The sequence below is a fragment of the Mesoplodon mirus genome (genome assembly GCF_964341445.2).
Source record: "Mesoplodon mirus genome assembly, chromosome: 14".
NCBI lineage: Eukaryota > Metazoa > Chordata > Mammalia > Artiodactyla > Ziphiidae > Mesoplodon > Mesoplodon mirus.
In genome coordinates, this window is record NC_138990.1 from 13346365 (window position 1) to 13483836 (window position 137472).

The 137472-nt window shown below is 46.6% G+C and overlaps 1 long non-coding RNA gene across 1 annotated transcript; it reads left to right on the forward strand.

The window, feature by feature from the left end:
* The first annotated feature begins 63220 nt into the window (after positions 1-63220).
* On the forward strand, positions 63221-120506 carry LOC309816064. The gene is made up of 3 exons (XR_014295957.1): positions 63221-64718; positions 116570-116767; positions 120207-120506. It is a non-coding gene; the product is annotated as an uncharacterized lncRNA (long non-coding RNA).
* The last annotated feature ends 16966 nt before the right edge of the window (positions 120507-137472 follow it).

Below are 137472 nucleotides of genomic sequence, written 5' to 3' on the forward strand. Positions count from 1 at the left end.
TTACCATGGGTTCAGATGGCAAGTGCCTTGGAAACGGGAATAGGGTGTCCTCCTCATCCCATCCCTGGCCCCTGGCAGGCAGCTGGCCTCAGGGCATCTTCCAGTGCTTTGCGGCCAAATGCATGAAGTGCTGAGTGAAGGCAAGGAGAGGAGGTAGGTGGATCACTCCACTCCCTTTGTTGAATCCAGCTTTAGTAGAAAGTTCCTTTCTAGCTGCAAATCCAGAGCAATTCATGTCAAGCACTCAATTTTAACATGGTTTCTCTTGAATGATCCCTCAGGTCAGGCCAAAATATATCCACCTTTTAATAGTTTCATTAATTTCCTTTCAAGTCATTTCAATTGGATTCAGTACAATTCATTCGAACAAATATTTACACAAGGATCATTAGGTGTTGGGCGTTGTTATGTGCACATGGCTGAAAAGGGGATGGTCAAGGCTCCAGCCGGGACAGAATTTACATTCTACAAGGGAGCAAGATGCTGAGTTGCTAACCCAAAAATACACAGGGTAAGTTAATTTTGATAAGAGCTACCAAAACAAACACCAACACCACAAAGGAAGCTGAGTGGAATAATGGGCTGTGGCTGATGGTGATGTGTGTGCATGGGGGTGAGGCCTGAGTGGTGAGGGGCAGCTGCCTTGTGGAGATCCAGGGAGGAGCACTCTAGCAGAGCAATGGGCGTGCAAAGGTCCTGGGGTAGCAGAGAGTCAATGTATTTCAAGGACAGAAAGGAGGGTGGAATGCCAGAGCACTGAGGGAAGGAGGCCAGGGTGAAGAGGTATACAGGTATCTCGATTGCAAACAGGGCTGTGTTTCCTCAGGGGCCTGGTACAGAGGACCCTCTTTGGACTCAGTATGTGGGTGCTGACGGCTTCAGTGAATCCTGGAGCCACAGAAAAGGGCATTTCTGGGGAGGAATCTAAGTAAAAACCCAAATAACAAAAAGATGTTATGTTCAAAATCTGTGAAAATGGATAACAAATTGGAAAAATTTTTAAATGAGCACTTTAGGAAATCATGTTTCCTTCATTTGCCTTCTGTCATGGTCTCTGAAAAGATGAAAAACGGTGATTAAAGCTCTGGGAGGAAGAGTTGAAGAACTCAGATATCAGTTACCAGGCTTCCCTGGTGGCACAGTGGTTAAGAACCTACCTGCCAATGCAGGGGACACGGGTTCGAGCCCTAGTCCAGGAAGATCCCACATGCCGTGGAGCAACTAAGCCCGTGCACCACAACTACTGAGTCTGTGCTCTAGAGCTGGAGAGCCACAACTACTGAGCCCATGTGCTGCAACTACTGAAGCCCGCACACCTAGAGCCCGTGATCCACAACAAGAGAATCCACCGCAATGAGAAGCCCACGCACTGCAACGAAGAGTAGCTCCTGCTCGTCACAACTAGAGAAAGCCAGCGCACAGCAACAGACCCAATGCAACCAAAAATAAATAATAAATTAATTTTAAAAAATCATTAAAAAATGGTATCAGTTACCTTATTACATAAAGAAGATGTGGTATATATACACAATGGAATATTACTCAGCCATAAAAAAGTATGAAATAATGTCATTTGCAGCAACGTGGATGGACCCAGAGATGATCATACTACACGAAGTCAGACAGAGAAAGACAAACATCCTATGATATCGCTTATATGTGGAACCTAAAATATGATACAAATAAACTTATTTACAAAACAAAAATAGACTCACAGACATAGAGAACAAATTTATGGTTACCAAAGGGGAAAGGGGAGGGATAAATTAGGAACTTGGGAGTAACAGATACACATGACTATATATAAAACAGATAACCAACGAGGACCTACTGTATAGCACAGGGAACTATACTCAATATTTTGTAATAACCTATGTGGGAAAAGAATCTGAAAAAGAATATATATATATATATATATATATATATATATATATGTCACTTTGCTGCACACCTGAAACAAATACAGTGTTGTAACTCAACTATACTCCAATTTAAAAAAAGGCATCAGTGATCTTTTTTTAATAATAAATTTATTTTATTATTTATTTTTTGCTGCATTGGGTGTTCGTTGCTGCATGCGGGCTTTCTCTAGTTGCAGAGAGCGGGGGCTACTCTTTGTTGTTGTGCGCAGGCTTCTCATTGCGGTGGCTTCTCTTTTTATGGAGCACAGGCTCTAGGCTCGCGGGCTTCAGTAGTTGTGGCTCACGGGCTCTAGAGCACAGGCTCGGTAGTTGTGGCTCACGGGCTTAGTTGCTCCGCAGCATGTGGGATCGAACAGGGCTCGAACCTGTGTCCCCTGCACTGGCAGGTGGATTCTTAACCACTGCACCACCAGGGAAGCCCAGTATCAGTGATCTTATTTCAAATAAAAAGGAGGCGAAATTGGCATAAACCTTGGGCCAGATTTCTCTTGTACCAAGTCCAGAATCAGCATGTACAACTGAAGCCAATGTACCTCATCTCAGACTTGCGGGACGTTCATTTAAGGCTCCAGACCCAGTGTGTGCAAACAGAGGAACATTTCTAGTTGAAAAAGCTCTCAAGGACCATGGATTAGAAACCCTCTTGAACAACAATAGCAACCACTATAGAGGGTTGTATTTGCTGAAGAAGTCAAACAGTTCGAGGAGAGCTGTGGGGAACAGAGTCAGTGCATAGCAAACAAGCTGTAAACTCAAAAGGTCCTTTGGAAAAGGAGGCGGCATGGCCAGCTTTAGAGGCACCGCAGCGACCGCTGAGTAAGTGCTCATTATAAATTCTTCTCTTCTGGCGCTCTGTACTTTTTCTGATCCACATCAGCAATGATCCAGCATCCAAAGCAAACTCAGCTTAAACCAAGAATCCAAACAAATGGTGATAAAGATGGGAGTACCATAAATTCAACTCCATTTGAAAGAAGAGAACAAAAGGAAATGGTTGCTATTGCTTGCAGCAACACGATTTTTTTTTACTGTAGTTCATTTCCTATGTTGTCTTAATTTCTGCTGTACAGCAAAGGGATTCAGTTATACATATATACATTCTTCTTCATATTCTTTTCCATTATGGCTTATCACAAGATATTGAATATAGCTCCCTGTGCTATACGTTAGGACCTTGTTGTTTATTCTATATATAATAGTGTGTATCTGTTAAATCCTAAACTCCTAATTTATCCCCTCCCCGTCCCCTCTGGTAACCACAAGTTTGTTTTCTATGTCTGTGGGTCTATTTCTGTTTTGTATATAAGTTCATTTGTATCATGTTTTTATGTTTTTTTTTAAGATTCCACATTAAGCCGAACCCCTCAAATGGCAGCAATGACACTTAGAATGGAGCAGCTTATCATAATCAAGTCATTCCACCTTGTGGAATAAGAAAGAAACGCACATAAGAAAAATGAATAAATGCAGCATAAGGTATTTTCCGCCCATTATTGGAGAACATTTTTTTTTTTCAAGAGACTGAACCACAAGAACAGCTACAATTATGACACGCTTCTCAGAAGGCATTCGGGGAAAATCATGTAGTGTGGTGATAGAGCAAGTCTTTCAACATAAAAAAGCCCAGAAACTGAGCAACAGCATGTATTTATTTCAGAATCACTGCATACCTTCGAGTAATAAGTGTTGCATGTTGAACCCAGCTGAAATAAACGGTAAAAAGGAGGAGAGCCCACAGTTATCTCCACAAACTGATAAACAGGGTCCATTCTTGACGCTTTTGAGTACAACATACAAAGAAAAGTGACTTAGAAAAACAACAGACAGCGATGCAAATTTCAAATTTCAGTCAGGAGAGAGTGCATCTCACCTCAAACAAAAGGCAGATACTGTGCTTCTTCCAGAAAAGGAGCTGAAGAAAAAGGACCATTATTCTACACTTAAGTTGTGGTTCTGATCTAACAGCAAAACCAGGTCACAGAAGACCACCTAAAAATTCAGAGACCCTGCCCCATATTCCTCCTGAGAATCCCAGTGAATGGGAACTGAAGGAAACTTCCATGAGATTGCACTGGGAGGAGGAACTATTACAAAGAAACAAAAAGGAAAGTCTGAAACCAAATGTGAAATTAGTCACGAACAAGAGAACTTCTTACCACAGAAGAAAAAAAGAGATGACTGGCTCACCAGTGCATCCCTGGATGGAATGATTTCAAACTCGTTATGAGAATTCAGAATTTGGAGATTTCACAAGCTATGCTGAAACTGACTCTACCTATGATATTTTAGATATAAGAAAATTAGTCTGTTGGCAATATTTTTTTCCTCTTCAACTTCCACATTTGCTGGCTTTTAGTTTTTTTAAGAAATGTATATTTGGGTTCTTAGTTCTGGTCAAAAGGGAGTAGTTCCATTCTTTCTAGGTCCTTCCTCTAACAACGAAAAAAAACCTCTGGACATAACACAGCAAACACAGGAAGGCTCTGAAAGGGGGAAAGAAGAAGATGAACGGTCTAGGGACATCAAGACTTGAGTAATAACATGGTGGGGAATTGTCTGTTTGATTTTTTAATTTAATTTCTTTTGCCTCCTAAATAGCACAAACGGTTGGAAAAGTTTGTAACTCAGGACCATAAATAGATACAAACAAAAAAAGCTGTCAGTAAAACCTGCTTCTTCTAGCCAAAAGACTGGGAAGAGGGCAGCCTAGCAGACTAGAAAACCTTTTCATATTACCAGCTCTGTATCTGTCAAACACCAACAAAAAAACTGGCTCCCATTCCAGGATAAGAGGGGAGATCATCTTCTACACGTTCTCACGTCCTGCAGGTGGAAGCAGATGATGAGGCTCTGATTCCCCTGCTGGGGGATTGATCTTCTACCCAATGGCCCACCTGGTAGAAGCGGGCAGTGAGACAGACCTGGGACCTGGGACCCTTTGCTGCAGTGCTGCAAAGCTTGCAGCTGGACACACCTCTCCTCGAGCTACCAAATACAAAGAAACTATATGGGATTAAAAATAACTGTGTGCAGGCACAATTGGGGCAAATTCTGGACCAAAAGATACAAAAGACAAAAAGAACAACAACAAACAAAACTTCAGCTACCACTTCCGAAGAGCCAGGAGCAAAAACATGGTGTTGGGAGCTAAAGCAGGGTACTGCGCATGCCCCCTGCACTCAACACCGCTTAAGGGGTGGGCAAAACACCTAAGCCACCCCTCCGGCCCAATCCCTGGACACACCCCTACCCTCACCCCATATAAGGAACAAGCTCGCCCCACCTCAGCCAGCAAACAAGCAAGGGAACCTGTTGTTTGTTCTCGTTTCCCCCCACCCCCACCCCCAGTGCTGCATCAGGGGCCCCAGTAAAGCCTTGCCTGAATTTTTTGTCTGGCCTCTAGTCAAGTTCTATTCATTGGGGATTTCTCCCCACTTCCCCCACTGGGAAAGCAAACTGGGGAGCAGATCTTTCACTCTCCCACCACAGAAGCAAGTGGTGCTCTGATTTTCCCACGAGGTAGTGTCAGTGGAGACCAGTGGGACCTGAGTCCCACTCTCATTGGAAGCAAAGAGACTGAGTGAGGCTGTGAGAGTGGGGAGTCAGGACTCCGTTCCCCACTGCCTGGTGTCAGTGAGAAGCATCAGTGATGCAGAACTGGGCTCTGCAAAATGGCGTGATTTGGTTCTTCATTTCCATCCCCTTAACTGGCAACAGTCCACGGAGGTAATATTAAATGATCCCCGGCCACGATGTGAGCCCTGGGTTTCATCTTCCTTTTCACCGTCGGCGGACTGACAGGCATTGTCCTAGCTAATTCATCATTAGACACTGTCCTTCGTGATACGTATCATGTAGTTGCACATTTTCACTATGTACTGTCAAGAGGGGCATGTTTTCACCCCATGGCAGTGGAGCCCAGCAGAGCTCACAGCCCACTCAGTGAGTCAGGGCTCATGGAAGCCGGGCTGTAAAGCCATTTTTTGGCTTCTTTTAACTAACTTGTACTTTCTACATGTGTCAGCATGAGCATGGGATTCTTGATCACACAAGAGTAAAGCGATGCAAAAAAAGAATTTCAAATCTTTTAAATCTCCTCTTGGTTTGGCCCTTGGAGCCCAGTTTTCTGGTCTATAAAATGGGGATGATGACAATCATTCCAGATTCACAGGCTGAGTGACAGTTGAACGTAGGTCTCTGGCACAGGTGCAGAAACTTGTGCCACAATTTCACATTGACGTTGGTAGTCCCGGTGACCTGTCCTGAGTCATGAAATGAACTGTGGGTCTAGGGACATGTGGGGTGTCACACAGCCCACGAGGCCGACTGCGTGTGAAAGCTTTGTCTTGCCTTTGAGGGGAGGGTATGGTTATGGCCCCTGTAAAGGGATGCATTAGACCTGTTCATTGGGTTGCCGGATTTAGCAAGAGACAAACTGGACATCCAGTGAAATGTAAATACCAGATAAACAATGAATAATTTGGGGTATAAATATGTCCTGTGCAATATTTGGGATATGCTTATACTAAGAATCATTTGTTGTTTATCTGGAATTCAAATTTAACTGGGCATTGTGTATTTCATCTGGCAACCCTCCCATTTCTCAAGGCCATGCATTTGCTCGTCTCAGCCACTGCTCTCACCTTCTTTGCTGGTTGCAGCTGTGAGCATTTGAGGTTCGCTGATTCTCCGAGATAATCTGGACCGGGTCCCCGCTCCTGGGTCCATGAGTCTCACAGTGGCCCAAGGCCAAGGCCAGGCTAGAATCGGCCCCCACCTCTCTGGAGTCCCCTTTCCCTGATGCTTCTGTCAGTCTTGTCGTGGGTCGTCTTTTGATTGTTATTGGGCTGAGACCTGGGCAACTTACGGCCCGGCTTGCCAGCAGATGAGGGAGGAACGGTCTGCTGGGCAGTGCGGAGCTGGGGTGTCCCGGTGTTCCTGCTTCACCAAGGTGGAGAGGCTTGCGGGGCACAGTTCAGAGCCACGAAAGTGGGGAGTCAGGGTCCACTGCGGCCACCTTTCTACCGCACCTCCCTCCCCACGACCCAACATTTCCAGCCTTTAGAAATTCCACGTGAGTCCCTTGCTCAGGGCTAGGAATCCAGTCGGTGGCTGTGGGAGGCGGTGGGACCAGCGTTACCGCCTCTTTCTGGGTCTTTCCAGGAGGTTCTGCCGTCCCGTCCCCCCCCACCCCCCACACCCCCGCTCCTGTGCTCCGGGTGCTGCCCTTCTAGCACATTCCCACAGTCGGTTTCTTTCGTGGCCTGTTGTAGCAACATCCCTGAAACTCCCGAGGAGCCCCGCCTGGCCAGTGTGTTTCCTTTCCCCCAGCGTACGTGGGAACAGCAGCCGTCTGCTGGGATGCACAGCGCACGTGATTTCCGCCACTCTCTCGGCGCCGGCTTGCTGTTGGGAGCCCCTGAGCGCTGAGCCCTGTGGGACCCACGTGCCGGAAGTGTGGGTGTGGCAGAGTCCCCGGCGGCCCCCCTGGGCTCCAGCGCCTCCTCCGTCCTCAGCAGACAGATGTGTGGAGCCTCCAGTTGGCTCACCAGAGCCAACTGGAAGATCTTCAGGAATTTGGCGAGCAGGTTGGTACCCACAGCCATTATTAAAAATTATTTAAGTCTTCAATTACATAAATTATACCCAAAGCAAAGGTAGTAGATGGTCATGAACTCAAAATTTAACCACTTCTAATGATTTTACTCTAGTTTACTCTTATCTGTCTCAAGGTTATTGACATCACTTGTATTCATACAGTGAGGATGCTCCACTCTATGATGGTATATGGCTGCCCGTCTCTTCCCAATTCCGGTCCCCAGAGCTGGGGGGTCCCCGGAGCCGGGGGGGTGTTCTCCAGCTGCTGCCTGCCCAGCTCAGGCCCCACTCCCTCTGGGCTGCTGCTAACAGCGAGCGTCCTCCCTGGAGGAGAAGCAGCTGGGCTGTGAAACCACACGACGGCCCTGGGCGTGCCTCCCAGCTCTGCTTTTTGCTTTTTGTGTGTGTGTCTCAGCTTCCTCCTCTGTAAAGCCAGAACAATCACATATACCCACAGGTTTCCCAGGACGGTTAAATGATGGCCATGGTGATGAATAATGGGGTGTTTGTCTGTGTGAGTGTGTAAAGCTCTGTCGCCACAGAACTTAGATTCTAGTCGTGGAAACAGAAAAGAAATGAATAATCACGAAATAATATCAGATGGCAGGAAGGAAAAGCTACACCCAGGCAAGAGAGCAGACAGAGGCAGGGTGGTCAGGCCAGGCATCTCTGAGGGTCCCTGTGGTGTTGTGAGCCCCAAGGTGGGGGGGCTTGTCCACTGGTCCCTTGACGCCTGCTGTGCTGTCACCGGAGCTCCTCCTGTCCTTCCTCCCTCTCCGGCTGGTCCCGTTCCTATTTCTCCCCCCCACCCCCGCTTCTCCGGAGCGTCTCCTGCAGCACTGCTCACTGTAACTTCCTGGCAGGAAGTTAAGTGTCCTGGCCGGGTCGCGAGGCCCAGGCCCTGAGCTCCTGGAGACACAATTCTCTTGAAGGCAGTGCCTCCAGCCGGGCCGGGCTCGCTAGGGGGCATTTCCCAGGGAAGTCCTCCCTGGGATGCAGAAGATTCCCTGGGCCCCCAAGAGACACCATCATTTGCAATGATTCCTTCAAAGTTCAATAACAAAACTTAAAAAAAAATTTTTTTTATTGGAGTATAGTTGATTTACACTGTTGTGTCAGTTTCTGCTGTACAGCAAAGTGAATCAGTTATACATGTGCATCTAGCCACTCTTGTTTTAGATGCTTTTCCCATATAGGCCATTACAGAGTATTGAGTAGAGTTCCCTGTGCTCTACAGTAGGTTCTTATTAGATCTATTTTATATATAGCAGTGTGTATATGTCAATCCCAATCTCCCAATGTATCCCTCCCCCCCTTATCCCCTGGTAACCATAAATTTCAATAGCAAAACTTTTAAAGGAAGTATTGATGTATAATATTTCATTTATTCATTGGTGAGGAGAGATCATGATGGTATAAAAAATATGTGATAACATGGTACTCCCAGCTAAAAAGATACACTGTGCAAGTTTAGGGGGAGGATTGCAGTAGGTTTTCATACACCACGTGAGCCATATGACGCTGATGCTATGGTTAGAATAGATTTTATCAGAATGATTCTAAAGGGTGAAACTTATGCTGTTAAGGGCCTAAGTTGTAGTGGCCATGATGAAAAAGGACGTGTTCTGGTGTCCACGTCCAGTTTTCAGCACAGGGACAGATCCCTGTGCTGGATGGCTGTGATGGATTGTTCACTGCCCAAACTCAGACCCTGCCAAGGACCTCCCCAGGACGGTATAAATCACCTCACCTGTGGAGTGACCCTTGGCTGCCCACGTCTCCCCCTCAGCAGCTGTTTCCTGGACACCCTGCTGGCTCTAGTTGTCAAGTGTTTTCTTCAGAAACCTCCCACTCCCACCCCCTTCTCTCTGGTCCCCATCCCTACCCCTCTCCTCTCTCCTCTGGCCTCTCCCATGCCCCTCCCCCAATATAACCATCGCCATCCCACCCCAGGCTCCTGCATCCTAAATCAAAATGCCAGCTCCTGGGCTTCCCTGGTGGCGCAGTGGTTGAGCGTCCGCCTGCCGATGCAGGGGACACGGGTTCGTGCCCCTGTCCGGGAAGATCCCACATGCCGTGGAGCGGCTGGGCCCGTGAGCCATGGCCGCTGAGCCTGCGCGTCCGGAGCCTGTGCTCCGCAACGGGAGAGGCCACAGCAGTGAGAGGTCCGCGTACCGCCAAAAAAAAAAAAAAAAAAAAAAGCCAGGTCCTGCAGGTCCTGTGCTCCCCGCAGAGCTGTCAACAGGTCTCTGTAATGCAGACGCACCCCTGGCCTCAGCCTGAGGCAGTTTCTCGTGCCTCCTGGGATTTGATCCACACACGTGTCCCACACAGTGGGAGTGGCCGGGCTGCCGCCAGGGGCCTGGAGTGCTACACACACCCTGACGTGGTACTATTCATACGGCACACACTTCCTCGTGGTGGGCAGCTGTTTGCAGAAAGTTTTAGTGGAAAGATGCAAATGAAGACGAGAACATTAAACAAAGAGAAAGAATTAAAGCCTCCATAGCATGTGCCACAGGAACCAAGAGAGAGTCCAAAGCGGAGTGTTTTTGGAAAGTGATGGGGAAGGTGCACGGAGAGGGAGGGGTCCACCCTGAAGCCTTTGCCCAGCGGGTATAACGCTAGGCTTCGAGGCAATGAGGAGAGCTGTGGGCACTGGTTTATTGCCCAGCATGGTGGTGACACATCGTCTCTAAACCAAATGCCTTTCGTGTCCAGAGCTAAACTTGTCGGGTGGCAGGTGCAGAGCCGGCAGGGAGCAATGCTCGCCCTGCAGAGTGCCTGGGGTGGGCAAGGATGCAGGGATGGGGGGAGCTGGGCCCTGTAGTGAGGGTCAGGCTCCCCAGGGCCACCTGCCTCCAGACAGGAAGGCTTCACGGCTGAGAGCTCCCTGGAGCAGGGCCTCTCCATCAAGCCATATTCCAAACGGGCTGGGTCTGAGGGAGCAGCATGCTGGGGACACTGTTCTACTTCTGGAGGGCACAGCTGTCTCCCTAACCACCCCCCATCCCATTCAAGGCAGTCCCACCACACTGGCCTGAGTGAGTCAGGCATCCTGGTTTGCCCAGACATGCTGAGGCCTGGCAGCTGGGGCAGCCTTTTGGGTGAGACTGGGGGACCCCAGTGGGCACCTCTTACTTGCTGGCCTTTTGGTTGGTGAGGGGCCACACGGCCGGCTGATGGAGATCCAGCGGTGCAGCGCCTGCCTAACCAGTGTGGTCAACTTTGCCTGAACAGGAATGTGGGGATTTGAAACTTTTGAAATAATACAAAGTTTCTCTAGTTGAAAAACAAAGATTACATTTTAAAGATGTGGGAGTGTGGGTGTGAGTGGATTGTTTTCTGTTTCAGTGGTGGGCAGGCAGGCAGGCAGAGATCCCGCTGGCCTCCGCTTTCTGGTGTGAACCACGCTGTTCATGTGCTTTGTGACCTTTGTGCTTTTGCTAATTATTGTGTCATTTTAACTCTGGCTGTGTTTTAATCTTTAAAACAAATGATGTATTCAGAAGCAAGATCATCTAATTATTCAAGGGATCATCTTGGTGCTAGTGTTAAATAAAAATACACCCACAGTCAGTAACTTTGAGATGAAAGTTAGATGAGATAAAATGCCCTAAGGAAGACCCCTAAACATCAGGAAATACCGGGCTGCTACCTTTAGAACAAGCATCCTAAGAAATTTTTGAGATGATGCTGAAAATAAAAGTAGCATTAAAGATCCATAAATAGCCCCAGCACTTTACCTTGTAGTCAGTGTGAAGGACAATCACTCCAGCATGACACAAGGGCTTCTGCAGCCCATTCCTCATCTAGGATGTCTCACCCTGCATCCTTAGGGTCAAAGCTCCCAGAGCTCCCAGGGTGAATCATTTCCTGACAGCTGCAGCTGGATGAACACCCCATAGGGCAGCAGCCTCTCCTTGTCAGTTTCTCCAAGAGAGGGGTCAGTGGATCCGTTCCCAGACCCCATTTCCATGCCTCCAGCCTCAGCTTCACCCACTGGATGCTCACAGAGAAGGACTGGGAGGCCGCGCCAGTACCCCAGTGACCGTGGGCCCACGTGGGACACAGGATTTGAAGAAGGTGAAGGGATTCTGACCTTTCACCTATACACCTTGACAGCTGCTGAATATCTACAATTTTTGCAATTTTAAAAAACAGCTAATTAAAAAAAAAATAAGGGAAGGAGGACTGAGTTCTGCTGTGGAACTTGGGCTTTCCTAGAAAGCAAGGAGGAGGTCAGTGGGAAATCTCAATACAAGGTGGTCAAGCATCTGCCCGCTGCCAGCCGCTGGTCCTGCTCTGCAGCACAGTCATCTGGGCAGAGGGCAGCATAGCCACCCTCAATCTGCTCCATATGCCTGAGTGACAGCCATCCGCCAGGGGCCGTGGGGGTGCGTTCAACATCTTAATCTGCTTGGGCTGCGCTAATGAAAAAGCATTGACTGGATGCGTTAAACAATGGAGGGCATTAATTTCTCACAGTTCCGGAGGCTGGGAAGCTCCAGATCAGATGGTGGCAAGGTTTGGTGTCTGGTGAGAACTCTTTTCCTGGTTTGCACACAGCCACCTTCTTGTATTCTTCCACGGCAGAGAGAGAGGGGGACCTCTTGGTCTCTTCCTGTTTTTATAAGGGCACTAATCCCATCATGGGGGCTCCACCCTCATGACCTCATCTAAACCTAATTCCTTCCAAAGGCCCCACCTCCAAATACCACATTGGGGATTAAGGCTTTAACATATGAACTTTGTGAGGACACAGATGTTCAGTCCACATAATAGAGAGGGGCTCAGGATGTTCAAACGGGAGTAAATCCTCCTTAGGAGGATTCCTCCACAAGAGGCTGCTCTCTCTAGGCTGGGGGCCCACCCCACCTCACTTCCCCATAAGGCTCTGGGACAGGGCAGCAGTGCCTCCCGCCGCCCCCAGCTCCACAGCGTGGCCCTCACCTGTGCTGTCCCTGGCTTGACCACCTGCAGAAACTCAGAGAACAGGGACAGACAGGTCTGCAGGAGAAAGGAGGAGAGAAGGGTGGGGATGAAACCCCTCCTTTGTTCTAAGAAGAGGCTACTGAGAGGAGCCTGGGCAGACCGTTTGGTACAGGAATTGCCTGGGAAGTATCAGGACGGCCCCGGCCATCAGACCACTGCCCGAGAAATGACCATTAGCTGGCAATGTGAGAGCCTTGTGTCCCTGTGACCAGGGAAGTCTGGGAGAGAGAAAGATGAATATTGAAGTTATTGCAGAGTGATGGGTCAGTCTTCTACTGGGAGAGACTGAGTCCCCTGCTGTGCATAACCCAGGGAGGGGCCAGCAGACTCTGGAGGCTGCCCCATCATTGTGAGAGGCTCAGGGGTACCATCTCATGGAAAAGGGAGCTAGGGGCCATGTCCTGAGGCTACAAAACGCACAACAAGCACTTACTTAGATGGGGAGAGCAGTAAGGAGTTAACTCAACTCTAGCATGACTGCCCCCATCCTCCCCAGTGGAGCCTCCACATTGTCCATACACCACCATGTGCTCAGCTGCAGCTCTGCAGGGCACTGCCCTCTAGAGATGGTGCCACCTCAGTGACTGGGAAGGACTCAGTCTACAAGCTGGGGGACTGAGAGCGCACGTTAGCAGCACTTCCTGACTCTGCCCAGTCCTTCCCAGGACCGTGCTGCCTACAGCCCATCATAAATCCAGTCATGGCCCAATCTCTTTGCAAATGATTTTGCATGTGGAATTGAGCAGCTCAGGGCGATGCAAAGTAGCGGTGCCTCAACGCAGAGTAGCCAGCCCTGCTCCATTCTGAGATGAGCATTTCCATTGCACAAACATTTCAGACCAGAATGGGATCCTGATAAATTTGCCGTCTGTATATGTGGTCCACCCATTTCCACTCATTGCGTCAGCAGACATTGTTAAGAGCTGCAGTGTAAAAAGATTATTTGTTGTCTTTTTTTTTTTTTTTTTTTTTTGCAAAAGACATTACAGAAGAGAGCTCACTCTGAACCTGAAAAGGGTAATTCTGTGTTAGCATGGCTTTACAGGCTTTAGCTTCTGTCTGGGGGAAGTTTGCAAGCATTGCCTCCTTTCCCCCCATTCATTTGTAAAGCAACCTCCTACATGGTGCGATTAAAATAAAAACTTACTCAAATGCTTAGTCAATGCTGAGCAGCCCTTCTTTCATATGTACCCTATGAATGAGTTCTGAAGTAACAGGCCTAGAAAATGAAACTCCTCAAAAAGAATATGAAAATGATTTGGAAAGGTGCCAGAAAATACTTTGAGTGTGTGTGGGGGGTGCTGGGGGAGGGATATCAGCTCATGGGACTCTTCCAAGACCTCCAGATTGTGACGGCAAATGAACAACCTCTTGAGTTGATGTGGAGATAAATGACCCAGGTTTAAAGTGGGAGGCCCACCCATCATGGACACCATGGGGGCGTCACCTTTTAGTCAAAGGTCCACTTCTAAATGCATGGACTCATGGCTGCCTGTTGGTTACATGGGTGTCATCAATGCTCTGGCTTTGGGTCCCACTCTGCTACTTCTTAGCTGTGTGGTCTGGGGCAAGTTGTTTAACCAGCCTGAGTTTCCTTGCCTGTAACATGTAGATAATAATAGCACTTACCCCACCGGGTACCCCTTCCCAATCCCTCAGAGCTCACGAATTAGATTAATCACAGTCCTTGGTTATAACAGTTTCCACTTCTGATCTGTGTGTGGCTTTGTCATTTATTTAGCTCTGTAATGAGTTATTTACAATAGTGTGATGAGCACCCATGTTTCCATCACCCAAAACGAAAGCTATGACCAGGACGGTAAACTACATCTCACTTTATGGTCCCCAATATCTCATTAACCCCTTCCCTCCATTCCTGAGGTCACTATCATCTTGAGTCCTGTATTCCTAATACCTCTGTTTTCCTGTATTTAGTTTTATGCTTCTGTATGTATTTCTAGAAGGTATGGATATTCTTATCTTAATTGTTTTTAGCTTTGTGAAGATGGTATGCTGCATGTAACTTTGGGGGACTTCCTTTTTTCACTTAATGTTATACTGTTAATATCCATCCATAACTTTTTTCACTTAATGTTATACTGTTAATATCCATCCATAGTATTGTGTGTCACTGTAGTTCATTTGTTCTTACTGGTGCATCACAGCGTATACCATAATGTACTCATCCACTGTCCCACTGAGGGGCACTTGGGAAGTAGGGGCCCAGACTTGTGCTAGTTAAAACAGTGCTGTTTTTATCATACTTGTGCACATCTGCTGTTTTACAAGTATAAGAGTTTCTCTTGGCTATGAATCTTGGAAGGGAATCATGACAGAGAACATATGAAAGTTCAACTTCAGACGATCATGCCAAACCATTTTCTAAACAGTTTCCACCAATCTACAAGGCCACAAGATTCATCTTTAACACTCCGTCATATTAGACTTGTTAAACTTTTTGCTAGTTGAATGGGTATAAAATGTTATTTCATTGTGATCTTGATTTGCATTTTTCTTTGTGAATCTCTTTATAAATTAATTGGGCATATATGTTTCCTCTTCTGCAAAATATCTCTTGGTTTCTTTCCCCCATTATTATCATGGGTTGTTTGTGCTTTTTTTTTAAATTGATTTGTAGCAGTTCTACATATCAATGTCTTGTTCCAGTTTCTACTCTGACTTTTCACTGTTTAAAATTATCTCTGGTGAACAAAAGTTCTTGATTTTGATATAGCTAGATTTATCATTTTATGATCAATTTTAAGTGCTTGTTTAAGAAAATCTTTAGCTCTCAGGAGGTATAAAAGATTGTCACCTGTATTATCTACTATGAATTTTAAAACTTATTTTTGACATTTAATTTTTTACCTTATCTGGGCTTATTTAGCAGCTATAGTTGGAGGGAGATAGCCAAGTTCCTTTTTTCTCACATGGTTAACTATTTTTTCCAACTCCATTTAATGATGAGTCTCTCCTCTCCTCACTGACCTTCTTTACCCCTCTCTCAGATAGCAAAATTCTTTATTTGCACGAGAGTCTTTTTCTTTGATCTCATTTGTATTCCACGGTCAAATTTTCTATCCATGAACAAATACTACAATGTTTTAATTATTCCAGCTTCATAAAAGTCCAGATGTCTGGTAAGGTAAGCTCTCCCTCACTTCTTTTATAGAAATGTCTGCCTATTTTTGGCCCTTTACTCCTTCAAATAAGTTTAGAATCATCTTTTCAGGTTCAATTAAAAAACCTATTGGGAACTTGATAGGAATTCACTGAATGTATAGATTACATTATAATATTAAATCATATTATCCGTGAACATGATTTATCTCTCCATTTATTAATATCTCTGTTTTTTAAAAGACTTTTTTTGATGTGGACCATCTTTAAAGTCTTTATTGAATTTGTTACAATATTGCTTTATTGTTTTATGTTTTGGTTTTTTGGCTGCGAGGCATGTGGCATGTGGCATCTTAGCTCTCACACCAGGGATCGAACCTGCACTCCCTGCATTGGAAGGTGAAGTCTTAACCACTGGACCACCAGGGAAGTCCCTATTAATACCTCTTAATAAAATTGGATACTTTTCCTTTTAGAGGTCTTCCACATCTATTGCTAGATTCATTCTCAGGGAATTAATATTTTCTTAAACTATTATAAATGGTTCCTCTGTAACGGAACAGGACCCTATGGGGCCTTTATGGGACAGACCTCTCATCTCCTCTGCCTGCTTCTTGTTTGTAGAAAAATTTTAGCCTCCTAGGCCGAGTTCCAAAGAATAAATTTAATCAGAGAAGTGAGAATATGCAGAAACAAAGGAAAAGAGTCAAACAAGACAAAATAATAAGAGTTTAGCCATTAAACAAAGTCAAGGGCCTTTAGTTCCTTCTGCAGGGCTATAGATAATACTCTGGGCCAAATCCTTCAGCTGTTTTGCAGATACTGAAACCCCCACCAGGGAAGAAGTCAATTATATGCTGCCAACAGCATATAGACCCCAGATAGTTTGGTACCTCAACCCCCCTCCCTCACCCTGTCTTTAAAAACATTTCCCTGAAAGTCATCAGGGAGCTTGGGTCTTTTGAGCACTAGCTACCTGGACTCCTTGCTTGGTGCCCTGAAGTAAATGCTGCACTTACCTTCACCACAACATGGTGTCAGTAGATTGGCTTTACTGCGTGTGGATGAGCTGACCCAAGTTTGGTTCTATAACATCTCTTTAATTGTACTTCCTAGTTCTTTGATGTGTATATATTTTATCTCTTCACTAAATTTTATTGTATCTAACAATTTATAGATTTTTGGAAATTTCTATGTAGACAATCAAACCTTATGCAAATGGTAACAGTTTTACTTCCTTCATAAAATGATTTTAAGGGTGAATTGGGGTTATGCAAACAAAGCAAATCTCAGTGGTTGGCAGCTACTAAGCACTCAAGAAGTGCTTGTATAATATTTGCTGACATTACTGTCATTAGTAATTGACGGAAGAATTTTAGAAATTGTCTTAACCAATTCCTTCACGTTAAAGGAAGAAACAGAATCCCAGAACAGCTTAATGATTCAACAGGGATCCCACAGCTGCTCCGTGGCAGGACCAGCCTAGAAAACCTAAGCCACTGGACTACACAGTCAGGGGTCCTCTCTCTTAATCCCCAACCACATACCAACGTGTACTTCCATCCAGCACAAACACCTGCTAAGAGGAGTGTTTCGGTGAGTGGAGCTTCCCTGAATCTCCATGACAAACATTTATTAAACCAGCAGCATGAATTAAGCTCCTTCTGTGTGCTGGGCTTCCCATATCATGCACACTTCTGGCAGAGGAAAAATTTAACACTGTAACTCAGATGTGCAGAAAAGGGTAATTTATTTCATTTTAAAAATTCTCCGTAGAAATCTCATTTCCTGCTGACGGCGGTTGGAATAGAGGAGAACCTTAAACTTGCCTGCTGAAAGCAACTTGGAGTCTTTGGGTTTAATTCACTTTGGGGTAAATATATAGCTAAATCAAATTCATATTTCCTTCTGAAAAGGTGTCTCTTCCCCTGCTTCCGTCCTAGGATGGTAGCTGAAGAGGGAGAAGCTGATGGATTCTTATCGTATGTGGTGGGGCCACTGCACTCATCTAGCCTTTGGTCCATAGAGGGTGTTGCTTGGGCTGGGGCTGACCTGGTCCTGTCTTTAAACATCACCACTGGGCACCACTGGGTCTGGATGGCCCTTCTGCCCTTTGGGACCACCACAGCTCTGATCTCCCTGGCCTTTCAGATCCTCTCAATATCAGCCTTGTCTGTTACCTGTCCCAGGCTTTGTGATGATGACCTCATGGCAGGTTGGCTCCCAGCTACACCTGTTTCTCCTCTGTGGGCACATAAGAGCACTGGGCCTTTTCAGGCCATGTGGAAGTAGTGGGAGAAGCAGGGGCATTTACCTGGATACCTCCCAGCCTTTCTGGTGTGGATGAGGAACAGCACACAGGATCTTCTCAGACTCTAGCTCAGCCCCTACTTCTCTCAGAGCCCTTCCCATCTCGCCCTCTGGTTCTCACCAGGTTGGGGGTTTCTCCTCCCACCTCTGCCAGAAGAGGTTGGAAGCAGCTCTTTGCAGGAAACTGCCCTCAACAGGAAGCCCATTTCCTTGTCACTTTAGCAAAGCTATATTGTAACTAACTTTTAACCAGGCACCCCATGCTCTACCCATCTCCGGCCGAGCACACCTTTCAAATCTTTTAATCACACAATACCTTGCCCAGCTCGTTGGTTCTTTCCATAGATCAAAGAGGTAGGAATGAAGAATAAGTAATTAACAGATGGCAGGATCTCTTCCCTAGCTTCCCCTTCAGTAATCTCGCGAACAAATGGTGTGACCAAACTGTGTTAACAAGATAACGTCTGAGCAACATCACAAGGAGTCCATGAGCGTGCATGCAGGAGGGGCTGGCGACGACTCTGACCCCCTATCTCAATGCTTAACTGAGATTAGTTCTGGTCCTTTCTTTAAAACTTTCACAGCCAAGCAGAACCTTCGGAGGTGGTCCTTTGGGGACATTAAGTCCACCAACTCCCCAGATTGCTGGCATTCTGATTAAAGACAATGTTCCCCTCTACCAGCGTTTATGAACTTGACTCTGTAAGTGGCAAGCAGCAGGACCCGATTCATTCGGTAACAGTATGGGGACGCACCCCTCTTCTCTCTGCATCTCTCCCTCAGCCACTCTCCAGAGGGCGTCTCCCCTGCTTCCCGAGGCTTCAGGAAGCTTCCGAACGGGAGTCCTCATCTGCTCTTCATTCAGGCTTACAGCAAACCCCACGGTCAAGTTAGCCAGGTCTTGATCTCGATCGATTCAGGGAGCTTTTGGAATCTAAAATAACGTGTGTCCTCTCTTGCCAAAGCCTGACTTTAAAGATGTTTCCCTGTGACCTCTGAAAATGTCAGTTTTGACATGCAGATATCTTCCTAGAAGTCTCCTGATAACCCACAGCCGGCTTTGGGGTCGTGAGTCAGACGCAGCTGTGCAGAGCAACAACGCTCCTGCTCTCCCCTTGTGTGTAGTTGACTGTCTTTGTGGACGAGGCACACTGTTTCCCTTCTTTAGCTCATCTCTGAGCTACAGAAGGCCAGATCTGACTGTTCTCAGCAGCCTTTCTCTATTTCGTCACCGCCCAGGATGCTGTAACTAAACATGTCCTTCAAGAATGGCCTCGGACTCACCCAGCAAATCCTTGTTCATTCACTCCCTGGGTCTCCATGCAGCCTTTATTGAGGACTCGCTATGGGTGTGGCTGTGAGAACCCAGAGACTAAGACAGAAGAAAGCCTTCAGGTTGCTTGAAGGGGCACAGAAAGTACAGACAGGACTAGTAGCAACTGTGCTTAAGTGGCAATTCCCACATAACCGGGAAGAACAGGTCCCAAGAATCAAGGAAAAGCAAGACTGGGGGGTCTAGTTTCTTGGCTCTTACATAGAAGGCTGAGCAGTATTTACCCTTGCTAAGGGCCATGGGCTTTACGCCCAGTACAAGTCTGAGATTTTGCCTCTGGGGACCACTGTTCCACCAGGGCTGGGGCCAGAGTGTGTTTCCAATGCTGGCCGCCTGGCTGCCAACCAGGAAGGCAGGTTGCTGTCCTATTCCACCCCCTGCTGTGCTTTAGGGAGGGCAGGTGCCTCGGACGAAACCACTCAAGCCATCGGATGTGGCAGGCCCACTTTCCAATGCCAACAGAAGTTAAGGAAATTACACAGGGCCCCAAAGGAGCTCTTGAGAGCTGGGTTATTGTGAAATGTGAAGTGGGGTTGCCTCTGGGAGAAGGCTAAAAGAAACTCGTGTCAATTTTCTTTGGCCTTTGGAAGCATCAGCCTCGGCAGCGTTCACTGCTGCCAAGATGAGCTTTCCGTTGAGAGTCGGGTTCCCCAAATTGTGTTGAAAGGTGACATGGTTTTCCTCACACCAGCAGGGCCTTAGCATGACACCAGGTGTGTGTGTGTGTGAGTGTGTGTGTATGTGTGTATGAGTGTCTGTGTGTATATGTACGAGTGTGTGTGTGTATGGGTATGTGGGTGTATATGAATGTGTATATGTATGAGTGTGTGTAGGAATGTGTGTGTATAACACGTGCACATGGAATTCTTTTTGCACATCTCTTAAACACTCTCCCCAACACAGAAGAGTGTGGGTTTTTTTTTCTTTTTTCCGCTGTTGCCTCTGCTGCTTTTAGCCTAATTATTCTTAGGTTTTAAAATGTGTGTTAGAGATATCTCAAAACCCTTTCCTCGGGCTTCCCTGGTGGCGCAGTGGTTGAGAGTCTGCCTGCCGATGCAGGGGACACAGGTTCGTGCCCCGGTCTGGGAAGATCCCACATGCCGCGGAGCAGCTGGGCCCGTGAGCCATGGCCACTGGGCCTCCGCGTCTGGAGCCCGTGCTCCACAACGGGAGAGGCCACAACAGTGAGAGGCCCGCGTACCACAAAAAAAAAAACCCCAAAACCAAAATAAACAAAACCCTTTCCTCCAAAGTCTGAGATGTTCCTCAGTGGGCAATGGAAGGGTGGTGTGGATGTGGGCAATGGTGAAGATGCACAGAAGTATTTATTAAGGATGTCAATGCTGAATATTGGAAAAGCTGCACATTCTGAGATATGTCTTACCAAACATGCGTGCTGTATTTTATGTTATTAAAAATACAATTAAATATTAAACTAATATTTAATATTAGTATTAAAATATTTGCTGGGTTGTATCAATAGAACTGACAGTGTCTCACTACCTCATCTTCACCATTAATGTTTTTTAGTAAAACTTAGAGTCTTAATATGGCCAAGGGAAGACCGTCCTAATGAGATGATTACCTTTTTCTGATGTTCCTGCTTTATAGAACTTGATCCTCTTTCCCGGAGTTTGGTGAGAATAAGGCAGCATGTGTCTGTCTGGTAACAAAGGTCCCTGTGTTTGACAGCCACAGGGCAAGAACGGGAATGGTGTCAATCGGAAAGTGAGATTTGTTCATTTATTCGTACGAATCCCAAGAAACCGGGTGGTTTGGGTCACCATATATGAATCAGAGAGAAAAGATCCATCTCATCTTCCAGCCAAAAATAAATAAATACATAAGTAAAAGAATGCATTCAAGTCCTTTGAACAAATAAGAACAGCTCATGTTTTTGACTGCCTGTCTCCATTCTAAGGGCTATGCACAAAGTCACTTGTGTCTTCTCATAATTGCCTTCTGCGGTCCACGGTTGTATTATTTTCACTTCCATTCTACAGATAAAGCCACGAGTGGAAGACCAGCCTGCCCAAAGCTGCACAGCTAATAAGCAGCTACATTGGGACTCTCCCCCAGCAGTGTGGTCCAGGCTTGACTCCCTTCTGGTGACCGCCTTCCCAGAGAATGTGAGAGGCAGATGCATTTGATGTCATATTTTGTCTTGGGCCCGTGTCCATCCATTTCCCCGCAGTCTGCCAAGATTAGAGCTGGAGAAACATTCTCTAGTTCTCTCTTTAGAATTCTAAGAGTGGGCATGGGGGTATGGTTCTGGGGGCTTCTAAGTGGGCACTCGCCCGCAGCTCCCTGTGGCCCACTCCGCCCCCCTGGGTGACAGCATGGGGCTGCTGTGCCAACAGCACCTGGGCAGACCACACGTGGGTCCGGGGGCGGGGTGGCGGTGGGATGCTTTATCTTTTATGCTCTGGGGCTCTTGATAGGATTCTTTGTTTTACTGCTTTTCAAATCCTTTGCATTAGGTTGTATAGGAAAGAAGAAAGAAAGCCTTGTAGTTGTGATCCACGTCCTTCGGAGAATGGTGTGGGTCTGTATCTGGAGTCGTGTGGACACACCTGCAGAGCATGCAAGGGCACCCAGGAAGTGGCACCCAGAACAGACCTTGCCTTATAGGGGTCTCCCTCCCCCCACTTCCAGGAACAGGCTGGGCGCAGCCTCGGGACCTGATGTTTCCGGGAAAGGGGAAAGGCGATGCTTGTGTCTGTGCGGAAACACCTAGCATGGGGAACACTTACCTCTATGGAATCTTCTTAGGTTGAGCAGAGAAGTTCAACTTTGCCAGCCAGTCTTCCTCCTGACACCCATCCCCCAGTTTGGCCCATCCTCCCAGCACTCCCTGGAGGGTTCTTCCTGTGTTCTCGAGGCTGAGATGTGGGCCCCAGGCTCTGTGCTGGCAGAGCCCATGGAACAGAGACTGCATGTCACAGCCGTCCCCGTCTGGCCCCGATTTGTCCCTACTCGCATCCCTCCCCTTGTGTGGAAGAGGGGAGACCAGTCTGCCCAGAGCTGCTGACAGAGGCAGCAGAGGCAGATGCATGGGAACTTGGCCACAGGTCCTCTAACTCTGGTGGTCAGGACACGTGGGCCACACAGACTGCAGATCCTCTGGGTCCTACCCCCACGAGTGATGACCACAGAGGCAAGGTGCTCGCTATAGCTGCAGGAAGAAGAATGCTGTTCACCACCTCCAATGAGTTAAGAATAGAATTCACTGGCTCTGCTGCGGTTTTTCAGCGATGATGCCACTTTCCACACCCCTCCTCTCACTAGAACCCCTCCCCCCCAAGCCCACGTGTAAGCAAGGGCGCCCACAACGGATGGACGGCACAGATTCTGCCAGGCCTCCGAAGTGGACGCCCGTGAAGCAGCTCTGCCAGAAGCAGATTTTATAGAAGAGGAAAGAAATGAGGAGGATTTGGGGGCAGTGGAACTACTCTGTATGATACTGTAGTGATGGATACATGTCATTTTACAGTTGTCAAACCTATGGAATGTACAACACAAAGAGTGAGCCCTAATGTAAACTATGGACTTAATAATAATGATAAGGCTCATGGTTGTAACAAATGCCCCACATTAATGTAAGGTGTTAATAATAGGGAAGGCTGGGGAGGGTGGAGGAGGGAGTATATGGGAACTCTTTGTACTTCTGGTTATTTTTCTGTAAACCTAAAACTGCTCAAAAAAAGTCTATTAATAAAAAACCACTTAGAGTGAAAAAAATCAATTAGTCATAAAAAAAGAGAAAGGAAAGAGGAAGGGTGCAGGGCACCGTCTGTTCCCAGAGGACTGCTCATGTGGTGTAGACACAGCCCAGCCTCGTCAGGGAGCAAGAGTCCCTGTGAGCTCTGACAGCTCTTGAGATTGGGGCTGAGGCCTGGCGACAGGACACTAGGTGGTTGACACTTTCTCTCTGGCCCTTGGTTGCCAGTGGGATTCCATACAAAGCCCTGACTTGGATGGAGATGAGACCTGCCAGAAGGGAAATATGTTGCCTTCATAAGGAGAGGTCCTTTTCAGGTTAGACTGGCCCATGCAGGAGGGGGCACGGGGGCACACCCAGCCTTTGGTCACCTCATCACCCGGGCACCCCAGTGCAGCCTCCTGCTTCACAAGGTGGGGATGCTGCATTCCTGGTTTGCACAAAGGTGATGCCCTGTGGCTGGCATAGCCTGGTCCAGGTGAGCAGAAAGCTAAAAGGACCAATCCTAGAATGTTCACTGGACCACTCCAAAGTCAGGAGAGAGACTCTTAGCTGTGGTAAGCTAACTTTCTGGAAATTGAAAGGAAAGCTCTTAGGGCAATACGGGTTCTCACATAGAAATAAAATAGCATTAATAGATTGCTATAAAATTAATAGAATAGAAATGTTTATTGAGCACCCATTCTGAATATGGTACTGTGTAAGGTAGTTATTTAATAAAACGTTGGCACGGTGGCCTTTATTAGTTTGTGTAAAATCTGACCCTCGCCGTTAGCATTTGGCCGGCTGTCTTCTAGTGGGCGTTTCACTTCACGTGTTTCTTGTTCACTTCAAACGCTCGTTGAGTGACTTCCACGAGGCAGACATCATTATGGGTCCTGGGAATGTGGTGACTCCAGACTAGAGCTCCCAGAGCAGGAGAGGGGCTGCCCTGGGCACCTGTGCTGATAGTATTGGTAACTGCTCTGGGGGCTGGTGGGCTGGTACCAGGTGGGGGAAGGACACAGACACTTAGGGAAGACATGGCTGCCCTGTCAGCTTGACAAGGCTAAGAGGGTGTGTAAACCCATCTCTCTCAAGCATCCCACGACGTCCTCGTGATGCTTGCCTAGTCCACGCACTGCCAGCAGGCTGTTCACATGGTCATTTCCTTTAGGATGGCTCACTCGTGTGTAAATAACTGGATTTAGGGTGCATATGTTACATTGCTATCAGAAATGAAAAGCCAGTATCACTTGTCATTAATAAATATCAGACTGAACCATATGATCAACTTTATATTGATAGAAAAAGACCGCGATGAAACAAAGCAATGTTCTCCATTCTCTGGCCCATTGGAGTCTGGACCTCAGGCTTGTTCTCTCTGTGGAAAAGATAGATCAGCAAGGACACAGATCAGTAAAAGCAGCCACTTTTTCTCCTTGATGAGGTCAAAGTTCAAAGAGAATTGAATAGGATAGACCTGTTTTCCTCAAAGACCCAAGGTCTAGGAACAGCTAAATCTTCCACAGCAAACAGTGCCCATGGATGAAATCTTGTGTGTGTATTGCTGGTTCATTCATTACTTAATTCCAAGAATGTCCTTAGATCATCTAATACATGCGAAGCATCCTGATACGTCATTGAGGAGAACACGAAAGAGATATGACCCTTGCCCCCAAGGGACCAACAACCCTAGTTGGGAGATAATAACTGTATCCCCCAGTGTGGTCCAACACACATGGAATAGGAACCCTTGTTAGGCCAGCACACACTGCCTGGGAGGGGGCACTGGGAAGAAAGAGGCTTCTTCTTTTGGGCTGAGTGAGCTGGACAGGTTGCTCCAGAAGGTCCTTTGAGCTAAATCCAGAGGTCTAATTGGGATTTTAGCAGAGGCTTCAAATGAGAAGGGGTAGTGAAGAATTCAGAGAAAGCCTTGCTGATTCATTAGATTTTAAGGCCACTGGGATAGGGGCTTCCAGAAGATGTAAAGGGAGTTTGGGTCAGATCCTGGAGGGCCTCAAATATCACCGAGGAGCTTGGGGTTTTGGTAGACAAAGAGGAGCCACTGAAAGTATTTGAGCAGAAGGTGACACAGAGCTAGTCTTTTAGGAGTTACTTGGCAGTGCTGTAGAACCATGAATGGGAACCAGGAAAATGACACAGGAGGTGTAATGAAGCAGTCAGGGCCAGAGGAAAGAGAGCCTGTGCTTGTATGTACACTGGGCGCACACAGGGAGCGTGCCCACAAATGTTGCAATTGGGTTATTATGAATAGCATGGCGTCTGCACATTATATAACATATGGCTTCTGTATATTTCATTTGCACTCTTGGAGATGAACACATAGAACATGGCAAATTTTATTCATCTTTGAAAACTCACTGTATTGAACATTTGATATTCCAAATGACAATATAGTTAGGCTTTGTGAGTACTAACTACATCCAAGGTGCTGTCCTCAGCCCTTCAAATGTATTAATCACTTAATCCTTACAACCACCCAATGAAGTAGGCACTATTATTATTCTTGTTTTATCTGTGGGAAACTGATGCATGCAGAAGTTAGGTAACTTGCCTGAGGTCACACATATAACCCCAGAACTTCTCTAGGATAACTTGTAATGGACTTCCTTTAAATAAAATTCCATTCAGGCATTCACGACGTAATTCTTTCCACAAAGTGGATTTCACAACTTTTTTTGGAACAGAGAACTTGAGCACAGGGAATAAACACCCAACAGGTGCGGGTTAGATGTGGAGGAATGCACTGGAGAGTTGGCTCTTAAGCTTACTGGTCAGAAATTTCTGAGAAACTTCTTCACCAAGGTTTACAGTCAGTTTCAGAGGTAAATAAACCTTTTCAGATGATCGGAAAGATATGCTCTTTTGTATCCTCTGAAGAATAACCTTCCCTTCTGTAGTTTGCTGATAAAGTAGGAGTCAATCCATGATATTATCATCATGACATGAATGTTTTGCTCAAGTTCAGATGTCTAATAAGAGCCATTTTCTTTCCGAGGGCGTGTTATCAGTTTCACGAATATATGCTCTGTATTTCATTAGTATTCTTCTAGCAAAACACGATTCTGAGTCATTTCTGAAATATCGGCTCTCGCCTGCATGTTGTTTCTCAGTTTTTACAAAAATTGCCTTTTCTACTTACTGGCAGAAAAATTTAATACCACAGAAGCCTAAAATGGATGTGCTGAGAAAAACACAGCACACCTATGGAGCTGGGACCACCCAGCCCACCATTCTTGATCATCCATCTCCAGGGAGGAGCCTTGGGAGGGAAGACGAAGTGGGAGGGATAGAGGAAAAGTTCTATAATATGGATGGATATTCACCATCATGACTTCCTCAGATATTGATCCAAAAGGAGGTTCAGAGAGCTCGTCAGAGGATGTCGAGTGAAGAGAAATGGAAAACTGGAACCAATATGTGAAGAGCTGCTTTATTCATCACTATCAGAAGGTGTCTGATTAAATACCACTCACTTGCACTCAGTGGAAAGCAGTTCTGGCCCAGCCTGGTCCCCTGTCTCAGGTGGACACTTTCTCTAGGATGAACAAGAAAAGATGTTCTCTACTGTACTAACTAGTAATGTGTTTCTTTCAGCTGGAGGTACCTAGGCCCCTCACTCTATCTCATTATTGTAACAATGGTCTAGCTCACCCCTTAGAAGCCAACCGAAACATTCTGCTCTGTGCTGTGCCCACTGGCCCCTTCCATAGCAGTGATGCCATAGTGGGTCTCTGTCCCAAGTGATCACATGTGTTTTAATCACTTGCTTTTAAAGGACCCTGAAGTTCAGGCACTGTTCTGTGACTCTGCCCCTCCCATTTCCACCGGATGTACATTCTCCATCATTTGAGGTCCATCTGTTTTCCAAAGTGCATGTCTTTGAGATGGAAGCCCCAGACAGGGCTTCCTCTCCCTCTGCAGGTAGGGTTTTGACAAACTCATCTCATTGCATAGCTACGAAAGACCCCCAAGAGGTCCTAGAAACTTCTGATCATGAAGGCCACCTGAGCAGACCCTCTCTGGGTGTAAACCAAGTTGTTTTCAGTGGGTTTGTCTTTGCACAAGTCTCTGACGGGAGGCTTGGTCTCCTGAGCCCCAGACTGAAGGCAGGGTCTAGAGATTGTGTTACTGGATCATCTCAGGTTCTTTCAGCCCATGAGAGTGGCTCTTGCTTCTTCCTGGACCGTTGTGAGAAACTGAATGTGACGGCTTGGAAGTGTCTCTGGTTGGTCCTCCAGTCCCCATGTTGCTAGCTGACTGGCTCACACCTCTGAGAGCTCAAGGCTGGTAGAACTGAACACTGAGGACCCCTTTCCCTCTGGTAGGTGGAACCAAGAATGAACTGGGAGGAGGTTGCCACCTCCAGAAGAGGTACAGATGCCTCAGGGAGAAGCTCAGATAAGGAGAAAGCAGAGTGGAACCCCTTCACCCCCTCTGTTATCTGTTACCATGATGAGTCTCCCGACCTGGGGAGTGAAGCCTTGGTCAGCTTGGTCATCGGCCACTCACAGACACATTGTCAGGGGAGAGGGCTTGGGACCCTCTTGGATGCGTGAGTCAGTGCCAGGAGTGGGAGGGGAGGCTCGTCTGGAGGCCCAGGAGGCTGGAGCTGCATTGCGTCCGGGTTCTTCAGATGCACTTCTCAGGCCATTTAGGTGACTGGCTCCTGGCTCTTCACCCACAGGCCTGGGACCTCCCCCTGCCTCTCAGGGCAGAGCAAGGGCTGCTCAGTACCGAGGCTAGCAGTCCTGGGTGTGGAGCCTGGGATTCACGGCCCAGAAAGGAGAAAGAAGCAAATTTCATGGTCAAGTCATTTCAACACTTTCTTTTGGACATTTACTATAGCACAGTTGTATGCAAAATACTGTGGAGGACATGATATGACAAATCCTACCTGCCCTCCCCGCCAAGGATATGAAGTTCTAGCAAGAGTGACCAGCCAACAGGCCAGCTCTAACCAAGGCTAAATCAGATGGAGACCCTCCTGGACTTTTATATATGCCTTTAGAACATATATACGTTTAAAAATAAATAACCTTGAACAAGTTTGGTCATTAATATATTGGGGCCTATAATAGGGACTAAATTTGTCCTTTCATGAACTGGCTGAGAAACCCTTCATGGCAACCCTCCCCCCAGGTCATCGAAGTCAGTTTCAGGAATGTCCTCCAAGCCATGTTGGTACAGTTTCCAAATGGCCCATTGCATTTTCCTTCTATTATTTTATAAAAATGAACAGGAAACAGAATGAAAGTGTTGTACGCTTGTGATAAGAAGCTTTAACTGTATACACTAAATAGACGGAAGGCCAAGTTGAAAAATCACTGGAAATACTGAAGGCTTTCATTCATTCATTCACACATGCATGCATTCACCCAGCAAATGTCAACTGACCACCTACTATGTAAAGACAACTCTTCCAGGCCGACTGAGGTGCCTGCCCTCAGGGAGCTGACAGTCTAGTGAGGGAACAGGAATAAACAACATGCATAATATGTAGAGTGTAGACAATGAAGAGGGTCATGGATGAAGAGCAAAGCAGGAAAGGGGTGAAGAAGTCACATTGGGAGAATGGTATAATTTGAGAAGGGTGCCAGGAAAGGTGACTTTGGGGTAACACCCAAAGGAACAGAGAACATGATGTACTCAGATTCCCAGGAGGAAGCCAGCTCAGGGCAGAGAGAGCAGCAGATGCAAACGCCCTGAGGCCGGCGCCGATGGTGAGGCTGTGGCCTTCTTCTGGTGTTGTGTCTGAGTCTGTGTTGGTCAATGGGGAGCACTTCCGACAGCTGCTGGGGCAGAACATCTGGAAAACAGGCTTTTCCTGAAAAGTGTTGGATGCACAGAACTCACATGAACTTCAGCCCAAATGACCAGTCTGTGAATATTGGACACCAAACGTGATTTGTTTAGTAATGAAACATTACTGAACAGGATTCCTCTTCCTTTGGTGTTCTTGCTCACTTACTGCCAGTGCCTTGAGGCGTGCCAGGCCCATAGCTATGACTCAATTAGAGTTTGTTAAGTGGCTATTCCAGAAGACACATGAGGGCCATCAGTGTGGCATTTGTCAGCGGGCATCCTGGGCCTTAGGTGAGTGCCCCATGGGGCCTGTACTGTCTACGAGCCAAGCATGGGAGCCCATGGGCCAGTCACCTGAGAGGTTCTGAGAAGTCCTGAGCACAGGGGCACGGGAGAGGTGACCCTGGCACCTTGCAGGTTCAACCAGCCCAATTGTCAGTAAAAGAGTTTTGCCAGGTCACCTTAAAAATAATTACTCAGTCCTGAAGGTCCTGAGCATGCTCAGTATCCTGGAGCCTCTGTTTCCAAATTTCCAGGCAAACTGTTTTTTCTTCTCATCAGCACACTGGAGGGAGGACTGGATTCTCCTTGCTGCCAAAAGTGCCCTTGCTTTCAATTTCAAACCCCAAAGCAGCAGCATGGCTGTTCTTTAAGCTGATCCGTTCAGAGTCACCGCAAATGCCAGCCCGGGTGATGGTTTCTAATTGAATGTGACTTTCTTTGTTAACGCCTGTCCTTGCCCCCAGCAGCAAACTGACAACCAGGACTTGCCTTTGTGAGCTGAAATGATGTAGCTGATAACCAACAGCTTGTATTAGTTTTTCCTGATAATCTCACAGTACTTTTAATGAGATTGGGGGCAAACATGCCGTTTCTGGGGCAAATTAATTTGTCCTTACAAAACAGAGTGTCAGCGATTTTTATTTCCTTTGTGTCTGACATACAACTGGTGTTGTTTTCAATGGCAATTGATACAACCTAGTATTTCGGCTGCACTGTGAGAAGGACAAGATTTTGCCAAGGGCAATAAAATCAGCATAACCACAATTAAATGTCAGATGACTGACATTTGGAAAACGGTATGCTGATATTTCTCCCTTCATTCTCTGTTCTGTGACTTAGCAAAGGGCCAAAGCGATGAACAAGGCAGCTCAGGTAGTCGGGCCACGGAGGAGCCAAGTGGGCATGAAATGTAACCCTCTGTCCTTTCTGTCCCCTCATACTCAGTAGATGGGTACTTGCATTCTCTGTATATGTGCTGTTTGGTGACTCGCACTGATGCCATTTTGCATGGCTGAAGCCATGAAGGTGAAAACTGGCATAAGAGTTGGAAATACTGCACCCAACTCTTCCAGTCTCTCATTTCCAACATATGGCTGCCCCATCCCCAAACAAAAATCAACTCGAATTTTCTATCATAGTTGGAAGAGTTTTGGCCACAGTATCAGTCATGGCAGTTTCCATCTTCTTTGCCGTACATCTTTTATACTACCTCCTTTAATCAAAGTTTAGGATAAAGTTTTGATTTGGGTGGATCATGGAATAACAATGAGAATTAGGCATCTCTTTCTGAAGTTAGACAGAAAAGAACTTGCATGTTGAATCCACCAATGCAGTTTTAAAATTCAGTGCTCCTAGAATGTTAACTGGGGCATTTTCTGCTGTTAAGGGACCGATCACAGAAGAGAAAGGGATGCTAATATCTTTTTTGGTGAGCATTGGGGTCCTAAAGGATACGAAAGACCTGCAGGGCAGAGTGGGGTCTCTCCACTGGCACGAGGTAAAGAGTAGGTGGGTGTGGTAGATTTCATTCTACCCTCTGTTTAATTTCATGAACAAACCAGTCAAGAACATGAGAGGCTGTTTCCCAGAGCTCCTTTGTCCTGTTAGGGGTTGGCCTCACTGGCATGGTTGGCTGTGGGTTAGATCACAGCTGCTAAAAATCAGCAAGGAAAGGTGATATTAGCAACCTGAAACACTATGTAAAAAGGGGCCATGGATCAACTCTCTTTCCTTTCTGACTTTTGATTGACAACTTGGAGCAGCCAGTGGTGACAGCTGTGCCCAGAAGGTGAACATTTTCCCTTGAGTTGAGGTCTCAGTTCTATTATTCTTAACTTGGAGTTAAAAGAAGCAAATAATACAGGTAAATAGTTAGGAGTGGCTTAGAATCCATTAGAGCCAACAAAAGGTAGGTATTTTAAAACGTTTGCAACATTGGCATGGACAACAGAGCTAAGGAGAGCTCTGCAGCCCCAGTATGGGCATGCCTCTTTCCTGAGCCACACGGTCTGCTTGTCCCCTGCTGACATTCCTGTGTCCTTGGTAGAGTCCTTAGTAATCTATCTCTGAAGAGAGTTTTCCAACTCAAAAATCATCATGTTCAAGACCCATATGTGGGAGAGCATTTTCAGTCATGTATCTTACTCAAGACTTTTGGTTCAGGTGATTTGGGGGAAAACATGGGTCCTTCCAGAGTCCACAGGACATGTGGATGTATAATTCAGTTGGTCTTTCAACTGGGCAGGATTAAGGACAACTTTAAAATTTTTCAGATCAGCCAGACAGCTCTGTCTGTTTCAAGCAGGTTGGAATTCAGGTTCAGCCAGAAGCAGCACTTGGTCCAGGTACTTGAATCTCACCCTGCCCAAATCTTTATAATATGGGAACTCAGATTCCCTTGGCTGGACCCTTCCCTCAGGCAGCAATATTTTTTTCTTTAATGTGAACCTGCCAAGATCACTGATGATCGCATTTACAGCTTGGAATAAAAAGTTGTTTGTGATCCTATAAATAGGACAGCATATGGTTTTGCTTTTTACCTAAGACCATTGATTTCATTTGTCTTCATATTCAAGAGAAGGATAAATAAACTGCTTCCCTTGCTCCGTGGCTTGGCCACCTGAAAAACCAGTATCTGAAGTCATTTCCCAGCGGTAGAACTGTGCTTCGCCACATCTCTCTAAATCAGTCTCAGATGTTCTGGTTCTGACTCAGGATGCCACCCCGCAAACGCCAGCGTCTTCCATACTAAACGAAGACCACGTTGCTTTTTGGGTGCTCATGGAGTCACATCTGTGACCGAAATACTGATCATGCTCAGAGATAAAGAGAAATGCTTGATGTTACACACGAATGGTATCATTTAACCTATCCTCCAAATTATCTTCATTTGGTGGTTAGGCCAGGTTCTTTCTGGAATTTCACCCAAGCAAATCACATATTTTCATAGGCGCACCAATATAAATGTATTTAACATAATAAATATATAAATAAGTACAAGTAAATATAATGTATATAGCACAGCTAACAAATATAAATATAAAATATAAATAAATGTATTGTGAATGTGTACTTATACTACAAATATCAATAAAATGTTGTTGAATGAATAAATGGGTCCTTCCCTAAAACAGTCTAAGTATCTTGAATAGTCGCCATGATTCATTCATCTCGTATAAGCAGTCTCTCTCTGCGCGTAATTAATATGACAAATTGAATTTTTTTTTTTTTGGCCGTGTGGCTTGTGGGATCTTAGTTCCCCCACCAGGGATTGCACCTGCCTGCAGCAGTGAAAGCACGGAGTCCTAACCACTGGACCACCAGAGAATTCCCAGCAAATTGATTTTTATTTGTCGTCATAAAATGGAAAATTGTTTTCTGCTATTCGGACTCTCCTAAAGTTAAAATAGAACAATGTTGTAATTTTAGGGTTTATAATTTTTTCCACCCAGAAAATCAATACTTTCTATCTTCCCGATTTCTTATTTAAAAACAAAAAAGAAAAAATTATGACAAACACAACCCAATGACTATTCATACTATATTTAAACACCAAATCAATATTTAAAATAATGTTGCTAAAAATTAGTTCCAGATGGCTGACAGGTTTAAGTGTGAAAAGCAGAACAAGTCAACTTTGAGACGAAATCATAGGAGACTGTCTTCATGATCTTGGCAAAGTCAAAGGTTTCTTAATGCGGACACCAAAAGCACTATAAAAGAAAAAAATAGATAAAATAGTGTCATTGATGTCATGTTGGGTACTGAAATTAATTTCCTCCACCTGGATGACAAAGAAGGCTATGAGAATCAGAAAGAGCCTGGGAGTGGGACATTTTCCTTCTCTTGGAAGAACGGGCTTTGGAAAAGAGTGTTAATTGGCAAACAGGTAAACACTCTTTGGGGGGCAGAAAGGTTCATGGGTGGCGGCACCAGCCACTACCATGTGGGGCTGGGGAGCTTGCAGTATGCTGGCCCTTCATGCACGATATCTCTTTCCATCTTAAGGGTGAGCCAGTGAAGTAGATAAGATGCTAAGCAAGGTCAAATGACTAGTCCAAGATCAGGCAGCTCTTAAATGGTATCTGGGAAATCTGAGCCCATGTGGGTCCAAGAGGGCACCATGCCATACGCTCCCTGGGTGCAGGCCATGGGGCTGTGCCCTTGACCACAGCCCAGTGATTGATTCTGAAGCTTAGCATGAGTTTCTGTCTGCTCCATCCCTGCTTTCTTCTGATGAGACCTCCTGTTTGGCCACGTGTTCTGTTTTGTTTCATTCTGAGTATGGATGAACTGTTTGATTAAAAAAAAAAAATCACAACATAAATTCTAAACGAAGCATGTATTCAAAGAAATGGTGCAGTTAACTTTCCTTACTTCTAAATTATACTTCCATTGGAAGTCTTTTCAGTTTGAGGATCATAGGACACAATTAGATGATAGGGAACAATGACACCAGCTCCTCCCTGTAAGTTCCAAGGTAATTCAAGGTGACAGTTAACTATTGAATGATTAGAGAAAGGCCTGTTGGGACCTGGCCCAGACTCAATGTCCTTGAATCTCCTTCCCTCCATGGTGTCTGGTACACTTCACGTTGCTGGCAGTCAACAGCTGTAGGATTTATGAAGAACGAGGTAATCACACTTGTTTTGGGGTCTTGGGCTCTGAACACTTGAGTGCCATGTAGCATGTTAATATCAATTAAAAATCCCATCACCCGTCTGCTGAGGTTAATGGTATTAAAAGACTTGGCACATATGCCTGGATATCAGAACGTATTTTAGACTTTTGCTTTTAGGAGTTCCTCCTATGATTTAGACTCAAAAAGAAACTTCAAGAATTAATGTTCAAACTTCAAGATTGAATGTATTACCCATGTGCTGTAGGGTGTGAATAAAAATTTGTAGCATAGGTTTTGAATAGATACCTTCATGTGTATGAGCAAGAGTGTGTCAGTGTCTGTGTGTATAACTCTTGACAATTTCAGGACGGAGCCAGGCTCTGTTGGGGCCACAGTTTCTCTGCACACCTCAAGTCCCAGATCAGAAGCCGTGTCGCTAATATCCGTATCTCCTGATTAGTCTCTGAATTGTTCTAGACCCTTTTGCTACTCAAAGCGCAGTCGTTGGGCCAGCAGCAATCGCCTCACCTGGGAGCTTGTAAGAAGTGCCGAATCGTGGGCTTCCCGAAGACCTTCAGAACCAGAATCCTCAGGGCATCTGAATGCCCACGGCAGTTTGCGAAGCTAAGAAACGCTACTCTGGACCAAGCAGGCAGAGGATACTTTCTCCCACTCTGTTCAGAGCATATTTCTATGGGCCTTCAGATCCCTGCTTTGGTGATTTTGTAATTAAACATGGTTAGGGGCTGAGCATTTTAAAACTTGTTCGGCTTTCCATGCTTGTTTGGTGTTATATCTAGAATTTGGGGGCCCTTGGTCGGATCAATTCCTTACTTCTTTGTTCACCAAGCTCTCCTCTGGAGAGAAGGAGGATTACAGACAGAATGGGATTCTGCTGTAATAGGAGCGGGCGGGATCTGGCCAGATGTGGGGCTGTCTCCAGGCTGAACAAGGGATCTCTCTGAGACAAAATGTCCCTGTCCGTCTGCCATCAGGACCAACAGGGTATTTTAGTAGAATGTTTGGAACTGAGCTACAAACCTGCCTTCAATTCTGATAATTGCCTACACTTGCAACTACTTTTTTGTTTCGTAAAAAATAAACAGACAACACTTCTCACCAGCAAACTCTACATTAAAAAATATTTTAAAATCTTATGTTGCCACTTTGACTTTTTACATAAATGACTCATGGATTTAAAGGCAATTCGTTCTAAGGATCCATTCTCCTTCTTGGATTTACCCACCTATCCCCAGCTTGATTGCCTTGAGCTTTCATAAAATTTGCTTTGTCGCGTTACTGTGACTTCAGTGCAGCTGTCATTCTTGGACTCTCTTTCCTCCCCCCTTCCCTCTCACCAGCCTCCACCTCTGGCTACACACACCAGCTTCATTCCCATTTACTCCCAGCCTTGACTCCGAGGCTCCCAGCCCCGTGCACCCAGGTGCCTTGTGCCCAAACGTTCTTCACTGGGCCCTCAGTCTCATGTGCTGGAAGGAAAAGCCTGGGTACCTTCCCTGTTTGCCACCAAGAAGTGACTCCACTGCAGCTCAAATCCAGGTTTTGCTGTTTCTACGACATCTCATGGACTTGTCAACCGTGCTATAAGGCTCGGTAAGAAACAGCCTCATGGAGATTCAGCCAGGCTTCAGTTCACACCGTGCCCCGGGTGAACAGGTTGTGCAGGAAATCTGGCCCAGCCTCATCAGCTTGGAGACAGGGGACAAGGGAAAGGCCTTTGGGGACTCCAGAGTTAGCCAGGGCCCTCCCTGGCTTCCGGGCAACTCAGCCCACACATTCATGACATGGGCAGTGTGTTCTCAAGACGTAAGGAAATCAGCATTTTGTAAGCAGAATAATATTTTAGTTGCACTGGAAGTGGAGGATGGGATTACCCTGCAGCAAATCATTTGTGCAATAAGGAACCCTCCTGTGATGCAAATGCTGTTCACTTAATAAAAGCCTTCTAAAAGCAATGCACAAACCCCACGTGTCCATAAATACATTTATAGACGTGCAGATACAGCAGATAGAGTCACACCAGCGGTTATAAACAAAGCCCCGCATACTGGTGACTTAAGTCTCAGGAACGATCCAACCATGTGGTTCCTAGTCGTCAGGCCCCCTCCTTCCCCTAGTGATTCAGAGACCCTGGCTCCTCCCATCTCACAGCCCCCATTGTTCCGAGCCTCAGAGGCAGGGGTCTGCATCCAGCCAGCAGATGGGAGAGCTGGAGAAACCCCACCTGCCTCTCAAAAGCCTTGGCCTGGAAGCGACGCACTTCTCATCACCCCCCATCGGGAAGAACTGGACACACGGCCCCAGCAGGCTGCAGTGGGGCTGGGTCATGAGTTCTGGGCACAGGTCACAGTGTGCAGAGGAAGTCCCACATTTTGGTTGACAAATACCTTCTCCACCACGTCTTACATGCTTATTCAAGGTCTTAAGCAAATCTCCTCTAAGATGTCTGATACTTCTTATGTGGAAATTTGAGTGACTGGTGTATCTTTATTTATGGAGAGTAAATCGAAGCCCTAGGGAAATTTACTTGTATTTTGGCAGCTGTGGGGAGGAGAAACAAAGATTCCAGGGACTTCTTGTGCTTTGCGAAGCCTGCTGTTTTCATCGCTATGGTATTGATTTTAATTTTTTTAAAAAAAGCAAGCAAGCAAATGAGAAAGGAATTAAGTGCACAGAAGCAGCTCCGTGGCCTGTTGTCTGAGACAGGACTCAGGGCTGTGCGGGCCCCGCCTGTGCGCCCACCATCTGATTTATCTCGAGTCTGTTTCTCGAGCATCAGGGTTGCAGAGGAGTTGCTGAGCCTTTGAAGAACTGGCCCAGGGCTCAAGCCAGCTTGGCACTGCTTATGTCCCTGGATTTCACAACTTTACTGGAACCTGCAAAGAGTTTTGTTTAGCTTTTTTCCCCCTGCTAAAACACAGACGTACCAAGTTCTTGTGAAACTAAAAGTCATCCGGTAACCAAATCCCAGCCCCAATCTCCTTTGTTCTGAGTGCAAACATCTCATTAAGGGCTGGGAAGGATGCAGCCTTTGCCTGGAGACACAGGGCCCTAGAGGGAAGGACCCAGTAGTGGAGTCCCACAGACTTCGGTCTTGACCCAGTTCTGCTACACGATGGCATCTGACCTTGGGCAAGAATCCTCACTTCTTAGGCCTCAGTTGCCTTATCTATAAAATGGGGCAACATCACCCACTTTGCCGAGTTCCCAGGTTGGATGGAGGTATGGGGTGGGGAGCGGCTCACGTGTCCAGTAAGCGGTGGGAGGGAAATGGTTTACATGGAGTCCACTCCTTCCCCCTGTCTCCTTCCCACACCCCCTGATGAAAGAGTCCTCCTCAGCCCCCTCCTCCCTGCAGCCCAAACCCCACATCTGGTTCTCTAACCCCAGCTTGCTTGCCCCACCCACCCCTTTGTTCTCCTATCAGGGAGCATCTTCCCTCCAGGGTCTTGGGCTGCAAATACACATGCCACACACCAGCTGGCCTCCTTCCCAGGCTTCTCCTCCTTCCTCCTCCATTCCTGTTTCATTCCATCATCACTTCTCAGGCGCCTGCGGGCACCTCTGTGTGAGTTTCACTCTTCATCTCTGGTGGTCTTTTATCTGCCCGTCCCACCAGCCACTGCTCCATCCCCGGCATCCTCTGTCGCTCCAGTCTGCCTTCCACATCAAGGCCAGCTTTTCTTTCTTTTTTTTTTTTTTTATTTCATATTGGAGTAGATTTGATTAACAACGTTGTGTTAGTTCGGGTGTACAGCAAAGTGATTCAGTTATACGTATACACATATCGATTCTTTTTCAAATTCTTTTCCCATTTAGGTTACTACAGAGTATTGAGCACAGTTCCCTGGGCTGTCCTGCTATATTTAAAATAGATAACCAGCAGATGAGCCTTCTTACAGCTTTTCTCCCCTGGGCAGCCTGCTGAGGCCGCCTGCTTCCCACGAGGTAAGAGACTTGCTAATGACCACCAGGCCCCAAACATCCTGGGTCTGAAACAAATCTTAATGTGATGGTCAAGGTCCTGCAGTCTAATCCCATCTTGTTCTTCTCTCTCCTTCTCCTCTCCTCCCCAGCTGACGAATTCCAGTTCAATCTGATTGAACTAAACATTAGCCAGTCAAAGCCACTGACATTCATGGAAAGAATGAATGCCTTCCCCCTCCTGCTTTCTGGACCCACCTCCTTCACTTTTGGTCTTCCAGTGCCTCAACTGCATTCTTCATTTCCCCCCTCATTTGTTATTTTATTTTTATCCTCACCCCCACCCCTGCCCCAACACTTACTTACAGAATCACTCACCCACTGGTGTTGACAGTCCTGGAGAGGCAAGTACGCCCAGAGAAGACAGGTGCAGTTGAGTGAGGTTTAAACATAAATGCTAGAGGGCTTCCCTGGTGGTGCAGTGGTTGAGAGTCCGCCTGCCAATGCAGGGGATGCGGGTTCGTGCCCCGGTCCGGGAGGATCCCACATGCCGCGGAGCGGCTGGGCCCGTGAGCCATGGCCGCTGAGCCTGCGCGTCCGGAGCCTGTGCTCCGCAGTGGGAGAGGCCACAACAGTGAGAGGCCCGTGTATCACAAAAAAAAAAAAAAAAGAATGCTAGAATTATTAAACATCCCCAAACCTCGTTTCCTTAAGCTTTAGAGTTCAAATTTATAAATTTGAATAAATTTCATTTACAAATTTCTTACTTTATTTACTAATCCAGTTTCACAACCAATAATTACATCCCCTAAATATTTTAAACTGCATTTCACATCTAATATATTTTATTGTCCTCTTAAGAATTCCCAACGTCCGTAACAAGCAAAACTTTCCAAACATTTAAAACAATTTCTGTAACTCGGATGAATTCAACTTGCCATGTATGTTCAATCCATGTACAACCTAAGACAAATCATTTTCTACCTTTGAACCTATATCCTGATTCGAAAATCAAATACCCAATTATATCTTCTACAATCAGTAGGCTAATCTGTTGGATGTGTTAAAATTTCCGAAATATTACAAACCTTTTAAAGGTGAAGCACACACTGATTGCTACTAAAATTAATGCGGTTCATTTATGGGTTTGATGTACTACCTCACTTCCCTGCTTATTTGTGACCTTGTGTGTTAAGAGACGCATGTGCACCAATTACCCAGAAGGAGCAAGGTGGAGTTTCCACCTCATGGACCCACCAAAGGGATTTGGTCTGAGACTCAGGATTTGAGTTTTCCCAGCAATGTTTGTATTCACTCTGGCACAGACACCACTACTTACCCAGAGAAGTTCCTCTGACCTCAGCCCTTATATCAAAGGTGCACATTGCCCTGTTCTTGGTCCCTTTGACTCTGTCATTGGCTGAGTGTGCATTTCTGGTTTTCTTCTTCATCCCCACTCATCTGGCTTTAACAACACTCCACTCACCTCTCTTCAGAAATTCACCTCCTCCTATCAACTGCCAAAGCCTCTAATTTCACACATGGTTTCCATGGAAGGGAGTCTGTGATCTGTTCCCATTTTTCTTGTTGGGTAAGCCCCCAAACTCTTAGAGGTGTTCAAATGACATGGAGAGGATTCTCCATCTCTTGCAGGCTCTGTCTCTGGGTTTACACACTGAAACCCTGCAAGGACAGGGGTCTTGGCAGGATGAGGGTCTGTCTCTTCTCTGGGCCTGTTTTGGACCTACTGCGCATGCCCGTCAGACCTCACATACCTTTGAAACTGCAGTGGGTTTTCTGTGATTCACGTGCTGTCCTCCCCCGCCCCATGGTACCTACCATGTTACAGGCAGGTAATAAATTACTGTCATCTTGCTGAATGCATTTACCCTGGAGGGAGGGCCAGAAGGGAGAGTCATTCGCTCAGGGCCACACCGACCAGTGATGGCAGGAGTGGGATGGATGTCTGCTGCTGTCAGCTGCACCACGTTGGCTGTGCTTTGCATCTCTAGTTCAGCTGCTCCCATAAAACTATTGGGTTTGCTCTTATCCCCGTATCCTCAAGGCGGCTTTTAATGATAGAAACACTAATTCACATTCCCCAAATGAGAGAAGCCCTGAGATCGTAAACTGTCATCATAATGTTGGTCCTCGGGGTTAAAACTTTGGCCAGTCACTGCAGCTGTGGAAAATGTTCAGCTCGTGAAGTTGTAAAAATTACATGAAATACTGTCGTTTGGTGTGCTGGGTACCTTGGGCTGCAGAAGGGTGGGGTGGGGGTCAGATATTGTGCTTGTTGGGCTTTTTTGGTAGCAAGAAAGAGAAAACTGGAGGTCACATAAGAAAGAGAGAGAGTTTCTGGGAAGATTCAGGAGTATCTCATAGAATCAGAAAGAATTTTGAAGAGTGAGGCCTGGGAAGGGGTGGGGAGCAAGTCACTCCGTGTCAGCCCTGGTCCCCGGCGGGCAGAGGGGCTCGCAGAAGCCCAGCAGATGGGGACGCAGCCCTGTGGATGGTGGCAGGGGTGGGTATGTCATTTTCTAGATTTGTAGACACCCCCCAAGGTACCCGCTCTATCAGTGCAAACTAACCTGGACTTAGAGAAAGCGCTGCTGGAGTGGAGGCTTGGTTACCACGGAGAGGATTGCTAAGTCACAGAGATGTTAGGAGGAGGACCTGGGAGAGACAGAAAGAGGTGTGCACGTGGAAACATGGCTCCTTGGCCCTTGAGCAAAGAGACCCAGCCCCTGCTGGGGAGGGCGGCTTCCCCTCAGACCCTGAGTCCACGGCACAGGGTATATACTGAAACACTATATAGATATAGATATAGATGTAGATACAGATATAGACATAGATATATAAAACTTTTTCAAGTTCTTTTCCATTACAGGTTGTTACAAGATATTGAATATAGTTCCCTGTGCTGTACAGTAAATCCTTGTTTATCTGTATCTTTTTTTTTTTTTTTTGCGGTACGCGGGCCTCTCACTGTTGTGGCCTCTCCCGTTGCGGAGCACAGGCTCCGGACGCGCAGGCTCAGTGGCCATGGCTCACGGGCCCCGCTGCTCTGTGGCAAGTGGGATCTTCCCAGACTGGGGCACGAACCCATGTCCCCTGCACTGGCAGGCGGACTCTCAACCACTGCGCCACCAGGGAAGCCCTATCTGTATCTTTTTAAAATCTTTTTTTGATTAAAATTTTTAAAATTGTGGTAAAAATATAGATAACATAAAATTTACCATCTTAGTCATTTTTAAGTGTATAGCTCAGAGGTATTAAATACATCATAATATTGTGCTGCCAACACCACCATCTGTCTCTAGAACCCTTTTCGTCACCCCAAACGGAAACTCTGTACCCATTAAACAACAACTCCTCCTCCCCTGCTCTCCCAGCCCCTAGAAACCATGGTTCTACATTCTATCTCTATGACTTTTCACTACTCTAGGTGCTGCATATAAATGGAATCGTACAGGACTTCTCCATTTGTGACTGGCTTATTTCACTTAGCATAACATCCTCAAGGTTCATCCACGTGGCAACAGGTGTCAGAAGTTTGTTTCCTTTTTAAGGCTGAATAATATTCCATTGTATATATAGACCACGTTTCATTTATCCATTCGTCTGTCATGGACACGGGTCGCTTCCATCTTTAGCCTACTGTGAGTTAGCTGCAACATACATGAGAGTACAAATATCACTTTGAATACCCTGCTTTCAATTCTTTTGGGTATACCCAGAAGTGGAAGGTCTGGATCATTTGGTAATTCGATTTTTAATTTGTTCTCCATAGTGGCTGCATTATTCTACATTCCTGCTAACAGCGTTCCAATTCCTCCACATTCTCGTCAACACTTGCTATTTTCTGGCTTTTGTGTGTGCGTGTTTTTTTTAGCCAGATTTTTTTTTTTTTTTTTTCTGGCTGGTTCTCTCACAGGCTTTCCCTTGCCTCCCTCTAGCTATGGGGATGGGCCGTTTTCCCAGGCTCACCATCTCGGCCTGGGGAAGCCGTGAGAACGGATGAGTGCCTTTTGAAGGAGGCGTTTGACTTTTGCAGTGGAAGAACCTTGGTGTGTGGGGAGCATGGGAAGATTTCCTTCTGCGGCTGGGGAATGACGTTGTCATGTAAACAGGCTAATAGACCTGAGGAAAGGGCTATGGCTTTAGAACGATGAGGATGGAAATATACCACGATCAGAGCTGCCGGGAACTAAGCCGCTGTGGGACTGAAGAGTTCCTTTTGTCTCGTGGGCCAGTAAGGGAGTTGCTAGAATGATGAAGGAGTTTGCCTTATTGAAGCAAGCCTGGGTCTCCCAGAAAATTTTTGTCTTCCACCAGAAGGTCAATGTGAGAAATCATTTCTCAGTGTTAACTATTTCCTTGAGTAATTCGGTCAACTTCCTTTCTCTTCTGAGGCCAGTAGTAGAACCCAGTTATGTTTCCAGGATCTTGCTGCTTAGGATCAAAATCTTTTGAAGACATTCAGGGGATGTTTTCGTGCCAGGCATGGGAGCCCTGTGCTACAGACCAGTAAGGCCCTGTCCTGGGGTGGGGTGGGAGCGCAGGCGTGGAGAGAATGAGGGGGGCATCGAGGGGTGGGGAGGGACTCGAATTGCCGCCAAAATAAATACCAGAGAAAAGGCCCCAGGCTCCGTGCTGTGTAGCATTTCCTCTCAGCTAGCTCTCTGCAAGACCCAGTGACAAGCATTCACGTACTTAACACATTTTAGCGAATCATATAAAAAGCCTAGACAGATTTTTCTCTGAATTGAAAACTGGATTTAGAGAGCAGATTAAGAAATACTGTCCTTGCCGTGTGAATAGCTTTTGAGGGAATGGTGTCCCCACTGCGTAGAAGTGCTGTGGCTCCTGCCCATAGGCATTTAGTGTGTCTTTCTTGGTGAGGGGGGATCAGAGCCAGACACGGAGCCAGGGCCCAGCTGCCACGCCCACCCTGCCATGCATCCCCCTTGCCTCTCCTCTCCCCTCCCCAGAGCCCCCAGCAACCAGCATACTTTCTATCTCTATTTCCCCAAATCCTTTTCCCCTAACCCCTCTAATATAAAAATAGAATCTGGCAAACCATCACATGTTGGCACAAAGCTGTTACATAGTCTTGCTTTTATTTATTTACTATCGACGTATAATTGATTTACAATGTGTTAGTTTCTGCTGTACAGCAAAGTGATTCAGTTATACATATACATACATCCACTCTTTTTTAGATGCTTTCCCCATTAGGCCATTACAGAATTTTTTGTTTTGTTTTTTTTTTATAAATTTATTTATTTATTTTATGTTCTGGCTGCGTTGGGTCTTCATTGCTGTGCGCGGGCTTTCTCTAGTTGCAGCGAGCAGGGGCTACTCTTCATTGCAGTGTGCGGGCTTCTCATTGCGGTGGCTTCTCTTGGTTACGGAGCACGGGCTCTAAAGCAAAGGCTCAGTAGTTGTGGCACGCAGGCTAAGTAGTTGTGGTGCATGGGCTTAGTTGATCCGTGGCATGTGGGATCTTCCCAGACCAGGGCTCGATCCCATGTCCCCTGCATTGGCAGGCGGATTCTTTTTTTTTTTTTTTTTTGCGGTACGCAGGCCTCTCACTGTTGTGGCCTCTCCCGTTGTGGAGCACAGGCTCCAGACGCGCAGGCCCAGTGGCCATGGCTCACGGTCCCAACCGCTCCGCGGCATGTGGGATCTTCCCGGACCGGGGCACGAACCCGTGTCCCCTGCATCGGCAGGCGGACTCTCAACCACTGCACCACCAGGGAAGCCTGGCAGGCGGATTCTTAACCACTGTGCCACCAGGAAAATCCCATTACAGTGTATTGAGTAGAGTTCCCTGTGCTATACAGTAGGTCCTTATTAGTTACCTATTTTATATATAGTAGTGTGTATATGTCAGTCCAAATACATAGACTTGCTTTAGACTAAAGCCCACTCTGGGATTTACAGTTTACCTCAGGCTGCCATTTAAATGTCTTGGATGATGAAATAAAAAACTGGATGAATGAACCTAAGAGCTTTGTCTGCACTGGATGGCAAGGAATGAGCCCTCATTGCCTCTCACACAGCTGCCATTGCTGTTTCCACAACCCTTGAAGCCAATTCTGAAGTCAGCTTTTACCTTCTGCATCTGTTTTTACATTATTAGGGAAATTGGTGAGGTTTTGCATTTGCTGTCAGTTCGTTCATGGGACTTGTCACTCCCGGCCTTCACACATCATATTAACGTGTTGTTTAGTTGAGCACAGTAATAAATAAAACTTTGGTTTATTCTTAGACCCAAAGATAAATGTTAGGAGCTATTAAATGCTTTTCTAACTTAATCAGCCCTCTCAGGAGGAATTTTCCTTCAGTAAATCACAGAATGAAGTCTAGAAGTGCCAACCAAGTAAAATTACTGACGCTCTAATCATGGTTGGCTGATTTATGCACGTTGTTATTTTCCCCTCATCTTTCCCAGTGTGCTTTGTTCAACATTTATTGAGGCTCCAGGTTCTGTAGAATAGCTCAGCAAGACACAGTCTCTGCCATTCATTCATTCATTCATTCATTCATCTATCCATCCATCTGTTGAGCAGAACTCTATGCCAGGAGTTCTATTCAGGTGTCAATAATTCAGTGAGGATGGTTTGGACCAGGGGTCCCCAATCCCCGGGCCTCAGACTGCTACTGATTCATGGCCCGTTAGGAACCGGGATGCACAGCAGGAGGTGAGTGGCAGGTGAGCGAGCAAAGCTTCATCTGCTGCTCCCTGTCGCTCTCATTACCGCCTGAACCATTCACTCCCACCCTGATTCATGGAAAAATTGTCTTCCACGAAACTGGTCCCTGGTGCCAGAAAGGTTGGGGACCGCTGGTTTGGACTAAGACATACAATGGAATACTTAGAGTACAGACACTAAATTGGATATTCACCCAAGAAAACTGTTGTTTGGAGAATGTATTAGTTATCTAAAACAGGCTTTAAGCAATAAACTTTTATTATTTTCCCAGTTTCTGTGGGTTAAGAATCTGGACATGGCTTAGCTGGATGACTTTGGTTTATGACCTCTCATGAAGTTGCAGTCAAGAAGCTGTTGGTCGGGGCTGTGATCTCACCTGAAGGCTCAGCTGGGGCTGGTGGTGTCTGCTTCCTGTGGCTGCTGCCAGGCCCTGACCCCTCACCACTTGGCCTCTCTAAAGAGCAGCCTCATAACATGGAAGCTAGTGTGAGAGCACGCAAGACAGAAGCTACTGTCTTTTTATAACTTTATGTCTGTAGTAACATTCCATCACTTCTGCCATATTCTTTGTTAGAAGCAGGTCAGTAAGTCCAGCTCAGACTCAAGGAAGGGAAACACACAAGAGTATGAATACTGGAGGTGACTTTTGGCCTTCACACATCATGTTCATGTGTCATTTAGTTGAGCACAGAAATAAATAAAATTTTGTTTACTTTTATATCCAAAGATAAACACTGGGCATTATTAAATAGTGTTCTAACTTCATAAGGCCTCCCAGGAGGAGATGATGGGCCATGATCAGATGGGGACTGCCTACCACAAAGGGTGCGTGGGTCAGGGGTTCAGCTGCTAGTAACAGACCTGATCCAAGTGGCTCAAACACAGCATTTATTTTTCTAACATAATGAGAAATCTGGAGGCAGGTAGTTGCTGACCTTTGCTCAGAGGCTAAGGGCTTTGTGGTTCTTCTAGCCTTTTGCTTACAGCTCCAAGATTGCTGCTGGAACTCCTGCCATCATGTCTGCATTCCAAGTAGCAGCGGAATACATTGGCAGCGGAGGAAGGAGGTAAAAAGAGTGCCAGCCCACCATCTATCCTCTTCATTCTAGGGTGTTCCATTCAAAAGCTCAATTCACATTTCCATGGCCATCCCTAGCTGCTAGAGAGACTGTGAAATGTAACCATATCCACCATTATCTCAAAGTGCCCATTGCCTCCAGCCCCTTCCCACGGCTCCTGGCTACACATAGATCTGACTACCCTTCTTCTATACCACCATGCCTGCCCCTCAATCCAATGTTGTGCCCCTGAAGTCACAACTTTACTAATGATTGCTCTTGTGTTTTGTGAGTTTGTGTGACTGAGCAGGGGAACCTCAATACCCCCTCCACCCCACTCACTCTCAAGCCCACAAGGAAGGCAGCATTCGAGCTTTATCACTATCAATGGGGGCACAGAAATCACAAGTACAACCTCCTAAATACAGCTCAGGAAGTTAATTCAAATATCTGAAAACCACTTGGGTAAGTTCACATTGCAAAACAGACTTAGGAACTGGGTTATTCGTTCATCCATCAGAAGCTGTCTTCTGAGTGTCTGGAGTGTGCTTGGCACCACCTGGGGCCACTGTGGAGAATAAGAGAGGCAAACGTGGAGTAACTCGAAGAGCCCCAGACCCACCCTGCTCTGCCAGGGGCTTAAATGAGTCCTGGAGTGCCATCTGCCTGGCTTCTGTCTTCCCTAAAATAATGAATAGTTAGGAGTCCAGGTCCTGAAGGAAGACCATCTAGGTGTGGGTCCTTGCCTTAGCACTCCTGGGTCCCCTTGGGTGAGCTGCTGAATATCTCTGGGCCTCAGTTTCCTCATTTATAAAGTGCCCACCTTAGAAAGCCATTGGAGAATTATATGAAAAGATGCATGTTGGTTAGCATAGTGTCAGGGGCACAGTAAGAGCTGTGCTCATATCAACCAGAGAGATAATTGTGATGATGTTTATGGGGAGAATAATGATTGTTTCCATTTTAGAATGTAGTTATCCTTTCCTTACTTATGAGGATATGTCTATCTGTATATATTGTCTATTTTTCCTAATGCAGAGAGAACACGTTTACACTGCAGATGGACCCCCTTGCCTCGTTGTCTCCCAGGGTAGGGAAGATTCCAGAACAACTCTTTTTTTTAAATTTAATTTTTGTTGAATATAGTTGAATTACAATGTTGTGTTAATTACTGCTGTGTAGCAAAGTGACTCAGTTACACATATATATACATTCTTTTTAATATTTTTTTCCATTATGGTTTATCACAGGATATTGAATATAGTTCCCTGTGCTATACAGTAGGACCTTGTTGTTTATCTATTCTATATATACCAGTTTGCACCTGCTAATCCCAAACTCCCATTCCTACCCTCTCCCACCCCTCTCCCCCTTTGCAACCACCAGTCAGAACAACTCTTGATTGGTCCAGATGCCCATACAATTCTACAGACAAGTGACACCTGACTTACGAGCTTACATGTGGTCCCAGGTATTCTTTTAAAGTCATAACTGTCATTGCATTTTCCCAGAAAAAAAATGATATAAATTGCACCCAGACCTGCTCAACAAAGATATATTTCACTCTTAACCTGGCTTACCTTTAGCATTAATAGGACTAACCTGAGTTCTGGGTCCTGGGAATTAGGAGAAGATAACAGAATAAGAAACAGAGAAGAAGAGATTTAAAGGAGACAGGTATGCCGAAGCAAACTTTTGAAATATGGTCTGTTGACTGAAAAAAAAAAAAAGCACAACCTAAAAGTAGAGAATTATGTTTTATTTGGCAGACAAAACTGAGGACTTAAGCCTAGGACACAGCATCTCAGATAACTCTGAGGGACTGCTCTGAAGAGGCAAGGGAAGGAGCCAGGATATATAGGAGTTTTTGCACAAAGACTGGGTAGTGGGAACATCAAAAGATTGCTGTTAATTAAAGAAAATCAGACATCTCTAGTTAAGGAATTCAGTGTTTTTCTTTTTTCTTTTTTCTTTTTTTTTTTGCGGTATGCGGGCCTCTCACTGTTGTGGCCTCTCCCGTTGCGGAGCACAGGCTCCGGACGCGCAGGCTCCGCGGCCATGGCTCACGGGCCCAGCCGCTCCGCGGCATGTGGGATCCTCCCGGACCGGGGCACAAACCCGGGTCCCCCGCACCGGCAGGCGGACTCTCTACCACTGCGCCACCAGGGAAGCCCTGCGCTTTTCTATGTGTGGGAAGATGCAAGAGTCTGGGCTCACTGAAATCATTCCTTGATATGCACCTCAGCTACTTGTGGCCAGCATCCTGTGCTTTCATCCCGAGTCTCCTCAGGGTGCACCGCTGGTGGTGGCTGCAGCAGCTGGCCGCTAGACGGAGGTACCCTTCTTCTACCCCGAGTTCCCTCGGGGCTGACCGTCAGAGCTGCTGTAATGTGATGGCTGGATGGCTGCAACGTCCTTTGCTTACTGAACATTGTTCATACACAGTCACTTGTATCTCCATTCTTCAGTATAATGTCCACCTTCCCATGTTCTTCCGCTCTTCTTTTGCTGAAGCCAAGGTCACCTCACCCTGGGGAGGTGGTCAGTTTAGGGACAGACAGCCAAGCAGGCATACCCATACCCAGGTATGTGCTCCTGCACAAGAAAATGCTTGTGATCTCAAGCACTGAGTTCTAATTGTCAACATTTAAGGGAGTTTGTAAAGAGTCATTCTTCAACAAACTATATCAAATGCTACAGTATGTGCCAGGCATATGCTAAGTGCAGGGAGCACAGAAATGAACATATGCACAGAGCCTGCCCTCACAGTGCTGCATGTTTGCAGAAAAGATGTTTTGCTGCAGAGAAGTCAAATCAGACACCAGGGAGCCTCACCAGGGTCCCTTCTGTGGTCAGTGCTGGAGGCTGCTCATTGCATCATGCCTGCTGTCTCCCCTCATCCAAGTCCACAGGCTCTCTGTAACCTCAAGTGTGCTCGCCACGTGCTCGCCACATGTTACAGGTGGGGACCTGGTTGTTGGGCAGTCTTCACCATGTCAGGACTGTGAATTAGGACAATTCTTTTCTTTTCTGGAAACTAAAATGAGCAGTCTCACTATCCCACCACACAATCGATGGCGTAGTTTCCTTTTTTCTTTTGGTGTCTGGATTTTATCCCCCTGGGGGTGCTGTGCCATGAGCCGGCCTCCTTGGTTCAAATCCAGTGTATGTTTCTGCAGGAAAGAACTTTTCTGTATTAATGGGGTTGCTTAGCAGGCAACAAACTACGGGTCCCTGGGAGTGGGCAGTTGAACAAGTCTGGGCATGTCCTTCCCATCTGTCTTAGTTCTGAGTCTGTCTTCCTGTGACTGTCTTAGCTCTGGGTACTGTTCAGCAGACCAGGAGCAGCCTGCAACTTTGGAGGGAACTTGCCTGTGTGTGATGAAGATGGGGTGTGATGATCCCTTTGAGGACCATTGAAGTTTTACCATGAAAATAGCCCTCCACTGTGGGCACTAGGGAGTATTAATAGTGGAGAATAATGCTTATGTTGTTGTGTTAAGTGAAACAGAGCAGGGCACAAAGTTATGTGTACAGTGTGACTACAACTATGTAAACCAGGGGAGAGAGAAAGAGGGAGAGAGAGAGAATGTTCATGAGCAGAAGGAAATGCAGCAAAATATGAACAACGCTTTGGTTTTGGGAGGTGAGATTAATGGTCTCTATTCCTCTGTATTTTCTAGATCATCCCCAGGCAACATTTATAATTCATTTATAATTCCTACAATCATTAAACAATAAACTTTATATTAAAATATGCATGGTTTCAAGACTTGATACTTTCCCTCCAGCTTTAAGAACATCTGATAAAAGAAGCTCTGGTTCTCCAAGCAGCAGCTGCTATCTTGATTACTGTATTGTTAAAAAAAAAAGGAGTCATTTTGCCCCCATGACAGCACACCAAGACTTAAATACAGTTTCAACCCCTCCCAGAAATGTGACCTTCAAAATAGTCAATCTGAAATTTATCAATCAACGCTAGTGAGGAAATCTACAGGATAAAGACCCTTGCCTTCCCCTTCCAGTCCCAAAAGTAGAAGTCCTGGCCCCGAATAACTCTTTCTTTTCTTTTGCTAATAACCTTCTTGCCCCACCCTCTTTTCTATAAAAACCTTCCATTTTGTACAACTCTAGAAAGTTGCTAGAAGGGATGTTGCCCAATTTATGAATTGCCAAAGAAAGCCAATTAGATCTTCACATTTACTTGGTTGAATTTTGTTTTTTTGACAGTATTCTCTCACCATTGATGAGATAAATGCTAAACAGAAACTAGTGTCAGTTGGGTAATCAGTAGATAAAATCACCTATGAAATGAAAACAAAACAAAAGCAATATGAAAACAAAATTAAAATCTTGTATTCTATGTCAGAAGTGAATTTGCTCTTCAGGACACGTTAAGAAATGTTCTGAGTAAAATTAAGGTACTTTTCAATAGTTTTTCAAGCCTATGTTGAACAGAAAGATGTAGTAATCAATGCTGTTTTCCTTTACTGCTTTGTAGATCTGTCTAGAAACTCCAGGGTCCAGGGAGGTCAGAGATGACCATCTCGCCTGCACTTGGCAAGTTCTTTTTTGCAATTTCTAGTATGGAATTGTGGGATCATTTTGCTTGAAACTGTTAGCGCCCTGACCAACTTTTAAAAAAATATAGTTTATATACTGTTTGTTGCAGACAATGAGATCTTCCTTCCTTCCTTCCTTCCTTTTTTAAACTTGTGGTGAGAATATTTATCATGAGATCTGTTCTCTTAAAATTGAAAAAAAAGCACTACCATATGATCCAGCAATCTCACTTTCGGTTATTTATCTAGAATAATTGAAATCAGGGTCTCAAACAGATATTTGCACTCCCTTATTCATTGCAGCATTATCCACAATAGCCAAGGCATGGAAACGCTCTAAGTGTCCATCGGCAGATGAAAAAGGATAAAGAAAATGTGGTATATACATGCCATGGAATATTATTCAGCTTTAAAAAAGAAGAAAATCCTGTCATTTGTGACTACATGGATGAACCTGCAGAACTCTATGCTAAATGAAATAAGCCAGTCACAGAACAAATACTGCATGATTCAACTTATATGAGGTACCTAACATAGTCAAACTCGTAGAAGAAGAGAGTAGAATGGTGCTTGCAGGGGTTGGGAATAGGGGGAAAATTGGTATAAAGTTTCAGTTGTGCACAATGAATGCATTCTAGAGATCTGCTGTACAACAGTGTGCCTGGCCAATTTGGAAAGTTCTAAGAGAATGAGGAGGTCCATCAAATCCCAGATGATGGTGGAGTTGAGATGGCATTGCAGACTCCTACGTTTAGGTACCCAAATGATTGATTGGTTGATTAGGATAGAGGCCACTCTATCAGTTATGATTAGAATTAGTTGTACATTACAGAAACCTCCAACAACAGAGGCTCAAATACAAGAAGTTTTATTCTCTCATGTAAAAGAAACCCAGAGGCAGGCAGTCTAGAGTTACATGGCAGCTGCCCAACTTGGCTAACTCAGGCCCCTTCCAGCTCGTCATCCTGCCCTCCTCAGGTGGTGGCCATACCAGCTGCAAGGGGGACTAACAAATGCAGAATTGTCCTAGGAAGAATTATTCTGTGCCCTGCTGAACATCAAGAGCTCCATTATTGGGGGCAAAAGGAGAGCAGATATAGGGTTAGGCAGCCAGCAGTCGCTGCCATGACCACAACTTAAGCTATATTTGGTGGAATGTTCCTGGATCTCCAGGTGAGGCATGGCAATCTCTTAGCAGTGTCCCAGCAGCCTACAAACAGATAATAAAGCAGTGAGATGAAAGAGCTGCTCCACACAGGCCAGTTTCCCTCAGGGCAATAGGAGCAGGATAATGACAATAGCACTGCCTTTCCAAGAGGGGCTGATGGTAGGTACCCAGGGGCTCCTAGTCCAGAAATTCTGAAGTCTTCCAGGCAGATAGAGTGAGACCCCTCCCCTGAGGTGCAGGGTCCCACCATCTGTGGGTTCATCTTTGGGGGCCTCCCCATCCATTTTTCTCTGGGGCCTCTGATTGTATATCATATGGGTTGGGAACCTGCCCTGAGTTGGGGCAGTACAGTGTTTCCAGCCCACGTCCTGATGCTGACAGGTTGGAATTCCATAGTTGGATAGTAAATGCTTTTTAAAAATTGAGATGAAATTCACATAATATAAAAGTAGGCACTTAAACATGCATAATTCAGCGGCATTTAGTACAACCACAGCACTGTGCCACCATCACTTCTGGTTCCAAAACACGGTCATAACCCCAAAAGGAAATGCTCTCTCCCTCCAGCACCTGCTTCCCATTCCCTCCCTCCCCCCAGCCCCTGGCAACCACTAATCTGTTTTCTATTTCTATGGACCTGCCTATTCTGGATATTTCATATAAATGGAATGGTACAGTTTGTGATCTTTTATGTCTGACTTCTTTCACTTAGCTCCTGTCTTCAAGGTTCATCCATGTTGTGGCATCAGTAATCCATTCCTTTTCATGGCTGAATGATATTCCATTCTATCAAATGCTTTTTTTAAGCTCATGATTTCTTTGACAATTCAGGTTAAAAAAAAAAAAGAATACAGTCAGCTTCTGATCTATTTGCTTCTAGTCAGTTCCACATGGCTACAAGCATACCCAGAGTTCTTGCCAAGACATTGGTCTCAGACCTGCTTTATTTCCTTCCTTTCTTGCTTCTAACTTCTCTCTCTTTTGATCGAATGGTAGCTCCCCTGAGTCTTTCTGAAACGTGGTGTGGGGAAGGCCATGCCTTTCTCTTCCTCTCTTTCTGAGTCACTTAGGCCCTGATCACTCAATGACCATCCCAGGCTCAGCTCTTACTATTTGGCATCTAGAAGCAGTTGACTTTTTTTGACTTTACAAGGCTCTGAATTTCTAAACTCTCTCTGTTCCTTTCCTCACGATAACAATTCCATTGACTCTCAGACACCATTGATCGTAAAACAGACCATGATCTTATGTACCACCAAGGGAAAAAAAAAAAACCCTCTGCTAATTAATCACGGCCTGTCATATAGTACAAATGCTGTTACAACGTTAAAAAAAAAAAAAAGTGCATCTCAGAGTCCCTGGCATGAGGTAATAATAATGATATGAATGGCCAACATCTACTGAGGTCTTACACGGTGCCAGGCATTGTGGATTATCCCTGGAGAGAGTTTTCATTATTATTATTATCTCTTTCACACAACGGAACAATGGAAGCAGACAGAGGAGTCAAACCCAGCAGCCTGACTCTACAGCCCTTGCTCACATCCTGTTGGGATATATTTTTCATTTGCCAAAACCTGAGTACAATTTATGTTCCTTCCATCACCCGGTGACCAACATTGATGGTCACCTGTAGGAGTGTGCATGTGGGTTGGAGGGGGTTTTCCCTCTAGGACCTTTCAGTCTAGAGGGAGGGGTAAAGGATTACAGTAAAACAGGAAAGCGGGAAGGGGAGAGGGGTGTCCATTGGGAGCCTCACTCAGGCTCAGGCTCTATCCCTTCCCTGGCTCACGTGTGTCTCTGTGCTGCCAGTGCCCACCGTGTGTGGGACTGTGCCCCTCCAGCCTGTGGTCCACAGGGAATGTGGATTCCCTCTCTCCCACTGTCATAGACCGGATCCCATGGAAGGGCACTGATGGCTCAGCCTGGCTATGCCATGGGGCTACTGCTAGTTGACAACTGATATCTCATCTTCCCTTCTTGCTTAACTCAAAAACAGATCATACTTCAGATGGCAATGTATCCAGTGAAAAGAAGACATTTCTCAGATTAGCTTGCAGCTAGGAGAGGCCATGAGATTTAATTCTACTGGTGGAACGATTATTTAGAACTTTCAGTAAGACTCCATAGTGGTGGGGCTGGGGGAGGCATTATACACGTTTTTGTCTTCCCTCACTTCCTCCTAATGTCAAGATGGAGAAATATAGATTTGCTGGCTGGAGTCCCAGCAGCCATCTTGGACCATGAGGTCACTTTGACATTGAAAGCCATGCTCCAGGATGGTATATCAGAAAGATAGGAGCCCAAGGTCCTAGTGATATTTTGGGCCTGCCACGTCAGCCCCTGATACCTGTGCCAGACTGCTTTTACATGAGTGGGAAATAAAATCCTAATTTAAACACTTGTTTCTTTTTTCTAGTAATATGCAACCAGATCGAATCCTGGCTGAGGTACTCCCCCACTGTGTGATAGGTGGTTTAGGTCGGGTGGGAGGTACACTAGGATGATAGAACCACCAGGGACAAATAAAGTGGGTAGGGGAGTGTCCACCAGGCAATAGTGCTCTTAGACGAAATGACAGGATACCCACTACAAAGACCTGTCACTTGCTGGGTGCTTACTAAGGGCTCAGCTCTCTGCTAGGTGCTACACCTGCATCATTATTTAATCCACACCAAAATGCTGTGACAAGACTCTCTTGTGACCATGGTTATTCTCAATGTACAAATGAGGGAACAAAGACTCAGGAAGGTCACTTTACAAGGCCACTTATTTGGGATCCAGGCTCTAATCTGGATCTTTTTGACTCAGGGACAAACCCTTAAGCCCTACATGGACCCCAGAAAGCTGTGCAGATATGAAAGCAGGAGAGTGGCCCCAATCAGATCTGTGGCTTTGTCTCATCACAAAAGTGAAAGAAACAGATCAGAGAAGGGAGTGGTACCTGGCAGACCAGAGGCAGGAAGACACACGGCAGAGCCTGCCATGACTCAGACTAAATGGAGACGGGCAATGCCTGTGAGGTTGCGCTGAGTGGTCCCCGGGACCGGAGTGCTTTCACCGGTAACTCCTTCTCAAGCCCTTGGTGGGGCTGGTCCCTATTAGATATGAGATTTAATTCGTAGGTTTCTACTAAGAGCCACTATAGATGAATACACTATCTCAAGTTCATGTTTGATGACACGTTATAACCCATGACTGGCCATCAGGAAGTGTGCTGATATTTTTTCAATACAGTTTTTTAAATTATGAGCTTTTCAAGGGGCAAAATCAGATTGCTTGGGGGTGTATGTGTCCATGTGAAATGAAATGAAAATTAAGAAGCTAATGCTGCTATTGAAAAAAATCACTCGGCTCTAAATCAAGATGGTACATCTGAGGAATAGTCTCCATCTGATCTCTTGGCAGTATGTCTCAGACCAAAGAACTATTTAGACACTAAGGGTTTTGTTTGGTTTTGTTTCACCAGTTATCAAGCCTAAGAAACTTCCCAGTTATGCCAAATCCTGCAAAATGATGAAGACTATCATTTGCCGCTATTTACAATGGAAAAAAACCATTCATAAGTTCTTCCTGCTGGCCAAGAATGGAGGAGTTTCACTGCCTTGGCTCTTAATAATACTTTTGCTTTATGTTTTTCTTGTTAACATTTCAAGAGTGTAGTCTGTCTTCAGCAAATCAGAGACAGCTGATACAAACAGTAACTAATAACATGTTTGCCCGGACGAATGGTATCATGCTATGTTCACTAGCGTCCACCGAACCCCCTGATATAATAGCTTCCCCATTTGAGCACTGTTTATCTTGGTTTTCTTCCAACCTCACTGGCCGAGGGCTCTGGGCTCCCTTCCTGTTTTTACACATTATCTCTCTCTGTCATCCAGACCAGATCTTTAATTCCATCTCTAGGACACACTCTCCAGTCTGCCTTCAACGCTGAGTTTTCCCCAGAAATCCAGACCTGCTAACATCTCCACATGGATGTCTGATAGGCACGTGCAGATTAAGATGGCCAAAGCAAGAACCCTCAATTTCTCCCTGCCCCAAACTGCCTTCTCTCTCAACCTTCCCATCTCAGTCAAGGGCACCACTCAGTTGCTCAAACCAAAAATCTAAGGGTTGTGTTTGATGAATGTCTCTCCTTCACTGCCCCCAAATCCAACCCATTCTTCAGCTTTACCTCCAAACAGTTAACTCTGGTAGGTCCTCATCCTCTGTCTCTGCCGCAGTCATCAGACTCCCAACGGGACTCACTGCACTTCCTGTTTCCACTTGGTCCTACACAGGGCTTTACACTCAGCAGTAAGAGTTAGCTTTGGAAAATCCAAATCAGACCATGTCAGTCTTCTGTTTAAAACCCTCCAGTGCCTCCTCGTTGACCTTGCATAAAATCTGAGCTCCTTCCTTGCCCCTTTCCCAAGCCCATTCTTTCCTCCCTGTTGCTTACCAAGCATCAGCCTTGCTGGCCTCCTCTGAGGTCCCGAGACACACCTCACTCCTTTTTGCCTTGGGGCCCGAGGCTCTAGCTGGTTGCTTGTCCCTGAATGCTGCTGGTTGGCTCCTGGCCGTCATTCAGAGCTTAGCTTAAATGGACCTCTCTAGAATGGCCCTTCTAGATGGTCTACTCATCTCAAGTAGTGTTCTTCCACCCTATGTTAAGTTTTTACACAGTTCATATTGCTAGCCTGGATTTTTCTCTTGCCCTTATTTTCTGTCTCATCCCACCAGAATGTTAGCTTCATGAGAATAGAGACCTTTGTGTCTTTTTTCCTGCTGTGTCCCCAGGACGTGCGTCAGTGCGTGGCCTCTGGCAAGCATTAACTGAATATTTGTTGGATGGCTGAGTTTCCAAAAGTCTTGTATTTTGCTCCATATGGTCTGACATCTTCTGTATTACAGTCTGCTTTGTTACCTAATTTTTATAACCATGCAGCTCATTCACAAGTACTGAATTTTCAAAGGTGATGAATATTTAGTATGTGATTCACTCATTAAAAATTCTAGACTTTTGAGTGTATCCTGTGACTCAAATAATGTATTGATGGGAAAACTTTCAAGTAGTCAACCATTTTACCAAGTCAATGGCATCTGTGATTAATAGACATTACTTAGAGATAGTCCTTATTATTCCATGCACTTTACATATATTAACTTTTAATTCTCATATAACCCTGTGAGTCTGGAACTATTATTGTCTCTATTTTGCAAATGGGCTGGGTGTATTAGTTTTCCAATTCTGTGTAACAAATTACCATAAACTGAGTGGCTTAAAAGAACCCCTGTTTACTATAAGTTCACAGTTCTGTGGGTCAGAAGTCTGGGTAGAGCTCATTGTGTTCTCTGAGCAGAGTCTTACCCAATGAAATCAGAGTGTTAGCTGGGCTGGGTTCTTGTGTGGAGGCTTTGGAGGAAAATCCACTTCCAAGCCCATTTGGTTTGGTGACAGAATCCAGTTCCTTGTGGCTGTAGATCTGAGGTTGCTGTTTCCTTGCTGGATCTCAGCTCTTAAAGGCTGCTCTCATTCCTGAGCACATGACCCCCTTGTGCTTTGAGTCTCTGACTTCCTCTTCTGCTTTCAGCCGGGGAGACTCACCTAACGGGGTCAGGCCCAGCCATATATACCCTTATCTTACGGTCAATTGACTTGGCCTTCATTACATCTTCAAAATCCCTTCCCCAAAATAGATTAGTGTTTGCTTGAATACCCAAGATACAAGACTGAGACTATCATTATTGTACAAACAATAATTGAGCCCAAATTATAATCCATGCTCACAAATGATCTTAATTAGAAAAACTTCTAGCTAGCCACAGCAAGTGTTTCGTTTTTCTTCTTCATTTTTACCACTTTACAGTGACGGGGATCACTTAACAGCAAGAATGTTGTCAGTTTAAGTTTATTATGGTGCTTTTGGGGGGATAAAAGATGAGGAGCCAGGACTGACCTTGAGCCGTTGTAAAATACGGCTCCTGGCTCCGCTCTCCGCAGAGGTGCTGGCAGAGGCTCATCTTGTTCCAAGTGAATGAATCAGAGAGAACGGAATGTGATTTATTTGAGTTGGTGTTTCCAAGAGATGAGCGTCTGTGCCATTCTGAGGAGGACAGCTGCTTTTTACAACTTTGCCTTCTTGGAAAGGCCCTGTGTGCCCGTGCTCCCTGTGGTATAGACCAGGGTCAGACCTGCAGCTCCCCATGGCCAGAGCTCCTAGCTGGCACTTAGGAGCAGCCCTCTGCTCTGCACTTGGGCCACTGTTTCCTGGAGAGCTGGAGTTTGCAAGGTTGCTGGCCCTTGCCATCAACCAAAACATCCTCAGTTCTGAGGTTCCTTCATATTTTAATTCACATGAGGAAAAGATGTAAACTTGAGATTCTGGTTTGTTTTTTTTTTGCCGTACGTGGGCCTCTCACTGCTGTGGCCTCTCCCATTGTGGAGCACAGGCTCCGGACACGCAGGCTCAGCGGCCATGGCTCACGGGCCCAGCCGCTCTGCGGCATGTGGGATCTTCCCGGACCGGGTCATGAACCCACATCCCCTGCATCGGCAGGTGGATCCTCAACCACTGCACTACCAGGGAAGCCCGAGATTCTGGATTATTTTTGCACCTAAAGAATTAGGTTACTGCCTAATGTGTCAGATATTGCCTCACACCAGGCTATGAGTCCAAGTAAACAGTAAAGTTCAGAACTGGAGTGGACCTTTAGGATCATCTGGTCCAGGGATTCCAACCCCAACATGCCTGGACCCCTAAGGCATCCAGAATTAGAACCCATGGTCTTTGTGTACAAAACTTTGTGTGTGTATACTTCTATGGTTCTTTAGCAGAGCCATCTGTAGCTTTTGTCAGACCCTCAAAGGCATCTCTGTGCACCCAAAATTAAGAACAACTGATCTAAGGACCTACTGTATAGTACAGGGAACTATATTCAATATCTTTTTAATAATCTATAGTTGTTAAATTTGGGACTTTCTGAAGATGATAAGAGGACTTTTGGAGAATGACTAAACCCATACTCTGGAGTGAAGAGAACTTTTACCTCATACATGGGATGCACCAAGCTATAAAGACTATCCGGAAGACCTAAACCAATGGAGAGACATGCTGTGATCCCAGATCGGAAGACTCAACGTAGTAAAGTTGTGAATTCTCCCCAATCGATGAGGTGCATTTCTTTTCAAAATCCCATCAGGATTTTTTTATAGATACAGAAGAGCTGACTCTAAAATTTGTCTAGAAAGAAACAGCAATAGCTAAAACAATTTTGAGAAAGAAAAATAAAGTTGGAGGAATCACATTACCTGGATTTAAGACATCATTCAGACTGTGTGATATTGGGGAAGGGATGAATACATAGATCAATGAAACAGAGCAGGAAGTCCCATACAGGTACACACAAATATGGCCAACTGATCTCCAAAAAAAAATTATCGAAGGAAGAATCCTCCTTTCAACTAATGGCGTTGGAACAATTGGACGTCCACAGGCAAAAACCAAAATCAAACAAACAAAAAAGAACCTTAATCTAAACCTCACACTTTGTAAAAAATTAACTTAAAATTGATCATAGGTCTAACTATAAAATACAGTACTCTAAAACATTTAGAATAAAACAGGAGAAAATTTTTCATTACCTAGACCTAAGGTTAGGCAAAGATTTCTCAGATAAGAGACCAAAAGCACAATCCATAAAGAAAGAAATCAATCTATTGGACTTCATCAAAATAAAGATTTCTGCTCTGAAAAAGATACTGTGAAAGAGGATGAAAAACACAAGCCACAGTCTGGAGAAAATATTTGCAAATCACATATCCGATTTAAAAAGTTGCATCCAGAATGTATAAAGGCAGCTCTAAAGTCAACAGTAAGCACACAAATAATCCAATTAAAAAGCATGTGGGGGCTCCCCTGGTGGCGCAGTGGTTGAGAGTCCACCTGCCGATGCAGGGGACATGGGTTCGTGGCCCGGTCCGGGAAGATCCCACATGCCGCGGAGTGGCTGGGCCCGTGAGCCATGGCCGCTGAGCCTGCGCGTCCGGAGCCTGTGCTCCGCAACGGGAGAGGCCACAACAGTGAGAGGCCCGCAGTCCTTCATACACACATTGGTGGAGATGCAGAATAGCTGGTACAGCCACTCTGGAAGACAATTTGGCAGTTTCTTAGAAAGATACAGCTATATCTATATACATCTTATAAAGATAAAGATATCTGTATCTGTATCTATATATCTGTTACCATATGAATCAGCAATCCCACTGCTGGGAATTTACAACAGAGAAATAAAAACTCGTGTCCATGCAAAAACCTGTACACAATTGTTCCCAGAAGCTTTCTTTGTCAACACCAGTTCAATCCTTCAACAGGTGAATGGATAAACAGCCAATGGTATATCCATGCAATGGAATAGCCTTAGAAAGAAAAAGGAGTAAATATTGATACACATAACTTGGGTGGATCTCAAGGCCAAGTGTGTGCATGTGAGTGTGCTGGGGCTATTTTGGAGTAGACTAGTACTTTTGCATCCTCAGTCGTTTCCCAGCAGAGCCCAGGAAGCTCTGTGCCCAGCCTTCCCCAGCTCTTTGCAGAGTATCCCCTTGGAGTCTGTCTGTGGTGTCCAGGCCCCACAGCAGGGCGTACTCTATCTCACTGGTATTTTCCCAGCAGCCTTCCCTTTGGGGAACTGGGCTTGATCCTCCATCCAACCTGGGTCACCGCTGGCAATTCTCTCTAGGAACTGTCTTCCCTTTCTTATGCTTCTCCTCCACATCCCAAATCCTACCTCTTCTGTCCCTCTAATGCATCCCATTAACATAGTGAAAAGTGCCACCTCCACATCAAAGGGGACATTAGTCTCAGCTGTAATGTTTTAGGGTTTTTCATAGAAAGACTACAATTGTGTACTACTTACTACTGCATTTTAAAAATTGATGTCATTTTTCTTTTATTACAAATGATGAAACACACAAGAGCATGTAAATCAGGTCTGCATTGGCCCTCCCCACTGGTCAGTATCCTGTGCTGCCCGTGAGGTCCCCCTCGTGGAGGTTAAGCCTTCCCCATGTGCAGTAGGTCTGGTCCTTCCTCCTACTTGACCAAATTCTTTTTCCCTCCAGTTCTCTCCTGTAGCATCAATTTTTTCCTTTCTGGTAAATCATTTCTTTCAGTGAGTTTACAGACGAGCTATTATTTCTCTCATCTTAGGGAAAAGGAAATTTCTCTTGACCCATTTCCCCTCCAGTTTTAGCTCCATTTCTCGAAAGCGGTGTCTCTCCTCACTGTCTTCTGTCTCTCTCACCCTTTCTCCAACTCCACCCAGACCTTCACCCCATCCTCCCCAACGAGACCTCCTCTTGCCGAATTCACTGATGCTCTCCGTCCCCACCTCACGTGACCTCTCAGCAGTGATTTACAGGGGATCATTCTCTCCTCTTAAAGCCCTTTCTCCACTTGTCTTCCTCTTACCTTGTCCGCTCCTCCCGACGCTGCCTCCATTCCTTTCCTGCTGACTCCTCGTCACCCCCGACCCCTGAAAGATGCGGGGCCTCGGGTTCTTGCTTCCTTTTTCTACCCTCGTTCTTCTGGGAACTCCTCCAGCCTCCTGGCTTTACAGACTAGATTCCATCTAATTGAAGATGCCCTCAATTTTAAAAGCACCACTGAGTTCAGTTCCACCAGGATGGAAAAAACACTGCCAATTAAACTCTAACCTCCCATCATTCCAATGTCCATCACGTCCCTTTGTTCTAAGAGTCCCTGAGCTGCTCTGGGGTGAGTGGCACAGCTTCTCTGTCCCAAGCCATTGGGGTTGGGGGCAGCGTTCACACTCTTTTCTCTGTTCCTTTCCCCCAGCTCTCTTCATTGCCCAGCTTGTGGGATCATAGAGAGGTCTTGGAGATGTATCACCTGGGACTGTGACCAGCCTTGCTACTTATAGGGGAACTTACCCCGTGGGGTTGTGCCGTGTACAACATGCACAGCCGTGTATTGTTGCCTGGCTTCACCCACTCCTACAAGTCTTTTCTTCTCTCTTCATAATACCCTGTCCTCGACTTTTGAAACTTAAAAGCAAGAATGAGACTCTTTAGTTCTGTGCATTCTTCTCTGTCATCCCTGAGGCAATGGCCATACTCTTGAGCCCATCACCATGGCTAAAAGTAGTGATGCCCTAATTGACATGGGCCCGGGAGCCCATCCCAGAATCAGTCACAGTGGGATTCTCTTGTTTTGCTTCATCCAATCAAATTTCTCCCTTGGGTGTAGGGGTTGGAGTCAATTCCGACCAAACGTCAAGGCTGCTGCCAACAGGGAGGGAGGGGATGAACATGGGGGCATCCCTGGGGTCTGCTTCACAGGGTCAAAGGCCAGGGAGGGTGTTTTGCAGATGGAGGAGACTTGGGCCTGTGTTTAGGCCCGTGGACAGGAAAAGGTTAAGGATGATGGAGGGAGAGGGCCTGTGTGTGATTGGGAGCAAAATCCTGGAGAAGAAGTGAGGTGGAGAGAGGGGGAGGGGCTCGAGTTGAAATGAGGGATGGATCTTCTCCCTCAGAGGAGGTGATGGTGATGAGATTTGTTAGTCAAGTGAAAGGAGGACCACTGAGGATATTCCCTGCCACCCTCGTGTCTCATGTGGGGTGAGCACTGTCTTGGCATGTGCAGCCTCATGGGACTCTTTGGGAAGTGTCAGTGGATAAATTCTAGTTGACCCTTTCCATTAATGAGAATTGTTACCATCTTAAGGGGTAGGGCACTTCAAGGCTAGGGTGTTTATTCACTTCTCTAATGAATAGGAAGTACGTCTACCTTACACATAGCTGCAGAATTTGGGAGAACACGTCATGCGGTAAGGGGATGTATGTGCAAAGGTTTCTCAAAAAGTCCTTCCTGGGAATCCCTGTGGCCTGGTGGTTAGGAATGTGGCCTCTGACACCAAACCGCCTGGGTTCACATCTGGGCTCTGCAACCCTGGGCAGGCTCCTGGCCTTCTCTGTGCCTCGGAGTCTTTGCTAGAAGTGGGGATGATGTCGCTACCTTCCTCATAGGGCTATTTGAAGGATCAGAGGTCTTAATACCTGTGTGTGTTTAGGAGACCGACTGGCACATATTAAATACTCTTAACTGTGAGCCGTCAGTATTTGTAAGAATCCTGTACCAATGCTAGTATGCACCGTCTTCAGACCGTTCGCTGTCTTTAGGAGTGAAACTTGTTTATTTCCCTAAGTCATGGAAACCTAAATTCTTCCAGTGCTATTCTCATTGGGGAAAAAGCATGCCGATGTTTAAAACGTGTTTCCATGTAGCCACATTTAAAATGTCATCATTGGTTCCTTTCTGGTGAACTACGCAGAAGTGAATCCTCTCTAGAACATTCCGTATTAACAATCATGGGAGGTGGTGCTGATTTGCCTTAATAAATAATTTATTTATGAATGTATTGATGGCAGCCCCTTCTCACACTGGTGCCCTTTCCCACTTCCTGGCCCGGATGAGAAGAGCTTTGGAAGGAGGGGCAATCAGGAATTGACACATTATCCCTGGGATTATCCGATGCAACACTACATGGAGAACACAGTTCCACTGTCCTTCCACAGTGGTGGCTCAAGGCTCCTGCTATAAGAGGAGGCCTTGCCCTGGAGGACTCCGGAAGCGTCACTGAAACAGCGTGGCTGAGGAAGAAACCACTGGTAAAGCAATGACGCCTCTGGTAGGGCCTTTCCGGCAGGAGGGAGTGGCTGTCCCTTGGAGCCTACCTTTCCCAACTATTTCAAATTTCTTTAATTCCTTCCTGGTGGTTTTTTTTTCAATTAATAATTTTTCAGCTCCCCCCAGGGATTAATGAGTTGACCTAATACACGTCTTCATAAGTAGAGGCTGGCTTTCTACATATAGCACAAAAATAACAATTCATAATCCCTGCTTCAATAGCCCTCACAGCCTCCTGGCATCAATGCCTGCTTCTCGTGGGGCTGCTAGACCCTCACGTCCTAAGATGTGTCCCTTTAGGACAGGCTGCTCACGAGCCCACTGCACCCACCCCCATTCCCACTCTCCCCCAAAAGAAAACACACTGCAACGAATTGCACAACATAGCCGTTCTGAAATTCCAGAAAACCAACAGGCTTTCCACGCTCCTGGAAAAAAATCAAAAACCAAAACACTGCCAGAAACACGAATATTTGGCCAGTTGACTAATATACTGCAACGTCCACAGGGACCTCAAAGCACTTGGTATTGTCTGAGAGAAAATGCCCCGATTGCCCTGTTGAAAGAACTGAGATCTAGAGTAATGAACAAGTATTATTTCCCTAAAATGAATCCAGCTGGAAATGGAGAGTGGGTTTCCTGACCCCTCCCGGGTGCACACAGATGCCGCTTGCCTGGGTCTTCTGCCCACTTCCAGAACAGCATTTCCTCATTTGCTTTCTGTGCTTTAGGGGTATCAGAGTGTGGCCTGCACAGTGACAGGTACTGAGTTAGAAAGGGTGAAGGGCACCCGTGTTCACCCCTGGTCTTTCATGGGTCACCCTCCAGAAACCAGGGTGGGCCTGATGCGGCCACAGCCACGCTTCCTGGCTGCTCAACATCACACGGATTCTGCTCTTCCGTTGCCTCTCATAATTTAAAACTGTGGGAAGCTGTGGAAGGCTGCCCCACCCCCGGGATCATTCCAAAGAAAACTGGGAGGCAGAGGCGAGTCTCAGTTCTTGCATGGAAACATTCATCAACGGTTTTTAAAATTGCCAGGGTTCTACTTTCATTTCATTCCTTGGGACTTGAATATTCAAATCTGGCATAGTCTTGAAGCCTGAAAGATGGATTGAAGAGATTTGGTACATCACTTGATCTTAAAAACAGGGCATACAAACTCTTAATAAATAGCTTTGAAGAGATCATGATTTTAGAGCCCGTGATTTATTACTCTATCAGAGGAAGAGGTGCAGGAGAAAACATACACTGAAATAAGCATGACTAGGGCAAACTAACCTCCTGCAAGAAGAAGATAATACCTCATTCCTCTCTCCCCCTGAAATGCCCTGAAAAGAGCAGTTTAGTGCAGGAGTTTTGCAATCCGTTACAAAATTTCAGTGTCTATTGCAGGTTCAAATGCATAGGAAGTTCTTGCATTTTCTATTTCAGCTGTTCCCAGATCTCCTAAATAAAGCATTTCCCTAGTGTAGGCTCCCAGGGCTACATGTAGGGCAGTGGCTGGGTCTGCTTGCTGGGGTCAGGAAGGCTGTTCTTCCAGGAAGGGCTGCAAAGACCCTGGGAACGGGACCAGCCCAGCTCACAAGTATGAAGAGAATGTCGGGAGAGGAAGTGGTGGCTGTGAGTCAGCATGAGTCATCTCGTTCCAATGAGAATGAAGATTGAGGTGTGCGCCTTTTTTTTTGAGTCTCAATCGTGTGGACATCATTGGGAATGGAGGGAAATAACTGACTGTATGGTCGTTGCTTTTTAAGTTTCAAACTGACATTCCAGGCGGGCTGTGCCTGAGCCAGCATCTGCTTTCACATCTTCACAGCCTGGTCCTGGGAAGGTGGAGCCCTCAGCTTCTCCCTGGTGAGTAGGTTTCTGTCACTTTCATGTTCATTTCTGCAGTTTGCCTCAGAGTCTCAGCTCTAGGAAAGCTGAGGGGTCTTGGAGTGGATACTGTGTTTCGTTCAGACATTGAAGATCTGACTTTAGAAAGGTGGCTCTCTGCCCTCGTCCCTGTAGCTACTGTCTGGGAACCTGATTGTTTGGAGTTTCTTAGCGGTTCATTGTGAGAATGCTCATCCTATATTACCGAGGAGACAGTGATGCTTGGCTGGTTTAAAAGCTGTTTGAGACTCCTCTGTGGAGCCGAAGGGAAGTTCAGAGGTGGAGGTGGGTGACTAACCCAGCGGTGCTGAGGCCGGGCTGGCTTCCGCTTCTCAGAGGTGGAGGAAAGACAGCTTCTGAGCAATTTCTGGCCGCGTGGTCTGAGCTGCCCACTTTTAGTGCAAGAAATACACAATAAAGAGGCAGACTTTTGGCTTTTCTCTCTAAGAGCATGAGAAAGATTCCAGGAGCTTATTTGGTGTCTTTCGCCTTTCCTTAACACTGAAAAGTCACAAACAATAGTAAAATCAGAAAGAAAATTATGCCGCGGACTGGGGGGCAGGGGGTGAGGAAGGGGGAATTGAGTGGTTTTGAGACCTGACTTGACCTCGGTATGTGTTTCTCAAGCTGTTAACATTCTGATAAAGCTTAGCTTTACTGTCAAGTAAAATACAGGAAACTTTTTTTTTTTTTTTCAAATGTCGTCTGGTTACTGTAAATGAAACGGTTAAAATGTCATAAATACCTTATGGTAAACATTTTTCAAATTTGCTTAAAAATCTGCACATCAGTAAGCAGGGTATGACAGAGCTTTTTCAGTACAGTCATTTGAGTGTGTGGGCTTCCTGGGTTACTAATGAGTCAGCACCTGATTTCTAAACTTGGAGCAGCTGAGAGAACATTCGGTTTGCCCCCAGCACTGTGTGGTGGCTGGCGGGCCCCCTCTAGGAGGATTCGGCTGTTTGGTCTTCGTTAAAACCAACTTTGGATGCCTCCCCTGTTTTGGTGACGCCTCCAGCTTCGGTCCCAGCTCTGCTATGTGTGGCTGGAGGGGTCCCTGTGTCAGACCATCTCCTTTCGCTGACATTGATGGTTTTTAGGTTATGCCACGACCGGATTGGTTGAGTATACGGTTGGTTCAATTAAAAATCCAGAGTTTATGAAAGGCTGGGGTGGCCCAGGGCTGAAGCTGTCCTGGCTGAGGGACCCAGTGGGAGAGGCGGTCACCGTGTGAGCTTCAAAGCCCAAGTTCTGCAGGTGACACGTGGCGTGGGAAGATTGTCAGCTTAAAATCCGAGAGCGGGATTCCGAGGAAGAAAACCTCCCTCCAGTTTTATTCTTCTTATCTATAAAATGAGAAAACTATTAAGAAAATTTTAAAAAAATTAATGATTGGGTTGCAGGCTAGCAGCTCAAGGGCCCAACGCAGGCCTGTTTGAATCCATCCCCCCCATTAAGTCCTGCTGACCTGCCCGGGATTGGTTTCTTGTGTTCCAAAGACTGTTGTAGGGGATCCCATATTCTTTGGGTCACAGGCCCTGATGAACCCTCATGTCGCAAGGCTCTGATAGCCTTGGGCTTCCAGACCGTGCGTGACACCACCCGTTTCAGGGGATGCCTGGGAGGACTCAGAGAACCAGCGTCTGCCAAGTGCGTAGAAGAGGGTCTGGACTCAGAAGGGACCCCCTCAATGTTAGCTCTGCTAGCTTCTCTTCTTACCTGGACCCTAAAGGTATCTGGGCTCCCCGAGTCAGTGCCTTGACTTTTTCAAGCAAGATCCTGCGATTCCAGTGGGATCAGCGGTGTTCCAAGGCTGAGCCACAGCCATACCAATGTCAACTTGGGGCCTCAGCCAGGCAGAGACCAGGGGTTTCCAAGGTGGGAGACCTGCCCAGTGTCTCTTTCTTGGTGAGTAATCTTCGTAAGCGCTCAGAGAAATGCCATCTTCACGGAGAGAAGAGCCCGTAAAAGGAGAAATGCCTTAGGACATGCCTCTGTGTTCCATGTCTGCCTGCACTTTCTCCTGTCCTCGTTTCAGAGACCACATCAGGTATCAAACTTGTGTTTATCACTGTCTTTAAATCCTCCCGGATAAGCACTGTTGGGAAGTGGCTTTGAAGTGGCTGATTGTATCGTAGACATTGATTCTGTCATGTAGAAGTCAGGCAGTTGTATGGATGCTAGAGGTCCACTGGTCTCTTACCCATGAGACATAAGCCTGTGATGAACTGCTGTTATCATTTCTGTAATCAGGAGAAAGAGTCATTTAAAAAGGTCAGAAATAAGGCCATGGCTAGGTCTGAAAAGAGAGCATTTATTAATGTGATTTGCTGCTTGGTCATGTTTTTCTAACTACCCAAAGATGCAGATTCTAAGTATGGATGCAGGCAGGGAGTAAAGAGGGAAACATTCTATGATAGAAACTGAGCAGATGTTTTAAAAGGACATCTACATCAAAAGCAAACAAACAAATGCTGAGAGTTTGATGACATTTGGAAGTTGCCCGGTGCCCTATGGTCATGGCATCCTCAGCCTGGGGACTGGCTATGGCTTGCTGGCCTGGCCCCCCACTCCCCACACCTAGTCAACACCCCGAGCTGGGCTCTCATTACCTCCTGCCACGAGGTTTCCATGGTACCCGATAGGTGTGTGTGTGTGTGTGTGTGTGTCTGTGTGTGTCTGTGTGTCTCCCGCTGTTTGGCAGTTTGGGCAAGTTTCTTAACTTCTTGGTGTCCTACCTTCAACATTGTGAAATGGGAATATAATAGCACCACCCTCCAGGGTCCTTGTAAAGATCAGTGATAATTGACACACAAGTTACAAGGAGACTCAACAGCCATTCAGTACACATTCAGTGATTTAGAAATATACCCACACACCTTTCCACCTCTCCCTGGGCCCTGAACCCTGTGAATCCAGAAGGAATTGGCTCTCATGCCCCGGAAGAAAGATCCTGTCTGTGTCATGAATTACATGGCACGTTCTGTATTTGCAGGATATTTATTGATTAGGTGAATGGGAAGTGCTTCTTGGTTCTCTCCAGGAATACCTGGGGTTCTAGATGTCACGACCATCATCATGACCATCATCGTCATCATACTTATCCGTCACATCATCACAGTGAGAACAGCTCCCATTTCATTCAGCTCCAACCATACGGTAGTAACTTTCTGTATATTACCTTTAACCCCCTCCTCCCAACATACACACATACCCACCCTGGAAGGTAGAAAGGATGGCCCGTTACTCAACTCACTGGAGGTCCAGGATTCCCAGGCGGGTGTGTCAGGCAGAGCAGTTGCTTCAAGGAGTGCATTGGTGATGGGAGAGCCCCTTACCCCCATCAGGAGAGGAGAGTCAGGAAAAGCAGGGGCCCAGGAGGGTTCTGTGCATCATCCAGCAGACTGAGGTCACAAGCCAGAAAATACAGGACCACTGAATTCAGACCTGCCCCCGGGGTGGAAGCAGCTGGATTCTGTACTCATGCTTCCTGTCTTAAAGCCAGCTACAGTCAACTTCTGGTTATTTGAAAATCATCATAGTATATGGAGCTGACTCATATTGAAAATATTAAGTAAGATACACTTAAAACTAAAACCTGGGGGAACATAACAGGACCTTTCCTTGTTGATTCTGGAGGTATTCAAGATCATGCAGTGCCTCAAAAGCCAGATCTTTACACTCATTCTGCAGGGGTCCAAGAGAAGTGTGTCCTTTTGCTCCGTCTGCCCTCTCCAGAATGGCACCGTCAAAGTAAGGCACCAAGTGCATTGTCCATCTCCTTTCTGAGTTTAGGCTTTGCATCCTGGGCTCTGGCTCCAGTGTGTATGTCAGTCTTAAATGGCACCGCTTTGTGGGGAGTTTTTCCCTGCAGCTGCCACTTGTGCCATAATCCAGAGGACCCTCTGCCCAGCGCCATGGGTGGGACAGTGCTGCGGGGCAGGGTTTGGGCTCCTACCAGACTCAGGAGGGTTCTGGTTAGACCACAGAGCTCAGGCAGGGAGAAGCCAACAACAGATCAGAAGGAAGTCGAGGCCACAGGAAGGAGGGGTGGGTGGGATGCTTGGCTGTTCTCAGAGGATTACTCTGATTAAAAAATAAAACAACAACAACAAAAAACTGGTTTTATTGCATCTTGTATAATTGGAAAAGCTAACAGTGATGGCCAGTCTTATCCATTACAGTTTTCTTCCTTATCTTTTGCTTTCAGGATTGATTATCCTGCAAGTAAAGATTTCTGCTACAGGGACTTTTAGCCCTCTAGCCACCCTGTCCTTTCAAAGATGTATCATACTTAAAACATTGGAATTTTTAATGATGGCAGAAATGTATCATTTTAGCTATTCTCACTGGACAAATCATTTATAGAGTGTGAGAGGGATGCATGGGTTTCTCTCAGTTCAGCTAGATATAAAGGGGTATAAAGGGAAATTACAAAATAACAGTGCCTCCAACAAGTGTTAGATTTACTTTCTCTCGGGTAGAAAAAGACAAAGCAAGCTGTCTGTCCAGGGTGAAGGTCAAAGGGCAGTCAGTTCATTCATCTCTCTTCTCTGCCATCCTCAGCATTGGCTTCCTTCCTCAAAATTGTCTTATGGTTTTATGAAGGCTGCTAGAGCTCCAGCCATCACCTCTGCATTCCACACAGGAGGAAGGAAGGAGGTGGGGGCAAAAGGCTAAGAACCCTAGATGTCAGGCTCCTTTAAAGAGCCTTCCTAGAACCCCCAGCTAACCCTTTCTGCCTAAGTCTTTCATTGGCCCCCTATCTGTAGAAGATCCTAGGAAATGTTGTTTTATAACTGGGCACATTGCTGCCCCTGACAACAGGGGTTGTTGACAGCACAGGACGCAGAGGAGAAAGGATATGAGAGGGGCAAAAAGCAGACATGGAACAACCACCTTGCTCTCACTGGAAGTATCAGGAGAGGGGTACAAAGAGACTGTGGCTTCAAGGGCTTTGAACAACTAGAGGAGACACTCAAAGGGACAGAAATCACTTGTTTGATTTTTTTTGTTATATCTAAGTAGGATTTCTTTTCATTCATGCATTTAGCAAATATTTCTCATTTATCCAATAAAATAATGATAATTCGAGCACTGCTTTGTTTATGGAGTGTTTCCTTGGTAGCAGGCACGGTTCTGGATGCTTTGTACGTAGGACCTCACTGAGTCCTCCCATAACTGTGTGCAGATTCTACCAAGTATCGTCCCCATCACCCAGATGAGGAACTTGGGGCACAGGAGGGTTCAAGGAGATGAGTAAGGTCACACTGTTAGTAGGTAGAGGAGCTTGGCTTTGAACCCAACCGTCTGGTTCTTGGACCCAGAGATGTGAACCCGCAGACAGGTCTCTCCTATTTATATCTTTCTGGTGAAATAGTCATAAATAAGTCCAATAAGGTCAGGCCGCCATAGGTGCCCCAGGAGACTGGCCCAAGGAAGTGGGGAGCCCTCACCTCTGACAGCACCTCCTGCCTGGGGAAGACGCATTATAGAATGGGTCCAAGCTGAGCATTCTTCCCCACCCCCCCACCTCCCCACTAGGGGACACACCAGGAATCTCAGCTATGTCTGGGCTCATGACTCACCCCTTTCCTCACAGCCAGCTCCTCGGCCTCCTGAGTCAGGACCACGCCCTTCCAGTCCTGAGGGTGCAGCAAGGAAACTGCCCAGACCTGGCTTCAAAGGCTGGGCAGGGTTCCAGCGAAGAGCAGAATGGCTGAAGTAGGAGAGGTTGGGCTTCAAGGGGCTGCATTTTATTCACATCACTCAATCTGATCAAAGGCCAGAGACGGGGAAACTGTCACATTCTCCACTCCACACAACTGCCTGTTTTATCTAGGGACACAATCAGGGCCAGGAGGATGCATGAGGACAGGAAGGATTTGGGGGAGGACGAGTGTTTGCTGTTACCCCACCTTGGACCTAAGGCCCCTCCTGTGCTTTGCTTGCTCTGCACTGTCCCAGCGCCTTCCTCCTCCAGCTCCTGTATAGATGGGGTGGCCAGTGGAAGACATAGTCTGCAGCGGGGTAGCTGGGGATTTTAGGAAAGCTCCTTAAAGGACCTTGACATCTAAGAGGCTTAACCTTTTCCCCTCAGGTCCCTCCTTCCTCCTGTGTGGAATGCAGAGGTGATGGCTGGAAATCCAGCAGCCTCCTTGAAACCATAAGACAATTTGGAGGAAGGAAGCCAGTGCTAAGGCTGGCAGAGCCAGCAGATGGAGCAGGTTTGGGAGGCCAGGAGCTTTACCTGGAGATGTGACTCTTTTTGGAGTGGGTTTACCTGCATGATGCAGAGAGAGGTGGGAGAAATCACTGGTGGAGAAATTCAATCTGTGGGTCAACTAGGAGTGTCCATAGCGTTGTCAGGGTCCCTTCTGTGTGCAGCTGCATTTCATATCTCTGGTATAACAGGCACAGGCTCAGGGCTGCAGAGTGACTTCCATGGCCCTCAGGTGCTTTTGCCTTCGTGGGCCCTTCCTGATGAAAAAAAGTATCATGACTGTCTTGGTAACAAAGATGCATGTCATCCAGACTGGATTTATTATTATATATTCAATTTCATTATACTCAGGTTTTTCTTCTGATGTGAAAATAAACTAAAACATTTTATTTTGAGAGTATTATGGGCCCAAGGCCTTGTCCCCTGTGTGCCCAGTGCAGAGGAAGGCCCTGGGAGGGCCTCGTCATGGAGAATGGAGGCTGGTCCCAGTGGGGGGGGAATGGCTTCTGGACTGTGGGTGGTCCCCTGGACTGTGGGTGATCCTCAGGACTGTGGGTGGTCCCCTGGACTGTGGGTGACGCTGGCAGTGCCTCTGAGGATGGCAGGTGGGTCTGGCCTATTGTGCATAGCTGGTGAGCCTCAAGTCAGCTTTGGAAATGACGATGTGGGTTTTCAGATAAGGATTCTCAGAGCAGAGTCATCTACCCTGTGTCCATTTTTACTTCCCCATTCCTCTTTCTCCCTGTTAATTGCTCCACTTATTCAGTGGGTTTGTTCAGGGGGTAAGGGTTTCAGCCTCCAATGCTAAGGCATCAAAACTGGAACACTCCTTTATTCTCCAAATCTCTAAATTACATTAAATCTGTTCCAAGCTTACCCTACTTTACCCCCTCAAACTGCCTGTTGGGGAATTCAGATTCTTTTATGATTGGGGATCCCTGTTTGTCCTGGTATCATTAAGCAATCCTGGGGTTACCCGGTTCCAGAAACCGGGGCTGGAGGTGGGGGGAGTCCACTGAGGCGGCCGCCAGCACTGCTGCTTCAACGCTGAAGACTTGCAGCAGTCAAGGTGAGGCCCCAGAGCTACTCAGGGTCCTGCTCCAGCCGAATGGGGACCCGCATGACCCGGGGCTCTGTTGCCCGACCACAGAGCCCTGCCTGGAGGTGCGCCACCGCTCCTGGGGTCTTGGCGTGAGCTCCCAGCCTCCGTAGCTGCCCTCGGTTGTGTCCGGTGGGAGCGCCTTCTGCATGCCTGTGCTGCCCGCTGCCCGCGGCCCGCTGCTGGACCTCTTCTAACCTGGGCCTCCGTCTTGACCTGGGGGGCAGAAAGAGCGTGATAACAGAGGGGAAGAAACAGAAGACGCTCGGGGGACCCATGGGAGTCACATGGTATCCTCTGTGGCTTCCCAAACCTCCAGAGCAAGCCGTCCAATGAGTGACTGCAGCCACATGTGGCTAGTGTGACTGGGTCCTGAATTTAAATGTTTACTTCATTTCAATTAATTTAAATGTAAGGGCACATAGCCACATGTGGCTAGTGGTTACCCTACTGGACGGCACAGATCTAGGGCTTGTTTTCCTAATCTGGGCAGCTTTGAGATTCGGGATGTCACCCTGAGGAAGGATGTGGCACTGGGGTGAAAGTTCAGAATTGGGCACCGCGTGCGCTGAGGTCCCCCAGAGGAGGGGTGTCCCTCCCAGGTGGAGAACCCTTCAGCCAGGAGCTGTGGGCCAGGCAGATGGGGGTCCAGGGCCTCTGCCACCAGTGGCCGTGAGCCTCAATGTCCCTATCTCTGGGGGATAAAACCCCAAGTGACTCTCAGGGCCTCGAGGGCCCCAGCTAAGGGGCCTGTCCAGGAGGAAGCCGGGGCTGGGTGCCTGACCCCTGGAGCATTTCTGCCAGTAGGGTTGATGGCTTTTTCGAGGTGTGGGGTCCTCAAGTGAGGAGCACACAGCTTGACCGTCTGTGCCTATTTGATGGTGATCTTTCCTGTTTGGGGATAGGCATCCTTAGTTTTGTTTGTGTGAAGCCATTCCAGGGACTAAGCACAGGCGTGGTTCCTGTCACTGGCCTCCTACACATCCCCCAAGTGTGTCTTTTGACTCTTCTGACTTTTCAGGAGAGAAGCATTAAACTGTGTTCAGCCACCATGGACAAGAAACACGCAAGCAGGGGGGAGATGATCTGCCCCGGGGGGAAGATGGCAAACCTCGGCCTCCAGCCTTGCAGCTCTCAGCACGGCACACGTTCTCTCGGGCACAGAGGATGTCCTTGCACACGTATGGGATCGTGGGCTGAGACGCACTGCCATCCCTCCCCTGAGGCATGCCGCCAAATTCCATTTCGCTCCTTGCGGCTCCCCCAGGCCCAGTGCCGTTTGCTCTGGTTCGTGGACCGTCTGTCGGTGGGGAGGCTGTGGGGCCCTGTGATGGAGCAGCTGCTGGAGCTGGACCTCCGTTTACTGTGCTGCTCACTGCCAGGCAAGTCATCTGTGCCTCCTGACCTCAGTTTCCTAATTTGTGAAATGGGAACAGGAGCAATGAGCACAGAGGATTGTTTCGAGGATGCAAGGAGTTCCTTCATGAAAAATTCTTAGAAAAGTGCCACACATAGTAAGTGTTTTATAGTGTTAGCTTGGAATTGACGCCTTTTGGCCATTTATGGTTTTTTTGTTTGTTTGTTTTTTGCGGTATGCGGGCCTCTCCTGTTCTGGAGCACAGGCTCCGGACACGCAGACTCAGCGGCCATGGCTCACGGGCCCAGCCGCTCGGCGGCATGTGGGATCTTCCTGGACCGGGGCACGAACCCGTGTCCCCTGCATCGGCAGGCGGACTCTCAACCACTGCGCCACCAGGGAAGCCCCCCATTTACCTGTTTTAATTTTCCCTTTTTTTTTTAAAAAAAAAAATCAAGGCATAGATGATTCATATGCCATGTACTCGTGACCTTTCTTTGGGCCCCAGATCTCCACCCCAGCAGTGGTCCATCCACTCCAACCTCAGCATCCGAGGAATTCCACAGGCTTCTTTTTTTTCCAGGCTCAGGGGTAACATGAGCTGTGGAGCCGTAGACCACTGGGGGAAAGAGATTCAATAGTCCATTCTTTCCTTTTTTTAAAATTTTTATTTTATACTGGAGTATAGTTGATTAACAATGTTGTGTTAGTTTCAGGTCTACAGCACAGTGATTCAGTTATACATATACATGTATCTATTCTTTTTCAAATTCTTTTCCCATTTAGGTCATTACAGAATATTGAGCAGAGTTCCCTGTGCTCTACAGTAGGTCCTTGTTGGTTATCTGTGGGGTTGGCCAAAAAGTCCGTTCGGGTTTTCCGTAAGACGTTACAGAAAGACCCGAATGAACTTTTGGGCCAGCCCAATATTTTAAATACAGTAGTGTGTACATGTCAACATCCTTTTGTGCCCTCATTATTCAGCAAATGTTTCTTAGGACCTGTGGAGACAGGGGATGAACAGATGTGATTGTGAGGAGGGCTGCCAGAGGAGGGGGCACAGCAGTGCTGGGCGAGGGTGTCTCCCACATAAGGGGTGGTCTTTGGTGGTCCCTCTGATGAGAAGACATTTGAGTGGAGATCTGAGAGGAGTAGGGGTGTGTGTGTGTGTGTGTGTGTGTGTGTGTGTTGCCTGCTTTTCCTGTGCAGATCTGGCAGCTAGCCTGGAGCCCTGGCTCCCCCTCACCAGCTCTGTGGCCAGGAGCCAGTCACTGAGCCTCTCTGGTCCTTGTACAGCATGGGCAAGGGGACCCACAATGGCAGGTGCTCAACAGCCCAACTTGGAGTCATCATCATCACCAAGACAAGCTTCATTTGCCACTGGGAGTTCCCCGGGTTTGAAGAGCGCTCCCACCACCCTCACAGTCCCTCTGTGTGAACCCCATGAGGCAGGGGTCCCCAACCCCCAGGCCACGGACCAGTACTGGTCCACGGCGTGTTAGGAACCGGGCCTCACAGCAGGAGGTGAGCGCCTGGGCGAGCGAGCGAACCTTCATTTGCCGCTGCCCGCTGCTCCCCATCGCTCGCATTACTGCCTGAACCATCCCTGCCCCCCGACTCCGTCCCTGGAAAAATTGTCTTCCACGAAACCGGTCCCTGGTGCCAAAAAGGTTGGGGACCACTGCATGACGGGGACACCTTATGGCACAAGGTGTCATCTGATCTATACTTAAACCCCTTCTCTCCTTCCAGACACAGCTTAATCCAAAGCGTCTTTTCTGGTATTTGCACATTTTGGACGTAGCTCTGCCCCTGAAGCCACCCCATCATAGCCATGATCATAATTCTAGTCATAATTCAACACACTCATTAGCATTCATCGAGCAATTATTCTGTCTCCCAAACTGTTGAATTATAACATGAGCCCCAGCTTCTTCCACGCCAGAGCCCTTCCAAATGCATGGACATCAGCACTTGTATTCAAGCTCTTCCTTCATCCTGTGGTTCCTGAAAGATGCAGCAACTGTGACCCCGTGCTGCCCTCCTTGGCACGGACTGCAGTTCTCTGATGTCCCTCTTCACAGGAGCACCATACTCTCCCTTGTAAGGGATACTAGGCTGAGGTTTGGGGCCAACACGCCCATCTGTTGGACCCGCAAGCAGCTGCCATCCCTGCCTCTGTGTGGGGACATATTTAAAGCCACATCTCTCGCATTTTGCATTTGAGGTGCTGACTTATTTTTGATTTTTTTAAACAGAAGTACAATTTTACATTCTCCTTAGTTTGATCTTCTAGATTTGGCCCATATATTCTCTAATTAAAATGTAAAGCTTCACATCATCTGCCAGTTGGAGAGGTATCCCTTTTATATCTTTACCGGAAGATCTTTTGAATCAGTGTAGACCAGGAGCAGAGACCTGTGGCGCTCCACTAGTGATTGTCTTCAAGGTTGCCAGCATTTAACAATCCGGGGCACCTCACCGAATGCAAACAGCTTACCTTGCTGCACAGGTTTCAGTCATGTGGATGAAAGGACGAGGAATATACAATCAGATGTGTGATGTGATCCCATAGACTGGTGGTGCAGGCAGTAATAATTTAGACACTCAGCCAGACTTCGGATGGATAGCCATCCTCCTTCTCTCCCGTTCTGTTCTTTCTTTCCCTCATCCTCAAGCATGGGGAGCTTTTGGCAAGGCTGGCTAACTCTTGGGCAGCTGTTAATTAGATACTAGCAGTAAGTTACCTTAAACTTTCAGAACATTTGACTGCTCAGTTGTCAAATGATTGCTGTTTTAGTTGTTTTACATAGTCACATCCTCGGAGTTTGTGGGTTGGCTGCATTTGATTCGCTTCAGATTTGCCTTTCAAGCTGGAGCCACTGAGCCCAGCCCGACAGACGGGTGGCTGTCTGTGAATGGTCCCTTTGAAGTCCCCAGAAGTGCCAGCTCAGGGTTAAGATCTGCGGAGGGAGAGGTGAGACGCAGAATGAGCACAGACTGCCACCCAGCAGCACAAGAGGTGACTGCAAACCACGAGCTTCCCCGGCAGAAAGTGAGTCTCCCAGGCTCTGTCTGCTGGTCCAAAGTGGGCATTACTTGCTCTGTGTTCACCAGCTGAGTCCATCACTGGGGGACACTTGGATGGAACAGGAATGGTCACTCGAGAAAGGATTCTATTTTCCAAGAACACATCCAGATGAAAGCCTTTTAGGATCATTCAAGTACATTATTTCCAAGAGAAGACAACTCTTTTGTAATCCCTTCTGGGGCAGCTCGTCCCTGGCCACAGGGAGTCTCGCAGGTGCTCTGAGGTTGGTGAGTGATGGGGCACACCCTCTGGCCACGGGCACCCTGAGGGCGGCACCTGGAAAGGGGTGCACCGGGGGCGCTGTTTAGCTGGTGCATCTCAGCATCTCTTGAGATGACCATATGGATTGTCTCTTTTAATCTGCAAACGTGGTGAATAGGCAATAAGATTTCCAGCTTTAATTTGTTTGAAGAAGGTTCAGAAATAAAACTATAAAAAGCTGTCCAGTGGAAAGCACGTTGCTCCCACGGTCTCCCATCTGGCTCCCACTGACCTCCCCCACCCATCACCCTATTCTTAGTGTCTTACATATCCATCCAGACTTTATGCAAATATAAGCACGTAGTTGAATGAGTCTTTTTCTTTTCTTTCCTATTTTCCATAAAAACTACCACAGTCGTTTTTGACTGTGAAACCACTTTTGTGTGTGGAGAGGATCGGCTTATGGGCTCCGAGCTCAGCAGCCCTGCGTTTGGGGCTGGCAAATCTCCGGGTTCCAGCGGGGCTGGCTGAATGCCCCCTTCTTCTCTGTACTGCGGGTGAGGCCCTGAGCTTGCCCAGGTGTCCAGGGGACAGGCAGGCAGCCCCTCACACTCTGGGAAGGCACGTGTGGGCTCCGGTCCCCAGTGAAGCCCCAGGGAGCCAGAGGGGTGAGTTGCCAGGATCAGGCAGTTCTAAGACACGTTCCCAGGGGTTGTGTCTCCATTCCCCAAGGTGACAATCTGGAAACCGGCCGAGGACCAGGAAGGAGAGCAGTCACTCTGATGCCCTGTGCTTCATGAGGGTCCCAGACCCCTAGAGTCACCTTGACACCAAATTGTATTTACAGAGCAGGCAGGTCCGGAAACGGGGATTGCGGGTTCAAAAGAATTAATCTCAGAATTCTCCTGAGCAAACCTCCCCGCCTAGTGAAAGTCAGTGCTCCTGTGGTGGGAGAAGGTGCCCCAAGCAGTCACGGCTGGCTTTCTACGAGCACCTGCTCTGGGCCAGTGTCTCACACGCTGTCTCTCACCGAATCCCCCTTAAATGATGGTCCCCATTCCTCACAGGGGAAGCAGCGCCTGAGTCACTGTGCTGACTCAGGCACTGCTTCCCCTCTGAGGTGCTGCTTTCTTTTTCTTTTTTTTCTTTTTTTTAACAGATTCAATGTAAAGTGGAATGAAAGGGGCTTATTATTTTTTTTTTATTTATTATTTATTATTTAATTTTGGGCTGTGTCGGGTCTTTGTTGCTGCGCTCGGGCTTCCTCTAGTTGCAGCGAGTGGAGGCTACTCTTCCTTGCAGTGCGTGGGCTTCTCATTGTCACACAGCTGACAAGTCGGGTAGCCGGAGTCCCAGGCCAACCAGTCACCCAAGGCCACAGCCATGCCAGCTTCTCAATGGACAGCTGTCCTCATGGCAGCCCCCGGGCCTGTGGGACTAGCTGGATTTTACCCTCAGAGCAGCCAGGGGCTTAGGAGACAGAAGGCAACTCAGAGGCCCAGGGTGGGTGACAGCTTTGGCGAGAGAGGATGGCCCGGCCCTCTATCCATCCCTGTTTCTTTCAGACGCCAGCCTGGCCCGGTGGCTTCCTCAGAGGCCCTACCTGCCGAGGACCATCTAAATCAGCAGCAGGATTTTGAGCTGGATGGAATTCCACGCTTTTTAATACCTTTAGTTTGACTCCTTCTCAGCACAGACTTGACTCTGATGGAAGAGAAAGCAAATGGCAGGTGTTTGTTAAGAAGAGGACTTATTTTCGGGGGACTGAGTTTGGGGGAAGAGCTGGGCAGAGTCAATGATAACGAAAGTGAGTAGGAGTCCCACTTTGTGAGTCACCGTCGAGGGCCTCTGGGTGTGTCATGGGTTGGGTTGTATCTCCCCCAAGTTCACATGTTGAAGGCCCACCCCTCCAGGAACTCAGAAGGAGACCTTATTTGGAAATCGTATCACAGGTAGTGAGGTAAGATGAGGTCATCCTGGAGTACGGTGGGCCCCTAGTCCACGAGGGCTGGGGTCCTTACAGGAAGGGGACTTTTGGGACACCCACATAGAGAGGATGCTGTGTGAAAGTGACCAGGAACAAGGAGGGAGGCTCGGAACAGATGCTTCCCTGGAGCCTTCAGAGGGAGTGTGGCCCTGCGACACCGTGATCGCCGACTTCTAGCCCTCAGAAGTGTGACATGATACGTTTCCATGGTTTGAGCCCCCCAGTCATTTTGTGATGGCAGCTCTATGAAATGAATACGATACGGTGCACATCCTTAAAGGTCCTGAAGGAGGCGCCTCGGAGCAGGTCTCCATCCGCGTCCAGCCCAGCGTGGATTAACCCTCGAGAAGCATCTGCCCAGAAGTAGATGAGTGGATGATGGACGCAGGCCATCAGGTTTTATTGAAGCAAATAAGATGTTCTCACTTTGTTTTCACTTTTCCTGAACTGCCGAAAGGCAAAGGCGCAAAAATGGGATTTGGTCTTTACATTTGCTTAAAGAAAAAGTGAAAAAGGAAAGAAAAGGAAAAGCGTGCTTCATCTTTGTACGTGATGGGATTGATGCTCCGTCCAGTAGGTAGCCTACGGGGCGTGTCCCCATAGGGGGCTGTTTGGGGCTGTCACCCCCAAGGGCCCGCGACTGAGCCATGGGCTCCATGTGAGCAGACAACCTCACACGAGAACCTCCCCGACGATCGGAACTTTCACCCGTGATGTCGTTTTCCGGCTCCTTTCCCTTCTGCCCACGTTCACAAGCATCACTCCAAATTCACAGAACGAGGGCCGGGGCTCCCTAGTGCCCGGGAAGTCACATTTTCTGAGGGGATTTTTTTGCCGCATTTCCTAGTTATTGAGCACGGGTGTCTGTGAGTCTAACATAAACACGGGTTTGACAAGCAGTTCAGAAAAACAGGAACCATCAATTCATGAGAACTTAAAGAAAAAAATAGTTTAAAGAACCGAGAAGTTGCCACATTATAGTGAAAGAATGTCAGGTTTGGGAAATGACAAAAGTGAGCAGTTTTCACCTCGAAAACCTGGTGGAATCAGTTACACAAGACGTAACCACACACAAACATGGGCATTTCTTATCATATAAGAGCATTTACAGTCAAGAAGCTTCTTTCAGAGTATTTCATGGAAAGTTATTTTAGCAGCAAGGCGAGCCTTCAGCAATGAGTAGTCGTCAAGTGAAACCTTGACTTCAAAGTCAGGAGACACAGGAGCCCAGACTCAGAACAGAAGGCCACCGGCAGGGTGGATGCCCACGTACACAGCCCCCGTCTTGGGCATCATGTGCTGGCCGGGATGCCCTTGTGGCTGGGCAGGGGATGCACCTACCGCCGGGGTCCCCCGCTTGCCACCATTTGCTACAAGTGTCAGCTTTTACATGTTTAAATAATTCTTTTATTGTAAAATTGAGGGCACGATTTGAAGCCAAGCAAAAACTGCTTAGAAAAAAATACTACGTCTGTGGGGCGTAAATGGCTTATTACCTTAAGGTACTATCTGAAGAAAATACAAATGTACCAGGTGAAGGTGACCTGATGGTAGGGGTGCTGTGTTACTGTCCCAGGACAGAAAAGGGGTTCTGCTGGGACCCCATGGCAACACCCAGACCACTCTCCTGGCACCAGGTGCAGGCTTTAGAAATTAAGACTGGGAAAAAGGGGATGCTCACCCATATTCCTATTACTAGAGCTTTCTGCTGTTCCCGTTCACACATATTTCCTTCCAGTCTTTTCCCTCTGTACTTATTTAGTAACTGCCTAAGTAATCTATAACATAATTAATCTCCTTTAACATTTAGACTAGTACACTTTATGGAACACCCTTTGACTCATTTTTGTGGTCAGCTTACCTTGCAGTCGTGCACAACTGGTCTCTCTTCAGGGGACTCTCTATTCAGGGATGTCTTTACATTTTGCCCTCCCTGCTGAAGAGTTTTATGGCATAAATCTGATAAAATTGTAGCTATACATCAAAAAATATAAAGGATTAAACCCAACCTCCAGAAATACTGATTTTTAAAAACAAATGTAAAATCTAGCAGATTGTTCTGGGGAGAGTTGGTTTAAAGGAGAGGTCTGCGGCTTACTAATTATACTTTTAAAAATTGCCAATTCATATTCTTTGCCCCGTTTCCCCTTCCTCCCTCCCTCCCTCCTTCCCTCCTCTTTCTTTCTTTCTTTCGTTCCCCCTCCCTCCCTTCCTTTCTTCCTTCCCTCCTGCTTTTGTTCTTATTCTGTAAGAACTCTTCAAATATTCTGTATTTTAAACCTTTGATATATATCCTGCAAGTATTTTTTTCCCAGTCTATTGCTTGACATTTGACTTTGTTTCTTGTGTCTTATTTCTTTTACAGAAATATTTATTTTTTTATGTAGTCCAACCTGTTATTATTTTCCTGACCTCCAGGTTTTAGCTTGCCTAGAAGGTCTGCTCCCACCTCTAGATTACAAAAATATTCTCACATATCTTTTTCCTTCAGGTGATTTGTAATTTTATTTTCGAGATTTAAAATGCCAAGTGTATGGGGATTTATTTTTGTTTATGGTTTGAAGTATTGGGGGGTTGTCAAATTTGTCTCTCAATGGCCAGCAATTTTTCCCAGCACCATTTCCTAAGCAGTTCACTGTTTCCTGCTGAAAATATATTTTAAGTTTATATATTTTAGGTTGAGGGAGTTAGAAGGGGGTGACATAGGTGATTTTGGTTGGAAGGTGGGATTGAGGTCTTTGACACAACCCCTCTGCTTTTCAAACATCCTGTGACTTCAGGGCTGAGGGATGCTCGGCGCTGTTAGAGAATGTGAAACAGAAACAGGAAGGGGTCGGGCAGATACATGGGGACATATGAACGGTGAACACAGTTGGAGGACAGAACAGCCACAGCAGAGGAGAGAAGATGTCAGGGGAGGGCTAAGGGGAAGCTTGGAGTAAACAGGTCCAGCGGGCCGCCAGATCATGGAACACAGATGCTCAGGTGGACACAGGCCAGGCCGGGCCAGTTCCTGGGACACTCAGGGGCGCTGGGAGAATCAGGGTCAGATGGATATCTGCGTATTGAGAACATCTGACCTGAACCTGGAAAAGTAGACGTGCTACCCAGGTAGAAAAGAAGCCTGATTTTTCTGGGGCCAAAAATAAACAGATCAATGACGATCAGGTATGGACACAATCTGTGAGAAAGAGCCGACCCCACCAAGTGGAGGTGGAATCAAACCAGATGATTAGAGGGGCTGTCAGGTCTGCTAAGGGCTCGAGTGGATGGAAATATGGGGAGGGCACCCAGAGGGCCGGACTGAGAGCCCCCTTTCAAAGAAGTCTTCCTGGGAGGCTGTGATGTCTGTCTTACCACTGTGAAGACTTAGGGTGAGACCATTAAGTCCCCAGCGTCCATGGCAGAGATTGGCTGAGCCAATCACGTGATTGTGTGGCCTGTGCATCACACAGGTCCCCGTGTTCACAAGGCTGGTGCCTGATTTAATGCTCTGCCGTCACCATCTTGAAATTCTTAATAGTGTTTGAACAAGGGACCGTGCCTGTTCCCTGGGCCCCATGTGTTCTGAATTTGGGCCTGGACGTAGGTAACAGGTCCCAGCTGCTGTCCTGGGAGCCCAGCTGTCGCTTGCAGTCCTGTACACCCTGTTCCAGGGAGCCCCCGATGGAAGGAAGGCAGGGCCTGCGGGAGGCGAAGTGGACTTGTCCATGGTGACTTGGCCTCTCCACGGCTGCTTTATGTAACAGCAGGTCCTGATTTATGAAACATGGCTTGAAAGCAGCTTACGGAAATGAAGGGGAAGGGAGTGAGGAGAGGATTTTCGGAGAAATCCTGCCGCTGTGAAAGAACCTCCAGCCACACGACTCCCTGCACTTGGGCTGTGTTCTCTCTGCTGGAAGAGCCCACAGAGAAAGGAGGCTGCCAGCAGGAGGCCCAGGCGCTCTGCTAAATGGATGGCTCAGCCGTGCTCTTCTAAACAGGTTTCCTTCCAGAACTAAGAGTCCAGGGGCCCGAGGGACTATATCTCTGTTCTGGGGCCCGAGGGACTATATCTCTGTCCTGAAAAGGCACACTCCAGGGGGTGGAGCTGTTGGACCATGTTTCCAGTTGACCCACCCGTTGCTGGGGAGCCCTCAAGATTGAGAGAATTGTGCTTTCTGTTCATGATTCTCTCAGCACCCACGGTCCTGCCACTCTGTGGTCCTCCCTGTACAGAAGGCACCACCATGGCCTCAGCATCCAGCACTGAGAGAGCCCCAGAAGGATGTTCCTGGACATTACCTGGACATTAGGCTCAGGCACCCCTACTTGGGGACAAACTTGTTGTCAAGTTATAAAGAAAGCACCAGGGAGCCTGATACCACCCCAGGTTCCTGCCCCAATTCTCCTAAACCCGTGGCTCCCAGGTGAGTTCTCCTGGATTTCATGGATCGAGTTGTGACCACTGAGCACCCACTGAGGTCAGCCCGCTGCAGCGTCCTTGGAATCTGGTAGCTCAACAACGTGATGGTGAAACACCCAGAACATCCGGCTGCAGTTGCCCTCCTAGGAAGCAGAGACTTCAAAACAACTCTTCTCTGCTGTTTTCATGTTCAGGCCACCTGTGGGTCAAGTCATTCATAAGGTGGCCATGGAGGTGCGGGTGTAGACCACAATAAAGGATATGCTCCCCCAAAAGCCTACAGGCAAGGATAGAGTGGGAAAATCCAAGTTGATCCAAGAGATTTTTTTTTTTTTTTTTTTACTGCAGGACTTCTCAGAGCCTTTGGCCATGCTTTGTAAATATCCAAAATAGCATAAAACAGGCAGTAGATGGTAGATGGTGGGGAAACCCCCCTCTCTTTTATTTTTTGGAGAATTTTATGGAACCAGAGTTCCAGTGAATGCAATTTGGGATAACACATTTCAATATTATAGAAGATTAGAAGGAATATATTAGTATGGGCTGAAAGAGAGGTGACATTTGGATTGAAATTTAAAAATGGGAAAAGAACCCCCTATGGGAGGAGTGGTGTGGTCAGAGGCAGAGTACAGTGGCACGTGGTGCCTGCAGGGCTGGCCGGGGTGCGAGGAGGAGCCTGGGTGCTTTGTTAGAGCCTCGATTGCCAGATCACCGTGCTGGGCCTTTCACCTGCAGGCAGCGTGTGTGTGCCCACGCACGTGCGCAGTACGTAAAGGTTTTGAGTAGAGAACAGGATGATGGAGCTTTAGAAAAGTGACTTTCTGGGAAGAACTGAAGACCTACTGGAGACTCAGAGCCTACTTAGAAGGCACTCGGCACGGAAACTTGCCGTGCATGGCCAGGAAGGACTGGCCTGGACCATGGTGGGCGGGGAGGCTCAGATGGGTACACGAGAGCCGCGATTAAGACAGAAGTGGCAGCAGGGAGAACTGGGTGAGTTGTGAAACTCCAGGCCGCCCATGTCACCACTGACATTTGAGAACTCAGAGCAGATGGTAACACCTGGGCCCGTCTGTACACATGGGTCAGGAGGGTGACTGCGACCATGTGAGGGGTGGGCACGGGGTGGAAGTAGTTTCTGTCACCCAAGCATCAGGAAGATTGCAGAGGGATTCCCCCTCTTTCTCTCGTGTGCATTGGCTGAGTGGCACCAATAGCTAATGGGAACACCTGTGTGTCAGGTGCACATCATGTCAGCATGCCCCGCCGGCCACCATGGCGTGGCCAGCTCCTTTGGCCCGTTGTCTACGCGGAAACTGAGTGGTGACGAGGAGGAGCTGGAGGCATAGGCAGGCCCTTTCAGTGACGGATGGCTGAGCACTGGTCAGTAACTGCAGTCCCAGACGTGCATTTCATAAGGCACATTCCAGTTGGATGTGGCTCTTTTAAAGCAGACGACTTCCTTGCTATTTGGAACCTCCCAAATCCGCTGCTCACTGAGCTGCCTGTCCTGGAATCTCACAAATTTGCACGTTGCTGTTCTAGATGATTCAAACAAGCCCTGTGGTTTGGAAGTCACAGGTTCTGGGGCTGAGTGTCCATGTAGGAGACAAAGGTTGAGGAACAGTACCTCCTAAACCCAGGTTTTATGTTTGGATCACAGGCAGCACTTCCAGACCGTCTCGAAAGAAATTCACCTGGTCTCTGTTCTCTGTCCAGTCCCATCTTCTTGCCCCATCCCGGGCACACATTTCTGTGTGAACATGCTCTGATGTGCCCTCATATGCAGACACTGGGACCATGAAATTTTCATCCCTCCTCAATCAAGGCCTATTACCAGGACAGATTGATGGAAGGAGTTTAGTACCTAGAGGGGCAGACACGCTCATCCTCTTACATTATAAAGGACACCGAAATATACTACGGGAAATATTTCTGGTGGCAATCAGGAAGTCCTGAGATTTGAATGACGTGAAAACCCACAGATATTTTGTTAAGCAGCACAGGTTCTGATGAGGACGTTGCCAACCATCAGTCAGAAAAGAATTCTGGTGGAAATGACTTCCAGTGAGGGGTACCCGCCTGAGCTGGAGGGGGCTTTGGGCCACAGGGACTGGAGGTCAGTGGGGAGAGTGACTTACGCTGAGACCACGGTGCCTGTGAAGGAGGCGGCATCGGGACCAGGCCTTGAGAGGCAGGTGGACTTGGACTTGGACGTGCAACAGTGATGACAGAAGGCCATCCAGGTGGGGGGGGGGGCAGCATGTGAGGAAGCACGGAGGTGGGCGGGTCCAGACGGTGCCAGAAAGGAGCGTCGGGCGTTATGTGGCGGGTGAAAGAGTGAACAGAGGTAGAGGCGGAACTCAGCAGGAAGGGAAAAGTGTGTCCTGATCAGACCTGCTGTGACATAAATAGGCAGATGAGTCTGGCCCCCCACCCCAGAGCCCTCCGGACACGCACTCTGCCATGGCTGACGTTGCTCAAAACAGGGCTGGAATCCCCTCCGGGGGACTCCTCTCAGAGCCCTGGCCGCCCCAGCTGTGACCCAGCCAGGCCCGCACCCCTCTCACTTCACCTGGCAGTTTCTAAACTCTCTCCTATGGAATTTGTCACTCTGTTAAGCATCCAGACAAAACACGGTGGCCCCCAAAAGCTCTTCCAGAAGAAGAGCTTGAACATGGAAACGTAAGCAGCCAAAACAGTGACTTCCAAACCACAGGGTCTGTTTGAATTACCTACTTGGTCCCTTATGGACAGCCTCAGTGTGCAAACTTGTGAGATTCCGGGACAGGCGTTTCAGTGAGCAGTGGAGTTTGCTGGTTCCAAGAAAATGCTCTGGCCTTTTTTTTGCGGTACGCGGGCCTCTCACTGTTGTGGCCTCTCCCGTTGCGGAGCACAGGCTCCGGACGCGCAGGGTCAGCGGCCATGGCTCACGGGCCCAGCCGCTCCGCGGCATGTGGGATCTTCCCGGACCGGGGCACGAACCCGTGTCCCCTGCATCGGCAGGCGGACTCTCAACCACTGCGCCACCAGGGAAGCCCTGCCCTGGCTTTAAAGAACCAGATCCTTTTGGGATATTCTTTATTGATAACATGTTATAGCAGGAATATGACTCCATACTACGCAGCTGGGGTCTTTCTTTTGGGGATGCTGGGGTCTTTCTTTTGGGGATGCTGGGGTCTTTCTTTTGGGGATGCGGGGCACTTTTTTCCTACTATCATGGACTTGTCACAGTGCTCAACGTGGATTCAATTGCTTCTCTCCACAGCTATCTCTCACTCACTCCACGGGGCGTGCGTGTGTCTGTGCGTGTGATTCAGTGCTGTCGATGTGGCAGTCTTGGCTCTATGCCATAGTCCTTATTATTTAGGATTCCACTCAGAGGATAATATTAAGTTTTGTGAAATCAAAGTTCATAAATTGGCTGAGCCCATGTGGGTTGAGGGTCCTCTGAGCATTTGCAGGCTGGCATGGCCTCAGCTGTGTCCGGTGGCCCAGAAGATACAAACCCTGGACACCTTGCCACTGTTGGTAAGCAAATAGAAAAACCAAAGTGATTTTGAAATGTGCATTAGTTTGCTGGGGCTCATGTAACAAAATACGACAGGCTGGATGGCTTAAACAGAAATGTATTTGCTCACAGTTCTGGAGGCCAGGAGTCCATGATCGAGGTGTTGGTAGGTTTGGTTTCTTCTGAGGCCTCTCTCCTTGGCTTGCAGATGGCCGTCTTCTCCCTGTGTTCCCACATGGCCCCTCCTGTGTGCCCGAGCACCCCTGATACCTCTCTGTGTGTCTTATCCCCCTCGTCTTATAAGGACAGTCATATTGGACTAGGGCCCACCCATACGACCTCATTTTGCTTTAATCAACTCTTTAAAGGCCCTACCTCCAAATACAGTCTTGTTCTGAGGGGTTGAATGGGGGTTAGAACATCAACATATAAATTTGAAGGAAACACAATTCAGCCCATTTATGATGATGCACTTCGAAGACTCACATCCATACCAATGGATGAATTATGCAGACAGTGGCTGGGTGGAATGTTTGGCCAATTGATATCACCGTTCTTGATTATAAAGACAAAATACCTTCACCATTGCATTCTACATCTTTGCAAATTCAGAACTTTGCTAGCTGGAGTAGTAACTCTCTTTCTGACGTACCCTTTCATCTCTACATATTTTGACCCATGTGATTCTCATGCTCGTGGGAGCACAGGGGCTCCTGGTATTCAGAGCAAGACCATTTATTCCCGTGATAAGGGGCTGTACCACCTGCTAAATGGCTTGATCTATTTGGTCCCCCTGACGGAAGGCAGCTCTCGGGGTCAGGCAGGCTGATGACCAGGTCAGCTCCTCCCCCTGAGACCTGGCCACTCCCTCTCAGGCTTGAACTTCCTGCCCTCAGGCAGGTCTGTCCCATCATAGGGAGGCTTCCATCTGGCCCACCTTTGAGGGTTCTTCTCTAAGTGCATTTCAAGGTCAAATTGTGGAGGCTCGTTCTCCAAAGGTCAAATTGTAGAGGCTCATTCTCCAAAGGTCAAATTGTACAGTCTCATTCTCCAAAGGGTTGGCTATCTTTGGTGGTGCTTTTCTGCTCTAGATGTATGGGTTTTATTTCTTTTACTTGGCAATTTTTGATATTAATTTCTCCCACATGTTCTGTTCACATAGGGATTCACGCAGTTGAGGACCAGGAGGACCAGAATGAATAAGTTAGGTCTCTCTCCCAGGCTTTGAATCTGTTTTATGCTCTTAAATACTACCCACTTGACCTTTCTTTGAGAGCTTTGGTTCTTTTATCACTGGAGTCCCACAGACCAGGGCTTAGATTTGAACCCACCGCTTACTAGTCACGTGAGTTAGGCTAATTCAGTTTGCATCCCTGCGTCTCAACATCCTCACCTGTAAGATGCAGGTAAACGATAACACCTATTTCTGAGGCTGCTGCCAATGTTGCATGTAAAACTCAACACAGAGTTCGATACTGAGTCGGTGCTTGGAAAATGTCAGCTACGTCACAGCTTTTACTCTCACTTTGCACTTGCTGTGACATTTCACAAAGTTATTATCCCTTTCCCTAGACTCACCTCAAGCTTCGAGAGGACCCAGGGACCATCTTGTATAACCGCATCTATACCCCTCTACTCTGTAACGTCTTCTCCCAGGACCAGGTGCCGGGCCATCTTCTAATGGCTGGAAAAGTTGGGTTTTCATTGAGCCAGTCTGTCTACTGAAAACTTTCCAACTTCTCGTCCACATTTGGCCCCTTGTACGGAGCAGTTCAATCTGTCTGTTCTCACATCCCTCTTGTGTCCCTCCAAGATAAGCCCAGACCCAACTGCAAACAGGTAGGTGTGATTCTCACCTCCTGCGCCTCTCCCCCTTGAGGCAGCCTTGCGTCTCCCTACTTCTCCCAACCCACCTCTCTTCAGCTCCCCTCTGATTCACCCTCCCAGTCTCCCTTCCCCTTCACCCCGGCTCTGGGCCTTGCTCCTCTTCCTTAGTCAGCTGGCGGTGGCAGCTTATTTGGTTTGCTCCAATTTTTATCTCTTCCTCACCCTTAAAACCTACCAACACTCACCCTCGACATCTCCAGAATCTACCTTCCTTGGAAGGGATGAGGAGGCGGATTTTATATAAATCAATTTAAAATTTGATGTCTTCGGGCTTCCCTGGTGGCACAGTGGTTGAGAGTCCGCCTGCCGATGCAGCGGACACGGGTTCGTGCGCCGGTCCGGGAGGATCCCACATGCCGCGGAGCAGCTAGGCCCGTGAGCCATGGCTGCTGAGCCTGCGCGTCTAGAGCCTGTGCTCCGCAATGGGAGAGGCCACAACAGTGAGAGGCCCGCGTACCGCAAAAAAAAAAAAAAAAAAAAAGGTGTTTCTCACCTAGAATGCAGGTTGTTGGCCGAGTCCAGGGGTGGAGTGTTAGTTTGGACCTCAGTCACACTTACTCACAGAAGACAGGTGCCAGGGAAGGTCCCCGGGTCCCTAGTGAGTGAAAGCTTGTTCACCCTCCCTGGGGTGACTCTGAGACTAGGAGTCCTGACAGCCCCATAACTTTGAACACCGGGATGCTACATTCCTTCCAAGTGTACGTGAAGACCCACCGATGATCCCACTGGGATGCAGGGACCCTCCTCCCTTCCCTGCATCAGCCCACAGCTTGTAGGGTGGCAACCTCCAAGCTCCTCAGGGAAGAAGGCAGGGAAGGGAGATGACAAATGTCCCCCACAGAGTGGGAAGGAGACCTAGATTCTCAGATTCCCTCCAGGGGTAAGAAAGGGATGTGGGTTTCACTGCAGGCCGGGACACTGGGGAGAGTCCTGAACCAAGATCAACATTCCTTCCCAGATATCAGCTATGCTTAATGACAGAGCTGGTGAAGAACGTGGTTTTTGTATGTGGAAACAATGAGATACCTAATCTCACATCCCAGCACTCACCAGATGTGTCCACACAGACCAGGGAGAGGAGGGCCATTCTTGAGTAAACGGTGTTCACAAGTTGGACAGAATTTGTACATTTGGTTGGTTTTTTTCCCCCCTCAGATGGAATAGTGTGTGGTGGGCAAAAACAAATGCCTTGACTTCTAGCTTTTCCAGAATCTCGGGCAAGTTAACCTCTCCAAAGTCTTGGTTTTATGAACTCTAACTGGAGACAGAGCCCATCTCATGGGTCCCACCTAATGTAGGGATGCTGCTGAGGCCAGTGGCTGGTGGGGAATCAGTGAACAGCCCAGGAGGACTCCACCTGTGCAGTTACAGCTCTTCCTCAACCTGGCCTTGTGCCCAGGACCTTCCACGGAGGCAGAAACAGCCTCTAAGTTTGCTCAGAATCCCTCGCAAGGAAGGGTGGGCTTTGTCTTGCCTTACATTCAATGGGTCTCACCGTGAGGGCTGCAGGGCATCACCCTCGATGTGGATCAGCTTTAAACTGAGTGACAGGTCACTAGAGGATTTCTTCACTACTTGGGGCTTTCCGAGAAGCGTCTGTGCTTCGGTAGTTTTTGTCTTATAAAAGTTTCCCACCTGCAGTGGAGTTTATAATTACTTCAAAGCTTTTTATAAATGAACTAGATTTCCTTTGCACTCAGGATAATTTACAGAGTCATCAGTCACTTCACTGCAGCTGGGAGCTTCACACAAACCCTGCAAATGCACCTTGAAAATGAAACCGCGTGTAAATGGGAGCGAGGAAGCATCCCTTTGAGGGAAACAGAAATGACTGTCCAGCAAATGGTTTCTCCAGTGCATCTGCTTGACATTAAAAAAAAAAAAAATTCTAAATCACTCACCAACATTATGTGAATCTCATAAATGAAACGATAAGGATTACAACTTAAAAGAATCATTCCGGTCTAAAACTCGTATTAAAATACCCCTAAACGATTTATTTAGCATAAAAGTGCTGGAGGGCATGCCTTTCTGCCCATTCCTGCTCCATCCCCAGATTTTACCCACACCGTTTCTGCTTCGGAATTTTTTTTGTCAGCATGGATGTTACCTTAAATTATATCACTTGAGTTAAACTGCAAATAAAATCACACATAATGCAGACAAAAATGACTGTACTTCCCAATTTCGAGAACGTGACTTGCATGTGAACTAGACATTTGTCCTCCTAAACCCCAGGAGACCCCAGGATTCTAGAAGGAGTCAGAACACACCTCCATTTGTCTCTTTGCTCGGATTTGTGTAATTCCTGGCACATGCCTTTCAACTTCCATTCCTGTGAGAAGTGTGCTCTTAGCCTCAGGGCTTTCTTCCTGCCACTGCTCCTAATTCATCACTTTATATTCGCGATCGCCCTTCGGGAAAAGGAGAATCTTGTTTCAGAATTGCACCTGGGCATTTTAAAGTAAATACGATGCAAATGCTTAGTTGGCCTTGTACGTACATTCACTTCAGAGTGAAGAATGAATATGTAAGACTGGGAGGGGGGTGAGGTGGGCGGGGACCTCATTTGCATAATGGTGTTTGCTGCAGGGGGAAACTGAAACCCGGGCTGTGTAGGTGGAGCCCTGTTTCGTAACGTCAGCGCTGTCGCCTACGACCGCCCCCGCCGACACATGATGCTCTGCAGCCGCCCTCGGAGACAGAGGGATGGCCGGGCGCTGGGGGCTGGGGAACCAAGTGTGAAACCAGAATCAACACCTGGAGCTGGGCCGGCTGTGCGCTCCCTGGTCTCACCCGTGAAGAAACACTCCTCCTTTTCTCCTGAGGCGTGTGTGAACCTCTCTCAGTGGGGTCTCATCTTGTGTGACAGGGCAAGTCTTGAAAAATGGGGATAGATCACATTTTAAAAGAAGTACTTCTTCCTCGCCCTGAGAGTCAGTTTCTCAGTCGGCTTGAGTGTTGCAGAGCCTGAAACCAGAGGATTAGGGCAGCCCACGGCCGCCTATTTCGTCGAGAACAGTTCAACCCTCGGGGTGTCATAAAGGCAGCTCCCTGGAACGGCATCTTTCACCTACTCGATGTGTACCCCTGATGTACTGCAAGGCAGTTTGGGTTTGTAGTAGTTTGAAAATTACATGATCTTACATGTTCTGTCGTTTTTGCCTAGCTAATGTCTCTAAGCAGCAGGGTGAACTTGGGGCAGTTGGGGAGTTAACACCAGAGTGTTTTTCCTATAAGACCGGTTTGCTCTCAGTACTAGATTTTCCGCTGTAAAATATATACTCCTTATAGGAGTTGTGAGAATAGGAGCCTTATGGTAGCCGTGTTTCTTTTTGTTCTATCTTCAGCCAGCAGTTGGCTGATACCCTTGCTGGTCAACAGTGGAGAGATGGTCTCCTGGACGAGTGGTCCCACCCGGGAGGTCTCAGCCCCACGGATGTTCTCAGGCCCTCTGAAGTCCACCTGCATGTCAGCCATTGTAAATAACTGAGAAACTAATGGCTCTGGCATTTATGTAGTCTATGACATAGGGGCTCTTTTTTTTTTTTTTTTTGCGGTACGCGGGCCTCTCACTGTTGTGGCCTCTCCCGTTGCGGAGCACAGGCTCCGGACGCGCAGGCTCAGCGGCCATGGCTCACGGGCCCAGCCGCTCCGCGGCACGTGGGATCTTCCCGGACCGGGGCACGAACCCGTGTCCCCTGCATCGGCAGGCGGACTCTCAACCACTGCGCCACCAGGGAAGCCCATGGGGCTCTTTTAATGTATATGATAAACATTCTTTTATATGCCTAAACTCCTGTCATTTAAAACAAAATTACCAGCTTATAAACATAGTAGCATAATGTGTGTGAGGGGTGACGACAGAGGCTCAGGAGATGAGTGGCAAAATGTTCTCTAGGATTTTCACTTATAAACTTTGATTACGGTTCATTTGGCCTCAGGATTAACATCATGGAACTACTTTTCATTCTTCCATAATGGGTATAACTTCTCACCATCAACTTCTTAATTTAAAAGTATTTATTTTATGGAACATTGAAAAGAAGATAGTTTACACATGTGTGATTTTATTAGGCCTTCGTGGGGTGTTTGCACTGAAAAGCTGTGATTGAGGCCAAAAGACAGGAGCGGGGGAGCTTTATTTAATTCACCTAAACATTTTAACTGGGCTGTGTTACTTTCCTTGTTACATTTTGGAAGAAGGAGGAAAAAACAGTTTTAAACCTAGGATTGGGTTATTACACGGGTTTATTTCCACACATTATTACATAAATGATATCAGGTCCCAGGCACCAAGCCACCCTAAGGAATAGTGCTTTTGTCCTTAGGAAGATCACAGTTTAGAAGGGCAGACAGTTGTGAAAGATAATGTGATATCAACATTCTTGTCTCCCAGGGGCCAAATGTGTGCCAGGCTCTGGACCAGGTTCAACTTGTGAATGATCTCACTTCCTCCTCACACAGTCCAAGAGAGTGGTCCTATTATGATCCCCATTTAACAGATGAGGCAATTGAGGCACAGAGAGGTTAAGTAACTTTTCCAGGGTCACACAGCAGGTAGGTGGCAGGGCCTGGATTTGAAGCCAGACAGTTGGATCCCAGAGTGTGTATATTCTCAACTGCCATGGCACTAAACCACACTATGAACGAAGCCCTCTGGAAGCACAGAGAAGAGCTCTGAGGCTTCTGCCTGTGGGCGTCCAGGGTGTGTTCAAAGAAGAGTTGATGTTTAGCTCAGCCAGGAAGGGTTGGGACGCCTGTGGTGGATAAATACATAAGGTGGCTTCTCCTGCTAATGGCAGTAGAAGGAAAGGGTCACAAGGCCATTTGTCTGCACCTAAAGATACATCACATTTTAAAGGACGCTGGTTACCCTTAGTCTTCTTCGATCTCATGCCACAGCCATGTGGTTAATGTTGGTGAGGATGACATTCCTGTCCCCCAGAGCAAGATGTCACTTCTCATACACGTCATTCAGGGCATAAAGTGAGTAAAAATACACCACTAAAGAGAATATTTCATCAGGATATGCTGACTGGAGATTTCACTTATTGAAGTCTAGTATTAGACTTACTAGAAAGTCTCCCAGTAAGTCATGAGAAACATCGATTTTGAAATATTCTGATGTAGGTGATACGCACCTGAAAGATGCCAAGCCAGGCTTTGGAGAAGCCTGATGGCCCTCCTGCCCTTCGGTGGCTTTTAGTTAGAAAACTAAACGTTTGTTTGGTGCCCACCATGGCCAGCCTTGCACGAGATCCTCTTGGGGCAGCTCACGTGCCAGTTCAGGCAGAAGGGTGATGGTGCCTCAGGAAAAGGTGCTCAGAGTCCAGCACCGCTGTGACCGAGGAGAAAGCTCAGCATCCTCCTGCGTGAGCAGTGGGAATGTATTTGCCTGACAGCAGTGACCGTGTTTCACCCATCTTTGTCCCCTTCCCGCCCTTTCCTCTTCTCCCCTCTCCATCCCACGGTATTGGTTGGTGCTTGTTATGGGTTCTTATGTTGAAGCCCCAAAACCCCCACTACCTTAGAATGTAGTGGGATTTGGAGATAGGTCTTCAAAGAGGTAATTAAGACAAAATGAAGTCATTTGGGTGGACGTTAATCCAACATGACCGGTGTCCTTACAAGAAGAGGAGATTAGGGCACGGATGCATGTAAAGGGAAGACCATGTGAGGACACAGTGAGAAGGCAGCCACCTACAGGCCAAGGGGAGAGTCCTCAGAAGAAACTGAGCTTGCTAACACCTTGATCTCAGACTTCTGGGCTCCAGAATTTTGAGAAAATCATCTCCTGTTGTTTAAGCCCCGCAGTGTGTGGTGCTTTGTTACGGCAGCCTGAGCAGACTGATACAAGCGCCGATGTATTTTTGTTGAATAAACCCATGGTGAGATGGATGCGGGGAGGAAACTGTTGCATAGCTAGAGGAGAAGCCAACCGTAGAGGTCTTTCTCAACCTGGGCAGAGAATTTAAATTCAGTGTTGGAGGCAGTAGGGAGCACAGTAGGTCCCAGAGCCGGGGAATTCCATGGCCAAAGCAATGTTTTAGGAAGACTGGTATGGTGAAGCGCTAGACTTCTGAGCCAGTGAGAGGAACCAGGCCTGGGAACCATAAGAAGGCTTGACAAAGGGCTAGTGGATAACTGATGGGAGATGATGAAATGAAGGGGGCTCCTTCCTTCCCTGTATGTCAGTGTTCTCTCCTGGAGGGACAGATGAGAACCTCTGAGGGACCAAGAAATTGGAATTCTACCTGGAGACAAGCCCACAAAGGCTTTGATCTGACTGGACAGAGGCCAGCTTCCTCACCTATAGAATGAGAGAGAACAAGCTGGCCTCTAAAGAACTGAGAATCCACATCCCTGGAGTTCCACAGGGCAGGTGAGATTTTAGGGGGACCTGGTGTGTTCCCAGTGCCAGACAGATGCTCTCACCTAAGGGGTGTTTCCACCCCAGCGCTGGAAAGTGAAGAGAGGGTGAACTGGGACATCCATGATCAGAATCCATTCGTAGACCAAAGAGGCCATGAAGGGTGAGGCCCATGGGCAGCCTGACTTGGCCACTAGCGCTTCAGTGCCACCAGCTTTCTTTGGCTTTTTAGCCACTGCCAGCGGGAGGCTGGCTGGGGTTCCTTCCCTGGTTCTTGCTTTGGTGGATCTTGGTTACACATTAAACTCTAGTTCAATATCCTGTAGCTCTTTATTTGTACTCAGGGCTGCACAGTGATGAATGAGTGAAAGATTAGGGCAGATCAAATGTCAAATCTCAGCAGATGCCCTTATGATTAGAGTTGTTTCTATAAAGCAAAGCAAAATTACGGTATCAAGATTATTTTTTAAGAGTGCACTTTGATCAAAGTTGAATCCATATGTCTTATTATTTCAAAGTTTACAATGTGTGAACACCTTTGAAAAGCCCTATTATACAGAGCTATTCTGAAACCAGTAAGGCCAAGAAGCCTATGAGCGTTATTTATCATAAAATGAAAATCAAGAGCCTTTATATTTTAAACTCTTCAAGAATTATGCTAACCTACTTGGTCAGATTCCATAGCAAAGACTACTGAGCCCCAAAGAAAATAAAATTCCTGGGGCGGGGGGAATTGGAGTTTTATAAGATGGCGGCTGGATGAGAAATAATGTTGAAAGTAGAAGGAAGTCTAATGATTATATCATGTAGTCCTTTGTCATGACTTAGTCTTCTCTGTTTCAACAGTTTCATCTGACTTTCTATTATTTTCTGTATGTTTTAACTTCTATTTTAACTTTCTTTATGATTGTACAATTCTAAGGGACTCTCAGAGGGACCCACCTGGGAAGCCTGGGGTAACATCCCTGGGAGTAGGCTTTCTCATCGTGCTAAGGCTAAGAGAGACTAAGAGAACTGTTTTCTGTTGAATTTGATTGTATCTTTCGGTGTACATTTCTGTGTCTTTAGTTAAATGGGATGGACCGTTCAGTAACATCAAATACTTTAGGGATAAAAGAGGAATCCACACTTGTAGACCCTTTCCTTCAGGAATGGATAGTATATAATTGCAGAGGCTTTCGGATTTAATTAAGAATCTTTCCAGGTTCAGAGTGACAGAAAATGCAACTCAAACTGGCTTAAACAAATTCTAGAACTTACCATCTCATGTCAGTAAGCAATCTCGGAATAGGATTCACACAGATACCTCTCAAGTGAAGTCAAGACATTTCAACTTTTTTCTCCTCCTGGCTCTGTCTCTAATGTGTTGACTCCCTTCTCAAACAGACCCAACTTGAAGGGCCTCAAGTGGCTGCCACTCGTCCTCTGGGTCCAAATCCAGCAGCAAAGAGCTTTTGTCCCAGCATTCCCTGCAGAAGTGCTGAAGCTCACTCTGATTGGACCAGCTGAGGTCATGTGCCTATCCCTGAGCCAATCACAGGGGGTGAAGGACTGTGATGTACTCATTGATTTGCCTGCCTTATCTTCACTCCTCTCCCTGGGCAATGGAGTTATGAAGATTGAGAATGGATCACTAAGGCAGCAAACCACAGGTGTCCACTAGATTGTACTCACTGACACAGGTGACTCACTAAATGTATGCTTCCTGGTGTGCAAAGGAAGTCTTGACTTCCAAGTAGCCACCCGTCACTTACGTGTCACACTAGCTATCCCTTTTGTAGGTTGGCTGGAAGAGGGACCTCAGTATCTTACAAGGTAGCCCCTTACAAATTGAGTGTTATGTCTATTATTCTTAAGCCTGGCGTGCAGCTGGTGGCAGGACAGTCCCTATTTAGATATTGTCTGTCGTTTCTTCCACCTCCCTCCCAGCAACCCCAGCTCCTGGTGCTAAGTGTCTAGCTCCTTCCGTATTGGCCCAAAGCGTCGTCTTTTGTGTTTGAGAACGATTTCTTATTTCATGCAACCACCTTTTCTTTCTGTGAAGCAAACACAGGCCTTTTGTCTTTCTGACTTTTTCTCCATGTCATTTAGCTAGGAGGATTTGCTTCAAAAATGGTCTCTGATGTTGATAAAATGTTTTGTCTTCTCTTACGCCCAAGGAGCAAGTCCTTCCTTAGCAGAAACTATCACCTAAAGGTTCATCTGTTTTGCCATTCAAATGCTGCAGAGATGTTCTCTCTAATAAGAATCCCTTTTCTCAGTTTTGACCACTGAGAGGTCGGTCAAGACCACTTAGCAGAACAAAACAACCTCCTATTTCTTTGTCGTCCAAGTTCAAGGCATATTCAGTGAGTTCTCAATGATTACAACCAGCAAGCAAAGGATGGCTGCTGTATTATTTGGTGAACTTCCTTGTTTATTGTGATTGTCCAGTTCACTTTTAGACCTCACTTCATTTTCAGCCATTTAGAAAGACACTTACTTGTTCTGCGGGAGCATTTGCGGTCTGTTTCTGATTAGTTAAAATGGTCTTGACCAGGGCTAAGTTCACATTTCAGCTTTGATTTATGCCTTCCCTATCTGCAGATATGTTTCTTGTTACCCCATACAACAGAAGACCTCTTCTTATTTATTCCTTCTCATTTTCATGTGAACAAGGTCATTTGGTATCAGAAATACCTAGGCAAGGCTAGGTATGCTAATGTTATAAGAGAATAAGATATGGAGATAATATATAAAATTAAGGGTTACTGGGGCACAGAAAATAACCTAAGCAATTTCTTGAGTTGATGATTCCAAATTCTCAGGTGTTCTTCTTGAGAAGAGAAGACATGATCTTAGAACTGTTCAGAGAAGGGGTCCATGGAACTGGGTCAAGGCCTTTAATGAACACATGTCCACAAAGATAGACTGTACACTCCAGGCCATTTTGAAGAGAAAATGTGGCCACCAAGGTCAATGTTTTAAGTTCTGTGGCCATTTATTCTCTATTCCCTCAATCTCACTGGCCCTGAGTCTTGTGTAAAATGTGGGCAGGGTAGGAGCCCAAAGAACGACATGGTAGTCAGATTAAGGAAGAAAGACAGAGTTCACAGAAGTCACTGATAATTCAGTAGTCACCTCATGTCTTAGCTGGAATGACCCTCTCAGGGGCTCTGTTTCTATGAGGAGAAATACAGGTGTCTCAGCCTTTTGTCCACCTCTGAGCCTGGGGACTGGAGTGGACACCCTTCACCTTGATCCCGCACCTTTAACCTTCTCTTACACAACCCAGCTTTGCAACAGATGTTCTGCGTGGCATTTGTATTTCCATTGTGTTCATGGGTCTGTCTGGCAAAATGCAAAATCTTACTGATAACGTGTGAACTCTTCCAGCATAGAAATGAATACCGTCATCCAGATGTACGGAAAACAAGCCCACTTAAATATTTTTAATAACATATAACTTTTATAGGATGATGCATTCTAGTTATTTTATCTTAACCTCTGCCACAAAAGACATTTGAAGACCTGAAGTGGGTTCCATGAAAAAAATCCAAATGTAACAAACAGCCTTGGAAAAGATGGTGTGTGTGCGTGTGTGTGTTGTAAGATGTTACAGTGAGTGCTTTTGTTTTCTTTTCCCCCATTTATACAGACTTTTGTTCTGCTCTTAGATAAAATACTAATAAACAGGAAGTTGAAAAAAATGTGGTGCAATTGTTCTGAGTGTTGTTTTTCTTGTGAGGCTTTATTACGGGCCATCCCAGACCATCCTATTCAAAGCAGCCCCTGTAGGTGGTGATGTTAAAAAAGAAATGAACCAGTCGGGCTGCTGGAGCCGCCCGCTCTGCAGCTGCCTGCTTCCCACGTGAAGCCTCAGCCTTCAGGACCCTGGGGGCTGCTCAGACTTCCCAGTGGTTTCTTCTTTATTGGCCCTGAACCAAGTTGTAGAATTTTAAGGATGTGAAAGTAAGGCCATTCCTATGGAAAAAAAATATTTTTCTTCTTTACTCCTCATTCTGAGTACACGAGACTTTTTCATTTCCCTTGAATGCTCATTTTTGTGTGTGTGTGTGTCTGTGAGTGTGTGTGTGTGTGTTAAAGAACCAGGAGCAAACAATTTAACAAGAATGTGCGACCTTTATTTATCTTTAAGACAGTTCATTGGCTACAACCGTGGGCTGTTGCCATTTGGAACAAGTGGTTAAGAGAATCTGAATCTTGTTTTCCTTTGCTGAAAGGGTGACTTTAATAATCACCGCAGTAGTTCGTCTCATGATCTATGATGAGGTGATGGGCAAGAATGGATACTTCTGAAAGTAACCCTCACCTCCCCAGGCCCTCTGCCCTTGGTGAGTCCTGGCCTGTTTGAACTGGGGTCTGGGGGCTCCGGCCCCTGGGACAAGCAGAAGCTAGACAGGGGAGGTGCGGGGATGTGCTGATTCTTGTGGGCCAGTTATCAGTCACAGTGTAATGCCACCTCCGTTCTTCTAACCCTGCCCTTGTGGGGTTTCTATGCCTTCCAGGGCTTCCCCGTTCTGTGTGAGGGCTTGCAGAGCCAGGCCTGGAGTTTTAGACCCTTTAGCTTTTTACCTTTTTCCCCCATGATGGTGTCACCTCCTTGGATGTCCCATAGCTGGGATGCCAGGCAGGAAAGAGGGGGCCAGAGCTGCAGGAAGGAGAAGCTGAGGGAATAGGAATGCTAGGCAGGGGGCAGGCGAGGCTCTGTCCCAAGTGTGCCCAGGGTCCCCACCCCTCCCCAGAGGCACCCAGAGGACCCCCTTCCACCATCACCTGGACTTTTCATCCATAGCCACCTGGGTCTCATCTAACTTCCCCAGTGCCTGCTCTGGTCAAGCCTGGGCCTGTGGCTGATGCCTGCGCCACCCAGACAGCTGCCTGTCCTGGACCTGCCTTTCTGTCTTGCCTGTTTTTGCACTTAGTACTAAGTGAAACTCAATGTTAAAAACTAGAAGGAAAAGATAGGGATGCCGTCACAGGAATGTGAGCATGGGCAGAGGTAAGAGGGAGAGTGCCAACTGCCCAGACCCTGCCCCAGGGATCCCACGGTCTGGAGCCTCGATGCCATTCAAACAAGCTCTTGTTGCTGTGAAAGTCAAAAAATGGGAGAGAGTAAGTAAATCCCTTCTCTGTCACCCTGAACCTGGAGAAAAGCAAACCTCTGGGGCCGTAGGATTTCACCAATTAGAAATCCCATGAGGTCTTTTCTGGCTTAGCCCTCTTTGGGAAAGAAGTAGGATGTGTATAAGTGTGTGACATCCCCCGAGGTTCTGGGGAAAGGTTCCAGGGAGACAGATGTCTCCATGTGGAACTTGGTGTTTGAAGGACCTTTCAGGGTGTTTTTAGGGCAAAGAAGCCTGATTTTGACAGGATTAACCAGTTTGCTTTCAGAGGGCAGTGGTCACTGTTTCTGGAAAAGGTGAGCCGTCGGTTTCCCTAAGATGTTGCCCATTTTAGGTTGAGTACATAGGTATTCGGCACTCTCATGACTATTTTTACCATTTTATTTTCTGTTCAGAGTCAAGAACTGTATCCACCTAAGTTAGCCCCTGTCAGTAAATAGAATGTCCCAGCAATGGAGCATCTAAATGTTTCCTGGACCAGACCCCTGCCATGTCTGTGAAGATAAACAATTGGAGTTAAATCCAAAAGTCGAGTCAGGTGAAGATATTCTGCAAGAAGTGTCGGGTTGCTTTTGTATATTCTGGCTCCTGGATTACTGAATCTTTTCTTAGATGGCTGGGCTTAGAGGTTAGAGAGCTGATAAGTAATTTTTCTCTGTAACCCTGAGCATTTTCACTGATTTCAGTCTTACTCATTAGAAAATAATCTGCTCACCCACAGATGCCAAAGGTTCCAGAACAGAACCACTCTACCTCCCCCTGTAGCTGGTTTAGACCTCCTTCCCCCTCCGTGGCTTCCACAGTCAAATGTGAGTTGACTGGCAGTCATTTGTGAGCGAGAGGTATTTTTGAAGCATGCTCGTCCCCACTCTGTCACAATATTCGGTGGTGGTGGGATGTGTGTGAAATAAAATGTCCACCCCAGAGTCCTGTGAAGGTCACCCACCCTTGGATTCTGCCATTTGAAAGTTTGGACATTATTACCCCAAAATGCAATCCGACTGACCACCAGTTTGTAAGGGCCCTGTTATGAAATGGCAGGAATTTCCATGACCTATGCTGTCTGAGTCGTTTTTAAACATTGGTTCCCTGAGCCTGATCAGCCCGTTTTTATTTTTGACAATTTACAGTTAAGGAGGGATTGAAAATGAATTTGATCTGTTTCACTTTGAAATTTCCCGAAGGTCATTTTACCAGCTTTAGACCAAAGTTGATAATGCTTTCGTTTTAAACATAGTTATTTTCTTTTTGTGAAGTGATCTCTCCTTGCCTGGTGTGTGGTCTAGTGACTTGATGATTTCAAAACCCTACGGTGTGAGCAGGCTTGGTCTTAAGAGTCTGGCTCTGGTGTGGCAGGGCTGCTAACTTGGCCCATTAATCGGCCTGACTTTGCACCAAACAGCCTATGACTGGCAATTAGCTTTTGTCCAAAAGAAGGAAACAGTAGAGGACCTCAGTGGTGTAATTTTAGAGCTTTAATGTTTGGTCATTGGTCTGAAAGATCCATTCTCTTCTATAAATATATGTAAATATGTACTCTCTGTAACCTCTCCCTCCAGATAATTCGAAGAGCCTACAATTAATTGTGCCAAATCAGGAATTTGCTTTTCGAGAAGATTTTCCTCTTTTTTCTTAGGAAACCTGTTAATGAATCTTCTTGGTCATTGTAATATTTCATATATATTTATATGTTGTATATTTTATGGAGCTAATGTATATATACCAATGATCTGAGTCCTTTTTAAAGAGAAAAATAATATTAGTTGATTCACCTCCATTTCTTTTCAGTATCAAAAAGGACATTATAATAATCCCAACAGGAGAGGGTTCAGAAATTGAAACAAGTTGACATCTGCTGAGTTCTGAATTAAAATGGAGCATTTAGCTTTCTTTTTTTTTTCTCTGTTAAGCCTTAATAGTTTTTACACATCAGGCCTTTTTAGATCTAAGGTAAATATGATTTAGAATTATATTTCAAATTAGAACTGTCATCTGATCATTCACATACTTTGCCGTTGTTATGATATAGTAAACAATGCTGTTTAATCAGTAATTCACATACTGGGTCAGTGATTTTTATCTCCAAATTCACCCACATTGCATGGCATAAATATTTCATAATTGCTTACCTATTCAATTAGTATTTCATAGTTGCTTGCCTATGCAATTAAGTTTTCTGTGATGCTACCGCTCATCTAGTAGTACACAAGTCAAAAAAATTAGCAAGATGCATGTGGTCCCATGTACAAAATGAATGACACATGCTGGCCTTATCCATATTTTTTGATGTTAACAGATGAATTTGAAAAATGAAACTTGCCTTTCCTAGCAGCAAGAAAACCTTTTTCTTTTTCTCTCCTCCTTCCTTTTTTTTTTTTTTTTTGTTGGTTCTTTAAAATTTTTTAACCACTAAATCATCAACCTCAGCCATCCCTTCTTCAGGGGAATTACTCACTGTATTTTCTGTTTGGATCCATGATGAGTTTCCTGTCGGTTCTCAAAAGTTTACTCAGTGGTGAGACCGAGCTCGCGTACAGAGGGCTCATGATGGGTATGCGATAGCAGCCTGGCTAATTTTACTTCTGAAATGACTTTTAAAATAGCAGTTTTTAAAGTGCGTCTTTGACCAAACCAAAACAGCGGTGTTTATCACTGGATCCTCTCCCTGCATGTAGGCTTTCTATGCAATTAGATGTCTGGTCTCAACTTCCATTTTTCAAATCTGTGAAAACATTTCTCACACCAGTGGCCCTAAAGAAGGCCACTCTGTTTTAATATAACTTACATGTAGCAGGAAAGGAAAAGGACAGTGCACCAGATAAACTGTAATCCTATTTAATCCTCACCATGCTGAGAAGTTCTGTGAATATGAAAATATTGTATGATTGTCCTTACATGAGATGCCTAGGGCTGTGAAATCCAAAGAGAAAGAAAGTATAAGAGGGGTTACCAGGAACTGGGGATAAGGAGGAATGGAGAGTTATTGTTTACCAGGCACCAGATTTCTGTTTGGGATGATGCAAATTTCTGGACATGGATAGTGGTAATGGTTGTACAACATTGTGAATGTGCTTTTTGCTACTAAATTTTAAGCTTCAAAATAGTTAAAATGGTAAATTTTATGTTATGTATATTTTGCCACAGTAAAAAAAAAAAAAACAAAACCACATGCACGGAAATAAGGCATCTGAATCTCTATGTGTAATAAAGTTAGATGCTAGATATGATTTGCAAGGAATTATAGAAATTATAGGGGGAAAAAAAATCTCAAGAGCCACCACTGAGTCCAGACCTCTGGTTTTACAGATCTGAGATCTGAGGCACGGGAGGAAGCCTGTTCTCACCCCTGAGAGCTGACGGGAGACCAGTCCAGGACCCTTAGATGACACTTGCCTGCCTCTCCCCAGAATGGCCATTCCTTCTCATTTGGAGTAACCGTGCCATTGGTTACATTAGCTTTGTGATAAAGCCCTGCAGCTAGGACCTTTTAATCCTGCAGCCTTTAATCCAGAGGGTCCATGAGTTAGCTGGGTGTGTCACTAAGGGAAGGCTCCTACACCAGAGGCTGACTGATTCCCCAGCCCCGTGACTGGCTTTTATTTCATGGGAAAATCGTGTTTGAAACCAAAGTGGCTACTATAGTGGCAGTTTGCAGCCCACTGTCTCTCCCAGAGTGCAAGACACTGTCCCTCGATGTGAGTTTTGGATTTGATGGGCTCTATCTATGCTTTCAAACTTTAATTCATATTCAGGTTACATCTACTTTTCTCAAGTGTACCATCTTATCAAGGGAAGTATATATATGCGAGACTTATCCATGTGATGTTTGTAATGTGGTTTAAATCAGCTCGGGAGCTAAACCCTCATTAAACAAATTTCAATAACCACTCTGTGGCATTGGAATACAATCTCTCAAGCCTTTTCTATGATATGCCTTAATTTTTTTATTTTATGCGGTACGCGGGCCTCTCACTGTTGCGGCCTCTCCCGTTGCGGAGCACAGGCTCCGGACGTGCAGGCTCAGCGGCCATGGCTCACGGGCCCAGCCGCTCCGCGGCATGTGGGATCCTCCCGGACCGGGGCACGAACCCGTGTCCCCTGCATCGGCAGGCGGACTCTCAACCACTGCGCCACCAGGGAAGCCCGATATGCCTTCATTTTTTACTCCAGTGTATATCCCCTATCATCAAACAAGTTCTTGAGCTACGTCTGACTAAAAAAGTCCCACTTCGTTGGAATGAACACGAATTATGTTTAATTTCACACAAGCTATAGTCCCACTTGTAGACGGCTTGCCTACTTCCTGAGGGTAAACACTGTGCCCGTGCAAGGTTTTACTGTAACACATTTGTGTCCAATGTCAGCATTCATAATTCTGGGTAGAGGCTGCAGTGAAATGAAGAAACTGCCCAAGCGAAGGACCACAAATGCTTGATGTGTGAGCCAGGCATATCAGTGAAACAAGAGCATGACATACTTTTTCTTTCCAAATGAGGCAGTACTTCAACTAAAAAGCCATTTTGCCTTTCGCTTTCTGAAGTACGTCTTGCTGGAGAAAATGATCGCTTCGTCCCACCCATTGCCCGCGGAGATGCCCTTCGGAAACATTTTGCACAGATGAAAGCAGTTCCAGGGGATTTATCAGTGGCCACCCCACGCCGTCCCAATGTGGAGCCAGATAGATCACCTTCAGCATCAAGGTTGTTCCGGGTTGTTTTCTGTGGTTAGTTTGGTAATTCAGCTCACTGGGAATCTTAGGCGAAAGTATATTTCTCCTAATCTGATGAGTGTGTCCCTGGGTCTGAGCTCCTTCAGAAGTGGACCACACACATTCAGCTGGGATCATCTGTTGTAGGAAGGAGGGAGGTGGAGGAGTCGAGTGGCTGGAGGAAAGTCACCGAGGACAGCCTGGTGATCCGAGGCTCTTGAGAATTAAATGCGTTGATCTTGCCTGAAGGGAGCTTGGGCGGGAAAAGGAATAGAACTCACCAACGTGAAGGTGACTGATGCCCAGGAGATAAAAGCAGTGTTTAGCATGGTAGGAAGGGTGACCCGAGTAATGGGGTGAAACCAAGGAAGGACGTCCTGGAATTTAATATTAGAAATTAACTTCCAAACAGGGGTGTGTCCGTCAGAGTGTGAAATGGGCTTATCAGAAAAAACTGGGAGACTGGTTCTGGTGACATTGCCAAGAAGGTTAGAAGGAAAAGCTGATGAACAGGACGAACTAGCAAATAAGGTGTGTGCTGGCGGAGCACTGGGCCAGGTGAGGGCCCAAGGGACAGTGTGGCTTTTTACAGACCACCCCCCCCACCACCAACCGAAAGGACATCGGGGAAGCCAGGTCTACACCTGCAGTTCTGCCCCCGAATCAGGAGCTGCTGAAGGCTGAGCTTTTTGTCACCTTAACACCTGGCGTCCCAAATTTGGCCGCCGGAGTTCCTTTGAAAGCCTCTTTATTTCTGTGAGTTAGTGTTATGAGGCCACAACAGGAAAGGACATGGATGACCATAATGGGTGTACCTTTTCTTTTATTACATCTTTGGACTTTCCAAATAAAGTGCAGAATTCTCATTCATATCAGAACATTTTCCATGAAAACAATAGTTTATTAAAAGTGCCCAGAAATGTCCCCGTTGCCTCCCTGAGTGGTCTGGCTGGATTTGTTTTCCCCTGCAGGCAAGGAGATTTATTCCCATAGCAGGGGGTTCCAGTGTCATGTTGACAATCTTGAGATAATTCTTCCTGGCTTCATGTACTGACCTGCTTTTAAAATAGTCCTGTCACACTGCTAGGTAGGCAAAGTCATGTTTTCATCACAAGGGAAGAGTGCCTTTTCTCAACGTGAAAGGATCATGCTCCATAGAAGAGTGATTCTGTGACCAAAGCTCCTTTCCCCTTTAATTTCTACACTTGCTTTTTAAAAACTGCATGGAATAAGTATCTGAATCAGAAAGGAGGCCCGGCTTCCTCGGTGCCTGTGTGGATTTCTCCTCCATCCCTCCCTCCCTCCCTCCTTCCTTTCTTCCCAAATGTCTCCTCTTCCTCCTCTCTTTGTCCTCTTGCTTTTTTCCCCAGCCCCTCGTCTTCTCTTTTTTCTGCACTTTTCTTTTTAAAAAAAACAATGTACATAAATTGCTTTTAAAAATACAAGAAAAATTATTTTTGTATTTTTGCTTGAAAAAAAAGACATGAATTAAACACTGAAACTACCCCTTAATATATTAATCTACAGGAAGAGAAGAAGGCCAAGGGAAGCAGCAAATAACAGGAGCAGAACTATTTTATTATTTTTTTTTTAATTTTTTTTTTTTTTTGCGGTACGCGGGCCTCTCCCGCTGCGGAGCACAGGCTCCAGAAGCGCAGGCTCAGCGGCCATGGCTCACAGGCCCAGCCGCTCCGCGGCATGTGGGATCTTCCCGGACCGGGGCACGAACCCGTGTCCCCTGCATCGGCAGGCGGACTCTCAACCACTACGCCACCAGGGAAGCCCGGCAACCCACTTCTTAAACGCTAATGGGGTGTCCATGGTGCTCCAGCCAGGGTGCTTGGTGCTGGCGAGGCTGGGTCAGCCAGCCACGGGGTCCGTCCTGGAGAACTCGCAGTCCAGCCAGGCACATGGGTCTGTGGACCAGCAACCTCCGTGGAAGGGGCTCCACGGGCTGTGGGGTGGTGGCCACTGATTTAAACAGTGGTGAAGGTGGCCTGGTAAGAAGGCAAGGACGTGGGCGGGGCCAACAGACGTCTGCCATCCCTCCCGACTCTTCTCTTGCTGTCCTCTGCAGCCGGTTAAACCCCCTACCCCGACCCCATGGCTTCCTTCTCTCTAAATGAGGGTAATAAGAGTATCGGCCTCAGAAGTTTGGGCAAAGTCGATAATTTACACAAGGCACCTAGGACAGGACCTCAGCAAATGGTAGCTGTCCATCTTGGTCACCCCATGGTACCCATCTGTGCCCACCCTGGAACTGTGGTGAGTCCAAAGCTAGGAAGTGGGCTCGTGCTACCTGACAAGCTCATCCATCTGTCATTCATGGGTCCATTTAGCAGATTCTCACCCAGGGCCAACTCTGACCAAACCCCGTGCTGGCAGGGGACACACTGCGAGCCTGACCGAGCCTGCCCCGACACTGGTCACCCAACTACTCGAAGGAAGCCTGAAGCACGAGGCCTACGTGTTGCCTGGTGACAAGGTCCATCCTCCCAGGGAGAGGATAAAGGAGAGGAGGTACATTTCAAACCACAAAGTGACATTGGCCCTTCCATTCAAATGAGGGGTGGTAGCATCTAAAGAGAGAATGGCTCACTCCATCTCCACCAGCTTCTGAGTCACGGCCACCAGCAGGGGCCAGACTCTGGCCACCCCCATGGAAGGCACAAGAGAGAGCTGGGGAAGTCACGTCCATAGAATCAAGGTGAGTCTGGGTTTGAAGACAGAGACTGGGCTTTGCTTCCCACCAGCAAGAAGCAAATATAGATCATTGACACGACGACAGTGTTAGGCTTCTCAGGGGATCTGGGTGAAAAAAGACAACGGTTTCCAAGTGACTTCTGGAAATAAACTGTGGGTAAATAGCATCTACTTAAAGCCTGGAAACCGAGTTTCCTTTGGTTTGTTTTTAAATGCTTTGACGATGTGGTTTGCTTCTCTCCAAGAACAAAAAAGAAAAAAGCAAATAAAGGCTGACAGTGGAGTGTGATCCACGGCCAAGCTATTCTAATCGCCTGCCGCCACCTGGGGCAGGACGGTTGGTGACAAGAGCAGACAGTCGGTAAGGACATGAGATCCATCCCAAAGGCACCAAACCCAACGTTAAGAAGAAGAAAACACACATCCCAGCATGGAGCAAATGTTGCCATCCTTCGGAGGGAAAATGCACATGAGGATGATTTCAAGGATTGTTTCTACCTTGTCACCAAACGGAGACATTGCCAAGTGCTCGTGGCTGCTGCTTCTGTTGCCTTGAAGCGATTAGGGCTCATTCCCTAGCAACAGGCAGCAGCGGAAAGAAAGCAGAAAGCATTGCAAGAATGTCACCTAATAAACACAGTGGGAACAGCATCAAGTACAAAGGCAGCCCCAGAGGGAGGGACACGCCAGGCAGAGTGCGTCCCCTCCCGGCCATCTTGTCTGTGCCCGTGGCCACAGGCAGGTGGGAAGGGTCCTGCCCATGTGGGAATCCCTCGGATGTGCTGACATATTTGGAAGATTTCACATTGGATTTTGCAGGCTCGCATGGCCGCTCTGGATTCGTTCCATCAGAAGTGCTTTAGTGCTATCTCATAACTCTTTTTTTTCTGTATTTGTCCTGCTCAAAACCAATCTGTCAAGCAAATCTGCTGATCAGCTGTCCCTGGGACCTCTGTGCACTGGCTCAGAACCTCAGTCTGGTGTTCAAAGGACCAGGCAGATCGGAGCCTCTCAGAATCTAGAAGCAGAGCCCCCTGGGTTTAGGGGAGAGTGAAACCCCTTTCTCCCACCCTCCTTGGACACCAGCTTTCCTGGTACTTAGGCATTGGTTTTTGTAACTTCCCAAATGAATGCCACTGCACAGGCAAGAAGAGAACTCTTAATAAATGAAGTCCAGTTGCCTTTGAGTTTAAAAAATAAATCAAATGGCTATTTCCGACTAATAAGACAGTTGCAGAGCAGATAATAAGTCGTACCCATTCTTGTCCTCTGCCTGTTCCCTGGGCCCCTGTACAGCTTCCTTTTCTAGCGGCTCTGTCAGAACCCTGATGGGGATTTCCTCTGACCTGGCTCTCCTGGGGTTGAACGGCAACCTATATGGACACATTTTATGGTACATCTTTTATTTTATTTTTTAACAAAATGATTAACAATAAGAGTTCGGTTTGGGGAGAAGCCCTTTTTAAAACAAACTATGGAAAGTAGTTCATGGGTAGTGGCAATCTTAGAAAACACTTCTTTCTGTAACCCTTTAAAAACTCTGTTGCTAACTGCATGTAAACTCCTTCATTAATATCCTGGATCTGGTACCCCTTGAGCTCTAGGATGTGAATTAAGGTCAAAGGGTCCTAAGGAACAGAGTTCTTGTTTGAATGTACATTTTGGTCATATAACATCAGCAACCATTTCCCTTTCTGTTTGAAAGATCTGTGTGGTCCCAGGCATGAGGCTCTGTGGTTCAGAGGTGCTGTTGCCTGCAGATTTCGCTTGGGTCTGCTACAGCTTGTCTTAAGCCGAATTTGTCTTAGAGCTTAATTTCCATTTTCAACAAATTAGGCAAAATGAAAAGTGGTCTTTGGAAAAGAGTGAATGAGTGACTAATCCATTCTTCAAACATCTTTCTTGTGATAGTTAAATGGTGGTGATTCACTAACCCATCTCTTGATAAAATATAAAGCATGAATTCACGGTCACTAAACAATCTGACAAAACTACCAAACCATGTTCCTGGTTGAAGATGCCGAAAGGCCGATGTTTCTCTGGATCTTTTTACTGCTCCTTTGATGGGACTTTTACTGAGACAGCTTTAGATTTCATCATGGTAAAACTTTTGGTGTCACTCTGGGTTTTCTTCGTCTTGGACAGTGTTAAGTGGAGAGCACCCCGTCTTCTCAGAATGTTTTTTCCAAGACGTGCAGCAGGAAGTAGTGGGCTAAAGGTTTGGACCCCTCTCTATTTCAGGAAACATCATGCTTGTGAATAATACCTCTGTCCCTCTGGGCTCTGTTCACCGTGGTTTGCTTGCCCTGTCCCCATCCCTGTGACTGGGTGTGAAAGCGGGCTTCAATTCCACTTTGTCACCCACGGCCCCACTTTCTTTTTAGTTGATCTTAGGTAAGGAAGTGAGAGGACATGGAAAGGATTTGTGTTCTGTAAATAAGAGTTAAATCTTTGCAGATTTTGAGGCTGGAAATCAACAAAACAATATTTGCTCGCAGAAGTGGTTACTTCTAAACTGAGTATAGACTGGAGATAAATCTGACAACCTCTGACATCTTTAAATGTCAAATCCACCGCACAGCCCAGATGACATCGTACCTAATGATCGAACTCCCTTTAAAATATACTTCATGTAAATACATTTTTTGTGAAACCACAAGCTGTTTCTCTCAGTTTTGTTTTCAGCTGGCTTTGATAAAGAGATTGGTTGGCATCTTACAGCTAATTAAACAGCTTTCAAGCCAACATCATTGAAGAGTTTTAGACTCAAAAATATACTATACTATTCATGATCCAGGGGTGTTCATGATGCTTTTAAATTGTGCTGACAGCCCCTGTCAGAGGAGAATCATTTAGCTCAAACTTGAGTTTCCAGCACAAATCGTCCTATTTCTGATGCTGCAGTTACAGGGTCTGATCTCTGTCAACTTCCCAACACAGTAGGTTGAATTCATACTAACAAGAAAAAATGCAATTCCTATGTATGCTTAGATATATTAGTATTTGTGATATTGCACATTTCTTATACTTGTTACATATTTCATTTGGGGACTAGAGAGCTATCTGTTTTTTCTTTGTGGAAAATAGAAAATGAAATATGAGAGACCTTTGTTTCCAGGGCAAGGATTCTGAGTTTCTGAGCTTTTTTTTTCACTCTTGTCTGTCTGGCTTTTTTATTTTCTTTTTGCCAGTTGCAGTTATTTCTAGATTCTGGAAAATTATTACTTGCTTTAAAGAAAAAAAAAAAAAAAGCTTGGTTTTCTAATTTTAATTTTACAGTGTAACCTGTCCTAACCCTTAAAGCCAGATTGCTGTAACAAAATTGTGTCATTTCATACACAATGGATTGGCTCTCAGTAAAAAATGTGTATCTAATAAATGGGGGAGAAAAGCCTTACTTACACTTAGGAATGACTCTAAATGTAACAGTGGTATTTTAAAACCTTGGTGTTAACACGTGCATTTTGTGAAAAAAAGGAAGAATAAGTTAGCTAGTTGCAGGTGAAGTAGTTGTGCCCAGAACATTAATTTATAATGTGGAAGAGTTTACCTTTTGATTTTTTTACCTGCCAAAAAATTGGGAATTTTTAAAAAATGCTTTGAATCTTTCTTCAATGAAAGCTTTTGTCCTGTGCTACCCTGATCATAAGAAATTCCCAGGTTATAGGTACAATTGAGGGGGAACTTGAATTTGTTCCGTGAGCACGGCCTTTTTACTTGTGGTAAAACAGAGTTAAAATGACGACGGTTCTGAAGAAAGTGCTTGAAGATCATGTCATGTTTCACTCTTTCCAGATGACTAAAATCACAATCATTTCCAAGTCTTAGGTCGGGGGAAGGGGATATATGTGGTTTAAGAGGCAAGCATTAGCTAAGGTCAGGGGTTTTCTGAATGTGAATATTCGATGATGCTGGTTAAGGGTGAGGGCAGATATTCTAGGGTAAGATACTCATACAGAAAATGTCTTCAAGTAACAAATTCAGGTGATTCCCAGAGACTTTTTATTCCCTGTCATCTTTCATTGTAGGGTTCATTCAAGGTTTTTTGGTTTGTTCTTAAACGCCGTTGTCTTACACAAGTCAGGCTGCCTGCTCTAAAGCGTCAGATCAGTCCCATAATATTGAAAGAGCTGGATCATAAAAACAAGAAGTGTGTAAATTCTGAATCACATGTTAAAACATGTCTGATGTTGAACAGCCTAACACATTCTCTTGACCAGAAGATGTTATTACATTGATATTGTCTTCAGTTCAAGTTTACGAAAAGCCTTGCCATCCTCTCCCTGAGAATGCTGTAAATTCACCACAAATGTATCCATCCTTCTGAAGGATTGAAAATTCCTCCAACGTTTTCTGTCCATCAGCACATGTTCTCAGTGTTCATCCTGAGTTGTGTTATTTGTTTGTAGTGCTTTTCAGTGTTTATTTTGCTGCCCTATGTTTTAGGAAGAAATCCACTTTCAGAAGAAATGACTTCTTACCCTCTGTGGGTGTTTACTTTCTTTATTGCCTTAAGAATTTTCAAGTAGGAATAGATTAGGAGAATATATATTTGTGCAAAGAATATGGAGGGGAAAGAATTAACTAATTTTTAAATTGTTTGAAATCAGGGGACTGCTGGGCTGGATCTATTGGGGTTTTTCAAATTGTTCCTGTATTTAATTAGCCAAAGCACTGAGCAGTATTTCTTTCTGATATAGATGTTGAAAACAGCTTAGTTTTTCTAAATGTAAATAGCAAGGACTAATGCTCTTAGTATTGCCTGTAAAATCTAGAAATGTCTGCAGGCTGTTGTGAACAATTCTGTCTCTTTATGGAGAGTTGTTTGGGCTTTTTAGAAAGTCATTAAATTGATTGTGAGTGCCTTAGTGTTATCAGGAAAAGGAGCTTTAGAAAATGGTTTCAGAATGTGTCATTTTCTCCTTGGTTTAATCTGAGATAGTGTGTGGGCATGCTGGTATTTTAAAAGGCTAAAAATGTACATAATGCTGTACCTTCAAATATGAGATAGGATTGCAAACAGAGAAGAGTTTTCTTAAGTCTTCTGTCTGAAATTCTGCTTTTCTTCCAATTAGTTAATTCTTGGATTTTTAGGGAGGATTCTTTCATCCTTTTTTTATCTTCAATTTGTTGTTGGCATTCAGCATAAACAAATTTTGAAAAGCCATGGCAGCTTTCTATCATTTTGATCTGAATATTTAATGTTTCATCAAATAAAACCCTGTGTTTTCATTTTAACTAGTTTCATTATTTTTTTTAATGAAATGATTTGTGGTAGAAGACTGCTATTTGGTTTCAATATTAATATATAAGATGAACTACGTGGGTGTCATTTATTTTCAGTAGTAAATAACTGCTTAACCGATTCTTTTCCTTTAGCATAATTCAGTTGAGTCCTTTAGAATTTTGCTCTTCACTTTCACACAACATTTGATGTGTGTGGATGAAAAATAAAAATTACATGTTGTGTCATTAAAAGCACTTTTCATGGTGTCATGTGGTCAGAATCAGGGAATGTCATGTAGTTGGTTTCAAAATCCAATCTGTAGGTTAATCATTAATTATTCTTGTTTCCAGGAAACTCTACTTAGGTTATTTCAGAATTTGAATTTGCTAGAATTCTTGTTTTCATCTTTTATGTGTGTGTGTCACTGTAACCTGAAAAAGGGGTTAATTTAGCAAGATTAGGTACCTTTTCTGTTTGTATTGTGGCTTCTTCAATCACTCAAACTATTTAGTAGCTAAAATGTTGAAAGCAGTTTGGGAACAAAATGTCTGCTTCAACCATGACAAAATTGGCCACAGTTTGCCGATTGGGCAGATAACAAAAGCCAGCAACACAAAATAGGTAGAAAAACAGTTTGTTCGGTGATGTGAGACCACTGCAGGTCTTTTTGCATGTTATTTTTTTCATTCTGATGTTTATGTTGTGCGGGCGGAACGTGGAGAGAGGTTTTTGCTCACCCCTAATTTTGATTAACCATTTCAGCGAGTGGATTTCTTTTAAAACTTCAGAAAATAAGCTGCTCCCCTGGCATCTGAGACACATTTGAGTTAAAATCCAGCTTTGCACCTAAACCCCACGTTTCATCCGGGCTCCACCTGCTTGTAAACGTCTCGAAGCTCATAATTGGATCTTTTCAAGCAGCACTGTAAATTCCCTTTTTTCAAGACTCAACGTGGAAATATATGGCTGTGACTGCATTTTTGCAAGTGTAAAACAAAAATGATAGTTTGCAGTTTTAAAAAAAATTCCCTATCTGAGCATACAGTTGACAAAAGTTTTAACAACTGGAAGTACCCATTGCCTCTCATGTGGTCGTCACAGGCTGTAAACAAATATTAATGTTTTACGTGAGACAATACATTTTTTCAAGTGATAGGACGAGATAACAGCATCCTCTCTCTCCTCTCTGTTGTTCTGAATTCTCATGCCTTGAGTGTGTGTCTGATGGTCTTTTTTTTTCTTCTTCTTCTTCTTTTTTTTGTTCTAAAAATCAGATACTCCAGGGCATTAATTAGGATGAGGTTTATGTTTTTAGTTATCTAATCTTTGTTTTCACAAATAAATACAAATAACTCAAACTGAAACTTGATGGCTTTGGTGATAATAAAATAGCAGCCACGGGGAAATTTTCTTCATTTTAATGTTCTTTCACAACCCACATTCAGTTTCGGTAGGAAAATTATTAACCTTTTCAACAGCATGCTAAAACATCGGTTCATAATAGACGCCTGAGTATGATTTGCAGGTTTTGGTTCTATTTTGAGATTTTTGGGTGTGCAGAGTTTTTTCTTTTTCTTTCTGTCTTTCTTTTTTAAATGGCTTTCTTTGACAGCGACAGTCATGACTTGGAGTCCTTTCGTTGGTATCTTTTCAGTGTGGGCACATTTTAGAACATTTGTATTTATTTTTTATGGTGGGAAGGGAAGATTCCTATTTCCTATCCTTCTACTGTTCTGTGCTGTGAAAGAGGAAATGTTCTTTAGTCTCATTGTTTTCCCTCATTTGAATTCTTGGGTGGACATTGTGAATCCCATGCCCCCATTAAAAAAAAAAAAATCCATTTGAGCCACGTTTCAGAGAGGGCAGATGGCTCTGGGTTAGGCATCTGACTTGACTCCTATCTGCCTTGGGTGGCCTCATGTCAGTGTCCCTCAAACCAAAGCAAGTCGGGCCAGTTTGGGCTTGTGGTCCTGAAGGTCTGCACAGCCCCCAGCTTGATGGTAGGCCTGGGATGGTGGGGTCTCTCTAGCTGACTGCTGCTAGACTTGCACTTCTGGGAAGTGTGTGGGGGGAGGTGATCATGATCTGGTAACTCCTGTGTCTTGACCTGAAACACACAAGGGGTGGAAGGTGGGGTGGGAGACGCCGGCGCGTGGGATGCTGTCGGAGGGCAGTTTCCATTTTAGGTGTCTTCTTCCCCAAGTCTGGCTGGGACAGTCACACCTGCAGGGAGGGCCCTGGATGGGACATCGTCCTACCCCACGCACACTGCCCTGTGTCTGATAAGGCTGTGCCTCGTGACTCACGGTCCCCTTCTTTGTTGCATCCCCGTGGTTTGTAAGTCCCCACGCTCCCCTGGTGCCCTACCCTACCTGTTCCCACCGCCCCTGCAAAGTGGGAATGGAAACTGAGGAGCCCTCATCTTGTCTGTATCCAGTGTTGACACTTTCAGTGTCATAGCCTGGGTTTGTGTTTTTCTTCTTCTTCTTCTCATACTTCCTGTATGAGGTTCGTTTTTTTAAAATGATAAACAAACTCTGTTTTTTTACCTTTTTTTTTTTTTGACCTGGTCATGTGTTGCCTCCTACCTGTCCGGTTGTGAGACTTTGGCTGGCGCTTCCCACCTCCACGTCATCAGGTGTTGACGTGAGCAGGGCCCCAAAGCAGAGTGGGTTCTGCTCCCCCCTCCTCCCAGGGTGGCCGTCAGGAGGGTCAAGCTGGTGGAGACATTTTCTAGTCTCCTATTTGAGAGAAATGCCAGTAGACAGCTGGCTCGAGATTTCTCCTCAGGCAAAGAGAGCGGGGGAGAGGAAGGCTACAGTGTGGGAGGGTGGGGCTTGGCCAGGAAAGAAGTGTGATGCGGAGGGGAAGTCCCGGGTGCAGGTGTAGTATCCCATGGTGCCTGCCCCACGCTATACACATGAGCAGCAACTGGAAAAGGGGATTGAGGGATGAATCATACCAACATTTCTCCCGAGGTCACCCCGAGAACATGTTGAAAGTCTCAGATGGTTTCTGGGCTGCTGGCTTCTTCCTCCTACTCTGGGGATCCTGGGGCAGAGCCATCCAGTGAGGAGCTTGGGTACAGTTGACCAAACTGAGAACATCAGTAGATGGCCGACCGGCAGTCACCACGGTCACAGGGACTTAGCCCGTGGCCCAGGTATCACTCACTACTGGTGATGCTTTGGCGTGCGACGGAATCACTTGAGGGCTTGTGAAAACAGACATCCCTGGGTCTCATCACCAGAGTTTCCAATTCAGAAGGTCTGGGGCACACCCTGAAAATTTGCATTTCTGAAAATTCTCGGGTGATGCTGCGGATCCAGAGAGCCACACTGAGGACCACTGGTTAGGGCCATGGAACATGGGTGACTGGAAAACCTAAAAGCCTGTAGGTTGTCTCCATTTTCCCTCTAATCCTGAGCTGCTCTTCGTGTGCTCTAGACCAACCTTAGAGGTAAAACCAGCCTTTCAGAAGGCCCTTTGCATCTCTTAGTAACGGTATAGCAAGGTTACCTGTAATTTTGAACTTTTGCAATGTCAACCGGACTATAGATCTGCTAAAATGTTTTTGAGGTTTAGTTCTTTGAAAAGTAGGTTTTCTTTTATGGATAGAGAAAGTGACCAAGGTGAGGGGGATGGTACTGACTAGATCAGGAAATAATCCAGTGAGGCCCAGCCCTTGGGTTGCCCACTCTTACCTCCGTTAGTGGAAACCTTTAGTATTAACAGAGGGAGGTATTTTGTGGGTCCCTCTCGGTACCAAAAGGTGGGCAAACTTCCGAGATCCTCAGGGGCTCAGGGTATTTGAATCACCTGTGAGCTCCTGTTCATCCCAGAAGGAGGCAGGGTGTCAAGATCAGGATGCTGGACTGGAGGTTGGGTGCCACCATGTACTGGCTGGTGGTTGAACTTCCCCTGCCCCCCAGGTGAGAGAGATGCTCCTGAAGCAGCAACCTGAGAGGGCGGATGCTTAAGGGAGCACACACATCTGGAGCAGTATCTAGCGGATGGGATGAGCTCAACAAATGATGGCCAAGAGGACCCGGCTGTGTTCGGGGCAGCCCTGGGGGAGGCTCGCACTCTGCTGACGGATTAGCTAAAGGCTGAAACTTTCTGAACCACGGGTAAGTCTGTAATGATGCGTGGCACACTTCGTAAAAACTGCTTCTCGGGGAGGTCCCCTCAGGAGAGGTTCTAAGTCTGCGCAGAGTTATGTGGCTTTCATTCTAAAAATGGGCCCCCCCCAGAAGCAAAGGAAGGGGGCCCCTCAACGGTGGCTCCTCTCTCCCCTGCCCTCATGTCTCTAGTAGCACAAAAACTTAATCTTCTACATACGGGATCCACATCACTCATCCCTAAAACTAGTCTGTAAAAAGCGATGACGTTTTCTGAGCATGTTCTCTAGGTTTTAACTTTCTGAGACGTAAAAGCCAAGGATTCCTGAGAGAGAACACCTTGGTATTGTCTAGCGGGTCCCACCCTCCTGGCAACTGTTTCAAAAGCTCAAAAAATTTGGCTTCCAAGCCTGTCCGAATCCAACGTGAGCCAACACGAACAGGATGTGAGCGCCTGGCCGGTTGTTTTCCTAAGCGTTGACGGAACCCTTGATGCACAGCGGGCTCGAGTGTGTGTTTTGCACATGGGTGGCTGGGGGCTCTGGTCTGGCTTTTCGGCACTGAGGTATTGGCAGTGTCATGGATATTACAGCAAACTGAAGTCTGTGCTCCTTGCTTCCCCACACCCCTGCCCTGGTACTTACTGCCTGGGAAATAGAAGTTTGGACGGAATCAAGGGCAAAGGCACTGACCGGTGACCCATCCAGTCCAGGGATGGGCGTCTGAGCTGCTGTGTCTCTCCCCTTCTCAGTTTCCCAGGCTAGAAGCCTTTCCTCTGCCATTAGGAACCAAAAGGGTGTGATCTGGGAGCTGACTCGGGGAGCATCCAGAAGATTGCCTGGGCTGCCTTTCAGGCCCCTGATGAGGACTCGTATTCACAGTGTGATGTACGTGACCCTGAGGCCATCCCTCAGATCTGAGGGAAAGCGGAGCTGGGTACCCACAATGGGGAGACCTACTGGGGGCCCCCTGAATGCTACAGACCTGCAGAAACAGCACAGCTCAGCCAAGCTGGGAGTAAGAATAAGGAAGTAATGTGTGACCAGAAGATTCTCTAGGAATGTCCTAACACAGGGGAGGCACTGGTGGTCTCCACCCCCTCCCAGTGTCCGCTGGCATAAGGGAAGCCAGATGTGTGATCAGCTCTGAATTAGGGGCAAATCTTTTAGAGTTCCTGGATGTTCCATCTTGGGTTTCTTCAGTGTTAACTAGACAGCCAGGTCAACGTGAAGTCACTCAGGATATGACTTATGCGTGCAAAAGCTCGCACACAAACTAGCTCAGGTTTTACAGTGGAAAGCTGCAATTCAGAATCTAGGGACGAAGGTAGGAGAGACTCAGGTCTCGGTCCCAGCAATGTCTTTCCCAGTGTGACCTTAGGAAGATTGCCGACTTCCTTGTTCTGTGTGCTTGTCAAATGCAGGTTGACCAGATGATCCTTCCAGCCCTTTCACCTCTCACTCTGTGATCCTGGTCCAAGTCCACGTGGTTGGGTGGTCCATACCAAATCCTGCCTGGGCTCCTGCACTTTGGTTTTTCCTCCCCACTCAGAAGTAGGGTAACTGGAGTGGAGCGTAGGTTCCTACGCTGTCTCTCTATTTCAGACTAAAGGAACAAGGTCGCCCCTTCCACCCATGTCAGCCACTGATGCATTTCTTAGTTCCTGTTTCTCTTTGCCCACCCAGGAAGGCACTGCGTATAAAATCTTGGGCCCAGATTCAGACATGGTCACATTAGAAAATGCTAGCTCATAGAACACACGTCAGGAAGCTGGTTTTCCCAGCAGGCTCACTTGAGCAGTGCTCTCCCCAGAATGCTAGCGACCACACAGCCAGGCTCATCCTCTCTCCGAACGGCCAGTATTTCAGTGCCACTAGGATAGGAGGCCTCTGAGAAAAAAATAATAAAGGCTGCAGGAGTCTGTGTGCTTCAGCCAACTCACATGTGGAGGGCATTTGGGGAAGATATTGAGGAAAAACAATACAGAGTTTCAAGAAATAAATGCAGACTGTCACAACTGTCGTGTGAGTGTCAGGACAGCAAGGACTGAGTCAAAGAGAAGCTTTGCTGTCTGCTGCCCTGTGGAACCCTGCCAGCAGAGGTTCCTGTGTAAGAGGGGTTCCACTCCAGATATATATGGGAAGCACACAAGAAACTAATGTGAACGGCTTTTTTTATTTCCTAACTTCTCAGGGTCTTCTGCATGTTACTGTGCATTGTGAATGAATGTCTCCCGGAAGGATGGAGCTTCTCCAGAATCATGCAGCCCCTCCCACCCCAACCTTTTTGCAAATAAATTTGTGCCATTAACAAAAGTCAGGAAATGGAGAGCGGCCAGGGCAGCTGCCTTTCCCCGTGAACTCAGGGTTGCCTCTGGGGCAGATCGCCTGTGGAGGGGATTGCAGGGTCCTCAAGGAAGCTCTGAGCAGTCATGGGCAGAGCCCATTTCTTCTCTGACCATCAGTACTGGCTGGTCAGAGAATATGGCTGGGAATAGCAGGCAGGTGTGGATTTGACCTTGCTCCCATAGCCATGCTGTCTCCACCCCTCTCTTCCTACTCCAAGCATCTGATTTAAGCACAAAGCCGGTCTTTGGGGAGGGGGGAGGTGGCACCATTCGTATTTATGAATCAAGCCATCCTTTTGTCAGTCTCTCGAAGTATCCCTTCACTTGTTTGGGAGAACTAAGAATGAGATTCCGCAAACGATGTGCTGCTTGGGGGCTGGTCTCAAGTGGCAAAGGCAGTTTTTAATAGAATCATAGGTTTGGGGGCTGTTCTCAACCCTGTGCTGTCTTCAGGGTCTTTGCTTGGTCAAGGCCCCCCCTCTTACCATCTCTCCTTCCCTCCGCCTCGCTGAGGCTGCTCAGTACAAGCTTGTCTGATCACGACGCTGTGATGTCCCTGGGAGCCCAGCTCTCTTGGATGGGAAGAGGAGGGGGGACCAGAGGTTCAGCCACCATCCTCCTCATCCACCCTCGTTGGACTGCAGTTCCACGGTGACCTCTTTTAAGTCTCTTTGGACCCCTGGGGAGAGGTGTTCAGGACATCACCTGGGGAAACACCAGGGTTGTCCTGAGAGTCCTGTGTGACTTCAGCTAGACCAACAGGAGCACATAGGGGAAGGGTCTCGGTGTGCCCCAGGCTTAGACCTGGACCCAGAGGGGCAGAACTGACTTCAACTTTTCAGTAAACAGGCAGTGGGCTTCTGGGAACATCTGCCTTCACAGTCTCTTGTGAATTATTTTTAAACCGATGCCCGCCCCCCCTATCCGCACCGCAATCTTTGTTGATTATCACTGTTTGAATAGATGCTGATAAATTTGATTCCCCATCTTACTGTGGCATTTAAGATCTGTCTTTCCCTTTTCGGTTTCCATGTACTGGAGTGACTGTGTCTCAATGCGGTTGGCAGTGACCTGTGTTTTTCGTGCATGTTTTTGTTTCAGAATAACTGGGAGATTAAACAGGAAGCTTTATGACACACTTGCTCGAAAATGACACAGGCACCGAAAAACCAGGACTCAGCCCCCTGCAGCACCTCTACCTGCTGCCCACAGCCGAGTGCAGGGGAAGGGCTGGCCCTGGGACCTGACTCCATCTGCCATGGACTCTAAGGGCCTCCACATTCAGTGATGATGTCTCTGCGATATTGTGGTTATGGTCTAGTCTGGTCGGTTTCTTAGTATCTGGCCAGTCTCTGTGTGTCTTCATCCCTTTTCCTTCATTAAAAGCATAACTAAAAAAAAGTGGATTGTCTGCTTCTTAGTTATGTTTAAATATTGATAGAAAGGTTACCAGATAACACTTGAGATTCGTTTCTCTAGGACCACAGGACAACTCTGCCATAACCACACAGATCGTTATGACAGCGTCTAGAAGAAGCGTGTTGAACTTGAATCACTTATTACTCAGCCTGGTTTGCCCTGCCTTTTCTTCTCTCTCTGGAAGGCCTCTCAAGGGTCAGTATTAGCATGTTAACATTTGAGGAAAACACTGGGAGATGTTTGGGAGTCTCTTCCCACACCCTCTCTGATCATGATCTACAAATGGTGCCCCCAAATTATCAGCAGCCTTGAGCTTGCTTGCTACTGGAGACCTCTGTCTTCTCAGCTGCCTTGCTCCCTTCCTCCACACATCAGTCACCCATTCACTTCTTCATTCCACAAAGGTTTCTTTGGGGCATCCCGTGGGCCACGTTCTGGAGACAAGGCTGAGGATGGGATCAAGTCTGCCCCAGCCTTCTCAGCACCTCTAGCCTACTTGTGCGTGGGCATCGATCGCTGGGTTTCGCTCACCGAGTGTAGGAGGTACTGGGCAGTTCATCACAGACCGATAGCACGGTCATGTCCCTTAGATGCCCTGATTTCTTAAGTCCACCCTTCACATCGGAGCGCCTGGAATTGGCAATTGAACATTCCTTCAAATGAGTAAATGTCAGAGCATCCCTTCTGTGGGGGGCGCGGGGTGGTCCCCACTCTCTTCCCCCACCCTTAGTAAGACATCTCCATCCTCCTGGGGACCTGGCCAAAGAGGCCATTGGGAGTAGCCTTCCAGCAATTCCTGTCGGTCTTCACGTTTAAGCTTAGCAGACATGCAAGTATAATTTCAAATGACTGCGTTGGACTGTTTCACACATCTCAGAATTAATTTATCTGTAGATAAATAGTAGACCACGGTGATCATGTCAGAACTCCCTACTGCCTAGCACAGTATATACGAGATGTATATCCGGGTCACAGCCCAAAGGTCCCCAACTCAGAGGGGTCTCTCTGACCACCTGTCCTGAGAGACCCGCCCCCCCCCAGTTATCCTGTTTTATCACTTATTAATTAGCTGTCACCCTTCACCTGCCCCTCAGATTTCAGCTCTATAAAGACAGGTTCTAGTCGGTCTTATCCCTCAGTCTGTCCCCAGCACCTGACACTCCGCTCACTGATGATGTGTTGACTGGATCCATTATCTTTTACCGCTTCTCAGAGCAACGATGTGAGGTTGAGCAGCCCAGTATCCTAACCACTGTTTGGTGGATGAGGAAATTGCCAGTCCCTTTACTCTGATGAGCTAAGGAGGTAGACAAAGTAGCCTCGGAGAGGACCCAGGATTTCTGCCAGGCCACTGCCCAGCAGGAAAGGTCGATCATGAGCTATCTGCCCTCTGGATCTTCAGATTCTCATCTGAAACCAAGCTTTGCATTGCTAATAAACATCCTTCAGTTAGTTACATTGTGTTTGCTGACGTTCCGGAAGATGACAGGTGACCATGTAGTAGAGGCATCTGTCCTCCGAGGAGTGTCTGGAGGACAGGGCTCTCATCCTTGCCTCGGATGAGTCACCAGACTTCTCTGGCTGCTAATTTCCTTCGCAGAACACTAGGAAGACCAGATGAAATGATTCCCAAGATCCCACCCTGCTCTGAGATTCTTTTCTTCCACCTCTGCTGGTTCCACCTCTCTGGGTTCTAGAAGAGGAGGAAACTGTGCAGAAAAGTATCACAGGGCAGCAGAGACAAAGACCCCGAGAGTGCCAGGAACCCAGGCCCAGTCGTGGGTTTGTGGACGTGCCCTGTGGGTAGATGTTTGAAGTAATGGTTCTGAACCCAGGCCAGACATTAAAATTACCCAGGAGTTTTAAAACATCCAAATGCCCAGGCTCCACCAGGACTAATCACACCAGAATCTGGTTGAGGGGAGGGCGGGGGGGAGGCACAGACATCAGTGTTTTTTAAACCTCCCCAGGTAAGTCCAGCGTTTAGCCAAGGTTGAGAACTGCTGGTCTAGGGTTTTATTGTCCACTATGGTAGCCACTGGCCACAAGTATTTATTGAAAACTTAAAATGTGGCTGGTGTAACTGAGGAACAAAAATTTTAATTCCTTTTTATTTTAATTAATTTAAATATAAATAGCCACCTGGGACTGATGGCCACCATATTGGACATCTCAGATAATAGAACATGTATATTGTCACAGAAAGTTCTACCAGACAGCTCAGTCTAGGGCAACTCTTGACATCTGTAACTGCCTAGTGAACTGACCCTGAAAGAAGTATAAGGTCATTGTCCCTGTCTGTTACCTTGACTAAGGCCTGCTCTCATGTCTTGGGCCTGCAATGTATTTTTCACCTACCTTTTGAGCCAGAGCTTGTACAGCAGGAAGAGTGGTGGGATTGAAAGGAATTTAAGATATTTGCAAAAGTCTAAGCCCCCAACTGAAGTCATCTGGCGTTCACTCTGGCCATTTACCTGGTTGCATCTTTGAAGACCCAGCCCTGGAAGGGGAACTTTCTGAATGATTATTGAAGCAGTGGGAAGCAGGCCTTCCAGAAAGAGCTTTTGGAAAAGCAGATTGCCAGAAGAGGGATTTGGAGTTTTGGAGGTGTTCGGGCTTTTGAGCTGGGCTCAGCTCGGCAGCTCGGCAAGCTCTACCAGGTTGGGCTTAGAGCTGGAGAAACAGAAGCCAACGCTGAATCACTTTCTGCTTCTCGCTTGCAGACTGTCAGATGTTTTTTTTCTTTTTTTGGAGGGAAAGCACCTTACAACAAATAATAATACTATTTTGAATTTCAGAGCTTTCCCTTTTTCAAAGCACTTTACCATCTTTGACTTATTTTGTCCTCACAACAAGGCTGTCCCATAAGTAGGGAAGGGATTTTTAGGGCTTGTCACAAACTCCCAAGAGCTTAATATTATGGAAAGAATTTACAAGTAAAGGTGAAGACTCTGAGGTGTTGTTTTGTCATTTCTAGCCACACTCAAGTAGTTGTAGCATGTCTAGAATCAAATGTACCCCGATTTTGGGCTCCTACAGTGAGTTGTGGTTTGAAAGGAAACGTAGGACTTCACATGGGTTCTGTCTTGTTACATCCCAGCTTTCCAACTCATGTGAGTTGATTCTTTTTTTTTTTTTTTTTTTTTTTTGCGGTACGTGGGCCTCTCACTGTTGTGGCTTCTCCCGTTGCGGAGCACAGGCTCCAGACGCGCAGGCTCGGCGGCCACGGCTAACGGGCCCAGCCGCTCCGCGGCATGTGGGATCCTCCCAGACCGGGGCACGAACCCGTGTCCCCTGCATCGGCAGGCGGACTCTCAACCACTGCACCACCAGGGAAGCCCATGAGTTGATTCTTTGAAACCATTTTTTTCTGGTTTCAAAACCAGAAGGTTTTGTAATTTGATAAATATGCTTTCAGTGTCTCCCTCCAAGTTATTCATTGAATTTTATATTGAAGTACAGTTGATTTACTATGTTGTGTTAATTTCTGCTGTACAGCAAAGTGATTCATATATATATATATATATATATATATATATATATATATATATATATACACACATTCTCTTTTTATGTTCTTCTTCCATTATGGTTTATCACAGGATATTGAATATAGTTCCTTGTGCTATACAGTAGGACCTCCCTGTTTACCCATTCTGTCAAGTTATTTTTTAAATGGTGACAGGACTGGGCCCTGTGACCCTCCATGGAAACATTTCTTCTTCCCTCCAATGGTTATAACTGGTGCAAAACTAGCTACAGAATGACACCGTCCCCTTGGAATCTTTAACCTTCTCTATGTGTCGAGCTGCAGAGAACCATTTCAAACCATACCTGCCACAGGGGAGAGAATACTGAATAGTCTGTCCAACTAAGACCTCCCAGGCGGCCAGCCTGGCCGTCTCCAGCAGCTGAAGTGGGATTCAAGGTAGCAGGATTGACACCATGCCGTGAGTGGACCTCTTTGGGATGTCTGTCCTGCCAACTGTGAATTCTTCTGCTCACACCATCCTCTGGCCCATCCTTTGTATCTTATGTGCATAGGATCCTATGAGAGGTTTTCAGATGCTTTACTGAAAGCAAGACACACTTTCTGGGGCATTCCCCTAATCGACTGTTCTGGTGAAGCTCGTCAAAACAGGAAATGAGGTTAGCATGGAATGACTTTCTCTTAGAGAACTCGTGTTGCCTCTTTAGAGACCACCACTTTCTTCCCAAAGGCTTGTGAGCTTTGCCTCACACCTCTTCTGGGCTTGCCCGGAAATTGGAGTGAGTTTGCTCTTCTGTAGTTTTTAGAGCCCATTCTTTTAGAAAGTGGTGGTGATATTTACTAGTCCCCAGTCTTCCAGACCCTCTCCTTTTCACTCCAGTATCTCTAAGCTGTTTGCAAGTTGCTCTGAAGTTAGATCTGCATGTCTTTCCGTCACAGCACAAACATGGTTGAGCTAGGGTTCCATGGACTTGTCCAGATGGACATGGTCACACACGGGCTGCCCCCCTGGGCTTCAGGTGGCTTCCCCCTCATGCTGGTGAGTCCACGTGCTCCCTTTTCATCAGAGATGCCAGTAAGAGAAAATGAACCCGGTGGAGATGGAAACTTCGTGGGGAGAAGCCACATTCCTCCCCTGCTCCCCACGTGAGCATCTGGCTCAGAAATGCACTGTGATGGAAACAGCGGGGCCCGGCTTCACTCCTGTGAACCCCCACATTGGGTTCTGACTCCGTTATCAAAAGCCATGAGGGTTTCATAGTTTTAGGCGAGCTGCAGCATGCTTAGGGAGGCTGAGGCTTTCTGAAAAATGGCTCTATTTGAAATTTCTAGATTTAAGTATCTTTTTCTTAAGACTGAAGTACTTTCGAGTCACGTTTGCTTTGATTCAGTGGCAGGGAGTCTACCTGGGGAAAGTCTAGCCTTGACTCACAAGCACCTGGGGAGCACCGATGTCTCCAGATGTGAGACTTGGATTCCCTTGTGAAGGTCTGCCTATGTGTGAGGCTCTCAGTTCTGTAATCCCGGGTCTGTCTCTCTTTTCCCATGACTTATCTGGATCTCAAAAGCCATCGGAGTCCCCATGGCTGGGAATGGGACACAGCCACTCCACACCCCATCCTTCAGCTGGGAGTCCCTGCTCTTCCCAGGTCTCCAGGTACTGCGTTTTCAGGGATGACTGGCTAAGTAGATGGATTACTAAAGGTGCACCTTGAGAATCATCCCAGCTCTTTGGTGATTCACGGCATTATTTCCAGTCCTCATAACCGGCCGCAGAGGTGGGATTATTATCCTTTTGTTTCAGCTGAGAAAACTGAGTTTCCCTTTGTTTCAAATCACAAAACTAGGAATGTGATGGTTCATCTTGGTCGAAATCCAGAGCAGTCTGGCCTTGCTCATCCCTCTCAGGCTGCCTCTCTGTATTACATTTTATAAATATGTACAACAAGCAAATGCCATTTTTCCTTACGAAGGACTGTGAATGGTAAGTGCCAGTTGGAAGGAAGATACTAGAGCATCATGGAAAATGGAACGATTGGAAATCAAATGATCTGTGCGAGGTCCTGGTCCCCTTCTTGCTGCAGCAGCCCTGCAGGAGGGTGGCAGCCCACGAGCATCTTCTGGGGTCACTCAGCGACCATGGTGGTCCTGCCTCTTGCCAGCCTTGGGTGAGGACCCTCAGTCACAAAAGGGTCAGGTGTGGACACACCTGTTCTCTGAAAAGTGCCTGATTCTCAAAGTGTGGTGGGAGGGTGGGTGAAAAAGGCAGAGGCCCCACCCTGGCCCCTTGGCACCAGTATCTGCTTTTCAACAAGATCCCAGGGGACCGGGGAGCACAGCTGTTCACTCTGCTCTCTGGGCCCCTTGAGGTCAGAACTCTGTGGTCACACCTTTCACCTCCAAAGCCCAACATATGCCTGCCTGACGTAGGTGCTGAAGAAAGGCTGGTTAAGTGAATTTGGTCTTTATTCTTCTGAGGAGCTCATGGGGTGGGTGAGGAAATCAGTTAGACAGAGGCTCCTGGGGCCCCAGGAAGGCCTCCAGCCCTCAGCTAATGGCGGGGCCATTCAAGAATCAATGAGATGGAGAAGAGGGTCAGGATAAGGAACCATGAAACGCTGCCATTTGAGAAGGAAAAGCAAAAAATGAGGGAAATCTATCATCCAAAACTACTAGTGTCCTGTCTCCAGCTCCCACCAGTTCTGATTCTGTTATTTTTTCATCTTTGGAGCCTCTAGAGGCAGCACAGCACAACAGTCCCTTTAGGGGAGGAAACCATTGACCGTGTTTGCCCAGGACGATCCCATCCATGCCAGTGCCTGTTCATTCCTTTCCGCTCTGCCTTTCACTCTCAGACATGTCCTGGTTCGGACAATAAAATAGTGGGCAAAAAAATCTCTAGGTCACCTTTTATCTGCTTTTTAATTTTCCCAAGAAGTTGCTTTAGAAACACTAATTCCTGCACACAGCTGTCACCTCTTCCAGAAGGAAGGGGGTTCGGCAGTTTATCCACGGTTCTGGCAGGGCTGCCCTAGAATTAGCAGAGTCACAAAGGAGGGAGTGAGAATGAGTGCGTGCATGTACACCTGTGTGTGTGTGTGTGTGTGTGTGGTCACGTGAGTACTGTGGGGTGCACGTGTGTCTGTGGTGCGAGTGTTCACACGCGCTTGCGTGTGTGGTGTGTGTGATGTGGTGCGGTGTGTGGGTAGACGTGAGCTGGGTGCCCGTGGCCCGTGCGTGTGGTGTGGGTGTGTGATGTGGGTGTGGTGCGTGGATGGGCGGGTATGGGCACCGCTGGTGTCTGCTGTGTGTGGTGTGTACGTGTGCGCGTGCCTAAGCCTGGACGTGGGGCTGGCACGTGTGTGGCATGGGTACAGGTGTCTGTGGCTCACGTGTGTGCGCTCAGTGTGTGTGTGTGTGGCCTGTGTGCTTCGTGCGTGGCTGAGCGTGGGTGTCTGTGGTGCGTGAGCACCTGTGTTCCTGCGTGTGTGGCGAGTGTCTTCGCAGGGCGCACAGGTGGAGTGGGCGTGGAGGCCTGGGGGGTGTGTTGTGTGATGTGTTTGTGCCTTTGACTGCCTGTGGTCTGTGTGTGCATGTGTGTGTTGCAGTGTGTGTGTCTACAGTATGTACAGGTGGCAAGTGGGTGTGTCTGTGTGTGGAAATGGGTAGGTGGGGGGGATGATTTTGAGCCCTCGGGGGTCGTTGGTAGTCTCCCTTCAGACCCACCTGACACCGCGGAAAGGGAGGCCTTTTCCCACCGCCACCCCCGTCCCGGCACTTTGGGGAAGCCACTCTGAGAGGTGACGTGGATGGAAGGGATGGGGACACCTTCTGGGCCTGGTGAGTCCAGGCCCTGAACCACCTGCACCCGGAGCCCTCGAGGGTGGGCCCAGGCCATGGTGTTCATGCCCAGCTGGTGACTGGCACACAGTAGGGCCTCAAGAAGGATGTGCGCAGGGCAGAATCACTCTGGAAGCCCCTTCCCTCTGCCCTGCTCACTGACTTGGGGCGCTCGAGGAGCGCTCCTCACTCTACATTTCATGCCCAGTGTCCGTGCGTGAGGAGAGATGAGCTTCTCACTTCAGCTCGGTGTCCCCAGCTGGCACCCTGTACTGCACCCTCCTGGGCAGACTGCAGTGGCCGCCAGGCGCAGCCAGGCGGGGTCCTTCTCTTGGTCAAGGCCAGGTTTCCACAGTGATCAGCACAGTGGCTAGATGCTGACCACGGGCGAGGATGGCTGGCCTGGCCCATGGCCGGCATGTTCCCCTGCCCAGCCCTCACCTGCTCTCCCCTCTGCTCACGTTAGCTGGGGGCCACCTGACTTTCCCTGACCTGTCTCTTCCCGAGGCAAGAATGACCCCGGAAAGTACTTCTGGAGGCATGGTCAGTGCTGGGGCCCTTCCTCTAGAGTTGGAGAAATGGAGATGCCATAAATTCCAGAACTTGATCCGTCGGGCCCCAGGTCTGGTCTGCAGGGTCTCTGGTCTGCATGTTTGATCTCTTGGAATCTCGGTTTCCAAAATCATCAACTAGGGAGAATAATGCTTCCCACGCCGACCTAGGAGGGTATTTGCAACGAAGTATGAAAGCACTTAACCTAACGCCAGGCACAGAGTACAGACTCAATAAATGGTGGCCATCATCCTATTATTTTAAAGCATAAAAATTGAGGTTTAAGAAATAATAAGTGTATCAGGAAGTGGTAGAAATAGACCATCAGCAAAAATACTCAGATGGGGTCCTAATGACCTAAGCTGTAAAATCATAGCAAAAGGAAGAAAAGATCTAGAAAGCAAAGGAAGCAGAGACAGCAGCCTCAGGGAAAAAAAAAAAAAAAAAAAGAGGTAGAGAGAGAGTGAGCCAGAGCAGTGCAGGGCCAGGCAGCCAGAGCACGGTTTCCTCTGCCGTGACAGTGTGACAAGGGCCTGATCTTAAATCTGCAGAGCCAGACATGGTAGAGGGACATTGATTTGCTTTAATGTAAATATTTTGATGTCTTTCTTTTTCCTGAACTTTTAACCCTGCTGGTAAACAGGGTTCATACAGTAAATGAATTGTTTTTCTGAGAACTGCCTTTTGAGGAAATAGGAAGAAAAAAAGGATTTTTATTAGCTAATTGTCAGTCTCGTGCATGATTAAAAGCTTCATTATTCTGCTTCTTAACTCTGCCTTCAGGAGACGCTTGGTCACCAAAAATTTATGAAAAACACTTTAAAATGTGTAAACACACCAATTCAAAAAATAGCAAACCTCACACAATAAAGGGAGAAAAGTCATTCTGTAGAAGGTTTCTGAGACAAGAAAAACAACCAATCCAAACTCCAGTTTGTTGTTTATAATTAGAAACTCCCCGAACTTCATTTCCCTGGAGATTCAGGCCCTGGCTCACCATCTTGGTCCATTTCCAGCCCTTGTAACTTCTGAGATGTTAATGGAAGTCAAGAGGGCATCTGAAGTCCTGGCAGCAAAGGCTGAGCCTTAAGATACACATGTAATAGCCTTTCTTTCTCCAGGCAGGTGGCTCTCAGCCATCACTGTTTACTAACATGGTCCCCTTGGGTAGATTTTGCAAGAGTATTTTGTGATAAAGGAGAACCAGGACAGGGAACTAACCAGAACAAGGAAGATCTAGGTTGTAGCATGAGCTTTTCACTTGAAACTGTCATTTAACCTCTACCCTGTAATTTTCTTAACTGTTAAGTGAAGATAGGACCTTTGGGCTGTGAAGCCTCAGGGAGATGTGGTCAAAACACCAGATCTGTAACTTGCTTTGAAATAGTTGGAGGAAAAGAGAAACCCTCTCCATATCAAGTTGTGATGGAGTCGCATCAGCCTCATCGTGGATGATGGCAAGTCCTTGAATGTTCCTAAGACCCCACAGCAACCCCAGCCTCTGAAAACTCTTCCTCTCCTGACTTTTATACCTACAACTGTTGTGTCTCTTCAGGTGAAGACTGGCAGAGCCTACCTTTCAAGTCATGCCCCCATTGGAAGGGAAGCCAAGGACACTGATGATGTTTCAAGTCTCCTAAGATATAGGGCAGGGTTGATAGGACTTCTAAGAGAGATTCTTCCTGCCCTCTTAGAAGAAGGAGGAAGCAGCAGAGGAGAAGGGGGCAGAGAAGATGAAACAAAGTACCAAAACTTAAAAAAATTTATTTATGTATTTATGTGTTTGTTTATTTTTATTGTGGTCTAGTTGATGTACAATATTATATGAATTTCAGGGGTACACATAATGATTCACAGTTTTTAAAGGTTATATTCCATTTATAGTTATTGTAAAATACTGGCTATATTCCCTGTGTTGTACAATATATCCTTGTAGCTTATTTATTTTATACATAGTAGTTTGTACCTCTTAATCCCCTACCCCTATCTTACCACTTTCCCCTTCCCTCTCCCCACTGGCAACCACTAGTTTTGTTCTCTATATCTGTGAGTCTGTTTCTTTTTTGTTATAGTCACCAGTTCGTTGTATTTTTTAGATTCCATAAATAAGTGATATCATACAGTATTTGTCTTTCTGTGTCTGACTTATTTCACTAAGCATAATACCCTCTAGGTCCATACATGTTATTGTAAATGGCTGAGTAGTATCCCATTGTGTGTATATATATACATATATATATATATATATGTGTGTGTGTGTGTGTATATATATATATGTATATATATATATACCACTTCTTTATCCATTCATCTCTTGATGGACACTTAGGTTGTTTCCATATCTTGGCTATTGAAAATAGTGCTGCTATGAATGTTGGGGTCCACGTGCCTTTCTGAATTATTATTTTTGGCTTTGTCAGACATATACCTAGGAGTGGAATTGCTGGGTCATATGGCAGTTCTACGTTTAGTTTTTTAAGAAACCTCCATGCTGTTTTCTGCAGTGGCTGCACCAATTTATATTCCCACCAATTTTAAAGATGTGATTGAAGCAAACCACAAAATGTATTGAGAGAGGCAGCTCGCGGGAAGTCAATTCCTAAGGCTCTGGGGTCCCGTCATTCTCCCCTCCTTTCTTCCAGAATAAATTAAAGAATGGGCTAACATCCAGGTTGTGTGTATGATATTTTTATCTGATGGATGACCTCATACTCCTAATCAGAGCTTACCTGTGCTGTAAAGCACCCCCTTCCTGTTCTCCAGGCACCTCACTTCTGTAAATGTTATGAGCATACACACATAGGAGTCTACTCTGCAGAAAAGCCTAAGGAGATCTTTGGTCCCCCGCAATTCATCTGAAGGTTTAGTTCTGGAAGGCCTGAGCTTGCATTACCAGCAAACTGTTCCACACACTGCAATAGCTCTGTAAATCACCACTCTCCCAAATCAAACAAGGGGAGACGTCAGTAAATACTACAGAATGGAAACTTCTCCTTCACTTTCTGACCTTTCTAATTGACAAGGGTATCAGTCAGTGCAACGTTTCTTGGGACTGGTAAGGCTGAATATTCATTTGTGAGGCTTTACTCGTAAATAAAATATTTTTGAGAAATTCAGTTGCCTGCAGTTCATAGTTTTTTTCCTCTTGATTCATTTCAAACTATTTTTCTTTAAAAAATTTTATTTATTAAATTATAGTTGATTTACTATAGTTGATACTGTGCTGATTTCAGATGCACAGCTTCAGATTCTTTTCCATCATAGGTTATTACAAGATACTGAATAAATTCCATGTGCTATAGAGTAAGTCCTTGTTTATGTATTTTATACATACTGGAGTGTATTAATCTATTGATCTATCTATTAATCCCATACTCCTAATTTATTCCTCCCCTTTCCCCTTTGGTAACCATAAGTTTGTTTTCTATGTCTGTGAGTCTGCTTTGGTTTTGTAAATCTGCTGATTTGCATTGTTTCCATTTCAAACTATTGACATTGGAAAAATTGTGTGCTGTTTTAGGATGCACTTGTAATCTTGAAAAAGTCATTTAGTTGTGGTGGTGCTTGCTGTCCCTGCTCTGGTTGATTGGTTGATTCTAGTATCTAGAGGGCTCTTCCTCCCTGGGTTCCTAGTAATGACTAGACTGCTGGCTGTCCAGCCAGATGATGAAATAGGAGTTTTTAAGGCAAAGACTGCATGGGTAGTATTACTAAATATAGCTCCTGTGTATGTGCACGTGTGTGTTTCTATCTCGAAAGTGCTTTGCAAAGTTACATAAACACTTGTATGGAAGTTGTGGTGTGCCCCGAGAAAAGTATATTTGAAAGTATTCCTTCCACTGGTAAATAAATCTTCCCCAACAATTCAGTCTTTCCACTGCTAGTCACGTTTGAATCTCCTTCAGCTCTCCTCTCCTGAACCCCTGTTAGGAAAAGGGCTCCCCGAGTGTGGCAAATACTCCCTGTTTCTTATATTGAGTTCAAACAGGAAAATTCTAGTGTTTACTGGAAAAAAAAAAAAGAAAAAAGTAGTGCCTACTTTATATCTGTTGCACCACACTGGCTTAAATGACAAAACAAACACAAGCCCTGGAAAGCTGGGCCTCTCTTAAAGAAAAGGTTGTGAAATTACAGGGTTCAAATTAGGCAAAACTTTCAAATTCTCTAAGAGTAACATGTTGGGGTGTCATTTAGATCCCCCCCTCCCAGTGCCTGTAAAAATAGATTTGTAGCTTGATTTATGCTGGTGTTTGTAACTTCAGCATGAAAGACGATCCCCTCTGATTCCTCCTTAAATTTAAGGAGAAATACATCTTTCCATCAAATTGAGACATGAAAATAATGTTTATTGAAAACCTTTGAGCATATTTGTCTTAAAAAAGCACTTCCATACACTCATCCATGGCCCATTCCTCCCCATTTTAAGATGGAGAAATGAAGACTCAAGAGTGGGCAAATGACTTGTCCCAAAAGACCCAGTTAGGAAGTGGCAAAGCTGGTACTCGGAGTGGGTTTATTTAACCAAACTGTTTAAAATGTGAACTTAGTTTGTGAACCAACCTTATGTGGTTGGTATTATTGTCCCCAGTATATCACCCATCACCAGGCCCAAGGCAAAGTCATACAACTAAAGACCAACAGGACCAGAACAGGGGAGATAAACGCTCCTGAGCGCTTTAGGGTTTGTGCATTTCCTCTCCTCCGGGTCCAAGTGCAGGATGGACGCGAGTAAGGAACCTACTTCCAGAAAGGGGCTCCCCTCTGAGAGTCGATGCCTTTCCCTCACTCTGTAGGTCCAGAAGGCTTGTTCTGTCTAGACTGACACAGAAACATATGGCTCTCCTTTTTTCTGTGTCTCATCACAGAAAGGAGGTACGAAAACTTGGGAAATGGGAGACCTCCCTTTTCTGGAGTCTCCAGCAATCAGCTCCAAGAACCTGGAAACCAACCCTCGGCAGGGAGCGTGGAGGCCTCTGTCGGGGATTCTTCAAGTCTCTGGCGCGGTGGCACAGTGGCCAGATGCTCCTGATTCAACATCGGGCCTGTGTGGATGGCACCCAATAGGGCATCTCGGGCAAAGCAACGCGGTCCTTCAGTCCCGCAATAAACCCTCGTCCCGCTGACAGCTCCTTCAACTGAGCGCGGAACAGTTGGTGAAGGTCAGATACAGGATCTGTTCTTCTCGTCCATGAAGACATTTTTAAAAAGGCTCCGCACACTCATCCCCAAGTCAGGACCTTGATCACTGTGGACTGACAATGTACTGTGAAGAGAGGGAGGGAAAAGCCTTTCCCTGAAAGTTCCCATCCATCGCTGAGTAAACATCATAAATCTATGGCAGAAACAGGCTGCCTGTACTCCAGTTAGCTCCTGCTACAATTTTAGCTTCCAGGCTTAATGCCCTAAACGTGAATAACGTCGTAGCCCAGCACAGGTCTGATTAAGGAGGTGACTTTGCCAACCTCAGGGTCAGAGAGGGGCTCCCCGCTCCCTTCCTTTATTCCCTGTGGCTTAGTAACCACTTCAGCAAATTTCCCCGTTAAATATACAAGGCAACTGAGTGCAATAAAAACTAAAGGATGTGGCAGGTAAACAAACAGCGTCTCTCCGGGCAGACCTTGCTGGGTGACAGAGAGCAGGTCTGCTCCATTTGCCCTCCGGAATCCTAAATGTCCCCCATCACGAAGGCCAGCATAAACGCGGCTCACACCTTGCTTCTGCCCACTGGCCGTCTTCAGTCTGTGGGTTACACTGCCAGGACCATCTGCTTCCCAGGCGGTCATGTGGTCTATCCATGGAGTAGCTGCATGTTCCCTAGGGACGTGCGACGTGACGGATACCCACACACGGCATCTGAGAACGGGGCTGAGGGTCACACCCAGGAGGTGACTCGAATTATTAGCACCTAACGTCCAATCAGGAAAGAACGGGGCTTTTTGTCTTGCCCAGACGGTGCCAGCCCCTCAAATATGATTACGGGTCCCTTGAATCATTCCTGGATGGAAGCCATATTTGTGGAGCTCCTAACGCATGTTGGGCCACTTAATAAGAAAGGCTGAGTCTTCTGTGGGGTGGCAGAGGGTCTCTGCACATGTGATCTTATTCACTGTCCATAACAATCCGGTCCAGGTGATGAATTATCTCCATGTTTTTCACCTGAGATCAAGCTGAGGCTTATTATGGGGTGACAGTAATGGAGCTGGAATCTGAGCCCCACTCTGACTCCAAATTCAACATTCTTCAGCAATAAAACTTTCCTCCCTCCCCATCCCTGTTTCTATTCTCATCCTCCTAACACACACACACACACCCTTGTGTGGGCCAGTAATACCAACAACTTACCACAGCACAACGGCATTGCTCCAAATTATAGAGATTTAGAGTCTAAATTTTCCATGATATTGAGGCTTTATAGAGTCAATATTTCAAGTAAGTATTTATTTATTTATTTATTTATTTATGGCTGTGCTGGGTCTTCGTTGCTGTGCGCGTGGGCTTTCTCTAGTTGCGGCAAGCAGGGGCTACTCTTCGTTGCGGTGCGCGGGCTTCTCATTGTCGTGGCTTCTCTTGTTGCGGAGCACGGGCTCTAGGGGCACGGGCTTCAGTAGTTGTGGCACGTGGGCTCAGTAGTTGTGGCTTGCGGGCTCTAGAGCACAGGCTCGGTAGTTGTGGCACACGGGCTTAGTTGCTCTGCGGCATGTGGGAATTTTCCAGACCAGGGCTCGAACCCCTGTCCCCTGCATTGGCAGGCAGATTCTTAACCATTGCACCACCAGGGAAGCCCTTCAGGTAAGTTCTGATTTTCTCTTAAACCAGGGTTCGGCAAAATTTTTCTCTAAAGGGCCAAATAGTAAAGGTTTTAGGCTTTGTGAGTCTCTGTCATGACAATTCAACTCTACCATTGTAGCACAAAAACAGTAAGAGGCAATATGGAAAGGAATGGGAGTGGCTGTGTTTCAATAAAACTTTATTTACGAAGACAGGCAGTGCGCCAGATTTGGCCCGGGGCCACAGGTTGAGACCCTATAGCTTGAAACTCAAGCCATCATTAAAACACCCTAGGGTTTTAGACACTGGGTCTGTCTAACCTATCAGAAGCAAGGCTGGAAGCCAAGGCCCTTGCAGTAAGGAGGCAGAAGTTGACAACTGTTTAAGAAGCACTGCGGCCAACATTGCTACTATCCCCAGATAGCCAGACCAGCAGGTCTCAACATGTGTTCCACAGAGAGATAGCAACAAGCATTTTGCCAGAAAAGAGTTCTCTGAACTATTAAGTTCTGGAAACATTGCACTAGAGAATTAAAGTTTCCATTACTGAAAGACTTCTCAGGGCCTTTTATGTGCTAATAATCCTATTAATCTCCAGGAAGGGAAAGCAGTTCAAGTCTCCCCTTCTGGCCTGACCTTGTGTACAGTCCTTTGTGTGTAGAGCATGATGTCTGCACTCTGGGAAGACTGTTCTAGACTCAGGTCCTAAAGTTTTTCATACTGTCTTACTTTTCTACCTCTTGTCCCACCTGTTCCCACTTGAGGGAACACTCCTCAGTTGCTACCATGCACACAATAGCCCACTTCATCCTCAGAGCAACACTGCGGTCTGGTCAGGGAGTTTGGACACTGTGTCTCCCATGACCCAGTGGGGATGAGCTCAGCGTGGAGGGTGTGAGAAGGACAGGGTTGGCGTGGAGGCTGGTGCATCTCTTTTCTCAGCTTGAAGGTCTGGTATTTATGATCTGCTAGAATGTTCCAGAACCTCAAGAGTCTCCTGTGCTCCTGGTTTGAGAGACTAGGTGGAAAATCTCCATAAGAACACAGACTCAGAGCTTCATGAAGCCTGACACAGGAACAGTTGGCTTTAGCCAGGAAATATAGGGACTCTGATGGGAGCACGGATACGGGACATTTATGCCCGGAAGGTCGTCACCTCCTGAGACCTCGGTGAGAAGGCAGGACTTGAGGTCAGGAGTCGCTGCCATTGTGGAGAAACCATCCAGGGAGGGTAGTTTGGGGCAAGACTCTTAGCTCTGAGGAGCTTTTGGTGCATCATCTCTACAATAGAAATGCTGATGCCTGCCCGCCTGGGCTCGGAGCATGGGGGCTGGTGGGGAGGTGTGTGAGACAGCTTTGCAATGAAGGCTGAGTGATTGTTTGGAGGAAGAGTCTGGGAGCAATTCAGACCTTTCTGGGTCCTTCTGAGGAGCTAGGCATTGTGGCAAAGCTTGGGATGTGACTTACAGGACAAGCTTCTTTAAGCATATGCTTTAGTCGCCAGCTTTGAGCCCACTCTTGAAAACTAAGCAGTGAATAATGAGAGGCCTAAAAAGCTCCACCCAGTCCGAAAAGACCTCCAGCATATGGAACGCAGCGGTTGATGGGGGGAGGGCCTCTGCCACTCCATGGGGCAGTGGTCAAGGGGTTCCTGAGCCTTATTTATAATGTGTAGTATTTTACGAGGAGGCTGTGAATTATTTCTGTAATTGAAAGTTGGTTTTTAAAAAAGACAAAGGGAATCAGGAAAACAGATGTGACTTGAGGCTCAGATTCATTTCCATCTCAAAAAGATGGGCGAGTCCTATGAAAATGTCCTTAGATTTGTTAATCTGTTGTTATCACCCCGTTTTGTTTCTCTCTCTCTCTCTCTCTCTCTCTCTCTCTCTTTTTTTCCATTTGTGTGGCCACCTGACTTTCCTAGCGGTGATTACTAAGAAAACTCCTAAACTGAATCAAAACAACAATGACAAAAGCAAAAACAAAGACCCTAGTCACCAGCAGCACAACTCAGACCCTTTTGGCTAGTGTGGGTTTTCCACGGGCCGTCTTTGTGTTTCAAATGCACCTGTTTCCTTTTTTCTTTCTTATTTCCCCGAGAACCACTGAGAAGCCCTCCCTCTTTCCCAGGGGCCCAAAAGGACCTCCCTGTGGTGGGACCCACAGCCTTGGGGCCATGCGTTTCTGGCAGAGCTGGGGAGCCCCATCCTCCTTCCCCCCACCTCCCCACCCCAGGATGAAGGGCCTTCCCAGGTGAGGCTCGCCCTCCACCCAGGCAGGTGCCGGCTCCTAAAGCCA